This window comes from Brachyistius frenatus, unplaced genomic scaffold (genome assembly GCF_029030835.1).
Source record: "Brachyistius frenatus isolate BFR_SWC_R1_liver_20210118 unplaced genomic scaffold, ASM2903083v1 Contig_199, whole genome shotgun sequence".
NCBI classification, from domain to species: Eukaryota; Metazoa; Chordata; class Actinopteri; family Embiotocidae; genus Brachyistius; species Brachyistius frenatus.
In genome coordinates this window covers 1-144,179 of record NW_027210798.1, presented here as the reverse complement: position 1 = coordinate 144,179, position 144,179 = coordinate 1, and the positions used below count along the sequence as shown (strand labels likewise).

General features: G+C 42.0%; 2 protein-coding genes across 7 annotated transcripts; one reads left to right on the top strand and one right to left on the bottom strand.

Annotated features, from left to right (window-relative positions):
- Positions 1–16,703: 16,703 nt before the first annotated feature.
- prdm8b (PR domain containing 8b) lies at positions 16,704–22,299 on the bottom strand. Of its 2 annotated transcripts, none has more exons than XM_069718783.1 (4): positions 22,215–22,299; positions 19,605–19,829; positions 18,794–19,025; positions 16,704–18,598 (listed from the first exon to the last, which is right to left on the bottom strand). In XM_069718783.1, exons 2-4 carry the CDS (start codon positions 19,821–19,823, stop codon positions 17,346–17,348), a joined length of 1,704 nt encoding a protein of 567 aa, XP_069574884.1. In that variant the 5' UTR covers positions 19,824–19,829; positions 22,215–22,299; the 3' UTR covers positions 16,704–17,345. The 2 variants fall into 2 exon arrangements, with proteins under 2 accessions (XP_069574884.1, XP_069574885.1); XM_069718784.1 differs by lacking the exon at positions 22,215–22,299 and adding an exon at positions 21,622–21,854.
- Positions 22,300–61,265: 38,966 nt separating this feature from the next.
- antxr2a (ANTXR cell adhesion molecule 2a) lies at positions 61,266–140,264 on the top strand. Of its 5 annotated transcripts, XM_069718791.1 has the most exons (17): positions 61,266–61,707; positions 65,674–65,745; positions 68,521–68,592; positions 70,606–70,687; positions 70,781–70,885; positions 71,027–71,095; positions 72,533–72,613; positions 75,369–75,429; positions 75,699–75,794; positions 78,794–78,863; positions 86,646–86,724; positions 87,168–87,263; positions 92,477–92,527; positions 93,879–93,968; positions 96,236–96,406; positions 97,424–97,504; positions 137,148–140,264. In XM_069718791.1, the coding sequence occupies exons 1-17, from the start codon at positions 61,535–61,537 to the stop codon at positions 137,184–137,186; spliced, it is 1,488 nt and encodes a 495-aa protein (XP_069574892.1). In that variant the 5' UTR covers positions 61,266–61,534; the 3' UTR covers positions 137,187–140,264. The 5 variants fall into 5 exon arrangements, with proteins under 5 accessions (XP_069574892.1, XP_069574894.1, XP_069574893.1 ...); XM_069718793.1 differs by lacking the exons at positions 61,266–61,707; positions 65,674–65,745 and adding an exon at positions 66,764–66,800; XM_069718792.1 differs by lacking the exons at positions 61,266–61,707; positions 65,674–65,745 and adding an exon at positions 66,896–66,949.
- The last annotated feature ends 3,915 nt before the right edge of the window (positions 140,265–144,179 follow it).

Below are 144,179 nucleotides of genomic sequence, written 5' to 3'. Positions count from 1 at the left end.
TTTTGCTTTGATTTGTCAAAAAAAAAACATAAATCATTACCATATTCTGGCAATTAATGTTATATCAAACAGCAACCTGTATGTTGCAAATCCATTTGTTTTGTTTATCACGTTTTATTTCCCTGAAATGACATTTGTGTAAATAGTCAAATGTGCGCCCCTGTCTCACTGTAACAGTCCTCATTCTGCCTTTCACTATGTTGAGTCAAAACATCTGTGAAAAGTAAATCATCCATGTTGACAACACAATGAAAGGAATGATGAATGTTGAAATATGTCAGAATTAGATGTGTTGTGATCATTTTAACAGACGTAATAACGTATCACCACAAAACTGATGTTAACTCCTGTTTAATACTGACCGATATTTGGTTGCTGCAATAACTCACCATCTTTCCTCTTCCCAGTTTGTAAGATAAGTTCTGAGTTTTTCAAGTCTTCCTAATACAACACCCACAGGCCCATGTGTACATTGAAAGAGTTACTGCCATCATTCCTCCTGTTACAGCTCAACAATGTAGGAGATCGGGAACAAAATCCACAGGCCGAGCTCCATAAAACATAAACATCCAAGTTCAGCCACACAAATCAAATGTGTGTCTTCCAAAGTTATTGTTTTAGAGTGAAATTCCCTGGTTAGGATTCCTCCGTTTTCTTGGGAAGCTGCAGCTGAAGGATGTGAAGAGCCTCAGTGAGGTTCAAACCAGTCGCTTGTTGGATCTTCCTCAACACGTCATGTCAGAAACGAGGGGGAGAGTTCGAACCTCCATCTCAAAGACTGTCGATTTTGTCCCCCATCCCTTAACGAAGGGATCTCTTCGTGGTCATTATCCATCGACAGGAGGAATGCTCGTAATTTTTAAATGGGACAGCAAAATATGAATTTGTCCTTTTACAAAATGTGTTTGGGATATTTCTCAGAAAGAAAAAGGACTTCATTGCTCAGCTTGACAACAGTGTTTCTTTTTCTAATGCGTGGTGACATTTGTCTCAAGAAACGATTGGTGGATGTCGTCAATTGACTCATCAGGGACCTCAGTCTTTAAAGATGAAAAAAGAAATAATTCAATCCCACCAGATTCCTCAGGACTCTTGTTAAGGCTGTAAATCACATGCTGAAATTGCACATTGCACAAATAAATGCTATTGACTAGTACAATTGTTTAATCTGAGTTAATAAGATCCCAAAATAAAAATCACACCAAATGAAGGAATAAACACCTACACGATCCTTACACGCAGAATATCCAGTAACACTTGTAGTAACCTCCTGACCGACCGAAGGTGCTATTTTAAAAACCTCCCCTGACTCTTAGCCGTGTAGCACATGCTCCGTGTTAAGCTAATTCATTTTCTATCTTCACATGCATTCATTGTAACCCCATCCCTCATTGTTTTCAGGGGCTCAGTGATGTCTGAGTTTGATTACCTCGTGCCTGGCTGTGGATTACAGTCTGTATAGGGGCCTAATTGTCTTTGGCACACGGAGCCCCGGCCGGGCCCGCATTACCATTTGTGTAAACAGCGGGGCAGTGTTTAGTCCCACTGTTCTAATGGCCAGCCATTCCTGTGAGGCCACTCCAGTAACAGTGAGGTAATCCTCCTGAGTCGTATAAACATGGATGATCCTGATTGATTCTCCCGCCCAATTGATCCCAGCTTTTAGCAGCTTTTTAGTCTAAGCAAACAGCAGACAGCAGGTTCTGCTGCAGCCCTGAACTGTCTGAGCTCACAGACGGTGATCCATCTGAGGGTCAAGGGCGCGCGGTGGGAGCATCTAACTAAAGTATCGGTAGTGACAATACTCCTCTGATGTCCAGTGGTGCTCGAACAGACATCATTGTACGACCCCGTTTCCAAAGAAGTTGGGACGCTGTGAAAACGTAAATAAAAACAGAAAGTAATTATTTTGAATCTGATGTCAGCAACACGTCTCAAAAGAGTTGTGACAGGATCATGTTCACCACTGAGCTGCATCACCTGAGGAGACCAGTTTCTGGAGTTTTGAAAGTGAAATGTGGTCCCATTCTTGCCTGATAGAGGATTTCAGCTGCTCAACAGTTCAGGGTCTCCTTTGTTGTATTGTTCATGTCCTGATGCTCCAGATGTTTTCAATGATTGACAGGTCTGGACTGCAGGAGGCCAGTTTATCAGCGGACTCTTCTACTAGAGAACCATGCTGTTGGAATACGTGCAGAATGTGGTTGGACGTTGTTCTGCTGAAATAAACAAGACCTTCCCTGAAAGAGACGTTGTCTGGATGGCAGCATATGTTGCTCCAAAACCTGAATATATCATTCAGCATTAATGCTTCCTTCCAGATGTTCAAGCTACCCATGCCATGTGCACTAATGCATCCCTGTACCATCACAGATGCTGGCTTTAGAACTGAGCTGATAACAAGCTGGATGGTCCCTCTCCTCTTTAACCTGGAGGATGCAGCGTCCATGATTTCCAAACAGAATCTCAGATTGTGATCCATCAGACCTCAGGACAGTTGTCCACTTCACCTCAGTCCATCTTCAATGATCTTGGTCCAGAGAAGGCGGCGATGTTTCTGGATCATGTTTCTATCTGGTTTCTTCTTTGGAGAGTTTTAACATCATTTGTGGACGCAGCGATGAACTGTGTTCACAGACGATGGTTTTCACAAGTGTTCCTGAGCCCATGCAGTGATTTCCACTCCAGAATAGTGTGTTTTTAATGCAGTGCTGCCTGAGGGCCCGAAGATCACCACCATCCAATATTGGTTTTCAGCCTTGTCCCTTGTGTTCAGAGATTTCTCCAGATTCTCTGAATCTTGTAATGATATTATGAACCGTAGACGATGAAATCCACTAATTCTTTGTAGTTTTACGTTGAGGAACATTATTCTTAGATTGTTGAACTATTTTCCAACACAGTCTTTCAGAGTGGTGAACCTCTCCCCATCTTCACTGCTGAGAGACTCTGCCTCTCTGAAATCATATTTTTATACCCAATCATGTTACTGATGTGTGTCACCGTGAATTCGTCCCCCAGAGTCAGACTGTCAACACCGAGTTTCACTGGGACCTTCTGAGGCGTCTGAGCAGAAACGCTGAGACGTGGGTTTCCCAACATGCCAATATGTCCGCGTAGAAAATGCAGCTTGTGTTTCTCGCCCTTAACAACATAATTGTTCACCATTTTTTGTCTCATAAAAAATGTACGCAAAATGTGATGTTTGCTCTCTGTTTAAGTTTCAGCTCCGTGGCGAGATGGTAAACATGCAGGCACTAATGGTCACAACTACACGTGAAACGTGTATATTCCGCTAAACGCGGCCCGTCACGTCGCATTAGCGCCGCGATTTTGTTCCGTCTTCTGCACGGCTTCATCTCCCACCTGGAGCGTGTCAGAAGCATTTTGTCTGCCCGTTTTATCTTACTTCCTGATTTGATCATGTTTCCTTGATTTATTGTGCTTCTATCGTGGATAAACGTTGTTAAACGGCTTCTTATTTGTCTGTTTTGTGGTTATTGTTGTCATTTCCTACTTTGTGCTGCAGCCCACAGACGCAGTTAATACAGCTGCTGAGTTTTAGTAATTAAAACTCGAATCCTCCTGTTTATTGTGTAACTATTTAACATAGTGAAGCAGAAGGAGAACGTATTTAATTTTCCAAATTGAAAGACCACTGGGCTGGACGGTGATGTGATGACTTTGCACGTGTGTGTTTTATTTTGAAAATCTGAACTACAGCTGCTGTCCTCCATACAGGAAGAAGAGAAAACCCTTTTCCAAACTATTTTTCAAGTGTATATGATGGGACAGAAAATTCTGCTTGTTTATACCAGTTAAACCATGGCTAGAGTTTGGAAATTAAAAGAAAGATTTGGGGAAGTCAAGTGGATGTAATGATAATGTGAGGAAAGTGCTTTAGAGTTATACAATGTGAATGTCATCCCCAGGATGCTTGACAGGTGTTTGAAACTCAAACCTCAGGTTTCCACTTCAGTCTTCTTACCCACATTATATCCTATGTGTTCCATAGACTTCTCTGCTCTAACGACATTCTGCTGGAAATAAATGAGTGGCAGCAGTTATTACTTAGAAATTGTTCATTAAAATATCCAGAAAATCAAAACAAAAATCAGAAGACACACCATTTACAGTAGCTATAAAAAATGGATCCCTTCAGAGTCCAGTAACGTTGTCTGTGACAGTGAGCAGTTTTTCCAGTTTCATACAGATGTCAGCATTTGCTTGTTCTGCATGTACGGGTGAGAATTAATGAGGTGTGCCTCAGATTGTTGTATATTATTGTTCTCTGAGCTTTTCCATGGGAGTCGAATGTTTTGAGCACGCTCAGTACGTATTCTTTAGCCACTTTTTATTTTGAAACGGTTCATCTGGGTTTTTATTGACAGCCTGGCTGGAGATTCTGCCGTGGTCAGCCAAGTTCATCTCATATTCACCAACCGTGTTCAAGCACTGAAAACATGCCCTGCAGTGTAAAGAGGGTTCACATAAATAAATTACTGCCAGCTGATCGTATTGACTTTGAGGAGCTTTACGTCAAAAGTGTCACTGAATCCACAAACATGCTGCGGTTCGCTTCCCACCATCGTCGGCCCCTCCGGAGCCTCGCCGCCCATTGCTGCCCCCTCCGGAGCCTCGCTGGCCCTCGCCGCCCCCTCCGGAGCCTCGCTGGCCCTCGCTGCCCCCTCCAGAGCCTCGCCACCCCCTCTGGAGCCTCGCCGGCCCCTCCGGAGCCTCGGTGGCGTGTCGTCTGCAGCATTCTGGTGTTTGCTCGGCTGACGACCTCTTTGAGTTACAGCAGATCCTCATTTTCTCTGAACCTTCCCTCTCTCAGAGCTGAAGTCTGGGAGAAAAAAGGTCATAGAGGGACATGAGAAATGCATTTGAAATGCAAAGAGCTGGGCAACTCAACTTCAGACTGAAATGATCATCAAAGCACTCTGACAGTAATCAGCAGGAGAGGAACGCCGCTGCCGGCTTGTTGGTTGTTTCAGAAAACACCTGTTCACCTGTTGCAGATACACCACCTGTCAGCTGAGAAGTCTGATCCACATCCATCCCTCTGTATGGAAACCTACCTGGACCTCTAAGACAAACACTCCTATTAGTTCTACTGACCAAGTCCCTCTAAGTGTACTTAATAATGTACTTAATATAAAGAGATCACATGAAGATGGTAAGGATGGTGTCCAGAAGTAAAGTAGGTGAATTTGTCTTTGTTCTCAGTGATCTGGTTTTCATTTAGATGAATGACTGTCAAGTCACTATTTAACACCAAATGAGGGAACACAGTGGAGACTGAGCCTGTGACCGTCTGATGAAAGTACTATGAACTGAACCAGCTCACAGTGGTTGTTCCACCAGACAGGGTGGGCGGAGCCAACACAACAGGCTCAGGGTATGAGCGAATAGTCCAAAAAATGACCTTGTAAGTCCTTTGCGAACCATTTTTACTCAACCTCAATGGAAAACGTCATCAGGTCAAACAAAGATGTTACAGAGAATTCATAAGGACAAGAAAACCGCGGTGCTGAAAGAATCTGACTGCACTGATACAAGGCAACGTATTCCTGCAGCGGCGGATGTTAATGACGCCAGTCTGCTGTGGTGAAACTAGTATTCAGAAGATGGACTAATAAAAGTGCATCTTAGTTATTTGAGATCCTGCAATATTATAAATGCAATTCTCAACATTTCCGTTCACAGGTACTAGTTATCCTCAGGATTTATACACCTCTACTTGCTCATACTTAATACAGGAAGCTCTTATTATGGAGCATATGTGCAAAGTGTTTTCATTGGGCATGCAGTCTTAATTTAGATATACCTCTTCCTCCATTAGTGATAATGGTACATATACTAAATGTAGTTTATTCGCCATGTTGGAGGCGAGACCCGAGCATTACCTGCTGTGGTTAGCCAGCCCCATACTCTCTCAGTGTTTCCCAGCAAACAGACAGGGCCCAGTGGATATGACGCTATTATCTGGTGACCTCATGAAACAGACTGTTACCTTTATTAAAATTACACATTTCCCACAGTTTGAACATGGTTGGAAACATTCGGGATAATATAGGTAACCAACTCAACAAAATACTTTAGTGATGAAATTTGACATGATAAATTTAGGTTGGGATTGGGGTTCAGGACCTGTCAGTGAAACAACCAATCCAAGGAGAGTATAAAGCTGGTGTGATGGCTCTGCAGGCCCAGCAAGGGCATGTAAGGCCTTTCAAATTCAAATCACTGTCGAGGAGTTTAACTCTGCGTGGAGTCGCACTTGCAAAAGTGGGGAGTTTCTTTCTTAATTAAGAGGTAAGGTAGAAAATTCCCCGGCAAGCTTTAGGAACTCCTCGCCAAAGAAAACAGGCACTTTCAATCAGCACGTAGGGATTTATTTCTGCCATCCCATTGAGGTACTAAGATCAAATGCTAACATCACCAAATGTGTCTGTCCCAGCCCATTCCCTCGTCTTCACAACGTTCAGAGACTGTTCCTGTTGGGCACAAACAGTGTGCAGCACAGCAATGGCCATCGAACAGCGGGATTTATTGGAAGTGAGGACATGATGATCCAGTACTGGATCTTTCAGGTAAAGAACGACGTAACCACTGCACAGAATGCAGCTCAATAAAAATACGATTAAGTATACATACACACTTGTATATGTACAGAGGAAAAAGATTAGCGTCATTACTCTACTATTATCTTCAACCTTGTTTTTACATTAATATTTTATTTTGAGAAATGTATTTTATTTGATAAACGTTATCCTCTGTCTTTTTTGCCGTGTCACAGATATGTGATATTGGATAATTTCCTCAAGAATGAAATGATTCATATTTTTATCTCATTTGTTTAATTGGGTTCTCTTTATCTACTTCTAGGACTTGTGTAATAATCCGATGTTGTTTGAGTTCACAAACTTATAAATCCAACTAACAACATGGATCTCCATTTCAGACACCAAACCAGGTGTGTTGTTAGTGAGGTCGCGACACACTGCTGATGTGGTGTGTGCTCAGTGTGCACACACACACACACACACACACACACACACACACACACACACACACACACACACACACACACACACACACACACACACACACACACACTCACATGTAAAGCCAGTGAGAGTGCCGGGTCGAAGGGAACCGGGCCTCCGTCACTCTCCACCTCCGGAGGACACCGAGTCCAGCAGCCGCTCGATGCACAAATAAACAGAAGCTTGGAAAAGGTTCTGGCTCATCCACCGATTAACTTTGCTGTTTGAAAACATTGTGAATTCGAATTGTAATTCAATGATTTGAAAATGTGAACTCAGGTTTGTGCTTGAAACTAAACTCAACCTGCGTCAGTTTCAGATGTAAACGTGGTTTGTTCTCAATTTTGAGAACTTTTTGTTGTCGAAATTGTCAAAAAAAGAAAACTAAAACGCTGTCAGGACACAAGTTGCTCTTGGAATGTGTGTGTGTGTGTGTGTGTGTGTGTGTGTGTGTGTGTGTGTGTGTGTGTGTGTGTGTGTGTGTGTGTGTGTGTGTGTGTGTGTGTGTGTGTGTGTGTGTGTGTGTGTGTGTGTGTGTGTGTGTGTGTGTGTTCAGATGTGAGATCAGACCCAGTGAAAGGTCCAGATGAAGACATATGGTGGCCCAGTGAAACAGAGTGTGTGTGTGTGTGTGTGTGTGTGTGTGTGTGTGTGTGTGTGTGTGTGTGTGTGTGTGTGTGTGTGTGTGTGTGTGTGTGTGTGTGTGTGTGTGTGTGTTCAGGGAACCCAGAGCAGATTTATGTCCTCCGGCCTCCGTCCCGCGGCCTCCGTCCCGCGGCCTCCGTCCCGCGGCCTCCGTCCCGCGGCCTCCGTCCCGCGGCCTCCGTCCCGCGGCCTCCCAGGGACCACTGAGAAGGAAAAGAACCACGTCTGATGTGTAACTATCTTCAGAAGGGGATTTCTCAGTGGGATGACGATGGTGTACCCCCCGATTGACCACGAGCAGAACAAAGAGACGAAGAGTCTGGAAACCTTTGACTGGCAGTTCGGTGGACGAGGATCCCACAGACGTCTTGAAGATAAGAAGTCTTCTTCCAACCTCGAAGACCTTTTGTTGGCTTCATTTAGGAAACGTGATTTCTCTCCAAACTGGAGGAGCATTCGGAGAGCGCTGATCTTCAACAGGGAAGTTATCGCACATAATTCACATTTTGATGAACAGTAAGAATATAGTTAGTTTCATGATGTGTTTATTTACATTTTAGTTTGAGAAAGAAATATTGTCTTTTTTATTATAATTTATTTTTACAATCAAGGCGATGTTCCAGAGACAGTAGGAGAGGAAGAGGAAGAAAGAGAAGTTACGGCGGACAAACTCCCTCACTCCTATGCGACTTAATGATGTTGTAAAGTCTTGTCTTTTGTTGTCCCTGTCCCCCCAAACAGGTTATTAAATCAACTTTTCCATAAGGACGGTCACAGCTGCATGTCATGGACCACTAACTTAATTGTTATCCAACCAGGTGTGCAGCAGGACATCATGCTGCCAGTGTGTGTCAACAGAAATACAGATGACAAAATGTCCGTCAGGTAAATTAAATAAATCATGTCATATTAATCAAGCAAATTATGTCAATATAAATAAAAGAAATGTGCACATTTTGTAACGTGAACGAAGTTCAAAAACAGGGGACACCTTGAGTCCAACTTGTCCTCCCTCATGGAGGCTCCCTTCATCTCTTCTAATGGGGGTCACTCAACTTCAACGATGGAGGGGCCGAACCAGCCATCACACACACACACACACACACACACACACACACACACACACACACACACACACACACACACACACACACACACACACACACACACACACACACACACACACACACACACACACACACACACACACACACACACACACATCACTCCATTCAGTCAGATTAATATTACAGTACAACATTATGATGCATTTGAAGATGGAGGTTCTTTCAATTGCAAAAACATCTATGTATCACAAAACTTTTAAAAGCCTTTAAAAAATATATTTCTATGAATTCAAAGAATTGAATGTAACTTTTAGCAGTTATATTATTTAGTTGAAATAATAATCATCCTTACAAACTTTGTAAAAATTATCTTAACTAAATGAGTTGCATGGAAATAAATGATACTTCCTTCTAATATATAAATAACTATATATTATCATTATTTATTTATTGAACAAAATATTTGTGACATCATCAAATGTTTGTAGCTTTGTTGAAATTGACCATATTTTGCAGTTCATGTTACTTTTGTGGTTAAATTCCAGACTTAAATGCTGTAAAGCTCGTTATAAACTTTAATATTCTGGATGATGGATGTTAAACAACATGTCCTATTTGTTCAGTTTTTTGCCCCAAATCTGTATTTTTATGAACTTTATATGTGAAGCCGTAAAATCTCTTTGTGTGACTTTAGTGTTGGCATGTCATGCGTTCACAAAATTAGACATTATATATTCAAAATATCGAATAATTTATCATTAATATTACAGAAACTACAGAAAATAAACATGAAAAAATGAATCTGAGTGAGTTCAATTTGTTTAATTTGTTGAAACTGTTTTAACGTGTTAATTGTTTGTCGGTTTGAGTTGCTGTTTATCAGTTTCAACACTGAGAGGTGTTTCTTCCATTCCCCTTCTCGACATGTGAACATTATTCCCAGCAGGCCTTTTCTCGGGACCGCTGGTGTTTCGCTGGGAGCAGCTGTGAACAGAGTTTGAGTTTGGGAAACAGGTGTAACCTACATATCTAACCTCCGGAGCGCTCTTCAGCACACTGTGAGGAATCCACGACTGTGACATGCCCCGAAGACAGGTAGCGTCCGGAGAGACGAGGCGCTGTCAGAGGCCCGTGGACCGAGCGGATCGTCTCCGGGGGGACATGATGTGTAAATTTGTCCCTGTCAACGGAACTGTAGATTGAGTGCATTGTGGGTCAGAAATAGTGCGAGCGCACAGGAGACGCTGCTGTTTGTGTATATTTAGAGCTTCAGAAAATAATGATGTGACAGCGATATCCTCATCAGACGGGGGAGCGGGTCCTGTGTAAACCCGGGATTATGACTTTAAAACACTGTGTGTGTGTGTGTGTGTGTGTGTGTGTGTGTGTGTGTGTGTGTGTGTGTGTGTGTGTGTGTGTGTGTGTGTGTGTGTGTGTGTGTGTGTGTGTGTGTGTGTGTGTGTGAGAGAGAAAGAGCAGATACTCGATACTTCTGATCTGAACTTTTCTCTCAGCCTCGTTAGCTCGCCGTCTCAGTTTGAAGCTTCCTGCGTTGATTTCTTGCAGGACGAGGTCAGCGGCTCCTGTTTCTCTGTGACTGTTGAAAATGTATTTGAAGTTTTACTGAAGAGGTTTTTTGTGAGTGTTAAATTTTCAGCAGCATGTCCACCGACTAATATTAAGTCAAGTGTTACTGTAAGTGATGGGCTCTGATTTATAGTTCAGCCATCAGTGATGTCATCAACCATCAGTGATGTCATCGTTGGTTTGTGAACGTTATGAATCCTCCAGTTCAGATTCTGTCCGTCACCATCTTTGCTAGTTCGGAGCGGTTTGGAGCAGGAAGTGACCATATTTGGACGAGCTGGGGGAGGAGCCAGAGGTGGATCTGACCGATCTGATCGGAAACCTGACGATACTACGTCCCGCCCACCGATAGCTGTAACCTGACTGCACCACAGGCCTGTCAATCAAACAGACACGCCCCCAAAAACAGGTCTTCTTGAATCTTCTTTTCTAATGAATGAGAGATTATTTTCAGATGGACCTCCAGAAAACTAAGAAGAAGGAGTGACTTTAGCTAACAACACCGAGAGAACTGATGGACACATTTTATTCACTTTGGATTTGATGAGAGAAGTTGAATGGGAGTCTATGGAGCCGGAGGCTTTTTGGAGACGACCTCTAGTGGCACTCGCTGGTATTGCAGCTGAAGACACTTCTGGATCAGAACCATTTTACAGACCTGAAGCTACGAACTCTTTTATATCCAGTCTGAGTTCAGCATCTGTTTCCCAGCAGCACTAAACTCTGTGATGACGCTGTATCACACTCGAATGCTTCCCACAGTAACTGCTAACATGTTCACTCGTGATGTTTAGCTGTAAACAACCTACAGAACTGGAGTTACATCCAGGTGGTCCAGGAGACCACCGCAGTGTCATTACAGTTTACATTCCTTTATCACTGTGACAGAGAGCCATGACACGTTTTTTTAAACCTGTGTGGTGCCTCTGCTGATGTCAGCCTGATACGTAGTTACACTTGAGACAACTTGTGCCTAATTACAAAATCATTTCAAACAGTAATGATGTTTACAGGGAACATAATGTAGGCTGAACTCTTCTGTTCATGCTGCAGATGGGAGTCTAAATTCAAACCCTGAACACTCCTGCAGTTTCACATTTCATATGATAACATTGTCATGGAGTCGACTTCCTCCATCCTCAGTCTGTAGTTTAAAAGACTCCACGTTGATGTGTGAGCAGAGAGGAAGCTGCACATTCCTCTCTTATTTCATCAACATTTACATGAGCTGAAAACTTGTGATAATTGATAAATGTTTGCTCACTTGGATTCAGTCTTTCTGCCCACACAGGTTTTCTGTGGGAGAACTTTAACTCTCTGACCTCTGACCCTTTAAGGAATCTATTTTCCCCTTTAAGATTTCTTTGTGTTTGATGTTGTTTGCTGATATTTTATTGTTGTCAATTGGTCATTTCCAGAGAGTTTAATGTTTACTTGACAGTTTTACTTACAGTATGTTTGATTGAACCTCTTTAGAGCAAGGGTCTAAACATTGTCTAATCAACCTAAACTTTCACAGACCCCCTGCAGTACCTGTTGGAGGATGAATTTAACTAATATTGTTGTTAAAGTGCAGCTGAAGCAGCTCTAGTTGATGACGGATGGATTAAACCCACCTGGGTCAGATGTCAGGATTAAACCCACCTGGGTCAGATGTCAGGATTAAACCCACCTGGGTCTGATGTCAGGATTAAACCCACCTGGGTCAGATGTCAGGATTAAACCCACCTGGGTCAGATGTCAGGATTAAACCCACCTGGGTCTGATGTCAGGATTAAACCCACCTGAGTCTGATGTCAGGATTAAACCCACCTGGGTCTGATGTCAGGATTAAACCCACCTGGGTCTAAATCGCACTAATTCCAGAGTCCCTCCCTGATTGGCTGCAGACAGGAAGTGACAGAATATAAAAGGTCTTGTTTTGGGGGGATTTTTTTTTTTTGGTTCTGTAGGAGAGTGGAGGTCTGCATCCTCTTGTGTGCTTTGTTTAAGTTTTTTTGGGGGGGGCTGTTATAAATTATTTTATTTTATTTCTTGTGGGTGAAAAATCCAAAACAAACATAATGCAGCTGTTTCCTTTGTCACTACAACATAAAGATGAAAACATCTTAGTAACATATACAGTATGTGCTATTTTTGAGTACGTGGATATTTTAGGCGGGCGACATATTGGCTACGTGCAGACAGACTCCACCGCTACGTTGACACCAGAAACAGGAACAACAACAACAACAACAACAACAACGAAGAAACAGAAAAACACCAGAAACATCTGAGGAAGAAAACTGTTGGAGCTGTGCAGCATGTTGATCCACCGGTCCAGACGGTCCTGCTGGTCTGAGTCACTTTAACTCAACTTTCTACAACAACTGCAGTTTTATTAGTTTTTCCCTGAATTGCATTTCTCACTGAACAGTCTGTGATTGTAATGTTTTATATATCCTGTCCAGCATGTGGAGGATTTAACATCCATCCCTTAGTTTTTGATGGTGAAGTCAGTGGGACACTTCTCTCTTTACGTTTATGGAGAAATGCATGTTTGCATGAAAGACTCTGGTTTTACAAAATGCTCTGCAAACAGTGAACTATATCTCCAGGTACATTTCTAAATATGAAACCAAATATTTCCTCTCTCTAAGTTTACATCAGAAGACGTCTCGTATCATTTCCTGTCTTGTGTGTCGGCCTCCTGAGCGCACAAAGACAGCTGGAGTATCCAAGTTACTGTAATGATTGTTGAGTCTGTAAGAAAAAACCTGAAGAGGTCCCCGGTTCTGATCCAGCAACGGCCATGTTTGCTGTCGAAGCAACCCAGTATCATGGTTGCTGTGTGGACCGGCGTGTCTATTTCACATTTAACTGCTGTGGACCGGCGTGTCTATTTCACATTTTGCTGCCGTGGACCGGCGTGTCTATTTCACATTTTGCCAGTTCGGATCGGCGTGTCTATTTCACATTTAACTGCTGTGGACCGGTGTGTCTATTTCACATTTTCCTGCCGTGGACCGGTGTGTCTATTTCACATTTAACTGCTGTGGACCGGTGTGTCTATTTCACATTTTACTGCTGTGGACCGGTGTGTCTATTTCACGTTTTGCTGCCGTGGACCGGCGTGTCTATTTCACGTTTTGCTGCCGTGGACCGGCGTGTCTATTTCACGTTTTGCTGCCGTGGACCAGCGTGTCTATTTCACGTTTTGCGGTGTAAACGCGTTGGTCGATGCCACAGAGTCGGTGCGAGGTCTCTCTACCTGCTCGCTCCTCTCCCTGCTCGCCTCCTGCAGACGACAGCGGCAGCTAAATGCCTGAGATGTAAAAATGTGGTGTGACCGGGACGCGGGGCCAAATGGAAGTGCCAGCTTAGCAGAGATATAAACTGTCCTGCGCTGCTCCGTGTTGAGTGATGCAGTGACGAATGTGTCGGGGGGGAAGTTGGGGCACAAAAGGGACGGTGACACAAGCAGCGAAGTATGAGGGCACAAATATCAGGAGCGTCTGTGGGTGGGGTGGGGGGCTTCTCCTCGATCACATGCCTTTGTGGTGAGATTGACCTGTTCGGACTGCTGACACGTGTTGAAGTGAGATGAGGTGTAATGTGTGGATATGTGTAATCTATCATCCTGTGAGCGTCACTGCTCTCCAACTCCACCACACCCTCACCGCTGCTCCAGTTGGTTGCTTTCTTTCTGTCCTGCTACAGATCAGGTTCAAGGATCTGTTCACCCACATTAAAAAACACACATTTCAACCCCTTTCATTACAAGATTTGGTTTCAAGTCATGGTGTTGAGACATCTGTCTGTAGTTTTCATTTACAGGAGGAAACTTTCAAATAGTGATGAAGGATGCAAAGTTACTAAGACCAATAGAGCCTCGGTGCCCACATGAAGAGGAAATATGGCAGGTTGAAAAAATTACATAAACCATTTTCCTTTCATGATATCTTCAATGTTGCACGACTTTTGCTGCTGAATAATTTTCTGCTAACGTAGTCTAAATACTAAAATACCAACGAGCCTCAGCGACCAACATGAGGAGACCAAATTCAGAAATGTTCATGATTGTATTCTGAAACAAACTTCATTCATCCAAAATGAGCCCAGAGCCTAAAAGTGAATTCATTTCAACTGACAAATCTTTTTTTGTTCAGTTTCTCCAAAGACTGCTTGTTTGTTCCGGCTCACCGTGAGCTCTGCACGCACCAGCATTTTAAGATGTTTCTTCTTTTTAGACTAAATGTACCAGCCAAAAACACATAATCCTGATGCATCTGCTCATCGTTACTTTTCTTTGTTTGTCTATTCTCAAATCTCCTACTTTACCAATATTCTGTCCAACGAAAGTATCTTTCATGTCCCTTTTAACATTTTAAATAAGATAGTTAAAACTGTTGACAGCAACACTATCCTCAGTACGTTGTATAATGTTTGGGGAGGAACATTGTCTTTAAACTTTATGAAGGCATTATTTTGAGACTGAGCACAAAATATTTGAGTTTCAGATACTTTCTGATTTTATATTATTTCATGTAACGTTGGAAATATTTTGTAATTTGGTGAATGGACCCTTTAAATTCACTTGTAAATCATCCAGTGAGATCGAACTGGTTTTAGTTTTATTTCCAGCTTCTGTTAGTTATTTTGTTCAAAATTAAACATTAATTCGCACTAATTTCTTTTATTCTGTTGACTCCAGCCTGGATTATATTCAGATTCTCACTGAAAACTCTGCAGTAAATTTGTGGGTAGAATTTAAATTCTGTCAAACTGATATCAACACGTGTCAGTCACAGCTTTAAATGGCTTTTCAATGTCTTGACACCTGAACTCAGACACAATGGCTGTGACCTTTGACCTTCCTCCTCATTGCTTATACTGATATTGTTTATTTTTATGTTATTTACGTTTCCACTTTGTTATTCTTCCTCCCATAATCCCATGATGCATTCAAGAGGCAGCATTTCTGCAGACGTATTACTTCAATCTCGAGATAATATTTTGATTTCAGTGCCAGTAGAGCTTCAGATAAATCCCCTTTTCATACTATCAACCACATGATGACTCTCATACCTCAGTAAAAACAAACCTATCTTAGTAGACTAAGGCCTTTTTCTTTTATTAATACACATCTAATTTCAACTGTTCATTCAGACGAACAATGGCCTCAGAGCTGTCCTTTCATGTAGTTCACCCGTTGACCACATGATGGCGCCCTTGAATCATTGTCAACATTTACTCTGGTTTCTGTCCTTAAGTGTTCTCCACCCGGCAGTATTGATTCGTTTTATTATTATACAATTGTTGTTGTTATTATTATTACTAATATTATGGAAAACAATCATCTCACTGATTGCTCTCTCGTGATTTTATTCTCCATTAAAGTGAGAGACAGGCTGGTGGGTTATTGGTATTGATGTGTTCCTGCTCGTGCTCAGGTCAGACGGGTCGTTGTTGTGGGTTAAAGGACTTCGAGGCATTTTGAAAAATGAAATACAAAATTATATGAATTAGTTTAATTCTTATGAACCCGTGGCTTCTCTGAAGCTGTACTTTGGTTTTGTTCGTAATTTTATGACAGCTGTCATTTTTCTACGAAGGAGAATTAATACAATTATATTTCTTGTACCCAAAAATCCCAAATGCGGAGTTTTATTCTGTAACGAAAACCAACAGTTCCGCGTCAAATGCTCATCGAGGAGCCGAAAATCCTCTTTTTATTTTCTGCTTTGCACGGAAACTGAAATGTGAGTGAATTATAAATCATTGTGTCGACTGGTCTGTTACTTCATTCCGATAAATACAGACCCGCATTATGAGCATTAAACCTGAAACTCCGTTAAACACTGAATATACAGGTGTGGAAAATTAATTTTTTTTCACTACTACTCCAGCTGCAGCGAGCTGTCAGAGGACATTCAACTGCGGCCAGATTAATGCGGGCCACTTTAAATAGAAACCACGTTAATAATAATAATAATTATGTTATTATTAATAATAATTGGTATTTGGTAACGTCCAATATTCGCGCTTTTTTTGTGTGTGAAACTACAGGAAACGATCTCATATGAACTATTTAGTAAATAGATTATACCATATTAATTTTGTGTTATTGTTGTCTTGTGGCGTCGGGGAAGCGGGAGGGCGGGTGTACACGTGGTTCATTTGATCTCATTAAGACTGAAGTTTGGCAATATAGGAAAAAAAAACATTTTTTTAAATAGCCTATAAATCAAAAAACAAAAATTTGGTAAAATAACATTTTTGTTTTTATATCAATAATAAATAAATACAAGTGATGCTCATCTTATTTTGTATGTTTATATATCATTTGAAAATGAAACCAGGAGGACCACAGTTGAAAATAAAGCTATTTTATTGTCAATGCATTCAACATGATTAGATAAACTATCAAGTAGTAAATTTCCGCAAAAGGAAGAAACACTGAAACTATTCCCCACTGACACAAAATATTACACTTTGTATTTCAAATAAAACAAATTATTCACATTGTAATGGATAGACTGCATCTTAAATCAATATCATTTCATAATACATGCACTCTGAAATATAGTCTGACATAATATCCCAATTTGTGTCCATATTCATTGTAGACAAAATCTTGCTGTGTTGTAAACCATGACGTGTGACGACATTTTCTTCTCTATATTTGCATTTATATGATATAAAATACAACTTACTGTACATTTACACATTTAAATCTTCCCTTATTCTCAAACTTTTAAGTGCTTCTTAAATAGATTCATTTTTGAAGTCAAAATGCATTTGCATACACCCAAAAACATGACAATTTGTACAGGGGAGAAAAAGTAAACGGACGAAAAAGAGGAATTTGAAGATCATAGTCCAAAGTGAAAACAAGTGCAAGGGGTGTCTTTGTGATTTCAAGTGGCCTATCTCCGGTCGGAGTGCTTAAATCCAGGCAGGTTCACAGTCCCTCCTTGTCCAACCAAAGTCCCTCCCTCGTTAGTCTCTGAAGTCAGTTGTGGGAGGTCATGTGACGTGACAGGTGATGCCGCTCCCGGAAGGACTCGTTGCATATGGGGCACTTGAGTTTCTCCTCGCGCCGCCGCTTGACCAGCGGCTCCATGGCAAATTCCTTTTTGTGGTGGGAGCGCATGTGGTAAACCAAGTCTGAGGTCATGCGGAAGGAGGCGTTGCACTTGGCGCACCAGTTCTGCGCCGGCAGACAGAGGGAGGTGAACGAGGGGGGCAGCAGAGTGAGGGCCGAGGGCATCTGGAGCTGGATAGGTCCGGAGTTCTTGGGCCAGAAGGCGGTGGCGTAGACGAAGGGGTTCTGCTTGGCCATGCCGCCCGGCACGGGGCAGTTGGCGCCCAGTTCGGCGCCCTGCAGCTTGGCGGCGAGGTGGTCGGCCTGGTAGAGTCTGCTGGAGGAGATGGTTTCGCCCACCGCCGGGTGGCAGTCCAGCAGCTTGGGCGGCATCACGAGCGGCGAGATCTGGGAGAAGGAGCGGGACGGTTGGCTGAAGGCGCTCTTCCTCTCCCCGCCGCCGCCCTGCTGGCTGACGGAGGTGAAGGCGCTGCCCATGGGCGAGGTCTGCGGCGGCTGCGTCTCCGACAGCACCTGCCGGATGTTGAGGTGCTTCTCCGACGGGTTAGTGCTGGGACGACCTCCGTCTTTGTTCTCGGAGTTGGAGCTCTGCAGGTTTTTGCTGCCGCTGTGGTGTTTGATGTTCTGGGTCGACTTCTTGACCTCGGTGAAGGCGCTGCGCTTGCCCTCGCCGCGCTCCGTTGAGCCCGGCGGGGAGAAGGACCGGTGGTTCTCCTCCAGGCCGTACACTCCTCTGTAGTTCTGCGCGGAGGTTGCGAGCTCGTCTTTAGACTTGGACTGCGGAAGGCTCGGCGCTCGGCACTCCCTGTCTTCTACTTCGGAGAACTTCCTCTTCCCCGAGCTCTCGCTGCAGATCTCGGCCTCCTTGTCGCTCGGCGGGCTGGTCCGATTGTTCTCTAGATCCCTGGCGAGGTTGTGAAAGTCCATGGAGGGTTTGTTGCTGTCCGGAGGACTGCCGAAGCCTTCGGAGCGGCCCAGCTTCGGGCTGGTCCTGGTCGGGGTCGTGTTCGGTCGCTCCGCGCCGCTCTCCTTGCTCGGCTCCTCGTCGGCCCCGGTGATGCTCTGCAGTCTTTTGGTGCAGCGGAACCGGAGATGGGCCAAGAACGGGAACTCGAACTGGAACCGCTGGTTGCAGTCTGGACAGGAGTGGTGGGACGAGCCTGAGAAGAAGGAGAGGAGAGATGGAAATTTCAATTCTAAAACTCACTTATGACACCAAAATGCAGCACAAATCACCACTCTGCCAGCGTACTTTGCAATAAATTGGATTCAGACATTATCACAGATTATCCGGATGAGCACCAATGAGAATAAATGATAATGACTGAAACAGGTTCTGGTTCTGGTGGACTCACCTTTGCTCTTGGCCGGCGCTCTGCTGGAGCTGAGCAGCAGCAGGTCGATGAGGTCTTTGCCGTACCAGACCAGCAGCTCCTCGTCCTTCTCGATCCGGCGCAGCGAGCGGTAGAAGAGTTGGCCGTTCTTCACGTAGGCCTCCAGGTTCTGCTCCTCTTTGTCCCGGGCCGACTGGACCAGCCGCAGCCACATCAGGCCCTCGGAGGTGCTGTTGGCCGCTGACGTGTCCACCTGTAACGCAAACATACGATTACGGTTATTATTTCAGCACAACCATACAAATACATCTTTGAAGCCTCAAATTTTTCAGTTGACAGAAAAAAAATGACTGAAAATTAGAAGACAATCGCACCAAATATGTGTTTCTAAAATGTGTTGTCTGTGTCCAAAAAGAACCTGAATGCAAGTTTTAAAAATACACACATTCCCAATTAAAAAACAAAATCAAAGCATTATTAGGAAATTTCTTCAAAGATTTAATGGATTGTAACAACTCAATAGAGGATGCATTGACATGGTTCGGGGGGTAAATAAACTGCAGGACTTTGTTGTGGTATTGCTGATCATTCATGCAGCTTTTTCAGCTTTTGTGCTGCTGCGAAATATATGAAAGTGTCTATAAGAATATTCTATATTACACAGTAAGAAAGGCCAAATATTAACTGGTAAAATGTGTATTTAACTTTAAAAAGAAGCGGGCTACTTGGAAACAAATATTGGAAATAAATGAGGGGATGCATGAAAAGAAATATACAAAAAAAAAATATATATATATATATAAAAAATAGAAGTAGATAAAGCCCCACTTACCCTGAATATATAAGGTGCTGTGCGTTTGTCGGTGGATTTCAGGGCAATGAAGGCGATGCTGTCGTACAGCGACGTGTGGCTCAACACACAAGGCCCGAAAATGGCGTTTTCTGGGATGTCACACGTCGTGTAGACGCTGGTGAAGATGTCCGTCAGACACTGCTGCACCGCTTTGGCGTCCCCATCCCACACCAACTTCTGAGAGCTGGACTCCTCCATTTCACACTGCAGAGACACGGAGAGACAAAACCCGTCAGAGGGGCAAAAACATGACGCACAACAACCGACGACAACACAGGAAGATCTACCACGTTCCACCTAAAGCAGAACATCAAAACTGCTTTATTTATTGATTTTATTTTTATCGACCGGAAATGAGTCCGACATTTGCGCCTGAACCTGTAAAAGCGGTTGTTTGTGAATTTCCCCGCTGATGGGAAATCAATCTCTTCGTGGACAGATTGTCTCGGCCAGCTGTCAGGGCGTCATTTAGGGGCCTTTTTTCTTCTTTTTTTTTCCCGGGCTTTCTAATTTATTCAAATCGCGTAATAAGTTCATGACGACGTCAGCATATTAATGATATGGTTACTCAATTTTGTCAATTATATAACAATAACATATTGAGAAAATTACAGCTGAAAATGTACTGAATGTATTATAATAATAATAAAAATATATATTATTTTTTATTATTATTATATCGAACATTAAAACTTCGACCTTCATTTTTTTATTATTTGTGAAAATGATGGTCTGATTACTTGATTATTATTAGCATGTGTATTAATATTAGTATTTCGCATGGCCTCTGCGGTCTGTTCAGCTGTAATTGTCATGATTCAAAATTCATACATTTCTACACTATTCCTATAATATTCCTAAATTGTCCTCCGGAGTGATTTTACAATGACCTCATGCTGTATAATGTTTGTATGATCTGTTCTCTACATTTTATAATCCTTTAATATTAGGGCTTTAGAGTTGTTGTTGTTGTTGTTGTTTTTACATTTGTCCAAAATCGTCTAATATAATCAATAAATAAATCTGTATTCTTTACATTTAAATTAAAATGACTGTTTCAGTAGGAGCCGGTGAGGTCCGTGCATGTCCACTGGAGAGAGCATGTCCAATGGGTTTCAAGTGGACTGTCAAAGTCAGTGATTTCATGTCAGGCAACCTTTCTCTCCTTCTTACAAGCGGCAGCGTATGTCGCCTCATTACCATAATCCACCACTTTCCCCTCTGAGACTGTAATTAAAGCAGCACGACCAGTTCATTATTTCTTTTCTCCCTTTCTAACCTGTGAATGTGTGTTTAGACGGCTGCGGCTCGCGCACTCCCTCCTCTCCTTCCCCTTTCACACAAACACAGCAGAGCGTGTGCGCGCAAACCTGCACCTGATGCGCACTTTATCCACTGGGAACAATGGACATTTAAAAAAAAGAAGAAAAAAAAGGAAAATAACAAGACAAAAATAAGAATTAGGATTTTTAATCTCTGCTCAAATTGAGCAAAATCCTGAAAAGTAATTCCTAAATCGTTGAAATAATTATATTACAGCCTGCAGTGTGGGAGCGATTACTGTTTGATCATTAAATATTAAAACAGAACTCTTTACTGGGGCGTTTTAGGCCAACAAGTTTCATACAGAATTGCAGCCACAGCAACATTTATTTTGATTTGTGCTTAAATCTCTAATTAACATTTTAAGACAATAAATCCTACCAACAACGATCGTGATGCAGCTCACGCAAAATAAACTCGTCCTTTAATTAGATAAGTGAAATAAATAAATCTCCAGCTGGACTAAAAGTTATTTTTTAAGAAGCAGCTTCTGCGCATCCAAGTGATCCAATTCCTAAATAAAGTGTGTGATATGAAGCAGTGATGAAAAGAAGGAACAGAAGAGCTGTCTGTTCTCTCCTCCGTCCGGCTTCTGCCTCCTTTTCTTTCTGATATGTTAAATTAAAAAAAAAAAAAAAAAAAAAAAAAAACGGGGTGCGTTTGATTAAATCACCTGGAGTAGTTCCTACTGCGTTTCTGCTGATTGGGAGGATTGTGTTTCATCCTAAAAGATTATCTGCAGAACATTTTGCGCACGGTGCAGCGGACAGGTTTTCCAAAGCGGCGCTTAGCGCTGCGCTACGAGTCTAAACAGTCTGTCTCCGGTGGCCTACCACACAGAGTCCCTTTCTGTCCACAGAGGAACAAATAGTGTTTCCAAGCGGCAGAAAGCCCCATAAAATATCCGGTGAATGAGACTAGTGATGGTCGTGCTCAAATAAGGAGAAAGAGAAGAAGAGCGGAGTGTTTGCACGTCTAAAAACTGGAGGAAAGCAGCCACCCTCCCATTCAAACCCACTGCGGGTGGGGTGGGGTGAGGTGCGGGAGGGGGGGGGGGGCACAAATAAGGGGGTGTTTAACCCATCTGCTGAAGCCGTGCCCGGCACAGAATTGTCCTAAATCAGCGCTGGGGCTGAATTGCGGCGACGCTGAGACATCTGCGTGTGAATGTGAATTGTTTCAGGATGTGTGGCTGCATGTGCCGCGCAAAACAAACCCCGAAAGCGTCCCAAAGCACGCACACAGTTTTCATTTCTCAAAACCTACCTTTCTGTCGATGAGGAGGAACAATAATCCACAAGCGACTTGAGAGCGACGCTGCAAATCAAAAGCCGGTCTGCTCCCCCGGAAAGCAGAGCCCGGCACCGAGCAGCGGGATGCGGAGACGGCGGCGGAGCTGCTGGGCACGGTGACGCGCTCCCGGTCTGGGTCCGTAGTGGGTATCAGTACATTCCCCCCCGGTGTGGTGACAGTGACGGTGCTGCTGCTGCAGATGACTGGCGGACAGTGGCAGTGGAGGAGCGGGGTGTTCAGAGCTGGACGGATGAAGGGAGAGAGAGGAGGAGGAGGAGGATGGAGGCGTGCAGATGGGGCCCGGTGCTCTGGCTGACTGGCACACCGACACACACTTTTTGTTTGCGGCACATAATCTACCCAATGAGGCGTGTCACTCTCCGTCTCCTCCCTTTAACTCTTCACTGGCCGACTGTCATTTGATGCGATTTATGGACGGGCAGAGGGATAAAGACCCCCCCCACACACACACACACACACACACACACACACCTCTCTCTCTCTCTCTCTCTCTCTCTCCACGTTATTATTGTAATTCTAATCACAATAGTTGGTGGTCGAATTAAAATAAAGTGACAATAATGACATCTAAGTAGAGGGAGGATGGGAAAAAATATAGTGAATTAAAGTTCAGCTTCAGCTGCATGAGGGAAAACAAAAATATTATTCTAATAATTATAATAATTATTATTATTATTATTATTATTATTATGTGTCATTAAAGCCTCACTTTAACCCCCCCCCCCCCCCAGCGGCCTTGGCTCTGAGCCCTCTTTATGCACAGTGACATTACTTAGGATGTATTTAAATGTATGCTAATCATCTTCCTCTGAGGTTTCAACACGCATCTCCAACACTTTTTGAAGCTGCACCCGGGGAGCACCGGAGGGGCACCGGGGGGGAGCACCGGGGCACCGGTGCGCTCCCGCCACGCAGAGCCGGCTCTCCATGCGTCCAGATCGGCTGGGCACCCTGGGAAGTCTCCCAGCGGGTCTCTGCTGCTGCTGCTGTCCTGTCTGTACTGTGTTCAGGCTCATTTAGGGGGCGCCAGTGTATAATGAGCACTGAATGAACGGCTGATAATGTGAAGGAAAGGAGAGCTACAGGTCCAGCACTGATGTGGGGAGGTGGTTTATGGTTGTTTTGTTTAATTACAGCGCTCTTTGCACACACAAATGGTCAAATGAGAATAAAATCTTAACACTGAATTGCTACATTAAATGTATTTTTAATTTTTTTTTTTAAACGTAAGACAAAAAAATGATGTGTTGAGAGGCTGTTTTAGTCAGTTTTGCTGTTGTTCACAACGTTTTTGATATACTGTATAATACAAATAAAGACCTGACATTTATATATCAAATCATGAATCAGCCAATAAAAGTGTCAGTATCCTGTCCCCAGTGTCAACATGTTTATAACCAGTAGTGTTTTTTGTCTTCCTGCATTATGACAGATTGAACTCTTCATTTCTTCAAACTAACATTGAAACCAAAACACTGAATAAATGACCTCCAAATAAAATCAATTATTATGTTAAACTAAACACAATTTCTTTCATGCAGATTGAATTTTAACTAAAAAACAATCTGTGATATATCTGTGATCTATTTCTGTCAAATACAGTGACCGACTTCAGTGTCAGAAACAAGGAAGTTCTGATCTTCAAATTCACATTTTTCTAATTCTGAGTGAAACACAAGTAATTCCTACACCTTCAAAAATAAAAGAACATAACGTCCAATTTCAGTGAAAAGATCTGCTGATCTTTTTGTTTGGTTGCAGAGCAAACGAAGCTCCATCATGTCTGTAAATCACTTAGGAGGAGAAAAAAATAAGAGGATAAAGGGACTGATGGTGAGAGGCCACCGAACAAATCAGCTCCTCTTAACTTTCCATTGGTTTAAGTAAAAACATGCTGAATGGTGAATTTTTTTAAACCAAATATAAAAGTTAAAATATAATATTTAAAGGTCCAATCAGCATTTTAAATAAGAATCTGTTCTGATTGCTTTGGCTCTCCTTTTTCATTAAAAGTCCTCCTTCAGACCTTAAGAGATCTTTTACCTCTCATACTGTCTCGTTAGGATGTTATTTTTACAGATGGCACGAGACTGCAGTGTGTGTTACAGATAAATTTGAGCACAGCTCAGCTCCAGCATCCAGTCATGGACTCAGTGATCAGTGGTGCACCCACATTTTTGGGAGGAAAATAAATGCACACACACTACAAACCCAAGACGGATAGAAGACAGTTGTCACAGTTTGCAGAGCGCTGCTGCTTTTCTGGCCTCGCACTCCATGTTTGTGAAAAATCTTACATTTAACTTCTTCTGGGTTTTCATCTAGTTTGGTGAAAATCGTCGTGAGCGCTAAAAAAAATGTGTTTGTGTGCACACTTCAGTGGAAAATGAAGTGTGCTACAGTGTTTAATACAAAATAAAATGAACATAAAAATGAGGAGGTTTTTGTATTATTTATTTTATTCTTATTTTAAGGCATTTTTATTGATTACTTATTGAAAACAAAAACAAAAAAAATCTGCCATCAATCCATTTTTGATTCAGATCAATTTCTGCCTTTTACCGTGAAATCAGTTTTCAGTTCTGATGCTGATAATTAGGTTTACATTTAATTTCAGTTTTTTCCCCATTGAAATCTTGAGAAAGAAAAGACAAGCTGAAAACAACAAAAGATATTTGTCGAGTAAGAAATTTAAGAGAAGAAAGGTGTGTGTGTGTGTGTGTGTGTGTGTGTGTGTGTGTGTGTGTGTGTGTGTGTGTGTGTGTGTGTGTGTGTGTGTGTGTGTGTGTGCGTGTGTGCGTGTGTGTGTGTGTGTGTGTGTGTGCGTGTGTGTGTGTGTGTATTTAAAGACAGAAATTCACAGCTGATGCAGCATTGTGTCTGAGTAACATCTGGATAATTCGACAGCTGTATTGTTTCCTGAACAGCACTCCCTTTAGTCCATATTCACATTTTATTTTACAGTTATCTCATATTCACATGCTGAAATAAAGACAGATTTGATGTCTGAAACAAAAATAATGCCGATTTTATCCGACAGTAGAGACGCACAAATGCTTCTACAGTCAGTGATGGTACAGTATCGTCACTGAGATGATTCAACACATGAAAAGTGCAGCAGATACTGAGAAATATGACTGCTGCAGGTGCACAATTATTATTGTCCTAATGGTGACTATTTTCACGTTAACGTTTAAATCTCAGATCGACACTTTCAGACTTCGCTCGGCTTTCTCGCTGATTTAATCTATGAATAATCTGAACATGGTCTAGATGCTAATGACATTTTACTATTTAAATACAAGCGTATTTGGTGTGTGTGTTTATCTTGTGTTTTTTTAACAGGCTATTATTTAGTAAAAACATTTCCATGTTAATATCTTAACATAATAATATTAGAAGACATACTCAGTGTCTCAATCCACCTACTTCCATACTTACACTTGCTACTTTGAGTGCATAAGTGTGCTCACACGTCAAAAGATGCTCTGCCTTCCAGTATCCATACTAACATACCATTTAGCACACCAGAGAAAGGTTTAGTACGTCCCAGTACTCAGTATGTTAAACGCAGTATTCCAAAAGTACCAGGATGTTCTACTACATCTGGTTGTATTCTGCAGTCTGCAGGTCAGCGTGATACTCTGGATGTTCTGACCCACAATCCTCTGCAGCGGGAGATTCATCACATCGACTGAACCGCAGAGACAGTTGGTGGCGCTGAAGCTCCGCCCACAAAAGGAAGAAGAAGAAGAAGAAGAGTAAGGAGAAGAAGAAGGAGAAGAAGAGTAAGGAGAAGAAGAAGGAGAAGAAGAGTAAGGAGAAGAAGAAGGAGAAGAAGAAGAAGAAGAAGAAGAAGAAGAAGAAGAAGAAGAAGAAGAAGAAGAAGAAGAAGAAGAAGAAGAAGAAGAAGAAGAAGAAGAAGAAGAAGAAGAAGAAGAAGAAGAAGAAGAAGAGAAGAAGAAGAGAGAGAAGAAGAAGAAGAAGAAGAGAAGAAGAAGAAGAAGAAGAAGAAGAAGAAGAAGAAGAAGAAGAAGAAGAAGAAGAAGAAGAAGAAGAAGAAGAAGAAGAGAGAGAAGAGAGAGAAGAAGAAGAAGAAGAAGAAGAAGAAGAGAAGGAGAAGAAGAGAAGAAGAAGAAGAAGAAGAAGAAGAAGAAGAAGAAGAAGAAGAAGAAGAAGAAGAAGAAGAAGAAGAAGAAGAGTAAGGAGAAGAAGAAGAAGAAGAAGAAGAAGAAGAAGAAGAAGAAGAAGAAGAAGAAGAAGGAGAAGAAGAAGGAGAAGGAGAAGAAGAAGAAGAAGAAGAAGGAGAAGAAGAAGAAGAAGAAGAAGAAGAAGAAGAAGAAGAAGAAGAAGAAGAAGAAGAAGAAGAAGAAGAAGAAGAAGAAAAGAGAAGAAGAAGAAGAAGAAGAAGAAGAAGAAGAAGAAGAAGAAGAAGAAGAAGAAGAAGAGTTATTAAAAGGAAGCGTACTCGTTCCAAATCACATCATTTTTCTTTTTACTACAGACGGATACGACAAAGAGGGTCAAAATATTTTTCACAAAGTACCAGGATAGTGTTGTTGGAAAGAAGCCATCAGTTTGTTTATTGAAACAGAGCACGTGAAAACACGCTCACTTCTTTAGAAAAGTGAACAAACAAAGCCGGCAGGTATTTTGGTCGATGATGTATTTAAAATGTTTCCGTCATAATTCATAAATGTGAAAAGATTGAAAGCATCCCTGTTAAAATTAGCATGTTGATATACTTGTGAAAAAGGCCACTTAGATACGAAGACCACAGCGGTGGAATATAACAAAATAAAGTACATATATGATCTGATTTCCACTCTTAGTTATCATCTGATGACATTTATCTGCTGTCCCTGGATACAAAATTGGATGTGAATCGGTTCAAACCAGCTCCAACAGTCCTTAAGTCCTTAAAATGACGTCTACACTTTCTTCCCCATTAACAATAAGCAGATCTATGAATATGCAAATATATTTCATTTCTAAAATTCAACTGCTGAACACATGATGTCTCGTACTTTTCACTAAAGTCCATTCTCAGTGTTTGTGCGCTGGAGGCTTCAAGCTTCCACATCACACTCGTCTAAATTGGAGCTTCCAAAGTATTTGGGATGTTGGAAATCATGCTTGTCGTCCCACAATGAGCTCGGAGGAACTTTCAGTAGATGAATGTGAAAACAGTTTTCTTTGAACTCTGCACAATCAAGCTCAAACATTGAACTGTAGGAACAAGAAGAGAAATATATTTTTGAGAGTAGGGGACTTTAAGTTAAGGGTTTGAATACTTCTTCCACCACCAGTTGTAGTCCTTTTTGTGTTGAATTGTATGCTCTTATATTGCACCTTTTCACCTTAAAGCGCTTCACAAATTGCCTCCTGTTCATTCTTTCATACATTAATAATGACAGAGCTGCAGTTCAAGGTTCCTTTCTGCCATCGGGAAAAACTCCAGGTTCAGTGTCTTGCCTTAAGACACTTCGGTATGTTGATGCCAACTTTACGATTAGAGGGAAACCCGCTCCACCATCTGAGCCACCGTTGCTCCCTGTTGCCACATCCTGCCACGCAGGACAATGAGGCTCCAGTGTTTTTCTTGAGTTGTTTTTTTCCCCCTAACCCAAAGCATGTTCATATTCAATAACCCCAACCATGTGTTTTAGCTATAACTATCATTTCCCTGTAAGTCACATGGCTCGACGCATGCAGTACGTTTCATTTTCTTTCATTACATGAAAACGTATATCTGTCACGCCTCGACCGGCCAAAGCGTGTCTATTTCACATTGTGCCGTGATACCATGTTGGAAGTTCAGGGTCACTGCAGGAAGCGGCGTCACCTTCAAAATAAAAGGTACAAATTTGTATTTCCATCCAACTTTCAAGCATCCTCTCACAAACTTGCGATTAATGTTCGTCTTTTTAAAAAACTGTAACCACAATGTTTCCCTAATCTTAACCAAGTGTTGTATAGTAAACAACTATACATGATGTAACTGTGGTGTTTTTGGAACCTTAACTGTCAGTTGCCACATCTTGATATTGGAAGCACTGGGACCATAATAATAATAATAATAATAATAAAAAACTTTATTTATTTATAGCACCTTTCATACAAGAAATGCAGCTCAAAGTGCTTCACAGCAAGATAATGACATCCAGTGTTTCACATGAAACCCGTTCGTACACCACTGAAATTCCCTTTTCACTTACATATCAGTGTTTTTAAGTTTTATCAAAATATATAGTTCAAATTTAAAATGAGCAATATGCATTTCAAAGGCGCGGTAGTTCAAGAGCATGGCAGGTGCAGGAGAGCTTCAAGCATTACTAGTTACAGGCTGATGTAAAGAGATATGTTTTGAGCTTTCTTTTAAATGATAATGATACATGCTTGTATTCAGAGTCTTGTCTGATGATGGATATCGACAACAATGCCGAATGGTTCTCGGCCTGTGAAGAGTCAAAAAACAAGCAAGCCAACAGGCTTTATCACAACAGACATTTCACTGCATCAACGACTGGAGGTGAGCTTCAGTAGCTCCAGGCTGCATCACTGCAGTAGTTCACTGGGACACTTCAGGGAACTGTTCGTGCTTGTGAAATCAGGTTGACCTGTCATAACGTCTACTTTGAAAAAGGTCAATCAGAGCTTTGTAAGTGGAAATAACATTGTGCACGTCCTTTTCCTGCTGGAGCACAAAAAATAGTGACAATAAACAAAAGCCACAAAATTGGGGACACGTGTGGATGAAACTGATGAAGCTTTACAGGATGTTGCCATTCAAATTACAGAAATAACAACTCAACTTGTCACACCTCATCCATCGACATGACAGGAACTAGGTTAACTGGGCTTCACTGAGTGACTGGTACGACTGCTTCTGTGTCAGCTGAAGATGGCCGACTGTGTGCACCAGCAGGAACGATGGAAAGAAGACGTCCAACCTGGTAAATTAGTACAAAACCTACGAAATGAAAACGGACATTATGAATAGTTGCTGACGTTTCCCTGCTTCGTCTGTCCAACTGAAGCTTCTTTCAGGCCAAATTACCTGAAGAATAAATAGATAGAGACGAGCAGGATGATCATCAGCAGCATCATTAATTCACCGTCATCATGTGGGAACAATCTTGTGCCCGTCGATGCCCCGCCATCAATTATACAAGTCTGTTACAGGATCACATTTTGATCATGCATCAACCGGCGTTCCTGAATATTTCCTCACAAAACCCCAAACAACTTTAGAACCAAACTTTATCTTTAATCTTCTTGTTTTTTAATCCAAAATTCTCTGGTAATGATAAGTTAATTCACCTCCCTTTCATCCAGCACATCACCAGGATGACAACAGAAGCTTTTGCGAAACGGATTTGAGCAGACAGAAACTGGCAGCGCTGCGTCCCGTCCCCGCTGTCTTCCTGTCACAGCAGCTCATCAAATATTAGGCGTGTTTTGTGCTTTGGAGAGAAGAAAAAAAAAGCAGCTCGAGAGACTAATGCATTGATCTTCGATGGGTAAACACATCGCAGGACAAAAAGCAGTTATTCACCCAGACGTCAGAGTCCTCCGCGGCCAACGTGTTGACAGTTATTGTTTGCAACAAAACTGTTTAATAAATCTCCCTCGGCTTTGATACGCCGAGTCGAATATGTTTTTTTAATACGTTCACACACACACACACACACACACACACACACACACACACACACACACACGCACGCACGCACGCACGCACGCACGCACACACACACACACACACACACACACACACACACACACACACACACACACATGCACAAGTTAAGGGAACACAGAAATATTTCACCTCACAGGTTTACTATGACATTACATCACACCCTCCTCCTCTGCTGTGGATCTTTCTGACATCTTTTTGCTGAGCTGCCTTTTAGCAAGGCATTAACTCACATTCAATGCTACTCGGACATAAATCTGTTGCTGCGGTTTTGTTTACATTTTACATTCCTCCTCTATCAGTGTGGAAGATGGTGAGGAGGATGAATGTTTGCTGTAGAAACTCAGATGAACTTTATCATTGATACTTTTCTCTTTTTTTGTTTTGGACTGACAGTCTGAGTGTGAGATGGAGAAAAGAGAAAAGAAAGAAATAATGTCTTGTAAAAAAGTAACAATATTTCCACATCAGAACAACGTTGTTGTATTTAATGTCACGTTTGAAATAATTCATCTTCTACCTATAGTGAAGTTGAACTTTTGTTTTATCGCCATTTTATTTGACTATTAAACTCAGGATGAGCCTAGTGCTCAGCATGTAACATCATCATGCACTGGAATACTTGCACTCATAATAACAATAGTCCATGTGTAGCATGGCCATGAATACAGGTTCAGTCTTTCTGTTCATGTAAAATACCTTAAAGATGCTGCAACCAGAACTCCCTTTTCTCAATAATAATAATAATAATATTTTTCTTATATAACACTTTTCTTTGCAACAATGTTACAATGTCCTTTACAAAAAGTCAGATGAAAGGAGAGTAAGCCCGGAGGACGTGAGCACAAGGAAAGTAATGCAATAAAATAAACAAGACAAAAACGCATTATTTAATAGAATTAATAAGACAATTGAAATAAAGACAAACAAAAAAAATAATTATGAAAAAAGAAACATTGTACATATATGAATCTCAAGACTTATGTCTGACTTCAGTGACGATTTCCAAAGCGTGGTGGCTCTAAAAAGCCCATTTCACCCTTATAGTCAATAACTGCTCCATATGTACATGTGTCACATACCAGCTCAATAAATCATCCGTTTATTTATGATTAAAGCCATTTAGGCCTTAAAAGTGAGCAATACAACATAAAACCAAACAGTTTCATGCTGGTGCACCTTTAACTAAAAAACTGTAAAAAAAAAAAAAGGAGTCCAGAGGGAGTTTAACAAAAAGAAAAGTAGGTTAATGTGTTATTAAGTTGTTTTTAATATTTTTCAGTCTCATTTTGTTGCATGTTTTATGCCTTATGAAGCACCTCGGGGGTCATGTTCTACGTACGTCAATAAATACATGAAACCAAATCAAAACCATTTTCATTTCACAACACACCTCTCCGTGATGGCACAAATATTTAAGATATATATACATTTGTGCAACATATAACTCCTCTAAAAATGATTGAAATGAAAACAGTCCAAAAAGGAAAATAAGTAAGTGGCTTGCAGATAAAAACACATGATGACTTCAGTCTGAGGAGACATGAACAAAAAGCCAGTGGAATAAACTGAAGCGTGTTCATTGTGATGACTGAGTGAAACAGGGAGTCACTTTGGCCCCAGTCCTTCAATCTCCTGATTATCTATTAGTGACATCATCCTTGTTTGAGTCAACAACGGGACCCTGGCTCTGAACCGAGTTGTTGTTAACACGGTCCAGATGCAACGAAGAAGATCCAAATCCGTAACTGACACGGCGACGGAGGAACAGGAACACTGTGAGTGTCGCAGGCGTGCAGACCTTCCAGCGTCTTTCCAAAGGAGGGCAGAAGAGGAGAAGGAAGAGAGGCGGCGACTCGCTGGGAGAATCAGAGACCAGTTTGTGTGTCACAGAAAGATGGAGAGATATGAGGAAACAATTCCTGTGACAGAGAGGGATGTGAAAGCTGCTCAGGTCAGACGGAGGAGGAAGAACTGAAAGGCAGGAAGGCTTCTGTGTGTCCACCAGGTTTTGGCTCATGTAGACACTAGTTTATAGAAATAAAAGTCAATCTGGCTTCTCACTCTCAGTGATATAACAGTGACTCAACCTCCAGCCAGTTCAGGGGAGCTCTTCAAACGAAGTCCTCCTCCGTTACAAGGGATGTAACGCCTTTTTAATGTTTTGGCTCGTGGAATAAAGACAATAAACTGCGTGGTCAAATAACTGCTAAACAAAGAAAGCGAGAATGATAATGTTACTGCCCACCTCCTTTGATTGGCAGCCGGGAAACAGCAAAGAGCATTTACCACCAAAAAACGGAGGAAAAGCTTCATTCAAGAATTTGACAAAAAAGCATTTTCTTGAAATAAGTAAAAACAGAAGATAGTCCCCAGCAAACAGAACATTTCATCCTGTTGACTAACTTTTGCTAAAATGCGAATCACTGAGCCTTTTTTAAGAAATAATAAAACCACATCTTTGTGAAGTGCTTTTAAAGATGCACCTCTTCAGTAGCAACCGTTTGGCTTTGAGCTGCGAGCAACAGACAGAGGAATCAGAACAGAAACTGAGATGGACCCATCGATTGTTGGTTTAGGTCTTCTGTTGACAATAGGAAAATAAAGACCACCTGCCCAATCCGTTCACAAACGCTGTGTTCAATCCACGAGGTAAATTACTTCAAGAAAGAAAAATACACATCACACATCAGATGTCACAAGAGTTGTGTTCTTTGTTGCAGTAAACCAATTTAGTCCCGATGTAAAGCATTTATAAAACAAATTTGAGCTGCATCAGAGCAGCATAAAAACAAGACGACAGCACGGAGACGGACTTCCGCACCACAAATAATCCCACATTTAGCTTTGAGTTAACCAAACGCTTTAATCCTCACGCAATACGTCGAATTAACTTAACCTTCCCGTCGTCACAGACATCAAACAAACCTGGAAAAAAATGAAAGAAAAGGAGGAAAAAAGAGAAAACACACACACACACACACACACACACACACACACACACACACACACACACACACACACACACACACACACACACACACACACACACACACACACACACACACACACACACGAGGGAACTAAAAAGAAAAAAAAAAACTGGGAAGGAATGAATTAATAATGAGCCACTTTTATACCGGATCCAGCGATTATACAAATGGGGGAAACGGCCAAGAAATATTCTGTATGGCATATGGCACTTCAGCTGCCATATGTGCCAGTTTTCACAAAAATTGGCAATGACATCCATGATGGTCAGTAGTAACTGCCAAAAACACAGCAAGGCCTGAACAGAGGGAGAGAGAGAGGGAGAGGAAGAGAGAGGAAGAGGAGGGGGAGGGGGGTAATGCTTCAATAGCTTTGTTGGCCGGCGTGGACTCTTCTCTCCACAGCTTCTGGTGTTCTCACTACAAAGAGAAAGTGACAGAGAGAAAGAAAGAAAGAGTGAAAAGGACAGAAGAGGGGAAGAAAGAGAGACAAAGAGAAACTCAGTGTTGGTATCAAGCAGCCTTTTCTCCTTTTCCCCCTCTGTTCCATTAGTCTGGTCAAGTGTGAACAAAACCACCACGTACTTCAGGGTCTATCCTTTTTAAATTCACTTGTGATCTTCAACTCACGTTGAATAGATAATAAAGGTTATTGTTTATTATTTAACTACTTAGAGAAAGTTTTTGGAGATACAGGAAAACAAATGACGCACTTTCCCTGAGTACACTAACAAAGAGGACGCTTACTTGAGTCCTGCAGGAATTTTCTAAACAACACACTGCTGTTCTGCACTGACAGGAAATGACCTCATCATGTGAACACATCAGCCTCCACAATATCTGCAGCTTTAATTATTTTACCCAGAATTCAGTGTGTTTTTGTGTCCTCTGTTTAACACTCAATAAACACTCTGATTCTTCTGTCCAGCAGCAGCAGAGAACAAACACGTTGTGTTCAGGAACAGCTGCAGCTTCCTCACACGCTTTTAATTTGAAAATCCTTTACGTCGGTGGCCCCGCCCCCTTCCTCTACAGGAGCCAAGATGGCGACCGTTTAGGGTGGAAAGTGTCCAGAGTTTCACACTTCTTCTTCTCTGGAGTGTTCTGAGTGGGAAAATGTCCTTCGAGTCGTTCAATTTGTGTTTGACTTGTTTAGGTTCTCACAAACTAACCAGTGATTTAGACAAATGCAGACTCTGAAGAGTTTAGGTGCCCCGTTGTTCCAGATCTGCAACAACCAGACAGCAGAGCCAAAAAACAACTTTTCATGTCAACACATGGAGATATGGTCTCACCTTCTTTTGGAAAATGAGTTACCAAACAAATGTCTCTTGGTGCAAAATGTGCAAATGTCAAGATTTATCAGCTGAAATAGTAAATAGTGTTCAGTACAAGTGCACTAAATCCTCGGCTGGTTAACCTGGAAGAGGACTCGTGTTTTGACCAGCCGAGGTTTAAATAAGACAACACAGCCCACAGAGTCTCTTTTCTAATGGAAGATATTTCAAAGGAGCTTCTGGGGTTTACTTTCATTCTTGAGTGTTTCTCTCTGGTCAAACACAAAGTTTGTGGCAGCTACAACTTGTGTTCAGTTTAATTTAGTACGGGGAGGTTGTGTTCAGTGTGATTTAGTTTAATTTGGCTGACAGCTTGCTGCTCGATAAACGGTGGCGAGGGCAGGGAAACCACTTTAGTGGAATTCCTCTGAAAGCGAATAAAAAAAGTAGAGGTTGACTACAGCTCTCCCTTGCTATGATAAACCTTCATTTGAACTTTTCACACAAATTTGACATATTGTACTTTACTTGAGTGTTTCTGTTTGATGCGACTTTACATTTTTTTACAGCTTTAGTTCCTTTTCAGATGAATGTTTGACTTAATAGATCATATAAAAACTATTTAAAGATTAAACCCATTGGTTTTCTGACATCTTACAAAAAGCAGGGTGTCGTCGGCTCACAATTCAAATGTCTGAGTTGTTAACACCAAACGGGGATTTTTCCCTCTAAATGTGTGACATGGTTTCATGTCAATAAGTGTTCAAATGATCCAAATGTCTCAGCAAAGTTCAGGTTCTGAATCAGAACTTTGTGTTTTCTTCTTCCCTTTCCTAACGCTATCGTAACTCTGTCCTCACCCTAATCATCTGACCACCCCTCATATGTATCTGCTATCTCTGGATTTAAAACTGGAAATAAACTAACAGCAGCTCCAACTGCTGCTGGCAAACTGATACTGCACCATCAATAATCTTATTATGGCATATTTAAATAATTTACGACAAAAACCTGTCTTAAAACACCGGCTTTTAATAAATGTCAAAGTGAACAAAGAGCATTTAGCTGATACAGTGAAATCAGGAGCTGGAACAGAAATACATTATTCACACGTAAAGTTCCCGATGCAATTTATTTATTAACACTGATGAAGAGAAATGTGCTCCAAACGTCAACGATGCTGTTGTGTTAATAAATAAAGTGATGTTGAGGTGTTAATGAATAAAGTGATGTTGTGGTGTTAATAAATAAAGTGATGTTGTGGTGTTAATAAATGAAGTGATGTTGTGATGTTAATAAATAAAGTGATGTTGTGATGTTAATAAATAAACTGATGTTGAGGTGTTAATAAATAAAGTGATGTTGTGGTGTTAATAAATAAAGTGATGTTAATAAATAAAGTGATGTTGTGTGTTAATAAATAAAGTGATGTTGAGGTGTTAATAAATAAAGTGATGTTGTGATGTTAATAAATAAAGTGATGTTGTGTGTTAATAAATAAAGTGATGTTGTGTGTTAATAAATAAACTGATGTTGTGGTGTTAATAAATAAACTGATGTTGAGGTGTTAATAAATAAAGTGATGTTGTGATGTTAATAAATAAAGTGATGTTGTGATGTTAATAAATAAAGTGATGTTGTGTGTTAATAAATAAAGTGATGTTGTGTGTTAATAAATAAACTGATGTTGAGGTGTTAATAAATAAAGTGATGTTGTGATGTTAATAAATAAAGTGATGGTGTGGTGTTAATAAATAAAGTGATGTTGTGGTGTTAATAAATAAAGTGATGTTGTGGTGTTAATAAATAAAGTGATGTTGTGGTGTTAATAAATGAAGTGATGTTGTGATGTTAATAAATAAAGTGATGTTGTGATGTTAATAAATAAACTGATGTTGAGGTGTTAATAAATAAAGTGATGTTGTGGTGTTAATAAATAAAGTGATGTTAATAAATAAAGTGATGTTGTGTGTTAATAAATAAAGTGATGTTGAGGTGTTAATAAATAAAGTGATGTTGTGATGTTAATAAATAAAGTGATGTTGTGTGTTAATAAATAAACTGATGTTGAGGTGTTAATAAATAAACTGATGTTGAGGTGTTAATAAATAAACTGATGTTGAGGTGTTAATAAATAAAGTGATGTTGTGATGTTAATAAATAAAGTGATGTTGTGATGTTAATAAATAAAGTGATGTTGAGGTGTTAATAAATAAAGTGATGTTGAGGTGTTAATAAATAAACTGATGTTGAGGTGTTAATAAATAAAGTGATGTTGTGTGTTAATAAATAAAGTGATGTTGTGATGTTAATAAATAAACTGATGTTGAGGTGTTAATAAATAAAGTGATGTTGAGGTGTTAATAAATAAAGTGATGTTGTGGTGTTAATAAATAAAGTGATGTTGTGATGTTAATAAATAAAGTGATGTTGTGTGTTAATAAATAAAGTGATGTTGTGTGTTAATAAATAAACTGATGTTGAGGTGTTAATACATAAACTGATGTTGTGGTGTTAATAAATAAAGTGATGTTGTGATGTTAATAAATAAAGTGATGTTAATAAATAAAGTGTTGTTGTGTGTTAATAAATAAAGTGATGTTGTGTGTTAATAAATAAACTGATGTTGAGGTGTTAATAAATAAAGTGATGTTGTGATGTTAATAAATAAAGTGATGTTGTTGTGTTAATAAATAAAGTTATGTTGTGGTGTTAATAAATAAAGTGATGTTGTGATGTTAATAAATAAAGTGATGTTGTGTGTTAATAAATAAAGTGATGTTGTGTGTTAATAAATAAAGTGATGTTGTGTGTTAATAAATAAAGTGATCTTGAGGTGTTAATAAATAAAGTGATGTTGAGGTGTTAATAAATAAACTGATGTTGAGGTGTTAATAAATAAAGTGATGTCGAGGTGTTAATAAATAAAGTGATGTTGTGTGTTAATAAATAAAGTGATGTTGTGGTGTTAATAAATAAAGTTATGTTGTGATGTTAATAAATAAAGTGATGTTGTGGTGTTAATAAATAAAGTGATGTTGTGTGTTAATAAATAAAGTGATGTTGAGGTATTAATAAATAAAGTGATGTTGTGATGTTAATAAATAAAGTGATGTGGTGGTGTTAATAAATAAAGTGATGTATGTTAATAAATAAAGTGATGTTGAGGTGTTAATAAATAAAGTGATGTTGTGTGTTAATAAATAAAGTGATGTTGAGGTGTTAATAAATAAAGTGATGTTGTGGTGTTAATAAATAAATGGATGTTGTGGTGTTAATAAATAAATGGATGTTGTGATGTTTATAAATAAAGTGATGTTAATAAATAAATGGATGTTGTGATGTTTATAAATAAAGTGATGTTAATAAACAAAGTGATGTTGTGATGTTAATAAATAAACTGCATCGGGTGCGTTGAGTAGGAATAATTGATTTTCCAGTCATTGAAGGGGCCTAAGCTACTGTTTGTAAATTGCCCTGATAAACAATGGTATGTAAATGACGCAGTCTGTTCCCACATGGTGGGCTAGATTACTAAACCAGATGAGTAGGTGAAAAGACATGTAATTTAATTACAATTCATTTGCAGTTAAACCGATTGTCTCTTATATTCGATGGTTCTGATTGGCTGCTGCGTCACGACGCACATCAACAGCCTGATTCACATCCATTTCAATAGACAGGAGTCAGCTTCATTTTTATGTGATTAACTGAATCGGACGGTTGTATTGAAAATATTTAGTTTTAATTATTTATGTTAGTGGGATGAACTACGTAGAACATCTACCAAACCTGTCTGTGGTGTTTTGTGTGTTCTGCCCACTGAAGCCAGGAAATATCCGTCCACTGGCTTTGCTGCACTTCGACCTGGTTTGGGCCGGTGGAGGCGGATGTGAAGCTCACCTCAAAATTGACACCAAAATTGCACCACACTGGCACATCTTCACCGACACATCACTTGTTGTGCCATTCTGCCAATTTTGGCACCGCCAGGTCATATTGATTCATGAAAAGTGCTGTGGTTCCAACTCACCTCCAGCTTGTACTGCTAAATGTATAATCTGTGCTGATTCTGTCTTCTCAGCCATGACTGTTAAAAAGTGTGTGAAAAGTGTTTGGTCCTGGTTCTTACCTGAATCTTCTGTTGTGTGTTCTTATAAAGAAAATATTAGCGATCGGTTTAATCTCTCGTTATGTCTGTGGTCTTTCTTTTTAAAGTTGGTTAAGTTTTAAAAATTGTGAACACCAGACATTAAATATTTTCAAAGTATGGAGGCAGGACAGCGTTTCAAAAATAACTAACTCTGCCTGCAGATTTAAGCAGAGTTGAACTGAACAGTTACCGTTTTTATCCGCTGGTCACCAGGACAGTAACCTGGTAACCATTACCCTCATTTATCTGGGTGTGATTGGTCAGCGACACGTACAAGCGTGAACACACCCAGAATCCGATCTGCTCAGACCACATTCGGAGTAGGTCTGGGATGCTAGTGGGAACAGCAGTTTGTATGTGACGTGTCTTCAATGCCACACTGGAAAACCGCCTACTCAGCTGCATCCTGAGTAAGCAATAACGATAAAATCAGTTCCCCGTCCTGTTTTTTTCTGACCCGGTGCTTCTACGTGTTACCATCACGTTACATGAGGTTCGTTAGTTTTGGGCTCCGACACTCGTCAGACCGACGGCTGTGGGAGAGCCGCTGCTCCCTCGCGCTGTTTGTTATCCACAGCAGGGCAACTTGACAAGCTGGAACAATCAACTAATCCAAACTAATCAGGTCTTGGTGGTTCAGGTTGTGAATTACAAATTGTGTTTAGACATTTACAAACATGAACTACGTCATCACTTTCTCTTCCACAGTGGGTAAAGAACAGATGTTTACAAAAACTAGATATTGAAGATTTTCAAGAAAAGGACTTGGCCAGTGGAGAAGTCTTCCTCCTGATCGCTGCTGTTTCAGTCATCAAACAGATCTCTCAAACAGCCCGCGTTGGTGCAGATCATGAAGCTGGTAAATACAGCGCTGACCTTCTGAAGACTTTCTGTCATGTAGACAGAAAACACAGGAAATCCTGTTTGTTCGTGACTTTTGAGCTCAGTTCGAAGAACTAACTGTCCTCTGCTCCAAAGGTGATTATTTGGGGAAATTTTCAAGGCAGGGTGACACACTTTCTGTCTGTACCATAAAAGGCTGCCCGGCCTCTGAACGCAGCCTGGTAATTTGCATCGGTCTTCCAGAATGTTTATAATTCTTGTTGCTCTCTGTTCTGGATGATCAAACAAAGGCCACGCAGGCCAACTTTCCCTTCTGTGGTGTACGTGTTTCCAAAAATAAAGTGACAAAAACATTTCCACCGACTGCGACAGGGACTGGGTTGTGTGTCCCAGAAGAGTGAGGAGGAGCGAGCTGGGGGTCCTTTTCCAAACCTGTGCCACCCCCGCTGCCACCTCCACCCCAGGCAAGCTGCCAGAGCAGCTCAAGGCTCAGAGCTACGCTGAGCCGCCATGGCAAGGCTTAATGTTCCAGGTTCCTCTGCCCTCGGGGCGTCCTCCCATACACAACCCAACACACAAAAACACACTTCAGGGAGGGAGCTGCACGTCTGCCTCTGTCAGGGCAGGCTAACGTCCTCCAAGCTCTTCAAATGGGCCACTCGGCTTTGCTCTCCGTGTCTCACATAACTGGGACAATTCAAACAGACCGAATTCCCCAATTTAAAAAGTTTGATCTGAAAAAACTAATTTAATCCCATTCAGATGTGATTTGAGAGCAAATTCATAGAAAATATTGAATTAGCACTTGGAAGTAAAACTATTCATTTCTTTAAACTATGGATGTAAAAAAAAAAAAGTTGAATTAATGAACCTATGTCTGTAGAGAATTACCATCATTTTTCTATTTTTCAGAATAACAGTATTTTGTGAGTCACAAACTGTTTTATGAGGTAAAAATTCTGGCGCAGCTTTTCTTCTGTATGGTGATGCAATTACTGAACTCTTTAAATAATATTAAAATTCAGAGAATAAATCAGAGATTTCAAATTCAAAAAGAAAAATAGTTTGAAATAAATTTAGAAAAGATCTTTAGTTTCTCTGTTTTTGAGGTTGGTGTATTAAAAAACATTTAGAAGTGCAACACAGGTATGATTTTGAAAAAGTGGAAAATGTCATAAGGTTTTAAGAACTAAAGTCACTTTTTCTATTAAATCTCCTACAAAATTCTGAATGAAAGTTTTGTAACCACGAGAAATACAAAATAATTGTATAATTTTGCTTCCTTATTTGTTATTTTCTGAATCATTTGAAATGAACTCAGATATTCTAAGTGTGGCCCAGCACTGTTTCACATTGAGTACAGATGTCAAGAAGCAATGGGAAATGATTCAGTGCTTCGTTTAGGTTTGTGATTTGTGTCTCCTTCCTGTCCTGGTTATTAATGACAGTTATGGAAACAGAAATCCAAACCGGAGAATTTCAAGAAACAAAGACTAAAATCTTTATTTTTCTTTACGTTACTGTGCGTACATGTGTGGTTGAACACAGACTGCAGTGTTGTAGAGTAGGAGGTCTACACACAGTACCAGTCCTGTGTGAGTAAAGCTCGGTCACCACTTTGTTGTTAAACCTCTGTTGGAGGCGTCGGCCCGTTTGGATGTAGCACAGAGCAAAAAAAGGAAATACGTGTGGAGTGAAAATGACAAATGATGTGGGATGCCTTGAGGAGGGCTTGTCTGCAGCTCCAGCACCATACGCCCCGTCTCCACCCCTCCGAACCCGCGGTGGCCCGGGATGGCTGCAGGACCGCCGCACAGAACAGCAAATCAAAGGCAACAGCAGCAAACACACAGACGGGCCCCAACGGGCAACGAGGCGGACGCCGGCAGCAAACAGAACAGGCCGTGTGTGTGTGTGTGTGTGTGTGTGTGTGTGTGTGTGTGTGTGTGTGTGTGTGTGTGTGTGTGTGTGTGTGTGTGAGAGAGAGAGAGAGAGGGGGCTTCCTTTAAAGCAGCGGGACACAGCTGCTGAGCGGAGGGCATCCTGGGTGTAATCTGTGTGTGGTTGGGGGGGGTGCCCTCTCAGACTCCCTGAACGGGGAGAGCACTCTGGCTCCATAAGTGCATCAAAGTTCCCTTTCAGAGACAAAAACACACAGAGACAGAGAAGAGGGGGGGTCTAGATAGTTGACTGACAGACTAGAAAAATTGAAACAAAACAAAAAGTGAATCCAGTGCAGACTCCCAGGACGATCACCTGGCGGTGGAGTTTTTTTTGGAAGCCGTCCAGTGAGGAATATTCAAAAGAAGAGTTCAAAAAGTTCCCGTTTCTGGGAGCTAACGAGTTGTTTTGACAGTGACATTAAAGAGGCCTCGTGACGAGGACCTCCATCGTGGACATTCATGAGCAGCAGCAAGTGCAAATTAAAGCAGCGCAAACGTACGTGGCCCCAGAGATGTGCAGCACAGATGCAGCGGCGGTGGAAATGACACTTTTTTTGCCACATTGCAGCTTTGGCTTCAGTTCCAACGGAAAAACTCATGGAAGGAAATGATGTGTGTGAAGAGCAGGAAATAAACTGCAAACTGGTTCATATCCTCAAGATGTACTTAAAATGAGCAAACACTAAAAGTATATTTTTATTTATATCATTTTAAATTATATTTCTAACAGATTCATCAGATGAAATAATGCTGCTTTGTGTTTCTTGCTGCAGCTGTAAAAATGTTAACATTCAGGGCCGTTTTTGTTTTTTTACTTGCAGCTTTATTAATAATAATAATAATAAACAACTTAATTTAACAACTTTCATACAAAAAAATGCAGCTCGAAAATGACATAGTGTTTCACATATAAATGAACATTTAGAAATACAGAAAAGAAATAAAGTGCATAGAATTAAATACAAATAGACTTAAAATATAAAATAAAGCATTATTTAGTAGGTAAATCAAGTGCATGAAATCTTCCGGAGTAGTTTGTTAAAGGCTAAAGAAAAGAGATGTTTTGAGTTTTTTTCCCTTCCCTGTGAGGCTGCAGATATGTTTTACCTCACTTTTATTGAAGTGTATATTTGAGCATTAAGTACTTTTTCAGGTCTTATAATTAATTTTATGACTCCGCGGGGTCCCGAAACCTTCAGGTGAGAAGCCGAATAAAATCTTAACTCACTCCTTTCTTATAAATTGATTTAGTAACATATGGCTGGAAGGATTTGAGTGGTGGCACTAATGAAAAAGAAAATCAATCCTTCGGGACCTGCAGAGGAGCCTCACAGGGAGCCCGGGGGGGAGAGGGGGGGGGGGGACTTCATGCCGGCAGTCACCAGGGATCCTTTAACTTCTGACCCTGGTCGACATGGATAACCGTGTCTGACCATAATTGCTTTGAAGCTCCCTCTTCTCCAAGACAGGGGAGCCGAGGGAAGGACGGAGGCCTTAATGAGTGACCTCTGGTTTTAACGAAGCGCTGCCATCGCCCCCGGCACCTTATTCCCTCAACTGGCTCAGGGGTCACGCACTCCGGCTACATCGACCTCATTCTTGTCACGTCAGTGCGGAGCAGAAAGCGTCGTCCTGCACACTTTCTACATGGGGGAGATTTCACAGCAGATTTACCTCATGATCCTCCCTCTGTTCTCCGGGGAATCCCTCTAATTCCCACCGTGATCTCCTTTGTCTTTGTTGCTGCGCGCCGGAGCCTGGCACGCACCCCGAGCCACCAGCTCCCTTTTGTCTTATGTGTTTTTTGGGGGGAAATGGGGCGGAGAGCACGAGGCTTTCTGGAGCAAAGAATGTGCAACGTGTTAGGAGGCTGCCTGCCAGGTGGGAGGACGACTGTCGGACCCTGCTCCCACTTTTAATTGGTCTCATATTCTTGGCCTTCAACATGCAAAGACGGAAAGCAAGCGAGTAAAAACATCTAAGTGGGGAACTGGATGTGGCACAACTCAATTGGAATCCTGATTGTTTTATACAAGAAATGTAGTTGGCATAAAGTGTTTGGAATTAAACCCGACACAATATCGCATAAAATAATTACACAACGCAAGACAGATGTTCAAATCAGAGAGGGAGTCTGTTAATGCAGGATGAGACAACTCCTGCAGAAGAGTTGTTTCACTGCAGGCAGGCGGGCTTTTCTAATTTCATGTGCAAATTAAGCACTCTTCTTTACTCGCAGCACGGATGAATGAATCTGGTTGTTTAACTCCAGGATTTAGAAAACCGAAGCAGCGCTCAGGTGTAGCCGCTCAAACCGCCGGAGGAAGTTGGAGCGACTTTGGTGAAGCAGCAAATGTTTTACTGCTTAGCCAAGTATGTGAAGTGTTTTGAGAGCGCTGCTAACAGAGCGTCACACACCTCCCCACCCTCTCGAGATTTGAGTGGCGTTTGGTGTTAAGCTAACATGACTTGAGGCTCAGGCACTGCAGCTCAATGTCCGGCTAAATATTGCTGAGATTGCCCCGAGTTTACTGGTATTGTAAGCGCCCATTTAATCCCGCAGCCCTGAACCGCACATCCACGGCACTCATTACTGTCACAGTCCTTTAATATTAGATTAGTGACCCTTTGGAAATAAGAGGCTGACCAGAGAAGGAGGCTGGATTGATTGCCAGGAGGGATGTGCAGGGGTATTTGCCCACCGTCCATCCAAACCTCTTATGTTCGCTCTGGGAAAACGGACGCCGTGGCCTGGACTCGTGTCATCCGATGTGGCCCGTAATCGCATTAAAAGTTCACACAGTAGTCGTAGATGAAAAAACTGTGCTGTGCTGTGGCTGTCCTCGAAGGGATCCCATGTGAGGAGAGACGATGCGGCTCTCTGGTGTACATTACAGGGACATGGCTCCGGGCTGAGATGGAGCCGGCTGGCTGATGGTCCTATAGATGCTCCCAGAGCGCTGTGAAGACACAGAGGGGACTTTAACAGAAGATACAGCTGCCTGCTCAACTGAAAACGGATCTGACAGCATCAAAGTTTGCTTCACTGGATTTGGCTTTCTTACAAACGGTTACGACCTCACAGAGTGCCGAAAAAGCACAATTTAACGACTTTTATACCCCACAAGGCATCAGTGCTTCAGGGCGAATACAAATGAACTAACCTAAACTTGTAGGTGTAAATACAGGATGAAAAATAAATATAACAACAATATTAATAAAGTTAAATCTTTGGATTTACTTTGTATTATAACATGTCCTCTGACCAGAGAAAGCATCTTTTCTAAAAGCATCGCAGAAGCTTCCTGGTGTTTTGGTGCAATTTTGCATCAAAGCAAAACGTGAGACACTTTGGCCTCTCTGGGCGTGACAGTTTCACGTTTTCCTGTCGTGGACAAAAATTAAATGTACTGCATGCCAGGTGATTTACAGGAAAATGTAACTTTTAGAAAAAGCACACGGTTGGGGTTACAACAAAAAAAAGATGCTTGGGGTTAGGAAACAAAAAACAACTCAAGAACAACGTTGTCACCTCCTGGGTTCTAACCACTGCCTCCCACATGGCAGTCTAGTTCATGAAACCAGGCCACTCTTCCTACCTCCGAATCCTAAAAGTGTGCTTTGTACTTGGTCACATGATCCTCCGGTTGTTTGATGTCCCTTCAGTCCTCTGTGGAGCTTCACTGAGGTCAACATGTGCACTCACTGACTTAAAGGCTCTTCTAATGTCAATCAGGTCAAAATGAAATACATTGCACTTTGCAACAATGAACAGATAGCATAGCATATACACATATTACTGATGGGTAAAAATATGGAAAAGGAACTTCTACAATAGCTACAACATATTTGTAAGAGAAACCCATTGAACTGCAGTCTGTATCTGAGTCATCGCCACAACATGTAGAGAATCCAAGTTGAATTCCAGAGAGGAAAAACTGTTTCATGGTGTTGAAGTTGAAAAAAACCCAAAAACTTCCCATTAGAAACAAACAAGATGATTTGTGTCACGCCTTCTCTTCAGTAACTCCACACGCTGGCTGAAAGAAGCTTCAGTTTGTCTTTGTGTTTTCTGTGGTTTGGATCCTTTCTAGGTTACAAGAGTTTATGTTGGATAAATCTTTGTGTTCTCTGTCTTCCAAACAATGGCTGAGTTCACTTGTGCGACCCGGTCAGACATAATCATGAATGCTCTGACACAATACCTGGCATGTTTCCTCTTGCTCATGAGGAGGAGGGAATGTGCAGATGTTACTGATTGCACATTGGAGAACTGCAGGAAGCAGAGATTCAGTCGTGTCTCAGTGGATCTCCGCTCACACTGAGTGACTCTCCTAAACAGCAACCGTCATTCTGTCACAGAAGGGACATTTTTTGTAATCAAATTTAGTCCAGTGAACACATGTTGCATAACTTTTTGATTGCTATTTTATTTTGTTAAACCAGACAAGAGTGCAGCCTTAGCAGCCCTGTGAATGACAGAGGGAACTGAGGAAACCAGTTTCTGGAGTTTTGAAAGTGAACTGTGGTCCCATGCCTGATAGAGGATTTCAGCTGCTCCACAGTTCAGGGTCTCCTTTGTTGTATTGTTCATGTCCTGATGCTCCAGATGTTTTCAATGATTGACAGGTCTGGACTGCAGGAGGCCAGTTTATCAGCGGACTCTTCTACTAGAGAACCATGCTGGTGGAATACGTGCAGAATGTGGTTGGACGTTGTTCTGCTGAAATAAACAAGACCTTCCCTGAAAGAGACGTTGTCTGGATGGCAGCATATGTTGCTCCAAAACCTGAATATATCATTCAGCATTAATGCTTCCTTCCAGATGTTCAAGCTACCCATGCCATGTGCACTAATGCATCCCTGTACCATCACAGATGCTGGCTTTAGAACTGAGCTGATAACAAGCTGGATGGTCCCTCTCCTCTTTAACCTGGAGGATGACGTTTTCTGTTTTTTTTTTTTTTTTTTTCAATTAAATATGGGTCTATGTGATTTGTAAATCCTTGCATTCTGTTTTTATTTACATTTTACACAGCATCCCAACTTTTTTGGAAATGGGGTTTTACAATAAAAGTCATATTAAAGTTTTAAAAACGACTTCTGAAGTAATATCTGAACTCGATTTGACAAAACACACACATTGTCCGTCTGTTACATTTCAGTTCTGCACTCCATGTTTTTGAAACCTTGGTGCCAGCCGTCATCTCTTCGGCATCAGGCGGAACATCCTCTCTTCAGCCTCACCTCCAAGTCTTTGCTAAGTTCAGGATGTTTCTTGTTTCATTTTTCTGTCTTCTCCAGCTTTCAGTCCTGCTCGGGTGGAGGCCTGCTGGCCTGCTGGCCTTCAAGCCCTCAAGCCCTCGTAGCTAATTTCTGGCGACACTGCACCAAGTCCCTCCGCTGTCGCCAGTCTGCGCTGCGGAAACCCGGGCAGGAAAAGGCGGCGAAAAAGCAAAGTTGATGGGGACGTGGCGGTCGGCCGGCGACGGGGATGAGGCGCGGCACTGAAAATGGCAGCTGTCAAGAGATGTGATGCTGAGGGGGAGCAGGCGAGGTCCCTCCCCTCCCCATCCGCCCCGCCGCCGACGCGATCTGTCTGAGGACTTTGTCACATGCGTTAGATAGTCCTGGTCGTCACAGTAAATGCAGACCGGCGTGCTTGTCAAGTTGAGTGAGGAGGTACGTCCGTGTGTGAAGTCAAGTGTGACTGCTTAGGTAAATCCATTACAGTGCTGAGAACAGGAGGGGGGGAATGAATTTCTTCATTGATTCAGCCAAAACTGGGGGAGCAGATGATATTAATATTTCATCACATTTAACATCACACTGCAGCTCATAGTTCAGAATACAAATAAATATGTAACAGCACAATAAACTCTGAGACTGCAGACTTGGCCAGAGATTCACTTTTCAAACAGCAGAGGTGTTTTTGACGAAGCGGAAAGGTGACTGCAGGAGGAATCTCTAAACAACATCACAAAATGAAGAAAGTACAAAAAAATGGAAGATTATCCTACAATGCATAGATCAACAAGAATGCAATCCAACCAAAAATAATACTATTAGAAGAACATGCAAAGTTTTTAAGTCACGGAAGAAAAAAGGTCATAACTCCACCAAGATTATACAGTCCTCAAAATGTATTTTCTTAATACTAAACATATTTAAACCAACAGAATAATAGAAAATAGTGTGAATACGTGATCATGTAAAAAAGAAACATACACCAGGTCCATTATTAGCTATTGTGGAGCTTCCACTTATGTCAGAGCATCACCATTAGCAGAAGGAGGTAACATTTTTATTTCTTTAGAATAATTTAACATCCTCTTTACCGACATTAGGTTTAATGTAAAAGCACTTCGATCTCAAGTTCTGTTAAATTTCATTTAATGCAAAGTTGTTGTGATTCCACTAAAACACACGGGACTGAAAATATAACTCTTTAAAAAGAGGAAAAGGATTTTACCAAGTTAGAAATATTTTCTGCACACTAATGAGAGAAAGACAATCAGGGTCACCAGACCCACAATACAATCTGACTTCACTCAATAAAATAAAAAAAACAACCAGAAGGAACACCAGATTGATAAAGATGATTCTCTGCCTACAGATGTTCAAACAGGTCAATGAAAGGTTATGCATGATCAAACCAAGACTGCGGTATAGTCATGCATGACATCCTCATGTACATGCATTTTACTAATATTAAATTGTAATGCAGCATGTTGTGCAGCGATACATCCACTCAAGCATCTTTTCCCACTGCGAGGTCACGTGAGGTCGATCGCTCTCCTGAGCTACGACCAAACAACAATGTGCCAGCAAGTTCTCTTATGATGCCTGAAAAGTGCAAAGACTCCTGTGACAGGCTGGAAAAAACATCGGCAAGATGAACTGTGAACGCGGCAATTGTTCTTCACTCTCCTGCTCGGAGCGCCCGGGGCGGTTTGAACTGGGACTGGTGGAACGCGGGGGGAGAGGATGTGGGTTGCACGGGAGGTGACGGGGTTGGACAGATTATTTGTTGCCAACTTAAGCGACAGCAAGGCTTTGTGGACTTCCTGCTTCTTTAAAAAGTGTTTTCCCCGGAGGGACAGGGTGCTGTGCGACAATCATTAAGCTGTAACGGGATGGGCCGCAGCAATCAGCCCCCGTCAGTGTTCAGCCGCGTCGCAGCCTGACATGTGAAGCAACAGCTACTGGAGAGCCTCGTCCACTTTGGTTTCACATCAGCGGCTGCGCTCTGGCTGTTCGTTCTCTTTGTCTTTCTTTGTTCCACTCACTGCTCCTTGGCCTCTTATGTACTCACTCTGTTGAACACACTCGGATATGTGTGAACTGACCCTAGTTTTCCATTGACAACTTTTTCTGAACTCCGAGATATTTTTTTAAAACTCTAAACACCACATTTATACCACCAACCTTCAGTTTATTTATAGTTTTGACTTTAAATCTAAAGAGGCAGGAGCTCGATCTTTGCTATCTAAAACAGCATTGACTGCAAAACGTGAAATAGACACGCTTTGGATCTGCCCAGGCATGAAAGTTACACGTTTTCCTGTAGTGGACAAAAATAAAACCTACTGCATATGTAGAGCCATGTAATTTACAGGAAAATGAAATTTATAGCTAAACAAGTTAGGAAACGCTTAGACTAGCCGAAGTGTGGCTATCTCACGTTTCGCTGAAGCGGACAGGCGTGTCTATTTCACGCTTTACCGTATCACTGGGTTGGTATTTGCACACGGGCTATTTTGTTCAGTTCATCTGTCAGAATTCATTTTAAATCCTGGACTCTCCTCTGGGAATTACACGTCTTTCTGAATATCACTTTGATTAGTTCACTGTGATTTTATTCTACTGATTTTAATAATCAGGTGTTTCTCTTCATTTGAAGAAGTGAAACTTTGTGAATACACTTTAATACACAGATAAATAGACTCATCATATACATGCAGCAGCTGCATGCAACATTGTTCACCAAAAGATCCTGTCAAAAGAGGAAATAAGAAGTTCAGGCACCACAAAGTTGAACAACTTTATGTTTTGCTTGAGTGTATTTTGCTTTCCCACCACATCTCAAGAACTGCAACGATTAGGTCATCGTTGTCATCGATGTCGTTATCACGGTGATCTGTTCTTTGAATTTCTTATGACAGTCTGGGCCTTGTGACTGCTTAATGTGGAAGAAAAGAACAAAAGTCAGGAACTTCTTTTGGGTTGGAAACTCTTTTTAAGAAACCCAAATTTAAAGCCTGATGCTCCGGTAGAAAATGTTAACTGACTTAAATTCCGTTTTATCATACCAACAGTTAATTTAATCAGAGACAAACATCAAGGAAATTACATTTATTGGAAATAATTATAAAATTAGATTTATCAGAAAAGGTTCAACTCAAAGATTCTGATAATAAACATATTTGAACATAAATCCATAGATTAAAATTTGCATTTGTAAAATATTAGCACAGGTTAAAGTTGAGGTGGCGGAGGGAGCTCAGCAGCAGCTGGTGTTGGAGGGTCAGTCGACTGTTAGGAAGAAGTGTGAGGCTGAAATTGCTGCATGATTGGACGTTACAAGTCAGCTGGTGAAGCAGGACGGAAGCAGCTGATGCAAATTATCTAATGTGAGTACCGGTACATCTAATGCTACCGACCTATTCTACTTCCAAGACCCTTATAGATATATTTTACTCTTTTCTGGTGTTTTATTTCCAGAGAACAGACACATGACATCAGCAGGAGTTTGTGACACCACAAACTTCAAAAAGTATTGTGACGCTTTCACAGAATTTATACTGCACCCAGATCTGCTTTATAAAAAAAAAAAATTAAAAAAAAAAATCTGGATTTATGCAATATGAGGCCTTTAAATGCAACTGCCAACCCAACAATTACACCACAGGCCTGTAATGAGAAGGTGCAATTATCATAATCTGGATTTGTTTCATGGAGAGCAGCGCCTTGAGCAGAGAAAAGTTTAACGTCTGTCTTGTTCCTGGAAGTTTACAGGAACCGTCGCTGCATTAATAAATGAAGTGTCAATCAAGAGTCACTCATTTTGTAATGGCCTTGAGCAAGACACTGAATTCCCAGTTAACACTCATGCAAGGAGTCTCAACAAAATGCCTCCCTTCCCCCCCATTAAAAAACGTGGTAAATGTAATGCAGTTTTTGCAGAGACAGGCAGCCGTTGGCCTCCGAGACATTTCATCAGAGTGGAAAAAATAACAAAAAGGTGGTGAGAGGAAAAGACTGCTGACATTCATGAGCAGCGCTGTGGACAGGAAGGTGAGCAAACAATCACCAGGAGCAGGTGCCTTTTGATGGACGAAGCTGCCAGCGTGAAGGCTGCATGTCAGCCAAGTAAATAAAACACAGGAGGGGGGGGGGGGGGCAGTAGGAGTGTGAGACGTAGCAACGAGATGGATGCAAACTGATAGTTGTTTTTTTTTACACACCAGCGGCAACGTCTGAACCGAGAGAGGAAGCAGGTTTGAAACCACGGTGCTCCAAATCATCATGCTAATAAAATGAAAACAGAAACATACGAGAATCTTTATGAGCTTGTTTGATTTACAGTATTTCAATATAACCCTGTATCGCTGTGTTTTCACGTTGTTTCAGATGAAAAGCTTCAGTTTGTTTGGTACGGTTGGTTAAAGACATCGTTTTTGGCACATTTTTGTGTATTTGAAAAAAAAAAGTATGTGTGCTTGGAACATGCTGAGCATGTATAGACAGCAGAGGAGTAGATTGTGCTGCAGGAGTGATGCGAGAACTTGTTTTATTGATTTTGATATGTTTAGACGTGCTCATTTGCCATCTGTATCCTTTACAAACAAACGAGTACTTTTCAGAGCCTCCAAGTGTAACTGTGACTGTAAAGTTTAGGTGAGTGAAATGACTTCGTCTAAACTACAGACTGGATGTAAAATAGTTTGTAGCTTCAGGTCTGTAAAATGGTTCCGATGCAGAAGTGTCTTAAGCTGCAATACCAGCGAGTGCCACTAGAGGTCGGCTCCAAAAAGCCTCCGGCTCCATAGACTCCCATTCAACTTCTCTCATCAAATACAAAGTGAATAAAATGTGTCCATCAGTTATCTCGGTGTTGTTAGCTAAAGTCACTCCTTCTTCTTAGTTTTCTGGAGGTCCATCTGAAAATAATCCCTCATTCATTAGAAAAGAAGATTCAAGAAGACCTGTTTTTGGGGGCGTGTCTGTTTGATTGACAGGCCTGTGGTGCAGTCGGGTTACAGCTATCGGTGGGCGGGACGTAGTATCGTCAGGTTTCCAATCAGATCGGTCAGTGACTTTGATATCTCCTTCCATGAGAGTGTTTCTTCAATTTTGGTTGGAAAAATTTCACCGCAACAGCTCACAGATGAGGAAACAAGATGGGAGCACGGTTACGATAAGAAATGCTAAAAAAGGCAGAATACCTAATATTTAATATTTTATTGGAACGGACTCGTTTCAGCCATCAGCCATGATGACGAATGCTCTGCGTGTGCTAGTATTCTGCTGTTTTTGCATTATTTCTTCAAATTTCGTCCAAACCTTCACTCGACAATAAAATGAATTGAGTTTGATGGTCAAAGATTTGTGGCCAGATCTGAAGAATTCCTACACTAATTATAAAAAAATGTCACACAAATCTTTGTGATGACATGCGGTTGTTCAACATGCCTCCCATTCACCCGCTCACACACACTTTCACCCGCTCACACACACATTCACCCGCTCACACACACATTCACCCGCTCACACACACATTCACCCGCTCACACACACATTCACCCGCTCACACACACATTCACCCGCTCACACACACATCCTCCCACCGAGGGCAGCGTGTTGACAGGACACCTGCTGACAGCTCCACCGAAGCTCTCCTGCGCTGTCGGGTTGAACGTGTGTGAAACATCCACCTTTTAGAATTTGTAGCTTCTTTGCAGCAACATCCACATTCGAAGCATCGTCTGTTGTCATGGGAACAACTTTGTGTTCTATCAGAATCAGATTTATCGGACAAATTCCTTCAAAGTCTTCACTATATATTTTAAATGAGTCTGGAAACAAACAACGGTTCCTTGACTGGTTGACACAGGTAATTATGATTGATAAAAGTATCTTCCAGCCTCAGTGGGATTTATTGTATGGACATCACCGATGTCTGTCACTATCGCTTCTGTTGCTAAAAACCGTCACACAGCAACATGGACGTGATCAGAATCGAAAGACTTTCGTGAAAAAACATCCCATCATGTTCAGACCTGGACACGAGAGACTTTAATGGAGGTTTTCAGTGTCCCATCCCAACTGCTGAACATCAGGAAATGTTCCTGCTTTGATATTAATCGGTTCAGCCTAATGTTTCCCCAAATTAATCCACATGCCCTCACACAGGCTTTCAAAGCCTCCCATGATACTCCACGCCAAACAAATCCTCCACGTCTCCGCAGCGCAGTAAAAGAAGTTGATAAGGTAATTCTGAGACGACCTCATCACCTGTTTTCCCCTCATCCAGCCTCCCCGATGCGCCGTCTGAGACTGTATTAATCCCGACTTCCCTCTAATCCAATTAAATATGGGAGCAGAGGTGCTGTCATTGCCAAACATGTTTCTGCAGAAGCCAGCTGAAAAAAAAAGCCTCGAGACAGATCAAGGCAAAGAAGATCCTTAATTTGTTAATCACTGAACTCTGCTGTCACTGATAGGGGGAACGAGCACATCTTCATACACGGACCCTGATATGAGCGGCGAGTCAAGCGTGAAACACAAAGGGGGAATCAAGAACAATTACCAGGAGATGACGAGAGGATCAGGCGTGGATTCATTTCATTATCTGGACAACGCCTCGCTGCCTGTCTTCCTCTAAACGCCAACGTCTGCCTCTAAGGAGCTCCGAGTCGGAGAGGATGTGCGCTTTAACTAAGGCCTGTTGTGAGGGGAGGTAGAGGAGGGTGAACCCACAGGAAGCTGCTTCATTTACAGTCTGATGCATCGATCCTGTGGTAAAAGGACAGCTATGGTTTTAATCAGACCTGTAACTGACAATAGTGCCATTTACCGTGAACCTTTTTCATAACTGCCTCAACAGAGAACTCACAGCTGATGAGGAAGTTCCTGGCCGTAAAACGACCTCCTCATGGTGAAAATTGTGAAAGTAAAGAGTCAGAATCTTCAGTCCTGGTTGAACACAATGAATATAAACTAAATAAAACAAGGTTTCAGTGTGGTGTCTCCGTCCTGATTGACAGGTTTAGATTACCTGGAGCCGACGCTGCTTAAAGTGCCATGTACACGTTACTATGACAACACCGGAAGTTAACCTGCGCGAGTTTCCTCCCGTTCATTTTGTATTGTCGAGTATTTTTTCTCTTCGGCGTAGTTGAATTACATCTTACTTGGTGTCATTTCGAGTTAGTGAAGTAAAACTCGTTGTTACGTTGCCTTGTTATATTCATGTAGATGAAAAAGTTGTTTTGTAATTCACATATCACAATGTGACCAGGACGTTTTTCTACAGAGCACCAGAAAGTGCCAGACGACGGGCAAAACCTTATTAAGTAGTTCTACTTAGATTAACAGGCTTAATACTGCTCTCATTTGTTTCATGTTACATCAGCAAAATAAACGTGAATATGGACATCAGTAAGAAATGGGGACTCTTTTATGAGTAGGTACTCAGTAGGTAAATGTGTTAAACATGACATTTTTTAACAAAAAGAAGTATGTTCGAAGATACCCATGTGATCTGTCAAACTCAGACAACTGTAGTTGATTTGAAGCATTGCAGCTTGACTTGTAAACCGGTGATGAAGATGTATGACTGGATTTGGGCTTTCCCTGAAAATATGTTCAACAAGATCAAATCTTCCGTCGTCAAAATGTCCCCACAGAGTCAGATAAAGACGGCGATGTGTGGTGAAACGACGCCTGAGCGTTACGTCTTCAGTCATCTTTCACTCAGCCAACCTGCAAACTTCCAGCAGCAACTGATGAAGGTGATGTGGAGCAGCTGAGTTTTCCTGTTAGTATGGAATGAAAAATGGCTTGTTAAAAACAACTCAAGATGGTCACTGTGTGCATAATTATCTCTCTCTCTCACACACACACACACACACACACACACACACACACACACACACACACACACACACACACACACACACACACACACACACACACACACACACACACACACACACACACACACACACACACACACAAGTGGCTCTTGTGTGTTTTGACACTTGGCCTCAAGTCATGATTGATAGATGCTGTTTACTTCTGGGCAAGGTACTCAATTTCAACTTAAGATGCCATTAGTGACAAACAATGCTTTCTCAAAGGAGGAAAAACAAGCTAAAATAACAGTTATTAAGGTAATTATGAGTTATAGATGCTATTAGGGCTCAATGGATCTCTGTTATTGTGACTAATACTTCTTTGGTTGCTTTTCTTGAGGTGCCTTGATTTTCTGACGCCTCTCCAATTATCGATAACGAGTTTTTTTCTCCTGATGAAGAATCATAAACACGTAGCAGTTCTGAACTTCAAGGACCTTCGAGAGGGCAAAGCTGCACGTCTCCTTCCTGCAGGACAGGAAGTACGCTGATTTACAGAGAGCAGGAAGCTGAAAACGTCATAGGTGGAGCTCCGAAACCTTTTTTCTGAACATATCAAACCCTCTTCTGTATCACAGCCACATGTGGAACAGTCCTCCATTAAACCAGGAGAGTAACGTGGTGGTGATCGGCCTCGGTGCAAATCGTTTTCCCGGGCCCCACCCACGCCCGAAATACCAGCACATCCTGGTGTGTGCACCCACAACCGGAGACACACAATGCAGCTCCCGTCCCGCACACCAGCCTGTGAGCCGATCAAGGTGCTGTCCGTGGTGCTGATCAAGGCCGGCCCACACGCCCACTTTATCAGCGCCAGTCTAACAACCCTCCCTGGACCCAAACCACCACAACCTCCTCAAACGATCAGATATCTGAATATCTGTCGATAAGCAGAGAACAAAAAGCCATCGAAGCACAACAGCTTTTGACCTGATGGCACCTGATCACATTAGCTATCAATCACGTTGATTAAATTCCTCTTTCAAAGTGGCCATATATGTGAAGAGGGAACGACCATCCTTTAACAAAGGAGGAGGATTAAGAGAACATCTCTCCTCATCCTACGATTCCTCAATGCTCTGAGAATAATGTATTGTAATTAATGGTCACGGCTATTTGCATGTGAAGGAGGTTATTCAACCATGCTGGTTCTGGTCGTTATGTATCTGTGCTGTTTATGAGGTTGGGAACACTTGAATGAGTGAGGAAACATTTGTTTGGGTCCACAGCGATGAGTCCTCTGAACAGGAAGTTACCAGTTTCCCCTTGTTCCCAGCTAAGCTAGACACATGCTGGACATTTCTCTGTCCTGAGCACAGAGAAGCTGAAACTGGACATCAGACATGGAACAAGAAAACATCTGCTCTCCAAAAATAATCTGCATTCAGCTGTTCGTGTCTGAAACCGCAGCCGTTCTTTCATCTGAATCAGAGCAGTAAATACTCACAACTCTCAGTAGTATTGTCTTTGTAGTTTTCTCTTTGAATATTAAGGCAGTTCTGGTGGAAGGTTGATAACATCAAGAGTTATTTACTTTTAATTGTTTAATTGCGTTAAAGTAATTCACCAGTTCAGTGGATTTTTTCTTGGTCGGAGGTGTTTTGACTTTAACAAACCATTTTATTTCCACATTACAGACCAACTATATCAGTTTTCTTGTGTGACTGTTTAATCTTCTCTCGTGTTTTTTTTCCTGTGAAATCATTTTACCTAAGACATCTGCATCTGAATTATTTATTCACAGGGGTCAAAGGTCATGACTGCTGTTTCAGATTCTTCTTTGTTGAACCCCAAATAATTGAACTGACCTCTCTTTAGAAGATGTTCATTAGTTTAGTTTGAATCTCCTCATTTAATCCAAATTAAAAGGCTTACAGACTTCTTTCTCAACTATCAGAAATACTTGTTGGTTCTTGTACTTTTGCTGTTTGTCATGGTTTTATCTGCTGATTAGCTTCCACACCTCGCTGCTTACATAAATTAGCGTTGTTGTTTTATCTGTCACTTTTGATTTCTGCCTCCAGCCTTAAAAGCTCCGTGACAAATTGATGCGCTGCAACTATTTTCTCAATTCACTGGATTCTCATGTGCGCTTGCGTTCCCCCAGTGATGGTAAATACATGCTTATTGTCTTTTTTGTTTTGTTTTCTTTGTTTGGAGGAACCCCGTGCAGGATACACCAAGTTAGCTAGCATATACTGAAACCAAATGATGTGCAAAAGAATTAAAATTCTAATTAAAATCTAATTAGACTTTGATTTGCCAGATAATTATACTCGTGTGTTGCTGTTCTCTGGACTATTCAGACTTGATGAGGTGTGTTATGGTAATTACCTCGCTGATATGGAGTTGTGTGACAGCGTCGTTTTTACAATGAAGCAAAACAAAAGAAAATAGATATAGACTGTTGGTGTAATCCGTGTTGTCGAAGCTCCGGAGTGATTATTTTTGCTCTCATACTTAATGAAGTGATAGTATTTCATGAAAGCAGAGAGAAATAAGAGCTTAAAATTATCAGGATTTTTTTTTATAATAATGCATTCCAATTAAAAAAAAGAAAAAAGATCTTATAGGACATGTAATGGCATTAAAACAGGATGAACCCTTTCTAAGGTACAGAAACTGAGCAAAATATCAAAAGAAAACATAGTATAGACGTATAGACATAATGTCATCTTTAATGTTGTTAGATAATATAAACGCACACTATTTTTAAAATGTTGCTGTGTGTTTAGAGCTGTTGTGTTAACATGTCCATTAATAACACCCTGTGTTCAGGATCACGTACTATTTATTCTTACTTTTAGTACGTACTGCAACTCCCCGTAAAAAGTACGTACTGTTGCATGTAGTATGTGTACAACTGGGTCATACTACTTCATCATAAAGATGTGTCTTGACCTTTGAGCCTCTTGGTCACATCTGTTGTGATTCATAGTGCGACATATGAAAGAAAAAGAAAAAGGATGCGATTTGGAACGAGTACGCTTCCTTTTACTGCCTCTTCTTCTTCTTCCTTTTGTGGGCGGAGCTTTAGCGCCAACAACTGTCTCAGCAACTCGGTCGATGTGAGGTATCTCCCGCTGCAGAGGATTGTGGGTCAGAACATCCAGAGCATCATGTTGACCTGCAGACTGCAGAATACAACCGGATGTGTTAGTGTTAGTGTGGTAGTACGTTAGTATGTTAGTATGTTAGTATGTTAGTGTGGTAGTATGTTAGTATGGTAGTATGTTAGTATGTTAGTATGTTAGTATGGTAATATGGTAGTATGGTAGTATGGTAGTATGGTAATATAGTAGTATGCTAGTATGGATACTAGAATGCAGGGACAGACTAACACATGCAAAACATGCTGCTGAAATATCAGAATCGCTTGTTGTTGCATCATGGGATTTAAACACTGTTTAAACACTGTGTGCTTTTAAATGTTGTATGAAATAAAAAAAATGATTGATTATTTCAGTACATTTTGTCATTTTTACACAGTTTCTATGTAAATTCATTAAGGGAAGTCACTAATTTTAGAACAAGGGACTTGACTTACTTGTGACTCAGTGAACGAGTCGATGACTTTTTCCAACCGCTGCAATTAAACGTAGTTCAGTATGTTGTGACACGATTACAGTGAAAAATGCTTACGGAAAAAAATAGGTGTTGATTTCATAAAAAGAACAAACGGCAACACCTCTAAATGATCGTGGACTTCAGACTGGATTTACTGCACACGGCTCTCACTGATGATGCCAGCTGTTGTGACATACCTGCAAATGTAAAACCAGAAACTGCAGTAAATATATAAAACCAGTTAATTCTGCCTGTACTGAGGACATGTGTTGCAGAAGATACAGGTAAACCAGGTAGAGCTCAGGAGCAGCTGTGACATCACAGCACAGCCAGTGAAATACACTGCGTTCAAACAGCAGACATGACGAAATAAGACCAAACCTACAGTTTCCTGGAAAACACCAGCTGATGAAAGGCGTCATTAACGTAACCTGAGGGGATGTTAGTCAGACACACCGGACTCATTACTCACGGAGAGTCAACAGATACAAATGTAAAAACATTTTCATTATCTGCCTTGAAGACTTGGTTTTGGACTGCTCCTTGGCCACATGTTCACATTGCATTCGGTTAAATGGTGCTGTGGAGCTCGGTGGGCGGAGCCTGGCTTTGGTTTCGTGCATACAGCTCCGTGCTGCACTGCCAGATTTCAGGTTTCAGCTCCCGCTGTAGATCAATGTGTAGAGCAGTGCACTAAGTCGTCCAGGTTTGGGGATTTAAATCGCACAATGAGCCATCCATGCTGAAGATGGAGGCACCTGTGGTTCTGAATAGAAAGGGAAATTTAATTAAATGTTAAACAGAGAATTCCCAGTGCTCCGGCACTGTTACACATCCTATCTGGGAGGCTCAGTGCTGCTCGCACACCTTCAAAATGTACGACAAGAAACCAAAGATCAGCTGCTCAGCTGTATTAAACTGCAGTTAATCATATTAGACTGGTATGTTACCAGTTGGCTTTAAGGAATCGATCAAGAGTTCAACACACCTGTGTCTATTTGTATAGTTATTCAATTTTGTATTCAGCAATACATAAATGGATGAGCAATAATTTTCTAAAATCAAACGACGATTAAACAGAAATCCTCCCAATCGGCCCCAAAACAAAAAGAGAAATCTTGGTAAATAATCTGGTGCAACTGACTGTGAGGATCAAATCAGAGGTAACAAGTCTTTTGGTTATCTTAGACTCAGATCAAAGTCTCAAGTCCCACATTAACAATGACGAAAACGTCTTTCTTCCATCTTAGAAACAGCCGTCTGTTTATAAATCAGACAAATGCTGAAAAAGCCGATTCGTGCCTTCATTTTTTCAGTGATGCACTTTTTACTGGCCTTCAAAAGAAAACAACAGAGAGACTTCAGCTCATCCAGAACTCTGCAGCTCGAGTGTTTAACCAGAACCAAGAGGAGAGAACATCAGTCCAGTTCTGGCTGCTGTGTAACACACAGGACGGACTTTAAGCTCCTCCTCCTCACGTACGAAGCTCTTCGTGGGCTCGGACCGAGCTACATCTCCAACTCTCTGGTGAACTGTGAGCCTTCAGGAACACGGAGATCATCTGCTGCTGGTTTACTGGAGGTTCAGCAGATTCTGTCGGTTCTGCTCCGAATCTGTGGAACAAACTATCTGTTAGATATCAGACAGGAAAGTTCAGTAAGCACCTTTAAATGAACATATCTGTCTACTTTAGCCTTTAACTATTTACTCCTGAAGATCTCCTGCACTTTGAACTGTCTTTGAAATGCATGTTGCCTTATTTCATTTTTAGATTTTTTTTTCTATATTTTTAAATGTTCCTTTTTATCTGTTTTTATGTGAAACACTGCATGTCATTTTCTTGCTGTGAATCACTTTGAACTGCTTGTCTTGAATGAAAGGTGCTAAATAAAGTTTATTATTATTGTTATTATTATTATTATTATTATGTACAGTATGATGATTTTCACCCTCTTTGAACATGAGAGCTATAAGAGAAGGAATGAAGATATGAACTGGATGAAACACACAACACATAAAACAGCTTATGAAGACACTTCACCCTTCATCACAAATACTTTGACAGGAACTTCTTTGTCCTGAAACATGTTTGATGTCACACGTGGCAGACCTCACATCTGCAGCCTCGTCCTCTCCACCAGACGTTCTGTTTCCTCTCGTCTCTCTGTGTTGGGAGAGTTTTGGATGCTTTGTTTGCCACATGTTCATACTGTTTGAGATGAAGTGTGCTGCTGTCATCGTTCGAGCTGAGCTGATTTCAATGAGAAGCTCTCAACCAACTATATTTAAAAACCACACAAAGTCAGGCATGACAACATTCATCTTCCCCTTTTCTCATGATAGCATAATCTCCCCAAATTCTTGTGGATTTGAATTTGGGGAAATTAACATTTAACATTTAATGTTTAACATTTAATTTAAAAACCACACAAAGTCAGACATGACAACATTCATCTTCCCCTTTTCTCATGATAGCATAATTTCCCCAAATTCAAATCCACAAGAATGTGGGGAAATTATGCTATCATGAGAAAAGGGGAAGATGAATGTTGTCATGCCTGACTTTGTGTGGTTTTTAAATATAGTGTAAAAGCTTGGACATAATTGAACCGTTTCTTTTAGTATCCGGGATTCTTTTTGTGTGTTAAACGCTACTGTGCAACAGGAAGTATCATTGTTTGCAGGTCAAATATGGTTTTAACAGCAACACAAATGCATTTTTCACAAAGAATGTTAATTCTGTCTCACCCTTGTTTTGGAACAAGCTTCTGAAAAAAAAAAAATCCCTCACATGTTTTTGAGATATATATTATAAATAACTTCAGTGGAACATAAAGAAAATAGTTACTTTTTGTAAATTTCATACCAAACGTGAATTCCAGCATTAGTTGTCCAGAACCCTGTTTTGAACTACGAAGAGAAAACGTAATTATTTGTGCTTTGTGAATATTTTAATGTGTCATTATCATGTAGCCTGAATCAGAGGTTGATACAGATGTTGTTGGGTGTGCGCAGAGTGTGTGCGCAATGGGAACTCCAGCATTGCCTCAGTAAAACAGCTGGTTCCATCTCCGGCATGCGCACTGGACTGGAAACTGAAGATGCCTTTGAGTGATGTCGAAATATTGGAATTCCGATTTGGGTAAACGTTTATAACACCACTATATGGGGTACTTTTTTTTTTAAAAAGAATATATTTTGCTGGGTGATGTGTTCAGAACCCAGTGGGTGTTAAGACTTTAAATAAGTTTGTCAGAATGACTGCAGTAAATTCGGCCTGGAGCTCTGAGTAATCCGAGCCATGAAGGTGCACCTGAAGGCAGCCTAACTTTTCGCCTTGGTGTGTACTTCAGCAGAGATAAGTTTGCTCCTCGGAGTGATTCGGGTTATCTGCTAAACAGTGAGGACGAGCCAGGGGGCCGGGCTGGTTTAACGGAGGATGTGAGTGAACGAGCCGTGACTCAGGACGATGTAGAAATCACCGCTGATGACGTCGGCGCGTGCTTTCCTTTATTTTGCAGGTCGATCGGTTAACTTGTGTTGTTGTGGAGGAGTTGGGCATGTAGCTGCTGTCTCCTACCAAACCGTCTCTGCACTCTTGTCAACAGTTCAACAGTGTTTCGTTTTGACCTCGTACCGGTTCGTTTGAGGCCGTAAATGATGGAAAAGTTGTATCGTCATTTCCCCGCGGAGGAGAAGCGTCCTCCCGGGAAGAGTCGGTGGACTTCGGCGGCGGCTGCTGTGCTCCTGCTGGGGCTGTTGGCCTCGTCCTGCTGGGCGGAGGAAGCGTCCTGTCACGCAGCCTACGACCTCTACTTCGTTCTCGACAAGTAAGTAAAACGAAACGAGCTGAGGAAGTTCCTCCAGAGACGGTAACATGATGAGTTCAACTGGTTGTTCCGACCTGCTGCTGTGGCCTGCGGAGGAGGACGAGATGCTGCTGGAGGGTTTGGGGGAGTTTGGTGCGCTTTGGTGCGCGCGTCACCGTTTTCTGTGATAACTTCTGATTCCAGTTATTCCTTCTGAACATTTTCTATGCAGCCTAGTGTTTGAGGAAACGGGTGACACCATTGAAGTCAGATGTGGTACTTAATTCGGCCTCGTGGTGACCCGCGGTGTCACAGCATCCAATGGCGGTCAATAGAAAAGCTGCAGGAGTCTGTTGGGTTCCTTTCTGCTTCATCATTACATCATTGACTCAGGCCTGCACAGCCCTGACCACAACCCAACCTGCACCTGTTGATGGGACGTTGAGCTGCTGCTCAGCTTTCATTGTTTCAACATGGGAGGAGATGGAAATAAATATCTGCCTGAACAGTGAAGCAGGGTTCATTAAAAATGTAATCTCTGTAATCAATGTTACATCCCATTTTTTAATACTCTCAATCCAAGGAGGTCAACTTGTGGGAATTTCAACACTGTCACATATTCCTTGAACATATGTGACCATTTAATCCTCGAACATTCCCAAAAACAAACCGTGAAGTGTATGACACGTCCTCCAATGTTGCGCGTGAGTCATGCAAACAAAACAAAAAGAACTGTATCAGCATTAGAAACAGATTTTGGGACTGCATCGCTCCCCGAGTCTTCAGACATCATGCAGATCCTTCACAGCCACATTCAGTCAAGTCAGCAGAGCTCTGCAGTGCTGCAGCAGCGTCATGCAAAAATACCTCCAGTATATCACACGAGTTTACAGCCTTGACAGCAACTGTTTTTAATCCTGTCCCCCCCCGGCCTGGAGCGGTGCCATCGCTCAGGACCGGGGAGCTGAAACACTGCTCCCCTGACCCATTTTCAAAGCACCCCGCCCTCATCTAAATTACTAAATTACAGGATGATGACCAAGATTATTGGCACAAGTTTCACGAAGTGCAACGATCTTAGTTTGATCTGCATTTTTGTGTGCATTTGCAAGTTGTGTGTTCGGTTTGGTTCAGATATAAAAGTTTATATATGAAATGTATATCTGTGGTGTTCGGCGCTTTACCAGTTTGCCAGAATGTTGAATGAGTGGTGAGTTTACTTTATCCCTGCAGATAAAATATCTTTACTGTTGGACTTCCTGATGGGACTGATAAGTGTAAATTCTTCATGTCAGCAGTTTGTGCTGAAAGTTTTGCTGCAAGCAGTCATCAACATCTCAGTGCAAAGAAATGTCTGTTTTCTTGTACTCTAACCACAGACTGGATATAAAAGTGTTCGCAGCTTCAGGTCTGAAAAACGGTTCCGATCCAGAAGTGTCTTCAGCTGCAATACCAGCGAGTGCCACTAGAGGTCGGCTCCAAAAAGCCTCCGGCTCCATAGACTCCCATTCAACGTCTCTCATCAAATCCAAAGTGAATAAAATGTGTCCATCAGTTATCTCGGTGTTGTTAGCTAAAGTCACTCCTTCTTCTTAGTTTTCTGGAGGTCCATCTGAAAATAATCCCTCATTCATTAGAAAAGAAGATTCAAGAAGACCTGTTTTTGGGGGCGTGTCTGTTTGATTGACAGGCCTGCGGTGCAGTCAGGTTACAGCTATCGGTGGGCGGGACGTAGTATCGTCAGGTTTCCGATCAGATCGGTCAGATCCACCGCTGGCTCCTCCCCCAGCTCGTCCAAATATGGTCACTTCCTGCTCCAAACCGCTCCGAACTAGCAAAGATGGTGACGGACAGAATCTGAACTGGAGGATTCATAACGTTCACAAACCAACGATGACATCACTGATGGTTGATGACATCACTGATGGTTGATTGTAACACGAAGATATGATGTTTCTATCTGAGGTTAAAGGTCAGGGACGTTTTTGCTGTTTGGTTTGTTGCTCTTTCCAAGGACACCTCCTGTGAACTGATACTTCTAATGTCACTGTAAGCTTTATTTATTTAGGTTTTACTGATAGTCGAGTTCTGAGTCTGTGATCCAGGTCTGGAGGTGGCAGGCGGAGTCACCTCAGGACAGTAAACGAGTGAAGTCTTTCACTTTTCAACCCCATATTTATTCTGCTAACTCAAGTATGTAACTGACAACTACTGGGCCAGAATAAAATCCTCTAGCTTCATATAATTTAATATCAAAGTAGCAGCCAGTAAGAAACTGGTATTGATCAAGTAGTCTCACTAGATGAACTGACAAATAAAAAAACCCTCCTATTTTGTAAAAGAAATACCTCCATATCGATATCTGTAAGAATTTAATGAGAAGATCATTCCTGATAAATTAGAAAACTCCCCATAAACAGGTCGATTTATCAACTCTGAGCCTCCACATGTAAATGAGAGAGCCAGTAAATCTTTCCACTGAGACCGTGCAGATGTAGTCAGGAACACTTAACCACAATTAAGCGCTGCTAATTGCCGCTGATACTCGGGTTATTGTCAAAGGTTGGTGGAAGTTTCCTTTCCGCTGTGTGACCTTGTCTTTGGGCAGCGGGGGAGGAGGAAGAGGAGCCATGAAAGATGAGCCCCCTAATGGTCAAACTCTTCTGTTTTATGTTCTCCGCACATACAGAGAATTGTAATTATTGGTTTAATTACCTCTTTGTCGTTACATCAAGGGCACATTTTACACGCTGTGTTCATTGTAATAGGATTTGACTTATTGAGGGGTGAGAGGGGCCGAGGGGCCACAGGTTGACTCCCACCTCACACCGATGTGTCCTTGTGACAAAATGTATGCTTCGTCTTCTGCAATCACCTCGTCCTCATTAGTTTTAATGAGTCTGAAGACAGTGGAAGAAGTACTAATACCTTATGCCATCTTTCTCTGAGTTGTTAGCTAAAGTCACTCCTTCTTATTAGTTTTCTGGAGGTCCATCTGAAAATAATCCCTCATTCATTAGAAAAGAAGATTCAAGAAGACCTGTTTTTGGGGGCGTGTCTGTTTGATTGACAGGCCTGTGGTGCAGTCAGGTTACAGCTATCGGTGGGCGGGACGTAGTATCGTCAGGTTTCCAATCAGATCGGTCAAATCCACCGCTGGCTCCTCCCCCAGCTCGGGGGGGGGGCGTTTCTGTTTGATTGACAGGGAGTTCCCCCAGCAGCCTGGGCCTATAACAGCATACCTGCAGGATGGTTCAGGGTCACTCCAAACTAAAAGCTTTTAAAAAGGAAACTATTAGCCGAATCTTAAAAGTAGAGGGGGTGTCTGTCTCCTGATCCAGAACGGGTTCATGGAGCTGGTTCCTGAGATGGGACTGAATCATGAAGTCAGCAAAGCACTTTGTTTGGATGGTAGAGTTCTATGAAGTCTTTAAGATATAAATCTTTGTCATTAAGGGATTCGTAAATAAAGACAAAGACTTTAAGTTTTATTCCCATTGAACCTATTTTATAGGGAGCCAGTGAAGAGAAGCTAACATGGGAGAAATACGAGCTCCTGTCAAATCTCTCTGCAGAATTTCGGATCAGCGGGAGGCTTTGAGTTTTGAGAGCTCGCATGTGTTACTAAACTGAACAAATGAACTTGAACTGACTCGTAGTTTGTTTCCTGAACCTCTTTCTAATGACATCCTGCTCATACAATAAATCCCTATAGTGATTCTTCTATTCCTATTTTGGAAACAAACTCTTATCGGCCAACTAGATTTGTAGAGAGAGAAAGCTCCTGTGAACATTTGAGGGATCTAACAGCTGAGGTGGCTGCTATAGTACACAGACTTAACAGTGCAATCATCCAGCATGTGGCTGGTGTTAATGTCCAACTGTGGTTATGGTACAAAGCACAAATAGTGTACAGTATTTTACTCCCCAGCACACAATCTGCTGCCACCGATGAGCTGCGAGCTGACTGTTGTTTTCTTCTCTCAGGTCTGGAAGCGTCGCCACCGACTGGTTCGAGATTTACTCCTTTGTGAAGAATCTTACTGACCGATTTGTGAGGCAAGTATGAAGTTACTCGTGTCAAAGTCGTGTATTGTCTTTGGAAATTTGAAAAAATAATGTGGGTTTCATAATTCTTATATATTGAAAGACCTGCACGGAGTGAAGGTTTGCAAGGAGGAAATGCTGCTAACAACATGGATCCTGATAGAAATGTTTGTCGTAAATCGATAAAATCACAAGTACCAGAATTTATTTTTACAAAGTCCTCTCTCCAACAACTGATCGCAGGAAATTGAAACAAAGATTTATGAGTTGGGAAAACAGAAGAACACTTTCTGCTGCATCCCCTTATTTTACATCTGCTTGATATCAGCACGGCGGTTTTCTGGGATAAATGTCCACACCGTCATTTTCGGCCTGCTGCACAGATTTAAAGGACTTCCCATCTGTTTTTCAAACTATCATTTTGCAAAATCCACGACATTCTTTTTGCTCATAATTCATTAAAAAAACCAAAAACCAAAACGTTAGAAAGCGGCTTGAAGCGTTCAGCTTGCATAACGTTTGAGTCAAACTGCGCCTGCCAGCACAGTACAGACGGCGGCGACCCAGCCAGAATGAAGTGGTTGGTTGAAGAAAATAGCAAAGGCACCAGGTGGGAGTGGGTGGCAGAGAGGAGCAGTCTTCTGGGCTGTGAGAATGGCCATTTGCACCGGGGGGGTCCGGCTCCACACTTATCCCGCTTCCACCGGCGAGCGGCTGACAGGCAGACAATGTACAGTAAAGCAAAAGAACACTGGAAGGCGACGAGGACAATCTGCTAAACAATGCTCGCTCACCAAGAGCACTTCTGTTCCGCCATGTGGAGCAAACTGGACTCCTTCATCACCCCCCTCCCCCTCCCCCTCCCCCTCCTCCTCTTCCTCCTCCTCCTCCTCCTCCTCCTCGAAGAGAAAAAAAAATCCCACCACCACCCTCTGATTTGTCCTTGGCACCAGCGCCTCTTTATCCCAAGTCTTCCTTAGTGATAGAAAATATCTCCCATGTACATAAGCTCTCCTGAAAAGCTAAAGTTTGACGTGAAGTCGCCACCCACCACTTCTCCCTCCGTGGTGAGTTTTTAGTCCACATATGACTGTGGAAGTTGCAGACAGGATGTGGATGTATACGGCTGCTACCGCTCCCTTTGCCAAATCTGCCCGTGTGGCTTAAAGATTGCGCTATGTTTGCGGGGGAGGATCGCGACTGGGCCATGTGTCATGTGGGTGAGAAATATCAGCACCTCTCCTTATGCTGCGAAGGCTTCGGATCTCTGAAGGAAACACTTGTGCGCTTAATTATCTGAAGTTTAACTCGCTCTGTGGGACGGCATCCGCTGAGGTGGGAAGTAACTAAAGTACATTTACTGGAGTACTTGCTGTACTCGAGTATTGATTCATCTGGTACTTCGTTTTTATTTTTTATTTTTATGATCTCCCATTTTCCCCTCAGATTGTGTCGAGCTGATTGGAAACCAATAATAACAAAGTTATAATTACACATTACTTCCTAACTCGGTGTTAAAAGGTTGGTCATGTTGCATTGTTCCCTCAGAGTGTTTAATGTGGATCAGTCATCATTTTATTAAACTACCGATGTTAGTCTTCAATTGAAAAACAGCCTCGTGGATATTATCTGAAGAGTTTATCGAATTTTTAATTAACATGTAGGAGCATTTCATCTGAATGCTAAAAGCACAACATTTTTTGAAAGTGTTTGAAAAGATGTGAAAAACTTCATCCTCCTTTATGAAGTTAAAGTGGAGCAGCAGTAACGACGCGTGTTGGAGAAGTTTTAATCATCACGTACATGGATTTGGTTAAAAGGAAATTTATGAATTCAAATGTTTTACTTTTTATTTTTGATACGAAACTCAGATATTGTATTGGCAATGACATCAGAAATATTCAATTAATATTCATTGTCGCAAATTGTGGATCTTGTGAATTTCTGTCTGGTTGTATTTTGCACTTTTTCGTTCCCGTGTGGAAGATGATTTGGCTGAATTAGAGGCGCTTTGAAAGAGTTTTCAGATGTATTCTCACATCCTCGTCTCTGTTTCTACTAACTGAAGCTGGATATTTACCCAGAAACCAGCTGTGTTTATTAAAATAATCAGTTAATATTTGTGAGCTGGATAATTCTGAGTGCTCTGATGTGACCGAAGGTTACTGAATGTAAACATCAGCGAAGACTAAACTTCAGAGACACATCAGAGCTTCTGGTGACAGTTAACGCCCTCAAGGACACAGGTCCAAAACATACAGTGTGTGTGTGTGTGTGTGTGTGTGTGTGTGTGTGTGTGTGTGTGTGTGTGTGTGTGTGTGTGTGTGTGTGTGTGTGTGTGTGTGTGTGTGTGTGTGTGTGTGTGTGTGTGTGTGTGTGTTTGTATGCCTCCTCACCACAACATGCTTCCTGTCTGATTAATCACTTCCTCGAGCCCACAGAAGCTGCTTTAAGTCATCCACTAATATTAGTTGACATTAAGACAGCTCCTTCTGTTTGCTTCATTATTTATGTGTTTTTTAATTTTTTTTTTAACTGAACTGAACTCATGTGAAATCTTTATATGAACCTGTCAGTCACAGCGAGTAGTTTTCATGTTTGTCTGAGGGGGAGGCGGTTTGAAAAACAGCTCGATGGACAGAAGTGATGCTTTTATGCACTAAGTAAATAAAAATGCTAAAAATAATGTCAGAAACTGATTCTGCTGCTCTAAAACAGGATCCAGCTCTGCGTGGGACGTTGTGAAGAAATGCCGTGTTTTCTATTAACTTTTGTTTTTCTCTTCAGCCCGAGAATGAGAGTCTCCTTCATCGTTTTCTCAGCACAAGCAGAAGTCCTGCTGCCTCTGACCGGAAACAGGTACTGACCTCTGAACTTTGACCTCACGCTCAACTCATGACACTCAAACATAAAACGTCTTCACAGGTTTTACATTTTGTGTTAAAAGCAGCCGTGAGATTACAAACGGTTTAACCCTTCTTCAGGTGTTTGTGGTGGTCAGAGATCAGCAGAGTTTTATGGTTTTATTTATCTGAGTTCTGAACTGGGATCATTTGCAGATAATTAATTTGCAGGGTTAACATAAACATAAACAGATCATCATGTCAGATTCTCACCAACATTTCCTGTAAAACATGACACATATAATTAGATGAATATTTAAATAACATCTCGTATATATTTCCTCATGCTGATATATTTGTCTGTTACATAGTTCGGACTTCGTCTTCATGATGAACTCAGAGCAGCAACAAAGAATAGAAAATGAAAAATGGACCCCAGAGAATCAGATCTGTTTAAAATGAACTGATGTTTATGAAAGAAACATGTTTCAGGTCATCATAAGGTCATCTTTCTTTCTTTCTTTCTTTCTTTCTTTCTTTCTTTCTTTCTTTCTTTCTTTCTTTCTTTCTTTCTTTCTTTCTTTCTTTCTTTCTTTCTTTCTTTCTTTCTTCCTTTCTTTCTTTCTTTCTTCCTTTCTTTCTTTCTTTCTTTCTTTCTTTCTTTCTTTCTTTCTTTCTTTCTTTCTTTCTTTCTTTCTTTCTTTCTTTCTTTCTTTCTTTCTTTCTTTCTTTCTTTCTTTCTTTCTTTCTTTCTTTCTCTCTCTCTCTCTCTCTCTCGTTCTCTTTTTTTTCTTTCTTTTTTTCTCTTGTTCTCTCTCTTTTTTTTCTTTCTTTCTTTCTTTCTCTCTCTCTCGTTCTCTTTTTTTCTTTTTTTTTCTTTGTTCTCTCTCTTTTTTTTTCTCTCTCTCTCTTTCTTTCTTTCTTTCTCTCTCTCTCTCTCGTTCTCTTTCTTTCTTTTTTTTCTCTTGTTCTCTCTCTTTTTTTTCTTTCTTTCTTTCTTTCTCTCTCTCTCGTTCTCTTTTTTTTCTTTCTTTTTTTCTCTTGTTCTCTCTCTTTCTTTCTTTCTTTCTTTCTTTCTTTCTTTCTTTCTTTCTTTCTTTCTTTCTTTCTTTCTCTTCTCTCTCTCTCTCTCTCTCTTTTTTTCTCTTGTTCGCTCTCTTTTTTTTCTTTCTTTCTTTCTTTCTTTCTTTCTTTCTTTCTTTCTTTCTTTCTTTCTTTCTTTCTTTCTTTCTTTCTTTCTTTCAAGTGTTTTAGGTGCCATTTATCAAAATATTCTATTTTCGACGTGGTCTGATATTTCACGTTTTTCCACTACCGCGTCAGGAAAATGTAAATTCCTGACGAGCTTTGACTACAAGATGATGAATTCAAAGACTGGGTGATAAAAATAGCCGACAGAACAGCTGAATGTAAAGTACTATAGATCTGTAAATACAGGAGAGGGAACCGTTCGCTGCCACGCCAGCGATAAGAAACATGCTCCCATTTGATAAATATTTTGCTCAAGAGTCAGTGTGTTTCTAAGGGTGATAATAATTGTGCAGAATGTTTAATTTGTGAAAAGCTTTGTACCAAAAACACCTATGAGCTTAAAAATTCATGGGGAGCAGAAAAGTGAACAGAAAGGGTAATGCTAGAAATATAAAACAAAAGTCAGGCGCCTCAACATCTGAACCTTCTGTTCAGTATAATGTTTGCATGGTGACATGAGGTCGAGGTCAGAGGTCAAATCTCCACTCAGGCTCTATATCCTGAAAAAGACTGAGATTCAGTGAATAAACAACTCTTCTTCTCTCGTTAACATGTTTTCTTGCGTTGATTCATCAGCGCGGTCGTGACTGCAGATTTAAAGCACATCAAGAAGCTTCAGTACAGAAAGTGATTATCAATGAAGTTTAACTTCCTGTTTTTCAAGAACCAAAATGTTCAACCAGAGCGCAGAGAAATAAACATATCTGGAAATGTTATGATATATTTTTAGCACTGTGAAGACCAAGTGGATGACCTTTAATCTGATGTGTGTTTTAAGATACGAGATCGAAGAAGGTCTGAAGCGCCTGCGAGCTGTTAATCCAGCAGGTGAAACATACATGCACGAAGGAATCAAAGAGGTCAGTTCACCCTCTCCAATAATTAAAGACATTTGATCGTGAACAATGTTTGCGATATCTGGACCAATGTTTGTCCTCGCTGTGACCCCGAAGGCTTCAGTTCAGATCCAGAAACAGTCGACCAAGTCGTCGAGCATCATCCTGGCTCTGACGGACGGGAAGCTGGTGGTCTACGTGCACGAGCTCACCGTGAAGGAGGTGAGCTTCACTCTGACTTTCATATTTATTCATTTAATCACTGAACTCTGTCCGGCATGTATTCACTTTCATAGCGTCTTATTTTGATCTCTTTCCATTCAACCTGTTGCACATCATCCACACTTTCATTTTGAACCGCAGGCCGATGAAGCAAGGAAATACGGCGCTCGCGTTTACTGTGTGGGCATCAAGGACTTTGACGAGCAGCAGGTAAGAGAGCTCCTGTTTTAATCTGCAGCAGCTGAATGTGTGCTCGGTGATTAGGCTTTCTGTGTAACACACGTCTTCATGTTGGAAGAGTGACAAGAAAGGTAAACAACATCAGTGTTATCACCTGAGTGGGGAAGATGTGCGGAGTGATGTTCCACCTGCAAACTCTCCCTTTGTGTTCCCGCAACGGAGAACAGAGGCTTCAGCTTAAATTCATGTCACTAACAATGGATTAAAAAATACTAACTGACTCACGGCAGAGAAAAAGCATTTCATCTGCATATTTAGTTTGAAATCGTCTTTTTTTGTTTGTTGCTAAAACAAGGTGGAATCCTGTGAATCCAGGGGAGTTCTGGAGTTTGCAGGACTGCAGTTTCTGTATATTATTATAGTTTCAGGTCTCTCGCTGTCTGCAGTGATTCACAGATATACTTTGGATGTTTTATTGAAGATATTTTTGGCATTATTTATTTATGAATTACAGAGAGAGATATGACATGCAACAAAGACAAGAGAAAGTGCATATTTGAACCAATCGCTGGTATTTTTTGCACTCGATTGGCTGTGAAAATGTATTTTACACTCCTCATGATACAACAGTATATGATAAATAAGTGAAAAAGGGAACAGACACTAAAACAAAACAGAAGAATTACAGAAAAAGTGTCCCTCATCATGTATTTCTCCTTAAAGTGCATATTTATTAATTTCTTAAGACATGAGAAGTGAATTCTTTGGTGTTGTATGATTTGTTTTCTCTGTTAATGACATTGTGTTTTAATTAAGTTACTCTCTTAGAAGTGGAACAAGTGAGTACATAGACTTTACATGTGCACAGACCAGCGGGGTCATGTGACCATCAGTAGATTCTGTTAAACACAATGTATTGGGGCTGTAACTATTAATAATAATAATTAGAAACTGTGGAGAAGAAGCATCGTTTTTTTTGGCTGTGAAATCTTTAATTGGCCAACGACACCGTTCACATTGTTTTTATTGTCTTCAGTATTTGTCTCCTCCTCAACATTTAATCTGAGCTCGGATAATAATAACAATGATGATGATGATGATGATGATGATGATGTTGTCAGGCTGTCCGAGCTTCAGCTCCTCAAGTCACTTTACTGTCCCTCCTCCAACATGGTCCCCGGTAACCATTGGTAACCCTTGGTAACCATTGGTAACCATCCTGTGATGAGTGCTTATTAAGTCAAAAACAAAGACAATATTGCTCCCAGTTTGTGGCGCAGTGATATTTATTTATTTTTTTTTGAATAGTTGAGGAAAGTGTTTGCCACAGTCATGCCATCTGCTCCGTCTCCTCCTGCCTGTGATATGAAAGGAAAAGACAGTGCTCAGTCATAAAGAGGAAAAGAGGAAAGCAGTGTTAAACCAGCAGCACGCCTTGTTTACTCCACTCTCTCATCGTACCAACAGCTTGCTGAAATTGCGGACACCAAAGACCATGTGTTTCCTGTCAAAGATGGCTTCCACGCTCTCAAAGGCATCGTCAACTCGGTAAGTTTGTGACTCCGTGTTTCCCTCTGAGTGTGTTGATCCGTTGGTCTGTGTGTGTGTGTGTGTGTGTGTGTGTGTGTGTGTGTGTGTGTGTGTGTGTGTGTGTGTGTGTGTGTGTGTGTGTGTGTGTGTGTGTGTGTGTGTGTGTGTGTGTGTGTGTGTGTGTGGTCGATGCGGGAGATTAACAGGTGAGTTCCAGCTGAATGTCTCATCTCAACATCTTGACATGTCGGTGTCCACTAAGGTGGTAAAGTCGTGCAGATTATTGGTAAATTGGAGTAAATGGCCGGACGAGTTGTTTCTTTTGGCTTCGTTAAAGTTTGTCACGAATGAAAGCTCAGTGAAGTTGCTGCATGGAAAATGTCTGTGGAAATAACGGCTCGTTGTGGAGAAAATGTCTCCGCAGCAAATTACACGCTGGAACGGGAACAGCTTTACGAACAGTTAGTGTCCGGATGACATCCTGTTCACTCTGTTTTAATGTGTCCAGCATCTAAACTTTTCTTTTCCTAATTATAGTTGTGACTGAATGCCGGCATCATACAGCGATCACATCCTGTCAGAGTGACGTTACTATCAGAGTCGGAGCCCTTTTAACTGTGTTTATATGAAGTTTCCCATGCAGCCTCGTCCTCCGCTGCCAACCACTTACTGATACTTTCCATTTGCTGTCAGCAGAGGTGGGGTTGTATGGCACCGTCATTCAGCAGAGCTCTCTGACCCGGGCCGGACTTACATCTGTGTCAGAGCCGACAAGGCCAGCAGTGTTCAGAGAAAAGAGAGCAGAAGGAGATGGAGGGACACGAAGCCAAAGGGCGGGACTCGTTTGTAGTTAGGAGGGAGTGTGAAGGAAGATTGATGAGGCTGTCTGCTACAGGAGGATCATGTAAAACCTGCGGCTCTCAATCTCTGCAAAACATGAAATGGGAACGATGCCTGGCTGCAAAAAGAAAATGGGAAAAATGGAGATTTGTCATGTCAATCTATTTGAACAAAAAACATGTATTGATAACAAATATACTATGTATGCAATTGCAGAAATTATACGACCTCCAAGTATCTTCTCGAGTCTTTTAAACTGAATCTAGGTTATCTATATTCCATATATTTTGTGCAAAATGAGTAAATAAATATGCGAGTCATTGAAAACAAGTGTAATACCAAGAATTAAGTGTGTCTAAAGCCTCTTAAAGATGCACACAGTCTTTGCCGTTAACGTCACATATGTGTTATTGCACGCTTTCAACACACCAATTATTCCCCCAACTGTTGGAGTGGCTGCGTGAGGAAGCCCAGGACAACAACAGAAAGCCGAGGCGCTGAGCGCGGTGACGCTTCCAGCATCCAAATGAAACCCGGAGCATTCCTCTCTGATTAGTAATACTGGATTCCTGACTACTTGGCCTCCTTTCTTCTCTGTTGGATTTGGAGGATTTGAGATCATCTGTGCAGCCTCTTGCTGCAGGATCCTCGCTGCCGCTGTGATCGAATGACAAAACTCACAGAAAGAGAAGTTGGCTTTTCTGGACCGTGTCGGGACGTTTATTCTTCCTCTTTGTTGTCTGAGCTGCAGGCCCTTTTGGGAAAACCCCAAATTGCAATTGCACGGCATCGTTATCATTAACTTCCCTCAGCTACTGAACACAGCTGAATTTAACAGCCTGTGCAGATATTTGGATGTTAAATAACGAGACAGAAAGTTCCCTCCCTCGTCAACGTTCCCACTTAATTATTTCCACTAAAGGAATAAAAGCATCCTCATCCTCCCCGGCAGTTACAACACTGGCTGAGACATTTGGACGACTGCCTCCGTCCCGTAAATCATATTTGTCACTCGATCCCGGATAAATGAATGAACTGAACCAAACAAAGGATCTGATCTCAGTGTTCAAAGCTCCTATTTAAATATCTCAAACACTGAGGATGTAGTTTGTAGCTCTTCTAACCCTAATAAATCACTTCTCGCCTTAAAAACTTCTGTATTTTTGCTGCAAGAGTGAGAGGCAGTTTTCCTCTCAGGGGGAGAACCTCGTCTTTCCCGGGGTCTTCCCACCATCTCCAGCTCAAACAGGCAAACACTCAGTTTTGTTTTATTTCCCGTTTTTCTTATTTCCTGTGCGCTGCCAAGGAAGTAATTAGACGGGGAGAATAGTGGCTCAGAGGAGCAGCAGCAGATCCGTTTCCTCCCAGCTGTCATCGTCAGCCCTCGCCCCTTTTAACAGTTCCATATCAAATCATCATATTTAATAAGGCTGCTGTAAACACTTCCATCTCCCAGTCCTCAGATTGAAGCTTCGCCCAACATCAAATGAAAGGTTCAAGTGTCCCATATTCCTCTTAATATGCTTCTTTCTTACTCGCTGTGTTCTGGGATTTGCATAGTTTGTCCTCTGTTGATTTATTGAATCGCAGCGGATCGTGCGGCTCCATGACAGTGGGCTCACACGGCCCTCTTTATATGATAATGCAGGATCCCGGAGGTTTTTAATAGAACTGAGGAACAGTAATAGTCTTGCATAATTTCCCCATAAAGGCTGACACAGCTGCTGTTGTACCTCCTGTTCTCCTCGCCGCTGACACTCGGCGCTCTCCGTTAGCCGCCAGGCCGCGGTCGGCAGCGAGACGTCTCTCAGGTGTTGCTCCCTAATCTGTTTTCTAAACTTGACAGAGCTGATAACGGCGGGGTCTTGATGTATTTATTCTCGGCCCTCCAGCAGTAATGTACCCATTTCATTTATTTTTCCTCACCCTGCAGATATTAAAGCGATCGTGCACGGAGATCCTGAGCGTGGAGCCGTCCAGTGTCTGTGTGAACGGTAAGAGATCCTCCTGCTGAAGATTCATCCTTTTTTTTTTTTTCCCTGCATGCTTACTGAACTTCTGCCATCTTTCCAAGAGATATTGGAGATACTGTATTTGTCAGATTCAAGCAGTGGAGAGTCTGCTCACAGAGGAGGAGTAGATCCATGTTGGCAGCGTAAAAATCACATGACGGAGCACCGAACATAAGAAAACTGAAATCATCTCAGCTTTTTGCAGTTTTTTGCCCTAAAGTCGAACTGTTTATGGTTCCTCATCTCCACAGAGTCCTTCGACATCGTCCTCCGAGGGAACGGCTTCGCCCTCGGACGCAGCAACGAGGGCGTCGTCTGCAGCTTCATAGTCGACCAGCAAACCTTCAGTAAGTAGTGGATACGGGTGGAGGCTGGTCACATCTCTGAACCGCAGGGGTCAAAGTTCAAACCGCGGCACTAAATGTTCCTCCGGCACCGCTCACAGGAAAAAAGACAAATCAAATCAAACTGGAATTTAAAACAAAAAAAATGTATGTACTTTATTTTACTAAAGAAACAAAAAACATTTACACAAGATGCAACATTATGAAACATGCGGTTGATCAGACATTACAATGATGGAAATGCATGTCAGTTCATTCATTAAGGAGCCAGTAGTCATCTCTTTGGGTTACATGCACCATTTTTTCCCCAGTATTTCACAAATTTATCAACCTGCAGATTTAATAAAAAAAAAGACCCATTCTCTCCATATCTTGAATGTTAGTCGTGATATCTATCCAGTCAGACTTTGTTGGAGGTTCAGGCTGTTGCCTGTTTTGATGTTACAGCCTTCTTACTAGCTGCTAGTAATATCTTTAGAAGATATTTGTCTTGCGCTAACCGGTGAGCTGGAATAATAATACAATAAATCTCGGAGAAAGAAGAGTGCAGTTCCTCACTGAAAACATGCTGTGATGCCTGTATGACCTGGACGGCTCCAAAATATATGGACATGGTTTCCTCCAACACAGACCGCTTCCTAACTCACCCGTCTGTTTACGATGGTTCACTGCAGCCAGATCTTCAGGTAGAGTTCACACTTCATATGAATGAAGAAAGACTTGAAACACACACTCCCGTCAAAACTGCACACATTTTCTGGCAAACTGATTTTACTCTGCAGACTTTTTGTAGCGTCTTAATTAAAAACAAATATAAAAAAATGCTTGTGCTGTTAAAAATACCAGACAGGAAAGTCCAAAATCATAAAAAGTAACATTAAAAAAGCTGTTAAGAACACACACACACACACACACACACACACACACACACACACACACACACACACACACACACACACACACACACACACACACACACACACACACACACACACACACACACACACACACACACACACACACACACACACACACACACACACAAAATCAAGAGCTAAAGTTGCTCTGTGAAGGTATATGAATATAAAAAGGATTTGTTATTTTATAGAAACATGATTTATTTGCTTGACAACAAAATCTTCTCTTTTTATTTTCGTAAACTTCCACATCTCTCAGTCGAAAGATGAGAAAAACATGATTAATTGGACTTTGAGTAAAACCAGTTTTTCCCTGACGGTGTAAACCCAGTCTGGGCTGGAAGCACATCTGGGCCACCGAAACTCTGCAAATTGTCCTCCATGAATTTATACGTTGCATCCTGTGATCTGATCAAAGGTTTCCCTGGAGACACAAACTTGCTAACTCAGCAGTAACAGACCCTCCACCCTCTTTACCCCCGTTGACCCGGTCTGCGAAGGCGTCGTCGTTTCTAATCAGGAACTTTGGTCACTGAACATCTCAGCAGTCAGGAAGTCCTGTTGTTCAGCTCGCTGTAATGTGAATCATCCAGAGGTTGAAGGCGGTAAACGGAGCGCGGTCCGGACATGTCTGTTATCTCCCAGCAGCGTCTTATCGATACGCTCTGAATACAAAGGAAAGGAGGCTATGTAGGTCACCGTGCGCCTTATTTTGAGCTCGCAGTCTGTTCCGTTCAGAAATCCTTTTTCAGGAAGGAAACGGGATTTGGCATCAAGAGCCAATCTTTTAAAGCTCTCATTTGGCCGTGGGATCTGTGGGATCGGCGACTGCCAATGACAACACTTCCATCCCTGACAAGTTATTTTTGATTTTCAACATTTCAACTAGACTAAAATACTTGAGCATATTTTTTTTCCTCTTTTAAAAAAGAACCTCATCTGAAATTAGGAAGTGGCCATTAGCAGATGTCTTCCTGTTAGTCCTTTCTCAGTTTAGGCTGTCTCACATTCGCCCACTTGGGGCTATTTATTCCCTCATTGGCTTTTGCATGTGTTCAGTGCAGACCTTTTTAACAGTGGGGCACCTCCATAATTATGGACAAGCGTCATGGCAACTATGGAGCTCACACAGCTCATATGTGAAACAGATGCTTCGATCGTCTCCGTCACCGAAACCGTCGGAGCCTCTTTGAGACAAACAGAAAAAATATCAGTAATCTGACTGACCTCCACGACTGAAGACGGGTCAGACCTTTATCAAAGTGTTCTGATCAACACACACACACACACACACACACACACACACACACACACACACACACACACACACACACACACACACACACACACACACACACACACACACACACACACACACACACAGAGATTATAATCCAATCTGTGATCTATTTATTTTTTTATCCTCATGCAGAATTACATTTCTGAAATATTAAAAATAAGACTATTTATTTTACGTTCCTGAATTCAACAGAAACGTGTACATAAAAAAGAAATGAAGTTTACAATATAAGTGGTATTTAATTCATTAAACTGAGTGCTTGTGCTCATGAAACAAAAAAAGCTATTTCCAAATTAAGTTGCTAATGATGTTTGAAAATGATTTCTAACGCAAGAACTTATAATATATTTTTATTTCATATGAACAAATGTTTCAGGGTTTAGTTGTGATGACAAAGATGTGATGCTCAGTCTGTTTTAAAGATTTTAAGGCACACATTAGAATAAAATACATTTACACGGTTTTTATGCTGATTTAATTCATATCTTGGCGTGTTTCTAAAGCAGCGTTTATGGAGAATAAATTCTGCCTCGGGATCATTCAGTGTGCCTTTTATTGCAGTTACCACGTCTGTCCACAGGGGCCGCTGTTGTGCAAATTGCATAGGCTCGTTTTACAGAAAAGAAAATATAAAATGACAACAACTAATAGAATATAAACTCAGATGCAGACACACACTGGAAATATACACCGTTATAATAGCTACAGTTTATGCAATCTGTTTTATTTATCGTATGATATAATCTGTGAGGTTAATGTCAATCTTTTTTGAAATGTTTTTGCAGATCACAAGCCGAGCACTGTGCGTAATGATTATCTGCTGTGTCCTGCCCCGAAGCTGCATGAAGTTGGACAGTAAGTAGCGAGTGGGATTTTTGTTGGAGGGAAGAGCTGGCAGAATATTTCAGTGTTGCATATGGTGCAAATATTGACTTTATAATTAAATATTGGTATATCACTGTCACATATTTCTTAATTATGTGGCAGGTTTCTCAATTACCAGAACACAGTAAAAACCAAAAAGCTGTTCTACTTCCTTATCACCTTTCATTTTTTTCTTTTACCTGATTCAAATCATTTTATGAATTAATTTAAATACCATTTAATATGTTAAATGAACATGTCACTAGTGTCTCTTGACGAGGGTTTTCTGGCGTGACCTGATCAGAGGTTCAGTCTGCAGGAGTTTTGGAGGATCTATTGGCAAAACATGAAATATAATATTCATTATTGTATTTTCTTTTGGGTAAAATCACCTGAATCTAAAGATTCTTGTGGTTTTGTTACCTTTAAATGAGCCCCGTTAGGGAGCGGGTCCTCTTCCTGGGAGCAGCCATGTTGCACCGCCATGTTTTCTACAGTAGCCCAGATGGGACAAACCAAACACTGCTTATAGAGCGAGACTTGTGAATTTATCTGCGAGTTTCACAGCCTGCATAGATTCTCTTACACATTTGGAAGGAGAAAGGGAAGCAAGGGGTGTTCAGGGTGGTTGCAATCTGAAACTTCGCCAATAGATGCCGCTAAATCCTCCTTTAAAATTTGGATTTGCGTTTTTTTGTTTGGATGAAAACTTAAAAGCGAACGTCTTTTTCTTACTTGCAGTCGAATTCCACGGTTTCCTACGTCTGTTTCAAGGTTGAATCTACAGTGAATACTGAGTTTTAACCAAGTCTTGTTGTGAAGGAAGGAGAAAAGAAGGGAGCACACTTCACATGTTATAATTTTACAGTAACACAAAACTACCATGTAATCTGCAGTTATTGAATACTTAAGTAGTTTTTTATAAGTTATTATTAAAGTCCTTTAGAGCCGCTTGAAACAAAATTGGCCAGTGAGTGTAAGAACTGTTCTGTTTTTGTTTTGTAAAAAAAAAAAAAAAAAAATGAGCACAAGAAATTAAACTACATCCTAGTAAAAACAATATGGTAGTGAAAACCAGATTTAAATCATTGCCATAAATCAGAAAAAATATTGCTAATAAATAAACATAAAAATGTAACTTTCTCGAGTAAAGGACTGAAAATATTCACAGCATGCATGAAAATTCTAGCAACATTTCCAGGAAGTATGTTTTCCAAAACAACCCATATGTAGCTCATCTGCTGAGGATTTAAGTTTAGCTCTCTGCATGATGAAGGCATCGCATCGCATCTATAAATGGGACCATCGAAATACATATAATATGTTATCAAATGAATAGTTCTGTTTCCAATAATAGTGAAGGAAAGAAAAAGAATAAATCTAGAAGTTTATCTTTCAGTCGGCTCAGTGAATCCTGTCAGATTATTCATCTTTGACTCTGACGGTTTTCTTTCTGTTTTTCTTTCTGCGTCTCTGAGCGGCTTTCCTGCGTTCAGTTCTGCTGTTGGTTTGTTTCCTTTTTTTGATTTAAATTACCGTGTCTCTCTTAAGTTTAGCAAAGATGTTTCTCGCCTCTTGGTTTGTCTTGGTTTTACGTGCATGGTATTTTTTCCTGCTTGTTGTTTTTTATGTCTGTTTTAGTGCGAATAAGCAACGACTAAGTCTATAAATCAGCTGTATGTTAAAAGTCTAGTGTGAAGACGCAGTAAACAGAAAAACACTCCATACATCCATCTCGCGAAGACTGAAGTAAAAACAGTGTAAATATGTGTTTATTCCAGGCTGCATCACTATTGTTTGATGTAACGGCATCTCTTATAATCCCAAACCGTAACAGATGATCACTAAGGCATTCTAGATGGAACAACAGATTTTAATGTCCTTGCTGACTTCAATCCAATCAAAAATGTATGATTATGAATGCCGCCGGCTCCTGAAGGTCTTCCAGCTCTAAAAGAGATTATGTATCATATGATGCTGTAACTACTGCAAATCAACTCGAACCTCACGTCAGTGCGTCTTCTCATGATAACATGTTTTTGTAGCCACGAGCTGCAGAAGGAGGCATGTGTATATGTGCATGTGATTTCTATTAAAACTAAATAATCTTTTATACAGAAGTGAAACCGCGGCCGAAACAACAAGGAGGAATCACTTTGAATCATTTGTAGACCTATAACAAGTAGAAACTACATCATATTACATGTTATATGATATTCAGTTCTAACTCTATTTTCCCATTGAGGAGGTGGAGCGATATTTGTAGTGATGGGCAGGATGTGATGTCATGAGGATTTGACCGATCAGATCTCTGGGTCGGAACTACTTGTTGCAGAATTTGGTAGAAATATCATTAAATCCCATTAATAGTCTTGCTGCCGCTTTTTGGATCAACTGGAGGTTTTTCAGAAAGTCACTGAAACATCCTGAGAACAAACAACCATCCAGCAGGGTTTCAATCCTTCATGGATGATTTCACAACTAAAGCCAGAGATGTTTAAAAGAAGGAACTGAAAATACGGTTTGAATCACTGATTTACCTTTAAAGTTTTTTCTGCACAATAACCTGACATAAAGTCAAAGCATTCCTAACCAACCAGATAAATCCTCCTTTGTGCTTTTATTCAGATATTTTCTCCTGAATAGAAACCAGGAAATCCAAACAGAATTGGATGTCTTTCAACCAGCTTGTGGAGGTTTGGGTAAAAAGAGGAACTTGAGTGACTACATGTGTAAACCTCAGGCCGATGGAACGTGCCCACCATTTGCAAAAGGCCTGCTTAATTAACTCTTGGCTGCCGACAATGACCCATTAAGTAGTTAGCTGGTACGGGCGGTGAGTAAACACATCTGCTGGAGGGGCTTTAAAAGGATGTGCGACAGATGCAGCCGTTCCCTCTTCCGCGCTCTCCATTTAAATAATTCACCATGCGCCGCCTATCCCTGCACCCGGACCACCTGCATGGAGCGCCGGCGCTCGGGAAACTTCCGTCTCCATCCATCTGTCTGCTTGTGCTCCATCACGGCGGCCGGCGCTCCTCCAGCGGCTCCACCCAGCCGGAGGAGAGTTGCCGTTTCACTGCACATTCCTGCGGCCTCTTTCCTCTTTTATAACCGTGTTTTCTTACACATGGGGCCTCCTCAGCGCATGAATCTCTGCTTTAGGCCGGGTCACATATTTCAGATACGGCGGTTATTGGAGTGGAGATGCTCAGCTGCAGCCCCCCCCCCCCCACACACACACACACACACCTCGTCCCACCGGGGTCCCGCCGCACACGGCTCCACATCCGTCCTCGGTGTCCAGGAACCACCGTGTCCTCCGTCGGTCATCGAGCTGTACAGGAGCACTCACGGCGGAGGCATCATCTGCGCTGACAGCTGTGGCATCAGGCCTGAAACGCTGGCATCTGCTCCCCCCACCCCTCGCCCCCTCCAGCCCCCCCACCCCACCAGTATATCCCCATTAGGAGACCCAGCGCACCCTGCTGGGGCGCCGATCGGGAGGTTAAGTGGCTACGCTCTTGCAGCAGCATGTCCTCACCTGGTGTTTTCACAATAATGATGGAGGGCAGAAAATAACTGAGGTGGGGGGGCGACACCTGCTTTACAAAGCAGGTACAATAGCTAATGTTAATGCTGGTTAATAATTAAGCAGGTTGTCCCGGAGCTTCTGCGTGGCTCCATCTGCTCCAGAGGGGGATGAGGATGTTTATGATAGAGATGTCCTGTCGTCTGATTGTCCTCCATGTTGTGGCGCTGACATGCTGCGTGTGCATGGATCTGTCACGTGATTGAAACGTGCGATGAGCTGGAGCCACCGCTGGAGTGGAGCTCAGCCTCGGCCACGTCAGGGCCAGTTTATTTACTGATTGCGCTGTTTTTTTGAGAGTGCACGTTTCACTCTGGATACACAACTTCTCATCTGGTGTGCAGGCTTCACGAGGCGTTCCTCAGAACTTCTGCCACACAAACTCCTGCCGAGCGATGACTCCCGGATGCCGAGTGACAGGCCTCACATATGCTCCGCCCTCAATTATTCAGCTTCCTCAATTTTCACATGTTTAAGAGAAGTTTGAAAGCCATTAGCGTCACCGTCGTCAGGCGCTCCAGCTGCGTGGCTTCACCAAAGCTTAGCGTCACAGCGGGACTACTTTCTGACAGGTCGTAACGAGCCGGGGGACGAACTTTCCACGACGTGGAGCCGGAGACGCACGGTGAGGAGAAGCCTTCTGCATTCAACTGGTGTCCTCGGGAGCCCGTCTCTCTCTCGGCCTACATTTTGACTGATCCCTCGGCCCGGTGACGATCTGCCCTCTCATCTCTCATTTATTCAAACATAAGCGCCGGCCCACCGAGCAGCTGCATCTCGCTCCTCCGTGTCACTCACTGGCTTTTACCGCACAAAGTTAAATGACAGCCGAAGATGCTCTGAATTATTCATCCAGCTTTTTTAAAAGTCACTCAGTTGCCTTTTGTGATTCTTTTGAACCCTTTCCCCCCATTGTAATCTTATTTTTGTCTGCACATCACCAAAGATGCACACGTTTGTTTGTAGGACTAAAAAAACAAAAGCAACTGAAGTTTTCTGTTATAAATTGAGTTTTTTTTTTTTTAATTTAGCAATTAAACTAAAATATCGTGTAAAATGACCATCACAAGGTTTGCCTGCCTGTCAGACCCACAGACTGGATATAAAAGTGTTTGTAGCTTCAGGTCTGTAAAATGGTTCTGATCCAGAAGTGTCTTCAGCTGCAATACCAGCGAGTGCCACTAGAGGTCGGCTCCAAAAAGCCTCCGGCTCCATAGACTCCCATTCAACTTCTCTCATCAAATCCAAAGTGAATAAAATGTGTCCATCAGTTCTCTCGGTGTTGTTAGCTAAAGTCACTCCTTCTTCTTAGTTTTCTGGAGGTCCATCTGAAAATAATCCCTCATTCATTAGAAAAGAAGATTCAAGAAGACCTGTTTTTGGGGGCGTGTCTGTTTGATTGACAGGCCTGTGGTGCAGTCAGGTTACAGCTATTGGTGGGCGGGACGTAGTATCGTCAGGTTTCCGATCAGATCGGTCAGATCCACCGCTGGCTCCTCCCCCAGCTCGTCCAAATATGGTCACTTCCTGCTCCAAACTGCTCCGAACTATCAAGATGGTGACGGACAGAATCTGAACTGGAGGCTTATATATATATATATATATATATATATATATGTATATATATATATGTGTGTATATATATATATATATATATGTGTGTGTATATATATATATATATATATGTGTGTGTGTGTGTGTGTATATATATACATATACATTTCTATGTATATATATATGACTTATGCTGCGGTGTCGGAGCAGATTCTGGCTGCTCAACAGGGACTTTGTAAATTAGCCGTCGGTGTCTCTGCGAGCAAGAAGAGATGCCGTGCTCACTATGGTTGGGTTGTGGTGCGTTAAGGATGTCCAGCGTTGTCAGGCGAGCGGGGGAGTGGGGGAGTGGGGTGGGGAGTGGGGTGGGGAGTGGGGGAGGAAGTGGATTCGTCAGTGCAACTCGCCTGGGAGCTTTCCTCCTTCACACGGCCGAGTCCGCGCCTCCAGCTTGATTAACAACCTGCCCACCATTATCAGGAATGGAGGGTGTCATCTGAATTAGCCCCCCCCCCCCCCGCCCCCCACTCTGCACCAGTACCTAGTTAACATGCACAAACCCAGAAGAGCGTCAGCGAGCTGCTGAGGCTCACAGCGTCTCAGCAATCGGACACAAAGAGGCGTTTCTGATGGAAGTAACTGATGCCGTGTTCCAGATGATGTTCTTCACTTCGTACACGAACACACTCCTCTTACATACTGGTGTTGTGCAGGAGTTTACACATTGCTGCTCTGCACTGACAGGAAATTACCTCATCATGTGGACACATCAGCCTCCACAATATCTGCAGCTTTAAATTCTTCTGTCCAGCAGCAGCAGTGGAAAAGAGCGCTTTTAATTTGAAAATGCTTCACATCGTGGCCCCGCCCCTTCCTCTACGGAGCCAAGATGGCGACCGTTTAAGTATCCAGAGTTTCACACTTCTTCTCTGGAGCGTTCGTTCTGAGTGATTCATCCTGGAACTTGTGGTGTTCTGATGTTTCTGTACTGACAGTGAGAACACCGATGCACTCAGAGTAGAGAGTTAGAACAAGTACAACATCTGGAACACAAGTACAACATTTAAAACACATCTGGAGTCTCACTTGAATTTGAGAAGGAAGTTTGTGTTTTTTTTTGTTTTTTATTGTACTTATATTTGCGTTGTCTCGTGTAGGTTACAGCTGTCATTCTTTCAATCTTTTCTGACGTTGGGTTTTTACAGATTTGTTTTGAGTCCAGGCAGGAATTATAATTTATTCAGCCTTTGACTTCTTTAGTTGAGCCTATATATTGTTTGTTTGTGTTTTCTGTTTCCAGTCTGTTGCTTTAAGAGAGCCGATAATATCCAATATACATACAGGTTAAATGAAGAAGTAATCTTGTTCGTAAGGACGTTACCTGATTTAAAGAAGCTTCTTAAATGTGAAGGATCAGCACCACATAGAGTATCTAATGAATCAAAGATCAAATAAAAGCAATTGTATTAAATACAAAATTAATTAAGAAGAAGCATGAAGAAGTTGGGTTCGGTGTCAAAGTGCATCCGGTTTTAAAGCTCCATGAATCGTAGTTCAGATATGTAGTGTGGTAAAAAAGGTAAAGGTGCAAAGAAGTCAGTTCAGAATATTTGGAATGAACTGCATAGTAATGGACACATGGTCGGGTTGCTCATCTGTTCAGAACCACAGGAGAATTAGTGGCCCGAGGCAGCGCCGGGGGCCTCATCCGCAGCAAAGAGAGCGGTCCTGTTATTATTCCTGGGCAGCGCTGTGAATGCAGCCTCCCCTGGACGCCAGCGTGATCCCACAGCCGGCCGCTCACACACAACGCCACTCTTTCTTCTCTGCTGGGTTGGAGGGAGGATTGTTGGAGGGAGGATTTCAGGCGTTTCATTCGTTCCATATCCCGAATTCTCATTAAACCTGCCGTAATTGGATTGGGCATAATAGACATATGGAAATTGCGGTGCCGTTCATCATTAGGGTTTTTAATTGCGCCCATTTTTGCCTCTGCATTTTTTCCCTCTAAATAAGTCATAGGAGTTCACGAGCCTTGTTACCTCAAGTCAAGTTACTTCATCCACACACACTGACGGCTGTGATAATGAGAGATGCCCCCCCACTCCCCTCACCCCACCCCCCGAGTTTCACAAGTTATTTTACTCCTATTGTGTTCTTTATTGAGCTTCGTGCTAATGTGACCGATCCACTCGTTTCCTTTTTTAGGTGAAACAAAATAATTTCTCTCTGAATTCTGCAGCTGGAAATCACAACTGGACCTCTGAGGAAGATTTTAATGTTCCATTTTACAATAACACTTGCAGTATATATGTAGTCAGATTCACTTTTAAACATGATGTAAATGTTTGATTATTTAATTATCCCTCATGTTTGGGTTTTATGGAGTTGTTGAAAAACACAGAACCTTCCTTATTCTTCATCAGTTTTTTTTATGTCCTTCTGTGTCCACCGACGTTGGACAGTGATGTCATGCCAATCCAAAAGACACAGTAGTCTGCAGATAAGTTGTTGTAAAACACCCACAAACTGCAAAGCTGTAGGAGCATCTAATGTCCATTATTTCACTTGTATATAACTTAATCAGACATGTTATCGTGACACTAATTAAACTTTTGTCTCCGCAGGACGATGGATGTTCTCATCAGCCTCAACAATGGGAAGTCCTTCATCTCCAGCGCCTACACCATCACCGCGTCCACATGCGTGAGTCTCAACTACCTTCATTTTCTGAAGGACCTCTGACCTTCTTTATTTTATTATAATAATACGCTTTATTTCACAACATGAAGCTGCTCCGGATTTATTTTCTCAGATTGTGGTTTGAGTACGTGATGCTCACAGCTCTCCTGCTACATTTAAGCAGAAGTCCTTCGTCCGCTTCTCCGTGTTTCTCATGTGAAATTCCTCCAAACAGACTCCATGGTTTCACACAGTCTTTGTGCCTATTATTGGAATGAGAAATTGAATTTTCTGATGTTGAAAAAAGTCAGATTCTTGATGCAAACTCAGATAAAATAAGTGTAGCCCGTTTTATGTCATAATAATAGTAATAATAATCTGATTGAAGGGTTGTGCATGTTGCTCTTGTTCTGCATTTTGTCTTTGCTTTCTATCAAACCTGTGATGTTCGGTGGTTTCTCCTGCAGTCCAATGGGCTGGCGGTGGTGATCGTCTTCCTGGTGCTGCTGCTCCTCGTGGCTCTGGCCCTCATGTGGTGGTTCTTCCCTCTCTGCTGCAAAGTGGTGAGTTTTATTGCACCACTTATGACCAACACATTCATCTTTGGTCAAACAGAGCTGATCATTTGTTCAGACTGGGTTTGTGTGGAGATGGCTGCTGGCTCTGGGCTGAAACTCTCCAAAATGTTGCCTGCAATCCAAAACAATGAAAAAGTGTTCACCTGCTGCCTTTTCTAAAGGATCTGAAGATGACAGCAGTGAGAAACCTTCTTCTCTGGAGGTTTTCTTTCTGTTCTCTGACAGCTGCAAACATCCTGTTGTTGCAAACGCAGCCTCTCTTAGCAAGTCTTCCTGAAAGTTCAACTGAAATCTGTTTTGAAATCAGACATAAGTTGGGCGAGCGGTGATGAGCAGCAGGTCAGGGCCGGTTCAGTGCTGAAGGGAAGTGGAGCTGAACATCTGCTCAACCTCGTTCAGCCGCAGCGGTTTAGCATCACCACCGAGGAAGAGCCTCAAACAGGAAGTGGAGAAGCCACATGCTGCCGACGATGGAGTCACGTGATCAAGTTCTCCGAAGCGTTCAAATCATTTTATACAAACAGACCGTTAAAAACAAAACAAGGGAAAGGATGTGAGTGACAGATTGCATGAAAGTCAAAATCTAAATCTGTGTTTGTGGAAGACTTATAAGAAGCCTACCTGGGGACTGAAGTGATTAATAATAATCACAGTCAATTCTCTGCTTTAATCACACTAGAGTCTACTTCAAGTACTTTTACTGACCTCCTCAGTCACTGTTTCAGTTCAGCTTCACTTTGTTTTTGTTACATCTTCTTCTTCTTCTTCTTCTTCTTATTAATTGGAGAATGATAACTTCCTTTTTATCTTTACAAAAACAGGAAAGAGCAAAGACTTCTGCATGTCATCCATCACTTGTACTTTAGAACGTGAGGCACCAAACACATTGACCTGAGGAATACAATGACCAGTGGACATCCAGGGAGACATTCAAATGAAGCTCAATGAACTCTAATTATAAGTGAATAGAACATGAAGCTCCTCCTACTACAGTGACTACATGTTAGAACATAGAAGAATTCACAAAAAAAGTACATCATTCAGACAAAACATGACAAAAAAAGTTACTGAGACTTTTTTGATGATGCCCACAAATATTACTAAACCAGTATTAATGAGTTATTTGACATCTGATTTTCCAACTTTAGGCCTCAGGTCAATAGAAAAAATGAGGAAAACAGCACAGACCAAACTGTCCTGTGTAAAATAATTCTGAATTAATGAACCTACAATCTCCAATTAATTTCTGAGCTGTTCTTTACTGTTTCCCTTTCAACAATGTTCATGGAGGAATTTTTTTGCATTTTCATCCAGAGTTTAAACTTTATTTTCATTCTGGATATTCATGAAAAGCTCCATTTTTAAATTCCCAGCCTGCCTAACCTGCTTTGGAAGAAGTCTCACCCACTTAACCGTTTACAAAAATCCACAGCAGATTATCGTTCGGGGCGACGAGAGAGGGGCTGCAGATGGTGCACACCCATCTCTCTTTCTCTGCCTCTTTTTTTAATTTTTTTTTTTATTGAGATCTGATAAATTCACTCCCTACCCCCCACACCTCCGCTCCCCGCTCACCCACTCCGCCCCCTTAAATGATATACGTCACCTGGCTTTGTGGACCTGAAGGGATCCCATCCAGGATGAGATGGAAGCATATTTTGGAAAACCAACAAAGGCATTAAAATGTAAACCCCCTGCAGCATGTCTGGCCGCGGACGTGTTTGTCTTGGTGGAGAGAGCTGCTGTTGCCTTCCATCGAGGGACGCAGCAGAGGAGGAGGGCCATGTGTGGCTTGTTAATATTTAAACCCCCAGTCTGCCAGGTTTCAGCAGTCGGGATGAGGCCACACACACACACACACACACACACACACACACACACACACACACACACACACACACACACACACACACACACACACACACACACACACACACAAAACCCAGCCTCTTTCCCACAATCCCTCTCTCCCACATGGACCGATGCCAGCAGAGAGGTCATACAAGCTGTGGAGTGGTAATTTCTTTGTTTATGATTTGTTTGGAAATTAAACTCGGAACGGCGTCGCCTTTAGTTCAAATCACAGGATTCAGAGTTGGAGACGTAGTTTTGAATCACGTCAACACTTTATCCGAATTACCAACGATTCTCTGCTGAACCGGATGCACTCTCGGACCGATTTCAACCTGATCGGTGCTTCGTTTGTTAATAATCTCAAATTATTTCATGTTATTTTATATGACAAGTTTCCAGCGACGCTGCTGCACTAATACGTAACTTTTGTCTTCATTTCTGTTCTCTTCAAACTGATTTTTATTGCCTACTAACAGGTTAGTGTCTCCATAGTGAGAAGCGCAAATCATTTTTAAACTTCCAAATATGCTACCTGCCACCGATCCATCACGATAAACCTCCCGAAACAGCTTGACACAACACGGTTTGAGCTGGAGGTCGGGAACGAACGGATTATCAGGTCCAGTTGGACAATTACAGAGACAGCCATATGGGGACGCCGCCTGTGATTGGTCCGATTCCCCTCCGGTGTCGTGGCTGCAGCGGCGAGCCGCCGGGGCTGATGTCAGATGGCAAACTGTCCTGCAGTTTAGTTTTTAATTATGCCGCTGTGTTGCAGGGCTCTCCTCCTCACATCTGTCCATCAGGTAGCTGGGAGAGAGCAGCGCAGCCCCGTCATCTGTGGAAGGGTTTAGGCCTATTTATCCCACAACATGTGCAGGAAATCTGCTGCATAATTACTTAATAAAAAGAGATAATCCTGCAAACGTAAGGTGCCGCTGAAATAATGTTAATCAGCGTATGGAGAGGCTACCAGTAGACCTTCACTGGATTTGCTGACAGCCAGTTGTGTGTCAAAGAGCAATTAATTAACCCTAATTGATTATTTTTCATTATTCTAATGACAACAGTATGCAGAGATTGCGATGGTGTCTCTGAGCCCAGCAGCTGTTGGGACCTATGATATGCCATAATTACATTGCTCCTTTTTCGCCTCCAAAACCACTTTAGCAAATGCACAAGCAGCGCTGACGCTGTAGTATATCTGTGATGACTGATGAACAAAGGTCAGTTTTCCACTTTAAAGCACACCTCAAGTCCAGATATGTCCTCAGAGGGATTGTATGTTCAGTATTTCTGTGTAGAGCGGAGGTCGGTGGTTCTGTAAGAGGGGCGGCCGTGATATGATCTCAGAGCAGCATCAGGAACATCTGGGTGGAGAAGTGAACAGGAAACTCTCCTTTCTTCCTTATCAATGTCTGCTGATGAGCTTTGAAGCAAAAACCTCATTTTCATTATCATTCAATTTTGAATAAATGTCCCAGAAATGCCATCAATCAGGAAAAATGCCCCCATCAGAAGTCCTCAGTGTGATGTGATGTTTTTAGATTGATGGACATGCAATGGTTTACAGCAGATCAGAAAAAAAGAACAAAGCAATCCCAGCGAGTGCCACTAGAGGTCGGCTCCAAAAAGCCTCCGGCTCCATAGACTCCCATTCAACTTCTCTCATCAAATCCAAAGTGAATAAAATGTGTCCATCAGTTCTCTCGGTGTTGTTAGCTAAAGTCACTCCTTCTTATTAGTTTTCTGGAGGTCCATCTGAAAATAATCCCTCATTCTTTAGAAAAGAAGATTCAAGAAGACCTGTTTTTGGGGGCGTGTCTGTTTGATTGACAGGCCTGTGGTGCAGTCAGGTTACAGCTATCGGTGGGCGGGACGTAGTATCGTCAGGTTTCCGATCAGATCGGTCAGATCCACCGCTGGCTCCTCCCCCAGCTCGTCCAAATATGGTCACTTCCTGCTCCAAACCGCTCCGAACTAGCAAGATGGTGACGGACAGAATCTGAACTGGAGGAGTCATAATGTTCACAAACCAACGATGACATCACTGATGGTTGATGACGTCACTGATGGTTGATGACGTCACTGATGGTTCTGATTGGTCCTGACGTTGCTAGCAACCCTAACATTAACAGCGCTGCAGCCGGCTGAATCTTTACGGCTTACGTTTTTTTTTTTTGCTGTTTTGTTTTTTAAACCCTGATAAATTGATTGATAAATTCAGCGGCAGGAATTCTGCAATGACCAATCAGCAGCCTTCGATGTTTTTGCTTCACATTGTTTGTGAGAATTACTAAGTTCTGTTGTTGTCATGAGACCTTTAATTTAGAGAAATGCTGGTGGATGCCTTTTAAAAATCAACAAATATATTACAAACATCATACTGTTTAACGTGTAAACTGCATCACAGTTGTGCCTCAGCAGCAGCCACAGCCCTCCTCTCAAACACAGGACAACAACATGCATCCTTCCAGCCTCCATGTTTTGACCGATGTGTGAGTGGCAGCGGTGTCTTCAGCGATCCTGCAGTAAAAAGTTGGACATCAGTATGTGCAGCGTCTGACTGACACCTGACAAATGTCCCTGTCAGGCTTCTCTTTGCTTTGCCATGCACATCTGAAAAACCCCAGTGAAGGCATCTTGTCCTTGAGTGGTTTCGCATTGTGGACAACCTGCTCCTCAGGTGCCATGTCATCCGGTGTTGTCGTGAACAATGCTGCCGGGCCGGTCACTCTGCAGCCGGAGAGGTGTGTCACGGCCGCGTCTGGCTTTTTCTTCTACTTTTTCTGTGTGTGTTTGCCGCCACTCATCCTCCCTGCAGACAGCGCTTGGAGCCGAGCCCGAGCCTCCTCCTCTGTATCTCATTGGAGCTAATTAACTCCTTAGGACTTTATGATTGGGGGGATTGCTTGGGAGCGCTGAACCCCATCCAATTAATTAAGAGCTAAACGGGCAGCCGCGCTCGCCCCAAAGACTTCCCTGTCAACAAGTTGATTTTCATCTTTTCTTTATTTTGCACGGGGGGCCCCTGATGTTGGTTTACAAGCAGGATCCTTGTAATCAGTAGTCAGCAGCGCGACGGGGCCCCGTGTTGCAGCTACAAAACAGCCTGGCAGCGCCGGCGTCTCCACCGTGAGACAAGCTCGGGGACGTCTCTGTTTGACTCAGTCACCTGTCACGAACGGCCTCCGTCAGCCTCGTCTCAGCCTGTGTGTGTGTGTGTGTGTGTGTGTGTGTGTGTGTGTGTGTGTGTGTGTGTGTGTGTGTGTGTGTGTGTGTGTGTGTGTGTGCGTCTCCTGATTGACTGTGCTGACACTCTTTTGCTTTTTCTGTTTATCCAGGTCATCAAAGACCCGCCGCCGCCTCCCCCCCCCTCCCGCCCTCCACCACCTGTGAGTACACCACAATAACAGGATGACGATATTGTTTCCATGTTCAAAAATAGTCACAGTTCATTAGAAAAGAGGGAAATAAAAAACACAAGTCACAGAACAAATACTTTATTTTCAATACAACCACATTGACATTGACATGAATATGAATATCATTAAGTGCATCACATAGGACAGATGCCACAAACAAAATGTCACTATAACCAGTGATCTTTAGAGGTGCTCTGGTCTGTGTTCTTCTGACTACGTTGTTATTGGGAGTCGTTGCATCCTGAAGGATGTAAACCGGCTTCATTTAGAAACTATGAGAGCATCCTTTGACCAATCAGCACTGACCACCATATGTAAACAACAGAGCCCCTCCCCCTTTGTCAACAGAGTGCGACCTCATGTCCGTGACCTGTGTAGATGATCTTTTCTTTAATTTTAGAAATCGTTCTTGCCGCAGTTTCAATTCCTCAATAACTGCCAGTGTTGCTACGACTGTTCATGTCACTTCATCACCACCAAGCTAGACTTCAATGTCATCACACTTGGCCACGCCCACCGGTCACTGATTGGTCCACCATTCAGACTGGTTGGGCAGAACTTCCTGTGAACAGAGTTTCAGACTATAATCAGTGATGACTGAAGCTGAGTGACAGGTGGGCGGAGCCAGAGAGGCAGTTTGACCTAATTGCACAGTTGTTTAGCTGTATATGTTTTGTAGGTATATATATATATATATATATATATATATATATATGTCTATTTATGTTTGTTTCTGTGTTCGTACATTGAGAGAGAGGTTACAACCACATGTGTAAACATGAGGCCAATAAAGCTGATTCTGATTTAAATGGATATGCTAAGCTAGGCTAATTCTGGCTCCAGCTCTGTAGTTGTTCTCTGAAAGCGCAGATATCAGAGTGAAACTTAAAACTAGAAGAGATACGTTTTTTTTTCCTTTCATTCCTAGAAAATGATTTAATCAAATCATAAAAATCTGATTCATATCTCTGTAATCACAAAATGCATAATTGTTTTTAATAAGTGTTCTGAAAGGATTAATTTGAAGAGGAAATATAAGAAAGCGATATTTAAAGACATACTAGTTATTTTAGTTGATTATTTTCTTGAAATTCCCCGAACACACACAGTCGAGTTTTTATTGAAGGAAATACTGTTCATTCAAATCTTGAAATGCTTCATTGGATTTAAGGAAATGACCTTCCCTTTGTGATGGAAGTAAAGTTGATCAATGTTGTCATAAAGAGAAACCGATTTAGCATCTGGCTCCAGCTGCAGTTAATAGTTTCATACCGGACATCGATCAGGGTTTCCTCATTTTCCTCCCACCTGTCTGTCTCAGGAGCCCGAGCCGCTATCCAAGAAGAAATGGCCGACTGTGGACGCCTCATACTATGGAGGACGAGGAGCTGGAGGGATCAGCCGTATGGAGGTCAGAACACAAACATGTTGCTTTCATTTAAAAAAAAAAAAAAAAAAAAAAAAAAGGAGCAGCCAAACTCTTATTTTTCAGATTTAACCTGAAAAATACAAAAAAAGAAGTGAAATCCCACAACGGTAACCACATAAACCTTCCTCATCAGAGGAAACCTGCTGACGCTCTGGGTTTTCCGAGAGGTTAGAAGTTTGTGGAGTTACACAGGCATGAGGAGGAGGAGGAGGAGGAGGAGGAGGAAACCGACGAAGTGACCGGCCGGACCGCCGTCCTCGTCAGTGTGCTGATGCCTCTGACATGACAGGCCCTGCCATCTCATCCTTGGCTGTCCGGCTCTGATTGGATCAAGTGGTTGCCAGGATGAAAGATTGAGGGCTGCTGTCAGCTCGACCCCCCTCCCCCTCCCTCCCCCCCAACCCCACCCCTCCCCGTCCCTCCCTCTCAACTCCCAAACCTCGGCAGCTCTCCTTTGTTATCCGCCTCCTCCGAAGGGACTCCAGGTTTAAAGGCATGCTCCTCCCCTCCTCCCCCTGCCCCCTCGCTGCCGTGCACACCCCCTCACCCCCCATCCCCAACGCTTCCCAGCCCCGAGGAAGTTGGTGGCATCGCAGGGATTTCCCAGCATCCTCTGGGAGCTCCTACCTCTTGACTCCCCCCCCCACGAGTGTCCCGCCCGTCTTCCTCCTGCAGCAGGTTGATTCCCGTCGACAGGCCCGTCTCCACATCTGAAGCTTTCCCCCCCGCCGATGCCGTGCGAGGTGCTTGTTAAGATCAACCTGTCCTCTCCTCTGCATCCACATTTAAGACATCACGCTGAGAAACAACCACCTCCACTGCTCTGCTGCTGCCAATATTTCCACCCCGCACCGAGGCGGTGGAGGTGACAACAGATCTTTTATTCATCTCCTTTCTTGATGATGCGGCAGGCCGGCGATGCATCCCGGAGATGATTCTGAAAAGCTGTTCTATATTGTCACGGCTTAACCTACAGCTTGAAAACTGTGTCGCTAATTAATCACCTCTCCCCATTCATGTTACGGTGGATTTTTTTTTTTTTTTATCTCCTCCTTGCAACAGATGTGATGAATTCAATTAAAAAGCAGGACAGCTTAACGAACACGCAGGCTTTCATTCACACGCTCACACTCACACAATAACTCATTACACCACATGTATATGTGGTTATTAATAAAATAATGAAACTGGTTCAAACCTTATGGATACGCAGTGATGGAGTTGTTCTCTGGCTGCAGGTGTGTTTGGTCTTCCTGCTGCTGAACGCCTGTTAAAAATGTTATTTTGTGATTTATGGATTTTTCCAACTCGTGTTAATTAATGATTGTTTACATCATCGTTTAATTCCACTGATTTTACTCACTATGATGTATTTACTTATGCTGCATCAGGGGTGTTGTGCTATTTGTTGAAGTACAGCAGCGTGCATATGAGGCGCGTGCACGAGCGCAAATACATAAACACAACAGCCACCACATTACATACAGGAAGGGTTGAGTTTGTATTACAGTAACTTTGACAGCGCAAATGTCAGCGGATCATGTCAATGAATTATTCTCAAATGTAATTAGAACAAGTTTGACCATTTGTTTAGTTTTTATTGGCTCTCTTGGATGAAACCCTTTAAATCTTGAAACGCTCAAAACATGTAAATGAATCTCAACCAGATCAAGAAAAATGTGGACATTTCATTTCCTCACTTGAAGAAGAAAAGTGTTGGAGCTCTGTTGCGTTGCGCTCCGGCCACATTACACAACTGCCTGCCATATTACTCAACCTGTGGAAACCTCTTTGGCACTGAACAATGTTAGTCTGAGAAAATAAATAAAAAGGCCCCGTCCTCATGATTCCTGCGTATCGGGCCCATAAAGCATGCTCAGTCCGTCTCCAGCCATGCCAGTTCAGGACATCTGTTGGCTGAGCTGGCTGACTTCCTCCGCCTCCACCCATGAAGGGGAAAACATAATTTAATCACACTGCTCCTCCACACGCTCCACATGTTATTCTGCAGGGTTTGTGATGATGAAAAATGTATTCATTGTTTTATTACACCAGCTCTTCATCGAACCGTTATGTCCAGAACTTAAAGCGCAATACCATCTGTGGCCACTAGGCCATAATCCTGAGGCTTTACTTTGTAAAGATGATTTAAATCAACACTGCAATCCAAATATTTTCATATTCTGCCCAACTAATCAGGTGTTTGACTGATAATTCATTAACTTCTGTGTTTCTGGTCACCTATCCAGGTGCGCTGGGGGGAGAAGGGCTCAACTGAAGAGGGGGCACGACTGGAGAAGGCCAAGAATGCCAAAGTGTCCATACCAGAGGATGTAGAGGAACCAATGATCAAACGTCCCAACCCGAAGCGCGCCACCTCCAACCGCCAGGCCGAGAACAAGTGGTACACTCCCATCAAGGTGAGTGATGAATGAATGTTTTATTTATTTTTTTATTTTTTTGACTGTAGTTGCAACTAATTAATGATGTTTATTATATATTACTGTATATGATGTAAAAAAAAAAATAATGAGGTCAAAAGGTCCATTTACTTGTGTTTCATCCACAGATTGGATATAAAAGTGTTCGTAGCTTCCAGGTCTGAATAATGAGGCAAATGCAGAAGTGCTTAAGCTGCAATACCAGCGAGTGTCACTAGAGGTCGGCTCCAAAAAGCCTCCGGCTCCATAGACTCCCATTCAACGTCTCTCATCAAATCCAAAGTGAATAAAATGTGTCCATCAGTTATCTCGGTGTTGTTAGCTAAAGTCACTCCTTCTTATTAGTTTTCTGGAGGTCCATCTGAAAATAATCCCTCATTCATTAGAAAAGAAGATTCAAGAAGACCTGTTTTTGGGGGCGTGTCTGTTTGATTGACAGGCCTGTGGTGCAGTCAGGTTACAGCTATCGGTGGGCGGGACGTAGTATCGTCAGGTTTCCAATCAGATCGGTCAGATCCACCTCTGGCTCCTCCCCCAGCTCGTCCAAATATGGTCACTTCCTGCTCCAAACCGCTCCGAACTAACAAAGATGGTGACGGACAGAATCTGAACTGGAGGATTCATAACGTTCACAAACCGATGATGACATCACTGATGGTTGATGACATCACTGATGGTTGCCGTTTGGTTTCTAGACTCTCATTGTCTTCATCGTGTAAATGAAGATGGTCAGGTTTCTTCACGTTACCAAAATATATAATTTAAGTCAAGTGATAAACATGGCAAATATGGAAGTGACCTCGAAGGTAAGGCCTCAAGGTCACTTGATGATACATGAGACTTCTCCAGTAATATTTATTTTAATGTTTTGTTACAAAGGTCAAACCATGACTTTGAGTGCAGTTTCCTGTGAGGATGTTTATTTAAAAACAAAAAAAGATTTTGCAAATAATGTGAGCTAACATGTTGCAAAACTACATCTTTGTGTTTCCTCAGGGTCGTCTGGATGCTGTGTGGGCTCTGTTGCGGCAGCAGTACAACCGAGTGTCCCTCATGCGTCCCAACTCGGCAGACAAAGTAAGTCCATTAAAGATATATCCCTGACTTCCTGTTGACCGTGAAACAAACGAACGGCTTCCATCACCGACACTTTGTTCTCAGTGGAGAATTTATCTGCAGAAAATACAAACCATCATATACAGAGGCATTTAAGATTGTGGTTGCCGACAGTATTAATGGAGACTGTGTGAATGGGCGCCAGTGTTGTGTTGGTTTTTAGTTGTGCAAACCTGCAGCCTGAGTGGAATGACTCAGTCTCATCACAGGACATCACTGCTGTTCATAGTAGTCAGGGACTAAAATAGAAAATATCCTGCATCACTCAGCAGTGTGGACGATCTTCTTCTTTTTTTATTTTACTGTTTAAGGTTCCTGTAACTGCTCTGTAAAATCCCTTATCCCCAGGATGACTTCCTTTGAGGTTTATTTTATCCCATCAACTCTTTAGAGAAGTTATTGTTTGTGTTGTACTGGAGCTGTGGAGGCTGTGTGTAATCTGCCTGTCAGAGGAGGAAGCTGTGTGTTGTAGCTGTGAGCTGCAGCTGCAGAGACTCAGCGGAGGAAGCGTAACAGAGACGTCCTAATATGGTCAAACTCTGGACCTTTTCTCAACCTCCGTCAGAGAACAGGAAACATATGAACTCCACAAACCGACACACTGAAACCCGACGCCCCGCGGGCGGTTAAAGGAGCACGCTGCTCGCAAACCGCCACCGAGGCCGAGTTAACCAGATGTTTTGATGTGTTTTAAGTTTCTAACACCAAGTCATCCAACAAACTGCGACACCTGCTGTGCACACGGAGCCATATTCCTAATCTCAAAAGGAGTTGTATAGATTAGACAAGTGGAAAAATTCAGAAAGCTGTCATTTGTTTTTGTCATCGGCCTCTTTTAATTTAGTCTCTATGCGGTTTTGTAACTTTAGAAATCCCTCGTGTCCCACATGAACTCTGACTACTTCTCTTTTTTTATCGATACAGTAAAACCACATTAGTATCTAAAAATGAAGCACAAATCTTAAAGGTAAACGAGAGCTAACGTTTTTGGAGCACTTCTCATTTCCCAGTAAAATGTTGCACAAGCTGTGACGGCATCGTCTGCGTACCTGATGCCTCTTATTTACTGAGGTGGACACTTCTGCTCATCATCACAGAGGTCTGACAACAGCAACCGTCCGAGTTTATAATGATGTCACACTGTAAATCTCAAGTGGAAAAACAAGGAAAAACATGGAAGCAAGCTGAGCCGGTGAGCCAGCTGTGAGTCTGCCAGCTCCTCCTCAGAGTCACACTGCTGTTTAGAAAATCTCAGAAAGCCCAAAAATGGACAGTTAAGAATAGATGTTATCAAATCTCATCGTCTGAATTCCAGTAAAATGTGATGTTTTGATTTATATTTAACAAAACATTGGAGCTATTGTGGTTCAAGTTCAGCTAAATCAGGTTGAATATGAGCAATTTGGGGCCCCCAGATTATTTATAACTGTATTATTAATGACTATAAATCAGCATATAGTTAGGACCTGCTTACCAACTAAATAAAATATGTAATTTAAATGTTTTCATATTGTGGAGCAATTCACTCTCAAAATATAAAACCCGACTTCACCAAATGGGTCATTTAATAGATCTACAACAAGTAGAAACTACATTATATTACATGTTATATGGAATTCTATTCTAATTCTATTTTCCCATTGAGGAGGTGGAGGGATATTTCTAGTGATGAGCAGGATGTGTTGTCATGGTGATTTGTTCCAAATGTTCAGTTGACCAATCAGATCTCTGGGGGCGGAGCTGCTGGTTGTATAAACTAGTAACTAAAGTGCTGTAATTACATGTAAAAATTACAACTTGAACTGAATCAGTGCAGACGAGGACTCCTGAAGTTTAATGTGAGCTGGTTTTCCTGTTTTAGTGAGTTGTTTAGACAAAGTTGTTAAATGTCCGGTTGCTGTTTGTGTTCTGTTCAAAGCTGTCAGGTTTTCATTAGATGACCAAACCTGCATATTTTCCTGCAGTACGCTCATAGTTACGACTGCTGTTTGCATGAAATGACAACAATTCCCCTGCAAATATTATCCATCCAGCTGTCAGCAGAAAGAGTTTGAATGTGGAAACGGCTGCAGCTGTGTGAAACGATAGATGTTCCCTCGCGAGGCGTCACCTCAGTCGCTCTGTTTGGAGGTAGAAAACCAAGAGTGAAGTAAACAAGTTGTGTCAAAGCACTCGGCCTGCAGCCGAGTCTCGTCATTCTCATGCCGGTCGCCGCGCCAACCGCAGCTTTAAAGTCTGTGATCAAGATGGGACGCAGGAGAAAATCAAACCCACGAAGACTGTGTGTGTTTGAAGTGACTTCACTGAACTGCAGTGGACACGGAGTCCAAACTGGATCTCAGTGAAAGCACAATTCATTTTAAACGAATGCTGACGAGTTTCAACCCTCCGGTGTCTTACAGGTGAATTTGAGAGCAGCGTTCGCAGCATCACTGTTTTCTTTTGATTTGATCCAGATTTATTTCAACCCTGATTCTTACTGCAAAGATGAAAATAACTGTATAAAAGTGTTTGTAGCTTCCAGGTCTTAAAAACGGTTCTGATCCAGAAGTGTCTTCAGCTGCAATACCAGCGAGTGCCACTAGAGGTCGGCTCCAAAAAGCCTCCGGCTCCATAGACTCCCATTCAACTTCTCTCATCAAATCCAAAGTGAATAAAATGTGTCCATCAGTTATCTCGGTGTTGTTAGCTAAAGTCACTCCTTCTTCTTAGTTTTCTGGAGGTCCATCTGAAAATAATCCCTCATTCATTAGAAAAGAAGATTCAAGAAGACCTGTTTTTGGGGGCGTGTCTGTTTGATTGACAGGCCTGTGGTGCAGTCAGGTTACAGCTATCGGTGGGCGGGACGTAGTATCGTCAGGTTTCCGATCAGATCGGTCAGATCCACCGCTGGCTCCTCCCCCAGCTCGTCCAAATATGGTCACTTCCTGCTCCAAACCGCTCCGAACTAACAAAGATGGTGACGGACAGAATCTGAACTGGAGGATTCATAACGTTCACAAACCGACGATGACGTCACTGCTTGGTCACTACAGTAGAAACACTTTTGTAATGATGGTTTGACCTAGTTGGCATAAAAATGTCAAACAATTTTAAAATCAACACAACAAAAATGAACTGATTACTGTTACCATGGTTACATGCGTATCAAATATAGCCTGGGTTACATGGAAACTGTCCATCTGCTACCAAACTCTACAATAATTTACTATACATGTAAACAATCATCTTTAAACTGTGGCGGTGGAGAATGAATCTGAGCTGTCTGATGATGTAAGACTGACAGTTCTGTCAGCAGGTCCCCCCTCCCCCCATGGTTCTGTAGTTATGTTGCCATGACATCACACATCCATCTATTAGACCCTCACTGTGTTTTTGTTTCGGAGAGCTGATGTTGAGTCACTAGCTGCTGCTGCTGTTGGCCTTTTCACTGAGAACAGACTCATCAGTGAAGGACTCTGAAGGGTCCGATGGCAGGTGAGGTGCAGGTGGAGGAGTGGGCAGCGAGACTGTGGAGAGGAGAGGAGCAGCAGAGTGAGGGGGCGATGGGAGGGGGGGGTCTTTGATGGCGGACAGGAAACCCCCAGGGTCATGAATATTTCAGCCGGGTTACAAGGACTCGTACAGGTGTAAGGAAGCAGGTTGTCGCAGACATCTGTTCAGCATGGGGACCTGGGTGTCCATGCCACCCCCCAACCCCCCCTCACTGAGCAGTTTCCTTCCCTGACCCCCCCACCCCCACCCCACTCCACCCCCACCCCTCCGTCAGTGCTGCCGCCCGCAGCCAGACTGCTGGATTGTCAGCAGATGCAGAAGAGAGAGAGAAAATGAGAGTGAAAGTTTTTTTTTTTTTTTTTTTTTTTTGTGGTCTCACATTTAGCGCCCGAGGGCCTTCAACACCAAAGGTAGAGCGGGGGTGGACACAGCTGCAGTGCCGAACTTGCCCCAGGCACAAATAAAGAGATCTAATGTGGTTTGACTGTGTTGTCGGTGAGACCGGGGAGCCGGGGAGGCACTTCAGAGCCAACTTAGCACAGCAACATCTGCCGCCAAGTTCTGCCGGGGAGCGACTGGGGACAGCAGGTAGGGAAGGTGGCGGGGGAGGGTGGGGGTGGAGGGTGGGGGGTTATTCTGGAGCTCACTCCGGCTCCGTTTGAAGAGGCGTGCACGCATGTGAGGCTCTTTCCTTTTCCCCCTCACTCCCTCCACCCCCACCTTCACGTTATCGGTATTGTTTTCTGAACGCAGCTGTCCAGAATGTCCCAACAAGGTTCTCGATGAATGATGCATCACGAGACATTCAACCCTCCGCGTCCTACCCAGCGAGACCAGGACACATTCAACCCTCCGCGTCCTACCCATCGAGACCAGGACACATTCAACCCTCCGCGTCCTACCCAGCGAGACCAGGACACATTCAACCCTCCGCGTCCTACCCATCGAGACCAGGACACATTCAACCCTCCGCGTCCTACCCATCGAGACCAGGACACATTCAACCCTCCGCGTCCTACCCAGCGAGACCAGGACACATTCAACCCTCCGCGTCCTACCCAGCGAGACCAGGACACATTCAACCCTCCGCGTCCTACCCAGCGAGACCAGGACACATTCAACCCTCCGCGTCCTACAGAACGAGACCAGGACACATTCAACCCTCCGCGTCCTACAGAACGAGACCAGGACACATTCAACCCTCCGCGTCCTACCCAGCGAGACCAGGACACATTCAACCCTCCGCGTCCTACAGAAAGAGACCAGGACACATTCAACCCTCCGCGTCCTACAGAACGAGACCAGGACACATTCAACCCTCCGCGTCCTACAGAACGAGACCAGGACACATTCAACCCTCCGCGTCCTACAGAACGAGACCAGGACACATTCAACCCTCCGCGTCCTACAGAACGAGACCAGGACACATTCAACCCTCCGCGTCCTACCCAGGACACATTCAACCCTCCGACAGAATGAGACCAGGACACATTCAACCCTCCGTGTCCTACAGAATGAGACCAGGACACATTCAACCCTCCGCGTCCTACAGAATGAGACCAGGACACATTCAACCCTCCGTGTTCTACAGAATGAGACCAGGACACATTCAACCCTCCGCGTCCTACAGAACGAGACCAGGACACATTCAACCCTCCGCGTCCTACAGAATGAGACCAGGACACATTCAACCCTCCGTGTCCTACAGAACGAGACCAGGACACATTTAACCCTCCGTGTCCTACAGAATGAGACCAGGACACATTCAACCCTCCGCGTCCTACAGAACGAGACCAGGACACATTCAACCCTCCGCGTCCTACAGAATGAGACCAGGACACATTTAACCCTCCGTGTCCTACAGAATGAGACCAGGACACATTTAACCCTCCGTGTCCTACAGAATGAGACCAGGACACATTTAACCCTCCGTGTCCTACAGAATGAGACCAGGACACATTTAACCCTCCGTGTCCTACAGAATGAGACCAGGACACATTTAACCCTCCGTGTCCTACAGAATGAGACCAGGACACATTTAACCCTCCGTGTCCTACAGAATGAGACCAGGACACTAACACAGGGAGTGAGGCTGTTTCAGTGGCTGTGAGTCTGCTGCGTGGATTTCCAGTTGGATTTTGATTGGTTCCTCTCCTCTGCTCCTCACCAGGTGGGCTGACAGTGCTGTGTGTGCGTGTGTGTGTGTGTGTGTGTGTGCGTTTGTGCGTGTGTGCGTGTGTGTGTGCGTGTGTGTGTGTGTGTGTGCGTGCGTGCGTGTATAGAGGTTAATCGTATTATCTCACGGACATCCAGACTATTGCTAAAGAATATTTGTTGTTGAGTTTATATAAAATATAGTTTTAGTGTTTTTTTGTATTTTCTTACATCTTGAAATTGAAGATTGGAAGTAGAAATGAGGTGATGGTTGCTGATCTGAAGGGTGAAAAGAGGACGCAGAAGGGAAACAAGCATCCTGGAAGTGTCTCAAGATCTCAAAAAAACTCTCCAAACGTTCATCCTCCCTTTAAAAGAAAATGGAGACTGGAGACTTTTTTTTTCCCCCTGTGGTTCTTTTCTTGTTTCAATCCATTTTAATATCTTACTATTACTTCTCTTAAATTGAAGGCCACGTCAGCTAAGTTGTTTATTTAAAACAAATATTGAGTAGATGTTTACAGCTACATAATCTTCTGCAAAAGTAAAATGTGCATCAGAAGACAGACTGTAATTATCTGTATGACTGAACTATAATGAAATGAATGGAGGAGAATGAAGGATGTAAAGCTGCAGCTCTCTGATAGTGCAATGATTTATTGATGGGTTCATGAATGGAAAATTTAATTTTGAATGTCTTTAAAAAAAATACAGTCACTGTTTGCAGCCTGTGCCGATTTGCTGCCTTTCTCTTATTTTGGTGGTTAAATTGCTTCACTTTAGATCATTGCAATTTGAAGACAACATTTTTTTCATTATTTTATGACGTTTGAAAGAATGAAAAACAATAATTGAATTAATAATAAATATTAGGGACAGCAAAGTATTCCAATGACAAAGAAATCCTTCTGCAAGTGGTACAAAGTGAAACAGGAAGTGATGACGGAAGGGAAGACCTTTTATACGGAGAGCAGATTGATGAGAAGACAATCTGTGCTGTCGACTGAATAAAAGTGAGACGGTTGAGATTCCCGCCTGAAAAGCCTCCTCAAACCCGCGCTGAAGAACACGTGTGATGTCGTCCTCCTCGGCCGGTTCTTCTCCTCCTCCTCATCCGGTATCGTCTCTCAGTGTCTCAGGACTCAATGTAGACGCTGCGAGGTTATTGTTTGCATGGAAGTAGAGCCAAGTGAAACATTCGACTGGAAATTGGATGAAGATATTTGCTTTTCAGTTTCAATATTTGACTGGCATGAAGGTGTGACATGTAGCCTTTTTTTTTACATCAGTAAGTCATCAGTAATTACTGCATTCATTTTGAGACATGAGTATAATTACTGTAAACAAACAAGCCCATGGCCGAGAGGCTTGGCAGCCTCCTTCTGGCCTCTACGCTGCATTTTTACATTGTGAGCCACCGGGTCACATTTTGTGGGAAATGTTCTTCCAATGCAAATGAAGCTCAAGTTTCTCCGAGAGTTTCACTCAATGGCAGATGGTGGAAGGAGTGAACGAGTGGTGGAGGGAAAAAAAAAATCATTTTCCAATATGTTTACTATCTTCGGAGAAGCCACAGAGGAAAGCTTTGATCGTCTCATGATCTCTGGAACAACAACCAGGAGGTTCTGCACATTCTTTAAGAACAGTGCTCTGATTTTTGTTGTAGTTTAATTTCTATCATTGAGTCAGCACCGATTAAAGTCCTGCTGACAGCATTAATTTATATTCAGTCAGTGTCATATTTGTGATGCATCTGTTGCTTTGGTGGTTAAAGTAATTTATCAGTAAAGAAATGTGAAAGTAGGGAATTTTGAAAACCTTTTTTTTTTTTCTTAGCATGCTTCCAAACACCCGTTTTTTAAATTGATAACATCGTTGTCAGGTTGAAGCAGCGTTGCACAAACCGCTGAAAGATAAACGGTCCAGTGACAACGCGGTTGTCATAAAATACAACTGAAATGAAAATAACGGCGTCACTGTGAGGGACAAGTTTTGGTAATCTTAATACAGCTGAAAACTTTACAGACATGAACTAAAACCACCGTATCACTCGTAACAAGTCCATTTTATGGTAAACATAGGAGATCTTCAGTAATGTGCACATATTCAGACTGTATTGTAGTAATGTAGTGTGATTGTTGTGATCAAAAATATTTGATTTTGCAGCGAATTTTCTCAAAAATTGCAACGTAATTTGCAGAGTTTTGGGAATTTTTTTTTAAATTGCATGCCGAGAAAGAAAAAAATATTTTAAGCACGACCTGATTAAGGAATAAATATGTAATCACTTCCTTTGATAATAATCCTGCTGCACATCACAGAAATATTTCTAATATTCCTTTATTTGATTCAAATTGAATTATTGATAAACCATTAAAGAGAAAGCTAAAAGGTCCTAAAAGGTCCTAAAAGCTGCGTATGTCTCCAGAACAGAGCGTCTGTGACTGGAATATAGAAACAAGGACTACATCAGCCTTTCAAAATAAGAGCTTTAGATGCTGTTTAATTCATGTTCATTCAACACATAGACCTGCTGGATGAAACAAACAAAGAGACGTCTCTGACAACTGGACGTGTGGAGAAAACTCATTTAACATCCAGTAATATGGAATCACTTCCTTTGATCACAAACATTTAATCACATCGTTTGAGAGAGTTTTATCTGGTGAGGAAAACAGGAGCAGAACCTTTCTGATTGTACATGGAGTTATTTTTGTTCATAAAGTGAGTTTTGCTGGAAAATATTTACTTTATGTCGTTAATACGTTCAGCACAGATTCTGCTGATGATGTTTTTGCGTAAAAATGCTGGAATTTCCGTTAATTATTGTGATTGCAAGATCCCGATGTCCTAGATGGACTTCTCAATGCTCTGAACATACAGCACTACTGATAGGAATATTTAATTTGGAGAAACTAAAGTAATACCATTTGTGACGTAGAGCATGGTGTCATCTGCAAAATGATAATTTATCAAAGATATACCGGCTTATTTATGATACTGATGTTCAGCTGATGACAGTCAAAGATGTCTCGTTGTTCCACCAGCAGAAACAGATGACATTTAAAACAACACAAAGATGTTTTTGTCACATAGAAAAGCTCCATGTAGGGACGTCTGCCCAAAACTGGTATTGATCTGTCGACACGGAAACAAAGTGGATGAACAGTGATACTCTGCAGCAGTGAATGATGTGGACGCTGGACCGTAGCCACTCCTTAGGATCAGCAGCGAACTGGCTGCCATATTGGATGCACTGGTGTATCAGTATGTGCTGGGCAAGCTGGTCACATGGAAGTAATCCAGGAGAGGAAATGGCTGTCTCACTATAGCAATCGAACTGGCTGGTTCAGGCTTGAAGAAACACAATGACCCATTTAGATTAAAAAAAGAAAGGGGAAAAAAAAAAGCGCCTGTCACCACCAGAAAAGATGACGTTGAAAAATATAGCAGAGAAAGGTTCCTTCAGCAGACTGTTTGTTCAGTCTTACACATACAGGACGCGTTCAGCAGCTTCTTTCTTTGCATCTTTTGTCGCCTGATCTCCGAATGTAAAGCGGAGCAAACAAAAAAAAAGCAAACAGATGCACACGCACTCATCCTCTCACGCATCCGCTGCTTTTATCTTGTTGCATTACAATGCCACACTGAATATGGTGCGAACATCTTTCTGGAAACTAATAAAAGCCGACAAACTGTATTGTTCAGTGTTAAAGTAAACGCCTGATGAGACTCGATACCCGACGCCGAGGAACGTTTCTCTCCACAGACGTTAACGGGAGGATTCGCTACCTAAACGCCTGACAGCGGTCTCACATGCTACTAAAACACGTCTAAAGAAAGAGTTGACATTAATGCAGAATAAACATGGAAGTGATGCATGTGGGAGGACGCGTACATGTTGACATCAGTCAGGATGTTTACCATCACACCGCCGAAACAAATGCAACACTTCATTTCACAATAAAAGCCTTTAATCGAAAGTAAACAACCTGGCAAATGACATTAAGTTGAAACAAGCCTCCAGATCAGAGAGCATGAGATTTCCCAATTAACTGGGCTAATTGGAATTAAACCAGAGCTTCACAAATAATGAGGCGTTGGGAGAGGAGACGAGGCAAAAAAAACAAAGCTCCCGAATAACAGCCACGCTCGACATTTAACCCCCAGTCAGCGCTACGTTCATCTCTGCACTCCAACTGGGAGGAATTTATTTGGTGGCGTTTCGCTGCTGTTTCTTTGTTCCACTGCGTACAAGTTGAGGAGGAGGAGGAGGAGAAGGAGGAGGAGGAGGAGGAGGAGGAGAAGGACAACAGGCGACGTCACTGCCAACTCCGTGAAATCCAACCGATCTGGGAAACTTGCATCAGCGTTTAGTCACCGGGGAAGTCCTTCTTATTCTTCAGAGTTCGTTGGCTCTGCTCGGCCTTCAAAGAAATGTATTCAAAATGAATGTGATCGTTTGACTTTTTATTTTATTTCAAGGAATGTTTCTATTTGCTGCTTTGTCATCAGTTTAATATTTTTTATTTATTCCAAACAAAACTCCTTCGTTGCTGCTAAAACTAGAAAATACGCTGAGATTTAAAACTGTAGAAACAAAAGCTTTGGTGGCGAGATGTTCTGCAGATGAGTTTGGACTCTCAGCTGTAAAGATTTAAAACAAAATTAATTTGTTTATAATTAAAAAATTAATCCAAACAATTGTACACGGCAGAAAAAAAATCTGACCGACATGACAAAACAAGAAAAACCTCCTTTCAACAGTTTTCCAGCTTTTTCTATGTTGTTGTTTCTCATAGAATAAAATGCACTTTACACTAAACTAGCAAAATTGTATTATTTAAATATATATATATATATATATAATGTATATATATATATATATTTTTTTTTTTAAATGAAGATAAACTCTGCCAGTAAGATGAGAGTTTTTATATCTTCAAATAAAATCAACAGTCAGGTGTGATTTTCTTGCTTCCTCATTGTGTTGCATCTCAAAATACTAAAAGTCATTGAATAAAAACATTTAAAAAAAAAGAAATGGAAACTGTTTGAGGAATAAGATATTGAACCCGGCAGATTTTTTTTTTCTCAAATTTTCAGTATGACACTACAAGCTGCGTTCAGACACACGATGTTGCTGCACTCGTAGTTTTTTCCTTTTATTTGTATCTTTAAAAAAAAAAATGGCGATTGATGTTTTTATTTTTTTCTCGGAGCTCTTCACGCAGCAGCGAGTGCAGCGGCGGCGGGCTGCAGCGAGCCCTGGGCCTCATTAGTCCTATCAGTGGACGGCCTTGTTAGCCTTAACAAGTAGCCAGCTGACAGCTCCATTCAGTGCAACCCCCCTCCCCCCTCTCCTCCCCCCTCTCCTCCCCCCACCAGAGAAGTGACAGATTTAACGATGGCGGAGAGCGCCGCCGATTTACGAGGCGCGCCCGTGCTCTCTTAACCAGATTAGTTCTTTTTACATTAACCGAGGAAAAGTAGGGCAGATGTCTGTATGACTGGTTGTAAATTTGATAATGACCACCATGTTAATCCCCCCCCTCCTCCCCCCTCCTCTCCCTCCCCGTCCCTGTCCACGACCTGGCTGGTAACAAGATCACCGACGAAGGGACCCTCCCCGTGTGTGTGTGTGTGTGTGTGTGTGTGTGTGTGTGTGTGTGTGTGTGTGTGTGTGTGTGTGTGTGTGTGTGTGTGTGTGTGTGCGTGTGTGTGTGTGTGTGTGTGTGTGTGTGTGTGTGTGTGTGTGTGTGTTTCTTGGACCAATAAAAAGGAAGCTAATTGTTGTTGGTGGCGTCTGGTTGGAGCTGTAAAGTGAAAAGAGGCCTAACGTGGGAAAAAGAGAGGAATGATGAGAAAATGACTCGTCACAAATCTGTTCAAAACAATTCAGGTTTTATTAATAACAAAAAAAAAAGAAGTCCTGTAAGAACTATTTCAAACATTTTAAATTAAAAATCCTTTCATTTATTTAACTTAAATTCTTAACACAACACAATAGTGTTAAAAGGGTTTAAAAGAGCAGCGGTTTGATAAGTGCATAAATATATATATATATATATATATATATGTATTTATATTTATACGCATATATGTATATACATATATGTACATACTGTACGTATATAAACACATCAATACTCGTGTTTTTATAGTCCAGGATTAAAGTGTGTCTGTGAGGTCATTAAAACATATTAAGACAAATCTGACAGAACAGATTATTTTCTGTTGTGTTGTTTTATTATTATTATTATTATTATTATTATTATTATTATTATTATTATTATCATCATTACTATGATGATGATAATGATGAAGATGTTAGAGATGGATTTCCAAAAACAAAAAAAAAGCAGTTTCTCGAACAGCATGTCGCCAAAAACAGGAAAAAAAAAAAAAAACAGGAGACCAAAACAAAGGTTTGTTGGATATTTTAATATTCCTCCAGATTTGATGTGAAGATCGGGCCTCTGACCTTTGACCTCTCCTCGCTGCCTTTGGATTAGCTCTTGTTTTTCTGTTTCCTTTGAATCTGGTTGTGCAGTGAAATCCACTCTGAAGTGTTCTGTGATTGGATCCAGTGTTTCCGGTGTTGTTGATGGAGGTGTTGTTTTGTGGGACGGTCCGGCACCCTTGTGTCTGGGTGGGGAGGTGGAGGTGGAGGGGGGGTCCCCCTCTCTTCCTCTCCATTAGCTGATCGGTGTTGTTGTATTTGGGTGGCCGGGGCTGGTACCTGCACCCCCCTCCCCCTCCTCCCTCCTCTGCATGATACAATGTGAACTGATGTCCTGCCGGTGCCTTTTTTCCCAGAAGCCCTCAGACTGGTAGGGGCGGCGGCGGTGGCGCCGAGCCGTTTCTTCATCACCTATTAAAATCAAAGCAGCGTGTTGGGAGGAGACCGCTGGGATCTGGGCTTTAATTAAATTACATTATTGTTAACGTCAGCTTCGCCAAGGCCAGCGTTGTCGCGTGCACTTTGCCCTCCTCCTCCTCCTCCTCCTCCTCCTCCTCCTCCTCCTCAGCTCACCTCCTGACAGACATATAGAGGGGGGGGGGGGATCACGCATACATGCAGTGATGTATTCTAATGCTCGCCTCCTCTGCTGCCATCCATTTGAATTGTTAAAAGCACAGAAGCAGGGAGTCATGTTATGCAGGGAATATGTTCACAGTGAATATTCAATTAGCCTCTTCGTACTTTGTATACATAAATGCAACCTTGTGACAGCGGCGGCTAATATGTAGTGAAAGGCCTTCGCATGGAGCCGGTGTAATATGATCCACTCTAAAATGTTTGTGTTTGATAACAGACGTAGTTTATGAATAAACATGTAAACATGTGCCTCTGAGCCTCGCATGCTAATTCTCACTCCGAAGATACGACACGACGCTCCGGAAGTTCATTCTCCTCTTCTTCTTCTTCTTCTTCTTCTTCTTCTTCTTCTTCTTCTTCTTCTTCTTCTTCTTCTTCTTCTTCTTCTTCTTCTTCTTCTTCTTCTTCGTCTTCTTCTTCGTCTTCTTCTTCTTCTTCTTCTTCTTCTTCTTCTTCTTCTTCTTCTTCTTCTTCTTCTTCGTCTTCGTCTTCTTCTTCTTCTTCTTCTTCTTCTTCGTCTTCTTCTTCTTCTTCTTCTTCTTCTTCTTCTTCTTCTTCTTCTTTCATCGGGGAGCTTTTCCACCATTGATGACGTATCCGTGCTGTCAATCATTCTGTCTTCATTCTCATTATTTGGATCTGAGAACAACCTGAATGTCTCTGTTGTGAACGGAGCGCTGAACTGTCACTAATGTGGCTCCTATTCATGACCGCAAACTCCCCGGAAACCTCCTCCTTTCTCCTCCCCCTCTCTCCTCCTCTCCTCCTCCTCCTCTCTCCCCCTCTCTCCTCCTCTCCTCCTCTCCTCTCTCTCCTCCTCCTCCTCCTCTCTCCCCCTCTCTCCTCCTCTCCTCCTCTCTCCTCCTCCTCCTCTCTCCTCCTCTCCTCCTCTCCTCCTCTCTCCTCCTCATCCTGTTGCTCTGCTATCATCTACCAGAGATGATTCAGCACGTCTTTAAGTGCTGAAAGCAGCTTTGAAGAACTTTCTCTGTAAAAACAGACTTTTATAAAACAGTAATAATTTGAAGATTTTACTTTTTAAATTATTAGATTATTTAGATTTTATTGATCACAATATGGCAGATCTATGAAAAATCTCACATTTACTAATCAAACTGATGTAGTAAGATGTAAAACATGGATTAAAGTCTTCACACATGAAGAGTGTATGTTGTAGAAGTTTTACTTGTTCAGATACAAAAAAATAAATCTAGAAATATCAGAAATATTAGATACCAACTTCATGATCGACTTAATTGACGAGCAGTCAGCTAACAGAAATGAGAAATGAAATGTTGCTGCTAAAACTGACCAGAAGCATCTTTTTTTTTTCTTTGTGCTTATTGGATGTTTTTAAAACTTCACTCCACAGAAACCGAACTTTCAGACAACGTCAGCTTTTTCCAGGTTCGGTGGATCATTGAAAGCGTTTCCTGTCAAAAGTAAAAACAGCCCGTTGGAGTTAAAGATCAACTGACTGACAGAAATAAACAGAAACAGACGATTGTGATTAAAATGAAAGAAAATGCACCTTTTTTTCAGTCACTATTGTAATAGATCTGACAAAACTAGGATATCGGTCGGAGACACGTCGTGCCGACGTCCCACACGTGGTCCTTCTTTTTCCTTTTCTTTTGGTAACAATGCTAATTGTGTCTCTCCGGATGTAAACTTTTGGCTCCCAGTGACCATTTAAGTGAATTAGCGGCGTCCCTGTCAGTGCTGTGAAGGGGTCGCTCCTCATCCAATTACCGGCTCCACCTCGTTAACTCCTTCAACGCCACGTCTCTGCCACTTTTTAACATGAGCTTAATTATGCTAATGAGCTCAAGCGTTTCCTCTTTCATGGTAAACTGCGGGCTCAACGGCTATTCAAAGACATTTTAATTCATATCTGACCTTTTAATTAATTTTGTGTTAAATGGCTTCGCATGAGAGGAAAGAGAGGTTTGACTGGTCAGAGGTGCAAATGACTTTTTTAAATTTAAATGGATGTTATATTGATGTATTTAAAGTATTTTCTCGTAACGACTTGTGGCTGATTTAAAAAAGACTCGATCTGAAATTTGTGCTTCAGCAGTCGTTTTATTTACTGAAAACTGTCTCCTGTGATTCACACACATGTCTTCTTGAAGCTCGTCTTGCTGTCAGTCCGGGGGTTGAAGTCTTCGTACATTCTCACAACTGCAGCCTGAACGTCCCATGAATAAATTACTGCGTTTCATAATTGATTGAGAGAAAAGATGCAGATGTGACAATAGTTGGCAAAAACAGCTCAGCGGCTAATTGAAGACAGTGTTGAAGGGCTTCCAGATGTAGTTGTCACTGCTTTCTTCTGCTCCCTCGTGAAATACTCTTTCTTTTTTTTTCCTTGGCTCACCTCTCAGTCTCCTTCGTCTCACCTCATCTTCACCACCGCAAGATGCCGGTTTTACCACATATTTCATCAGTATGTCATTCATCATGATAATAGATGTATCTGATGGTAATGACAATAGTTTATAAAACAGCTTATTAACCTTAATGACAGTGTGATCTTTTACAATTGATAGGATGTCTCCCGCTTCAATTATACTGACTAATGATGATACAGATTTAATTAATGTTTAAGTGCTCTAATGGCTCTTTTCATGGCCGTACAGCAGCTCAGCAGCTTCACTGGCCTTTTCTTTCTCTGTTTCTTGTTTATTTATATCACTGCCACAAAAGGAGATATTCAGCCGGGCGGACGAGACAGAAGAAACGTGTTAGAGCTTGAAAGGTGCACAAAAAAATACAAGATTTACAGTATGGAAAAAAAAAAAGGAAGATAAACCGGACAAAAAGATGGAGAGAAAAAAAAAAAAAAAAGCAGCATTAGGTACATTTAACCAGAACAAACTGTGATAATAAACCTTCACGTGATCAATTATTTAATTCATCTTGAAGCTGTCTTTGTTGACGAGCTCCCAAAACAAAAGATAAAGCCGTCACAGAAGAGCAGAAACCAAACCAGAAGAAGAATGTGTGTCGCTGAGCTGCTCTGTGGTCCGTCTGTCTGTGTGTCTGCGTCTCAGAGAAACGCTCCTTCAATCCCACTGTTGGGGTGCACAGATGCACATTCAGTCCTGTGTTCTCTGCAGTCTTAATAGTGTTAACCCGTCAGCTGTCCACAAACCGAGGACACAAGCGTCTCCAGTGTTTTCGCCACTAAGCCGGATTTTCACTCGTTCTCGCCGAACAAGTCGCCAACACAACTTCCACTTTCTCCTGCTCGTCTTCCACTAAATCTTCCTCCTCCTTCTTTGTCTGCTTCTACTGAAAGAGTTTTTACTAAATCTACATTCAAGTGTACATATATTTTTTTCGTCATTTTATAACACTTGAAAAATAAATCAGCCAGAAGTAGAAAAATGCTTTAGTTTGGCAGCAGCTTATTGGTTTAAAGGCTGATAGTTTTTGACCTAATTGTCATTTTTTTTACTCCACGAGCATCTTTATGATCCTCTACTTTGTCCTGACGACTCTGACGAAGCACCTGACCTCTAGCTTCTAGTTGTTCTGTGTTTTCCAGCGTCTTCCTCTTTTTTTTCTACTTTTTTCACGTCTTTTTTCGTCCTCAAAAAACTGGTGAAGACCTGAAAATGGAAATCAAACGATTTGCTCATTCTTTGATCAAATATTTCCTCATTCGAAAGAGAAATTCTGTTCATTTTGATGTGTTACGACAACATTTCCACGTATGGGCGTGTATTTTCTGCCTCGCAGGACGAACATCTTTCTGCATCTCTCTTCTCGTCTGTTTTACAAGACTAAACTTTGCTTCACCAAAAATCCTTCGCCTACTTCCTCTCATTTCATTTCCTGTCAACTTGCAGCCTCTCCCCCGGCCTCCTCGCCCTCCAGACCCTCCGTCCTCCCTCCTCTTTCCCCAGCCTGCCTCTCTCCTTCTCCCCCGCTCTACATCTCCTCCTTCCGTCTCTCTCGCCGCCTTTGTCTGCTGCCTCGGTGTCTGACTTTGTCCTCCTCTCCGTCTTTCACACTCCCTCTCCGTCTCCATCGCTCTCTGTCCGTTCACATCGAGACGTGGGGCGCTGGCTGCCTCTGACAGTGCTCCTAATTAAGACGTAAAACTGTGGGCAGCAGGTTTCTGAAGGTTACACTGTCTGTACCGCAGGAAGTGATAAAGAATGGAGTCACTGATGACATGTGACGTTTTCACCGGGGATGATGCAAACCGCTGCTAATGAAGCCGGAGCTGCTGAGGAGCCGAGAGGACAGGGGGCCTCTGTGTGTATCTGTGTCTCTGTGTGTGGATTATTTGTGTGTGTGTGTGTGTGTGTGTGTGTGTGTGTGTGTGTGTGTGTGTGTGTGTGTGTGTGTGTGTGTGTGTGTGTGTGTGTGTGTGTGTGCGCGCAGGACTTTGCTCCAGAGGCCTCTGGGATTTCAGGGCAGAATATTTGAGTCAATTAGACAGGTCAAGTAGGCGAGTTCCTGCGCTGCACTCGGACTTCGTACAGTGTACGATCGTCCTGCTGTCTGCTGCTCGTATGACGTAAGATCCTCCCTCAGGCCGGGCCATCATCAGGCGTTTATTGATATGATAATAATTTGTCATCACATTTGATAGAATTTCGTTATCAAGAATAATCATTGAAATAAACTCATCAAAAATATCATTTAAAGTGGCATGTAGGTGAAGAGTAGTTTTGTTTTTTGAGCTTTTAGAGTCGTAAATTCAAAAAAAACCTTTCCCATAAATTCTTAAATATGAAACTTTTTGTCTCATTCTTTGGACTTTATCATCTAAAACTTTTCCATGAAGCAGGTCTGTTATTGACAAATTGTCCATAAAAATAAAAAAAAAAAAAAAAAAATTGTTTTCTGGATTTAATTACAGAAAAACTGTCTCTCCACAAAACAGAAGGATTCAGAAAGATTCAGTTTCACACACTTACTGTCGTCATTTTTATATTCAGTATTAGTTTGTTTTTTATGAAGATAAATGAATAAATAATGAAATAATATCTGTTCCTGACCAAATGAACAGTTGAGTCACAATTGTTTCAAACAGATAAAGATGAAATTATTCTATATCCAAACGCATCCCCGTCCAGATGCTACATGGGGTCGGGTCCCATCACCGCTGCAGCGCTCCAGTCTGCTGGCATCCAATCAACACCGGAGCATCTGCACTGAGTGCATGAAACCTGGATGCTGTGAGATATAAAAGCTGAAGCAGGAGTCAAGCTTCATCTTCCCACAGCGACATGGAAGTGAAACTGAACTGAAAAGTGAATGCATAAAACATGACAGCTGGCGTTTTCCCTCAAACAAAATCATCTCGACACGCTGTGTTGAAAAGCGCATAATGAAAGAGTGCAGGATGCGGCGCTGCTGATTTGCATGCGTGTCGCCCCAACAGTCCAGCTCGACTCCCCAAAAAACTTGGAAACTTGCAATGAAATGCTTTTGGCCAGTTAGTGTAACATCATATGTGGCTCTTTCTGCTGAAATATCCTCTTGAGACTTTCAGTATGCACATAGTGATGAATTTCATGGCCACCAACCTCGCCATTAGGAAAACAGCAGTGATATTAGCCTTTTTAATGCTGCGCAGTAGAGGAACGGAGCCGCTCGACGCTGCTGAATAATTACACGTAGAGTGTTTGAGATGAGGCTTCAGGCAACTGTGAATGTCTGTAGTCTCCAACATATGCAAATAAATTAACATAATGCAGATCGCGCTCCGGTTTGTGCTCATGGCAGCAGCAGAAGTTGATACGAGTGTTGACCCACTGCAGAGCCTGAAAACTGCTTAATTAACCGGCGTGTGTGCAGATTTAACTCGTGAAAAGAGCAGCGGCACAAACTTCTTCTTCACATGTGCAACTAGACATTTGGTGGTTTTGAGTTGCCAACAAAAGACTGACTGATAGAACAGCAGCTCAGCACGAATAACTGATACTGACTTATTTTTATGGAGAAAAGTTTCCAAATTAATAAACCTTTTTCCAAAGTTAACCAAAACTCCAGCAAGCATATGTTATTTTGAATTTAATATGAATTGAATTACTTCTGGTTTTTTTTATTATTAATTTATAATTTTGTCTATAAAAGACAACACGTTTACATTGCAATTTCCCAAATTGTGCAAACGGCAGATTCGTATCTTTTCTGCCTGACAAATGATTGAAATTAGAAATGAGAAGTTAGAATTTGTTGTTATTCTACAGGATACAGTGAGATTAATGCTTCTCGTGATCAGTGCATTTAAAAAAAAACAACAGCAACCACAAGACACATTCAGAATACAGACAAAAAAAACACACAAAAAACACAAAAAAGCACCAAAGTGGAGAGCAAAGAGCCGCCATCTTGGATTTCTGGTCCTAAATGAACACAACAGGTTGTCTGATGTCTGATTAATTCATCGATTCAATGTGATTATGACTTTCTAACATGATTAAAACTACGTTTACATTCTTAAACTCTTGTTTCTATCAGGCAGATTTAGAGTTTCTTTGTTATCAGCGCTGAAAAACTTCCCGTGGAAGAAGTTGAACTGTGCTGCCTCCCACTCGTCTGTTTCACTCTTTGGAAAGAGAAACATCGCTTTAAATATTCCCCACAATGCACCAGTCAAAGTCATCCAAATGCTTTCCTCCTTCACTACTCAAACACCCATCTGCGCACTTTTAAAGAGAGAAAAGGGACGTCAGACATGTTGCAGAGTGATAACTGTCTTGTTTTTTGATGTAAAGTGGAGATGATAAAGGCTCCGTCACCTGAGAAATCACATGTTGCTCCGTCGATGTACGTTATTATTCATCTGGACGGGATCCGAGCGCGATGAGTGACAGACGTGAAGCAATAATACGTCCTGCGGAAAAATATTCAGGTTTGACCTTTTCGATGTAAACAAAACGTGTCTGTTCTCACTGAACGTGGAGGCTTGTTTTCTGCGTGTACAATCTAGAATTAAAACCTGGTTTAGTGAACGCTGATATCTGAACAGGTCACCTCACACATTTCTTCCTCTTCTCTCTTGCAAACAATGCTGATTCCACACAGTCAGAAAATAGTTCTGAGTTTATTCATTTGAAAGTGGAGCGATTTGAATTTCTTGCGCAACGTAAGTTTAAAGCGTGGTGTGGTGTAGTCAGAATAAAGACATCCAGTTGGACTTCACTGGTGGATTCCCGCAGCACAGTTCTCCACCCGCTGCTCCTAAGCTGCTAAATCTCAAACACGACAGCAGTGCTGCAGCTCGACAATCCTCTCGAGTTCATTGGTGTGAGCATCTGAGCCCAATGTGAACTCAGGCCCAAATGTGACACACTGGCTCTGGCCATATGCAAGCTTTTCACCCCTCCTCTCCGCTCGTACTGGTGTTGTGAGTACACGAGTCATGACTGTTGGCTGTGGCAACACTCTGACTCACATAACCCCTCACAAAAGATCGGGCCAAGCTCCTTCAGCCCGGGCCAAGCCAGGCTGTCTCTGCATCGCACTCTAATTGATTTGATGGACTCGTGCGCCGTTCACACCCCTTCCCCAAACAAACAGTCCGCCCAGCATCCGTCTCCATTGAGACAAAGAGGCAGAGCCCTCCCTCCTCCCGTAAGGCGGCGCAGTGCGAGCGCCTGAGACGGAGGCCGGCCTGCCAAACCTGCTAATTTCACTGCCGGGCCTCGGGGGAGCTTTGAGCGTGCAAATCAGGGCTCTCACCCGTCGTTGTGAAAAACTCCAGGTCAACCAGAGTCGACTCAAGTTCACAGCCTCCTCTTTTTTTTCTCGGTGATCTTCGCCACGAGCGCTGACTAAAGGACGGTCGTGAGAACTGTAGCGCAGCTGAAAAAAGAAGACGACAGTTGTTTCCATCTGGACTGATTTAGGTGTAACACACTGAAAGACCTCCTCAAAGTAGGAACCATGTGGCTTTATTGAGATGCTCTCCCTAATTTTACACCGTGTAACTCAACACTTCTGTCTCATTAGGTGAGGTGGAAGGAGATTAAAGGCCTTCGAGGGGCTGTTGGCTAATATTTAAAAATAAAGAGGAAGAAATAACGGAAAATAGTCAGAAAATAAACCAGATGAAACCGTTTTTGAAATGCGGCTCATTATGAACGATGCTTGAGACCAACAGCAGATTAACTTCAGTTTAGATGGAAGGAACTGAGACTAAAAGTTGGATGTTGAGGAAAAAAAAAAAACTGAACGGATGCCGTTTAATAATAAACTGGAGGGTGTGCTTTAACGACCGCATCGCTGTCGATCCAATAATCACATTAAAACACCCTCCAGTGTAATACTGTGATCATACAACAAGTTACCAACTAAATAAAACATGGAATCTAAATGTTTTCATATTCTGGAGAAATTCACTCTAAAATATCAAACGTTTTATTAGTGTGATCTCTGTTTCCATGGCAACAAACTGGGTATGACTAAGAACTAGAAAACAATCAGTCGCCTCAGCAGACTCTCATGTAACGTATGTAATGTTTACTAGTCCAGGAAGTAGTCTGACCCTTAGCAACCACCTAGCAACAGAGAGGATTTCTAGTCTCCAACTGAATAAATACAGAAAAATAGAAACACTAAACTGATCAGCTAGTTCAGTCTGGTTGGAACAAAGATATCTGATGAACAAAGATATCTGATGAACAAAGATATCAGATGAACAAAGATATCTGGTGAACAAAGATATCTGGTGAACAAAGATATCTGATGAACAAAGATATCTGATGAACAAAGATATCTGATGAACAAAGATATCTGACGAACAAAGATATCTGATGAACAAAGATATCTGACGAACAAAGATATCTGGTGAACTAAGATATCTGATGAACAAAGATATCTGACGAACAAAGATATCTGATGAACAAAGATATCTGACGAACAAAGATATCTGGTGAACTAAGATATCTGATGAACAAAGATATCTGATGAACAAAGATATCCATGGACTCATGTGTTTTTAACGTTTTGGCACCGTGTCTTTTTTGTGTTCCGGATGTGTTTGAACACTTTGATTGGATTTGTAAATGATGCCTGATGACGCTGAAGTGTAACACGTGTGTTAACTGTTAACGAAGGAGATTCTCGCGGTGTTTATCAGCTCGTGTCGTGGTTTGTGCTCGTTCCTTCAGAGAGGAAGAGCTCATAACACGATGAAGGTCACCGGCGAGTGCTGAAGTGAGAATGACGGGCGGTCGGCGTGACGACCACCCCGGCACGCCGAGCAGGGAACAATGAGCAAACGAGACATGTTGGCGATAGAAGACAGGAAGTAGAGATATTTGAATCTGTTGTTTTCCATCCTTTTTATTCTGTGATCGTTCCTCTTGAGTGAGACTTTGAGAAAGCTGAGTTAAACACGGCGTGATGAAAAAAACAGTTTATTTCTGCAGGAAGTTCTCCAGAATTCAGTTCCCTTTATAACCTGTAAAAATGAACATCCAGCAGCAGCTCTGTGGAAACTTGTTGCTGCTTCTGCCTCCTTGTTTTGTGGCTGCGGCTCCAAACAGACTGAAGTTAGACAGTTGGAATCTAAGAGGAACATTAAGAGTCATTTTCCTTCTCAAACTTTGATGGAGACCAAACTAAACGTAAAAGGAGAATGAATAACGTGGCGGCCGGCACGATAAATCAGCAGTGATTTTTCTGTTATGTAGTTTTGCAGTTGTTCCACCGAATGATCAAAAATAAATGTAATACTATTTTTTTATTATCCATGTATTTATCATAAATATTTGGGCAGGTAGTCATACTGGGATTCATTCCTGAGGCATTAATAACCTTTATTTAATTGAGGATAAATTGACTAACACATACTATTACATACAAAATATTTAATCATACAGTTTTTTTAGTTCAATTTTTAAAGTTAAATATTTAAAATCACTTAATAAAACATGATATCCACATTTTAAAGAGTGAGTTTTTAAAACCTGTTTTAATGATCTTTATTTTGACAAGATTCCTCTGAAAGAAGATTAATAGCAACTTCATTATTTCCTGGCCTTAATCAGCCGCTGCAGGATTTCACAGAATTTGTTTGTGGTTGTTGTGATCAAAAACGTTTGATTTTTTTTGGATATTTTCTCAAAAATTGCAATGTACTTTTTTGAGTTTTGAGTGTTTTGCGTTAAAATTTGGGGAATTAGGAAAAATTGCAAAAGGAGAAAAATGCTGCACATCACTGAAATATTTGAGTTCTAATCTTTATTAATGCATTTATTGATTGAACTTAGAGAACCATGGAGATCAAAGCTCCTGAAAGCTCCTGAAAGGTCCTAAAAGCTCCTAAAAGGTCCTAAAAGGTCCTAACAGCTGCGTATGTCTCCAGAACAGAGCGTCTGTGACTGGAATATAGAAACAAGGACTACATCAGCCTTTCAAAATAAGAGCTTTAGATGCTGTTTAATTCATGTTCATTCAACACATAGACCTGCTGGATGAAACCAACAAAGAGACGTCTCTGACAACTGGACGTGTGGAGAAAACTCATTTAACATCCAGTAATATGGAATCACTTCCTTTGATCACAAACATTTAATTACATCATTTTAATGTGAAGAACACATTTCCCACAAACCCCGTCACTTCCTGTTTCTCCTCATGTTCCTGTTCCTCCGGTGAACAGAGTTTTATTTGGAGATGAAAACAGCAGCAGAGACTTTCTGGTTGAAATGAGGAGTTCTTGTTGCTAATGAAGAGAGTTTTGTTTGAAAATATTTACTTCATGTTTTAATACTTTCAGCACAGATTTAATTTTTGCAGAAAAATCGCAGGAATTTATAAAAACTCCGAGCTCCCGCAAATATTACTTGAATTTGCGTTAATTATTGCAATTGCAAGATTTCCTGGAGGGACTGATTAATAATAACACCTCATAATAATGGTCTTAACATATACAGTTCATCCAAAATATGTCCCACAACTCAATATTAAATCATTCAGATTCAGAAATCTCACAGTGGAACCAAACGATTCGTTTATTAAGTTTAGTTTTCTGGCATCAGAACACGTAATCATGTTTTGATTTGTATTCATGTGTCCTGCCTGTTTGAGGTGTGTGTGTGTGTGTGTGTGTGTGTGTGTGTGTGTGTGTGTGTGTGTGTGTGTGTGTGTGTGTGTGTGTGTGTGTGTGTGTGTGTGTGTGTGTTGCAGCTCATGTCTTGTGTGCTCAGGTCACATTAACCCAGTTCTCACACTTTGTAGCCTAGTTTCCAAAAGGACGGAGAGAAAAGGCGTCGCTGCAGCCAGCGTGGCTTCAGGCTCCGCCACGCTGTTATATTTCCAGCATCACTGGCCGATGATCACATTATTTACTGCTCGTATTAACATGCGGCTTGATAAGCATATTTTCCTCAGTAGAGCTAACAAGATGCTTTATCGCCGAGCCGCTCCACCCGCCGCCGCTCGCTCTCCGTTTCCACCCGGTTACTTTACAGCCTCATAAATTACAACTTTCCTCCAGCTGAGATTTAAAGCTGGACTTTTTTGCTGTAAAATCAGATTTAACTTTTCACATGAAGGCAGGTTTTGGTTGTGAGTTACGGATCCAGAACCTTCAATGTAAATCAGCCACAAGCTTTGCTAAATAAGCAGAACACCTTTGGAATATATACAGCACAATAACACACAGTTAACAAGCAAAGGTACTAATAAAAAAGTCATGAGAAGCATCTGTCAAATGAAATCATGTGTTTCAAAGTTTCAATTTGGTCTATTTTTTTTTGTTGTTGAAAAAATGTAATGTAATGATGGAGAACTCATCTGTGAGTTAAAATGCACATTTAAGATCAATAAAACCAAATAGATGATATTAACACACATCTTAAAATTGTATATTTTGGGGAAGAAACAGTAGAAGAAGAACAGGTGTCATCATGACTATCAGAAGGAAAAATAATCAAGAGGAAAGCTTTAAAAAGTCCAAATAACAAAATGCTGAAAAGTGTTGAAGTAACTTTTCTGTCTGTCGAACACGAACACTCCAGATGTCCACCGACCGCTGACGATGAAATAAACCTCAGTCGTCAGAGAAACTAATAATAACTGAGTCATCAGCCCACAACGCAATTATCGCCTTTGTGTCTGTGATTAGAAACAATTTCCCATTAATGCTTTTGTTCTACCTTTTTTTTTTTTTTTTAATTGTAGTTAATCATGTCAACTGCAGGAAGGCGCTGCATGTTTTTGGCGTTTCATTAGCTGCAAATCTGCATCTTTAATTAGTTGATGAACTGTTAGAAGAGAAAGGAGGGCTGTGATCTGTCGCTCGCTAATGAAGGATTAATCATTCAGTAATGGTGAGAATATGAGAGGTTGCTTTTGTGGTTCCATTTTTTTAAAGAAAAACAAACAAAAATGTAAATATTTATTGCAAACCAAGTCAAATAATACGTAATATTTCAAAATTAAATTGATGAAAATGAATTTTTCTTCTTTCCACACACGTTCAGGACACGGTCGACCCAACCAGCCTCCCCTTCACCTCCAGCGGGCGCCGCGCCAAAACCATTTCTTCCTGCATTAGTCTCATAGGGGACTTTAATATGTGGCACCCTGTAGGAGGGGAGCCGCCCTGGCACGTGCACAACACACACACACACACACACACACACACACACACACACACACACACACACACACACACACACACACACACACACACACACACACACACACACACACACACACACACACCGCCCCATCTTGACAGCTCACTCCAATTACTGGCCCTCCCTGTCTCATGGCCCGCATCTCCGCTCAGAGCAGATCACATGTGACCCCGTCCAGCATGCCGCTGGTGGAGGGGGGAGAGGGGGATCCATGCAGGGAGCAGGAGCACACACACACACACACACACACACACACACACACACACACACACACACACACACACACACACACACACACACACACACACACACACACACACACACACTGAAGGGACACTTTCCAAAAATCGAGGCCAATTTCTGGAGTTCGATTCCAAAACGAGATCTTCAACACTTGAAAATATATCTGCTCACTCCGACAGAAACACGACTGGCATCAAAGTAAAGCACATTGCTGCTAATGAGTCATCGTAAGACCTTTGTTTACAAATCGGCCTGCGAAGATTGAATCATCTGTGGTTTTAAAATATTGACAGATTAATTTAAGGCACCAGGGTGTCGCCAGAATGGATATTTAACATATTTGTGTTTGGAAAGAAACTTTGGTGTTTCCTCTGAGACTCAAACGAGTGAGATGTTCGTGGTTGTCTGAAGCTGAAGACGCTCACATAAAGGCTTATTGTACAAAACCATCTATTAATTATGTAAATCATCGTCTCAGTCATCCTGGTTTGGTCCAAATATTTTGGCGTCATTGTTTGTTCACAGCAGAAATGTGAATGTTGATTCCTCCAACATGCGTTTACTGTGAAAACAATACAATCCTGTCAAAGTCAAAGTCGAACATGTCGAACATTGACCGCCTTTACTTGATTAGAAACTTATTTTAAATGCATTTTTCTCTCCTTTTTATTCTTCTTGTTTTTTAACGTCTATTTTTGCAGTGTTTTAGGGAAGAAGCTGATTTTTCAGCATCAACAATGTGCAACAGAAATTAAAACATATTGATCTTCACACTTAATTTAAAAATGGGAAAAAGAGAAATTACACTGTGAATGAAACTGTTGATTAAAGCGTTGTTGTTGTTGTTACGCTGCTGACTTTCAAACATTTAGCAGTTTTCATCTGAAGTCCAGAATGTAGAAGATATTTTGTTGGTTTGTTTGTCACGCGGCACATTTTTCACTATTTTAAATCTGCTGAAGAATCGAATGCTGATGCTGTCGATCCATTTTATCCTCATCGGTTGTTCTGTTTCACCAAAGTATCTAAACTCTCTGAAGTTGAAGAAACAGCGACGTCGTTTCCTCTCAGCATGAACCGGAGACAAACATTAACCGGCTGCACATACTTTATTTAAGCATTAAAAGATGCTTGTTGATGCGGCGGCCTGCAGACGTGATGTGAGCTTATGTTGTGGGTTCGGTCGGGAGTGTTTGTGGCGTCTCCGCCGGCTTCTCTACGAGGACGGCCGCGGCGATGACACTTAATTTAAAAGTACAGATGAGCCCAGCGGCTGCGTGCGGACGCTGATACGCTGTGGCACCCAGAGGAAAAATTAACAAATGGCCCCCGCTTTATTTTTGGTTTGTGTTGGGAGTCGGTGTTCGGAGCATGTTGAGCTTTCGGGACGTTGAACAGCTGCGTGTCCGCTGAAAAACGGACTGTTTTTGGTTGTTGTGGGGTTTTTTTGCAGAATCTGGTGCTGCTGCAGTTTCCATCAACTCAACTCAGTTTTATGAAGAATTTTACTCCTAAGTTGCAGATTGACTCTGTTTTCTGTTCCCAACTTGCACTTGAACAACGTGTATCTATATATTGCTGTTTTGCTCGTTTTAAAATGCCGTGCTGTAATTTCCGTTCCAATCTGCCCACCTTTCTGCTTTCCACTCAGATTTGAATGTTGCGTGCATTTTTAGAAACGGCACAGAAGGCTGAAAAAAGGCTCAAACACAAAGTACCGTGACCGCCTCGAAGTATTTCAACTTTTCATCAAAAGAACACGGTGCTCCCGACAGGTTTTCAGTCGCCTCTTGGCACCGCCGCAAGGTGTGACTCCTTCTTCCTACAAGCATCTGTTTAGCACTACTAGCTAAAAAAGCGAGCGGCGGACACAGGAGCGGTTTTGTGAATGCGTTGCACAACAAATGGTGCGGCGGGTGGGATCACGTGGAAACGGAGGGAAAGATCAGGGTGACAAAATGAGACGTGGAAACGGGAGTCTGTCACCTCGCGGGTCCCGAAGCGGCCCATCAGCTGCTTCTGGTGTCGTACAGAAGCAGCATTGTAGCCGGAGAAGGTGGCGTCCACGGAGCGCCTCGTCGCTGACAGACAGAGCGTCTCCGTCAGCCCGTCAGCTGTGAACCCAGTTGTCTGACTGAAGTGGGTTGAATTGGACGCGGCCTGTCGAAATCACTTCAGTACATATCAACCCAAGAACAATCTCTCCTCTGTCTGATCCTGCTGGCGCCGCTCCACACCGATCCTCCCACGGTCTCCCTCTCTTATGATTATTTTATCATTTAAAATTCTTTATGCCGCATTGCCGTGGCACCGGCCCCGCTAGAGCAGAGCGGCGCGTTGGCCATACAGTACATTCACACTACAGTTATTTGGACGGCGCTCCGGTGTGGCTCTGTCCTGGTCCCTCAGTTGGATTCTGCTCGTCCATTAGTGCCATCTGTGCCTTCATGCGCCGTCTGTGAGGGCCCCGTCGACGCCAAAACGATTGGCATTTCTCTGGAACAACCAGAGGGACGGTGCCCAGAGCTTTTAGCTGCCAATGATGTGCACTTACTCTGACAAAACCAGAGAGGAAGAAGGGAGGAGGAGGGGGGGTGGGGTGAGACGGAGGCCCAGGCAGGAAACAGCTGCACCTACAGTACTGCAGGAGATACGGCTTCTCCCTGCAACAACGGAGCTGCAGCAGCGAAACAAGAAACAGAAGCTGCTGACCAACCAGATTGTGTTTCATCATCACCATGTTATGATGTTAACATACATACATGCGGCCGTCACACTGAACCCACGCAGAGTTACAGTCTGCAACGCAGATCCGTGGCTTCAGTTCAGACTCCACGTTGATAAATGTCGGACGTATTTCAGCAACGAATTTACAACAACCACATTTAAATGGTGTGCACGATTTAATTCCTACTTGTGCAAGATATGATTTTATATAGAGAGAGACAGCAGAGCACATCGGTCTGTCTCCTCTCAGGAGGAACTGCAGCTGCTTCAACTGTCAGTTGATCATCTATAAAGTCAATAGCATCCTCAAAGTGAGCAAATTGCTAACGATGTCAACCACAAGCTCTCAACATCATCGTTATTGCCTTTTACTAACAATAATCCCTGAGGCAGGTGCAGTGAACTTCATACTGGGCTGTTCTTATCTCGTGTGCACGATTTAAATGTATTTCATGAACGTACATCGGCGTGCTGTTGGTTAAACTTAGCTGGGAAAAATAAGCTTCAGCAAAATTTGGAGGATTCTTTAATTCAAAAATACTGAATAACTTCAGTACATCAGTGCAGCTCAGGGAAGACGAGAAATGGACTGTAGATGTAAAGAATATCCAAACAGATGTGACATCACTGAGGGAACCTGGAGATGTTTTCCAGCTGAGAGCCCTGAAACATGTCTCGGCTCTCTTATGAGAGCTCGATGCAGAAACACCATTATCACAATGTGAATCATTGCAGACAGACAGAATAGGATCTCAACATAGAAAACATAACAAACTGAACAAGTTCAGACGTCTTGTAATTCAGTTGTTTTGTGATTGTTTTGGACATTTCCAGGTCCCTCAGTATTTTATTCCAGCAAGAAGTTGATCAGGTTTTGGTTTTACGTGATGTTCAGTGTATATTCCTCATGATTTGTTTTTAGTATTTGGACAGGCATGATATGACGTCACGCGTTTTACTTGTACATTAGTAGCCTTTGCTTTTTGCCGACATAAGTAGTAATTATGTTTTAAACCTTTTTGCTCCGACCGAAGACCTCCAGTTTCTCAGACGGTCCTCGGTGAGATTGTGCATATTATTCGCTCACTGAAGCTCTGCGTTGGTTTTGATTACGTTTATTTTTCAGGGTTCCTTAACACGACTCGAAGAATAAGAAGTCAAGTGAAGTGAAGTCACTTTGATTTTATAGCACATTTAAACAGAACGTGTTGACTAAAGTGCTGCTCACGTAAAGACCAAATAGAAACAGTCAGACAGTTGAAATCAACCACACCATCAAGAATAAATGAAGAACAAATAAAGAACAAAACAAAATTAGAAAATAATATGAAGCCAAAACAACACTCAAGGGTTTACATGATTAATGCAGACAAAAGTTAAATTGAAATTGAAATTGAAATTGGACTTAATCTGGAAATGCCAGCAGGAATAAAGATGTTTTCTGTAAATATTTGTTCCCTCAGAAAGTCCAGTCGGCTCTGAGAGCGAGTCTGAATCTAGGAACAGATAAAAGCTGCTGGTCAGATCAACAAAGCAGAACAACCAGGACTGTCTGATTTTAAGACTTATGAACAAGCAATACAAATGTTATATTAGTTTTATACCAGACAGACGATGTGAAGATGAAATGAGCTGCAGCATCCCGGACCGTTCGGGTTGTCTGTCTGTCCGTCCCGCTCTCATAAACGTGAATCTCTGGAACTCATTCAAGAGTTCCTTTTAAAATCGGCACAAACAGATGAACAAAAGGATTAACTGATTGAATTTGAGGGGGAGGGGGGTCAAAGGTCAAGGTCACCTCAACCTCACATTGACCAATTCTGCCGAGGGCAAAAACATTCACTTGGACTCAATAAATAAAGGGAGGACATCAATAGCACACAGAAGAGACTTCAGTTGAGATCAATCAGACAAAGGTGTCCATAAGCAGGTCTATAGACATCTGTCTGTAGAGGACTGGGCAGAAGTACCGGAGGAGACAAAACGAGAGTCACAACTACATCCGGGATGGTAACTTCAAAAATATCTGTGGTCAGAAAAAGTTGCATCGCAGATTTCACGAACATAAAAATTGCCGTATGTTAGAAGAAGATCTCGTACGTGACCGCGTTCATGAGCAGAACCTGAAACCAGCTGCTTGAGATTCAAAGAGTCAATGAGGTTGAAAAGTTATTCTCCGTTGGTTTAAAATGACAACACACGTGAATATTAAAACCACAGAGATTTAAAATGTTCTACTTGAATTTGATATTGGGCTTTCTGGGACTACAGTTTTCATAAGATACAGTACATGACCCAACATATGCGAAAATTCAACCATCAGTGATGTCATCAACCATCAGTGATGTCATCAACCAGCAGTGATGTCATCGTTGGTTTGTGAACGTTATGAATCCTCCAGTTCAGATTCTGTCCGTCACCATCTTGATAGTTCTGAGCGGTTTGGAGCAGGAAGTGTCCATATTTGGACGAGCTGGGGGAGGAGCCAGAGGTGGATCTGACCGATCTGATCGGAAACCTGACGATACTACGTCCCGCCCACCGACAGCTGTAACCTGACTGCACCGCAGGCCTGTCAATCAAACAGACACGCCCCCAAAAACAGGTCTTCTTGAATCTTCTTTTCTAATGAATGAGGGATTATTTTCAGATGGACCTCCAGAAAACTAATAAGAAGGAGTGACTTTAGCTAACAACACCGAGATAACTGATGGACACATTTTATTCACTTTGGATTTGATGAGAGAAGTTGAATGGGAGTCTATGGAGCCGGAGGCTTTCTGGAGCCGACCTCTAGTGACACTCGCTGGTATTGCTTTGCTCTTTTTTTCTGAACCATTGAATGCATCGGACTCATTTTTCAGACCTGAAGCTACGAACTCTTCTATGTACAGTCTGAGTGTTTCTGTCTGGGTCAGTTCTTCACGGTTTGTCCGATGCTCCTGAATGAAGTGAAAACTTTAGTTTACAGCGATATTTGATGCAAACGTTGGTTTGTGTTTGTTTCTCTCCTGTTTCAATGCGACAGTCCCCCAAAGCTCAAAGTCAGGTCCATAAACAAATGTTTTTCTGTGTTTGTTGTGAGGAGCTTCACTGGTCTGCACAGAGCCCTGACCTCAAACCCGTCCAACACCTTCGGGTTTAATAGAACACCAACTGTGAGCTAAACTGTAACCCAGCATCCATGTTGCATCTCACCGATGCGTTTAAAGCCGAATGGGAACAAATCTCTGCAGCCGTGTTCCCAAATCTGCAGGAAAGAGTGAAACTGGACGAGTGGAGGCTGTTAGAGAAGCACAAACTGAAAATGCGTGCAATCATCATCTGTCCATATATTTGGACCGATGTATGTTTTTAGTAAAGCATAACGTAAATTCATGGATTATACACAGAATGTAAAACAGCCCGGTGCACCTGTGTAAATAATATAAACATATATATTACAAATATTAAACTTTTCACAGTTTTGAAAAAAATATTTCCCAGCATGCATGACGGCTTTTCCAGCATCTTCCAAGATATCTGCTAAACTTCACAGTCGTGAAGGGAGTAACTGTTTTTTTTTCTCCCTCCGATGTACCTTATGTGCTCGTATAATCTTTATTCATCTCTTTACAATCAGTAGAAATGCCCGAGTTGTCAGCGAGCATCATGCTTTTGGCCGAGTCTCAGGTGGCTCTGATTTCCCAGCAGGCCAGATGGCAGCGCTGTGTGGGCAGTGTGTGTGTGTGTGTGTGTGTGTGTGTGTGTGTGTGTGTGTGTGTGTGTGTGTGTGTGTGTGTGTGTGTGTGTGTGTGTGTGTGTGTGGACGAGGGGCTGTGAGAAGAGGGCCAGCAGCCTCGTGGAGGGAGGATTGCTCACACTCTGGCTCTCTCCTCTGTCCCGGTGCAGCTGTGCTTCTCTCTGCAACTTGAACTTTTAATGTGTTCAATATGTGGCCGAGGACACGGGAGTGAAACAGAACACATGTCTGGTGGCGGAGGCTCGGCAGGCGGCGACGTGGAGGGGAGGATGACACCGTGTGGAGTTGTTTTTTAACTTGCTCAAGTCTGTTGCTTCTGTCAGACTGGAGCACTTTGAATTCGTTAAAGGAAGAGTTCACACCTTTTTTTTCTAATACTTGCTTCGGCGATGATAAATATAGTAAAGTCTTGAGGGAGTCAGTGACTTCTACGTTTTTTTTTCTTTATTTCTATGTCACAATATAAAGCCTGTATTTTCCTTCAGAAAGTTGCTTATTTTTATGTATTTATTTTAAATGGTCACATGGTTTCAAATCGGTGTCATTGGTGTTTTCAACCAGCAGATTCAAGCTTCAGTTCCTGTAATTTTGGCTTTTAATTTATCAGATTATGAGAAAACACATTGAGAGATTTTGATTGTTGAATATGGAGATAAACACACATGCCGGTGTTTTTTTTAAGCAGTTCTTGTTTTCGGTTGAGGCTTTGTTGCAGTCAAGTTTTTTTGTTTTTCCAGCTGCTTTCTCGGCCACGTCTGCCTCAGCAGAATATTTAGTGACCCCCTGACCCGCTACATGGTTACTGTCTCAGAGTAATCATATATATATATCAATCCATATATAGCCATCTGACCGAGTGTGTCATCTCAACTTAAAGCCAAGGAGCTCCATTTCCTTGAATCACGTCACAGGTCTAAGTTTTGTAAGAAAGGAGTGCATGAAGCTGTGGCCAACGTTTTTGGCGGATAGGGCGAATAGATAATCAGAAGGTGTGTCACAGCCAACCTCAGTCCTAGCCAATCAGATCAGTTCCACTCATCATCTTTAAAACAGCTGTGGTGCAGCGTATTGTCAGTTTCTAATGACTGATGAAGGAGGAGACCGTCACCATCACTCAAACTTCACACAGGAGGAAACTGACATACTTGTCTGGAGGTTCCTGCTCGTAATCAGCCAATTTATGGCATTACAAGTCGGCCTCCACAGGCTGATGTTAAAACAGCTTGTGAAGAAGTAACTAATATTATAGATAACTTTTCACCTGGTATTGGGAGAACTGCTGCCCAGTGTAGGAAGAGGTTTAATGATATATGTCGAAGAACCAAAGAAAAAACTGCATCTTATCAAAGACTGGAATTAGTTAAACATCAAAGGGAACAAAAAACACTCATCAACACAGTGAAACCAGGAGCTGGAATCATGTTGAGGAGTGAACAGAAGTAAATGATTCACACTTAAAGATCCAGATGCAATTTATTTATTAACAACACTGATGAAGAGCACTGTGCTCCAAACATCACTGATGTTGTGGTGTTAATAAATAAAGTGATGTTGTTAATAAATAAACTGATGGTGTTAATAAATAAACTGATGGTGTTAATAAATAAAATGCATCGGGAGCTTTGAGGGTGAATAATTTACTTTCCAGTCATTAAAGCTGCTGTGTGTAACCTGCTTTAACCTTTCTCACACAGCTGCTAGATTACGAAACGCCTTTATGTGTGATTTAATTAATTAATAGGTAATCTGAGTGCCTTTTAGATTTTATGACTGACGCTGGGTGCTCGTGTCATGACGTGGACCAACTGCCTGATTCACATCCACCTGAATATGTCTGTCACTATATGTTTTTTTTAATGCGGCTTTGAATCCGGGTTTAGGATCTTGAACATATTCAATGATGGTAGATGATCTGTGATTGTTAAACTCAAAACTTGTTTTACCTGGTCAGGAGAAACGGAGCAGCAGCATCCAGATGTGATTACTGTAGTAACAGATGTAAGATGATCAGCAGTACATGAGGACTGTCTGAGCACGAATATGCTGTTCAACTCATTAACATTTCATCAGAACCACAGACGAGTGTTGGAATAACGACTGTTGAGTGTTGCTGTTGGATTAAGTAAGCCCTAGATTAACTAAGCTACTGTATAGCTGCAAAGCTCTAATGTGGAAAAAAGTCTGTTCTGGTAATAAAATCTTTCAAAGCCTGAAGCTTATCACTGCAAAATAAGCATCTTGCAACTGGATTACAACTCTCATGCTTGCAAGTGTTCTCACACTCCAGTCCAGATGGGAGATTCGTTCTGTAACCTAAATTGGTTCTTCTTTCGTGCATCTTTTTTGTCTTTGATGTTGTAAATGTGACAAACTATACAATCAATTAATACACCAAGCCAATACAAACATTTGGAAAGGAGCTGCTTCTCCATCAGCTGTGTTTATTTCCTGTTATCAGTGGTGGAGACTCGTCTCCAACTTGTTCTGAGCAGGCGACATGAACAGGCAAACATGAGTCCTGGTTTTGTTTAGTTTATAAATCACAGATGATTACTCAATTATTGACTTCATTATTGAAGGAAAGTCAGAAATTTGGACGTTTAGACGTGAAGGAGCGTAACTTTCAGGGTTTGAGTTTTACTTCACATCAAATCCCAGCAACCACCAGAACGACCCACAGGTTGTGTTCGTGTGACCATGTTCTGATGTGAAGGTGAATCAGCAGTTTGATCTCCGTCCTCCATCGGATAGAAAACATGAGCCTCCATTTCTCTGGTGAAATAAAAAAGGTGTCCAGCAGCAACCTTTACAAACATTTCAGGTTCAGCTGCATCCACTTGTGTCAGAGAGACGTTGGTAAGTGCATACTTCAGATCATGTGTTTAGAACTAAGCTTTCAGTAACCTAATCCTTTTAAACAGGTGCGTTCAGTTGAAACAATATAGTTGACTGTGGAAATAATTGCAGTGTAAACACAGTACAGTTTATCATTAAAGCCAGGAAGCTCGCTGGTGTTATGTGACATCTTTCAAACAACCTTAAAGCCTTTGTTGAAGTCCAGAAATGGAAACGTGGACCTTAAATATTCCAGTTTGTGACATCAGACAAAAGGTGCAGACGTTGTTACCTCTACAGGAGATGGAAAATATGAGTGTCGTCGGGTTTTGGGTGTTTCAGTCCATTGGTAGTTGGATCTTAAAAGCATTGTTGTGAACGCAACTAATAGAAACACAAATATTCCTCAATAGATTATCTTTCCAAACAGACATTAATTTGCAATCTTTCTGTTTTGTTGTCGTGTTTTATAGGAAGAAAAAAAAAATCACAAAAATGTGAGCGTTTAGTTTTAAGTCTATCCAGCATCAGTCTCTCTGAAGCAGCAGAGATCTTCTGAGAGTTGCAGCTGTGGGGGACTCGAGCTGCTCAGGGTGTGAACACTGAGATGAGACACACACACACACACACACACACACACACACACACACACACACACACACACACACACACACACACACACACACACACACACACACACACACACACACCCATCAGTTCACTTCTGGAGCTCTGCCTCAAGTTACAAGCCAACAGTCCCAGTGACAAACATGTTGTCTGAGGACTGGGTAAACGTGGCCCTCTGCAGCTCCTGTCAACACGCTGCGAGGCCGCGAACACGCCGCCGTCGTCGGTGGCCGCGGCTCCGATCACGTCTAAAACACTTCCAGGAAGTTTATTTCAGCTGCTCAGAGCAGAATTCCTTTAACACTTCTACACAAAAAATAAACAATGCACAGATCCTTTAATATTTGCCTCTCCAACATTTTGAGCTCGTTGGAAATATTTCCATTAGTGGTGCATTAAACAGCCAGCGAATTGACGAGAAAATAGATAGCTTTAAGAACTGATCAGTTGGAATAGTTTGTCAAATAAAATCTCATCTCATCATATACTGAATCTTTATTTACACTAATAATTGGATAAAGTCAACAAATTAATTTCACTATCTGAAGTTAAAGCTGAAGTGTGAGCAGTAATTGATAGTCCGACTTTTTAATTGATTAGAAGTCTATTCATTGAAAAAGTAAAAATATTGATAACATTAATTAAAGCCTATATTTCATCCCTCTGCTGCATCTTTCTGCTTCCAGATGATATATTAAGAATGGATGCTGCTGTAATCCAATTTTTTATGATATCATATATATATATATATATATATATATATATATATATATATATATATATATATTTCCATTAATTTCAATAAAAAGTCAGTGGGGTGTCTGTAATGAACCTTATTAATCCCAATCTTCATCTGCGGTTGATGCCCCCCCTCCTGTCTCTTCACCTCTGCATCTCCCCACCTGACTCATCTCCCCGTCTCCACGCAGTCACGCTGCCGTCCGACTGATGTGATTTCACTGACATGCCATGCTGACGTATCCAGACTATTGTTGTGGCGCTCCGGGTGGCCCAGGTGGGCCTCCGTCCCTCCAACATGGCCCAGTTACAAGGCGGCGTTCCCTGCCAAGTCAGGCCCCGTTCATCTGGGACCAGGGGAGCTGGAATGGGTTGGAGCGTATTGTGCTGCACCTGCTTCGCCCTCGCATCAGATCCCCCTGCTTCGCCTGCCATTCTGCCACCGCGGAGAGCACTTCTTCCCTCGCCGAGCCCCCGCGCCGTAAAACCCCGAAAATCCACTGAACTTAGCCGCTCTGATGGCCGTGGCCAAAACAGCATCTGATGTGCCTTATTTGTTGACTGTGTGAGATTAGTTGCAGAGGGTACACGTCGAGGGGCTTACCATGCAGAGATGGAGCGCAGCCCCCACCCCTCCACCAAACACCCACCAGCCTTGCCAAATAATGAGAAATGGAAGATTCTCCAGCTTTTCTAAAGCCCTCGTCACAGTCGGCCCGTGTACGCTTCTGCTCCGGAGCCAGCCTGCAGAGCAGATACAGTCGGAGCGGCGGCAGCACAGGAACTGGCTGCAGGAGCTCCACATTCACCGGCGGCCCCGAGCCGCCGCCCCTCATCTCGGTCCGTAACGCCTCGACAGGACGCGCCACCTGAACTGTGTGTGGAAGAATGTGCTTTTGTTTCCTCTGAGAGAAGGAAGCACATGTGCTGCTCAAATGTGAGCACGTATGCAAATTCGGTTGAGCAAATGAATCGGTTCGTCTCAAATTAAATGCTATTTTAAAACAATTGAAAAGGTTTCGGTGACCTCTGACCCTGAAACCACAATTTAAACCTACATTTCTTCCGCCACTTTGCAAATCATCATCTTCTCCAGTTGGATTCTCCAGCTGCAGATTCATCATGCAGAAATCCAGATATCATTAAGGGCCAAAGCCGTGCTGTTTATGAATGTTGGATGTATGAAAACACACAAAACAAAACCACAAATGGGTTGAAAATGGGTTTTGAATGACGACATCTGAACTGAGATCAGAGCAGCAAACTGTCTCTGTGGATGTGAAGTCACCTCCGGAGCTCCGGAGGAGCCGTGCAGAGAGATGCAATTTAAATTGTGCGCTTGAATTATGAAATTGAGGCCATGAGATACTAAATCAATATCGTTGTTATTCCCTTTTACTCCCAATAATCCGTTACATCCCTGAACCCAGTTAACGAGTCGTGGCCACGACATGCTAAATGGTGCGCATGCTTTATTGATGTTGTCTCTCCGGAGTCACCTGTTGGGACGAGACAGGCCGAGAACAGCAGTGTGTGGACACTTGAACAAATGCTTGTACTTGTTCAAACACTTGTGAGCTCCGGCCTGGACATGAATCAGAGTCCCAGAGAAGAGAAGCCCAGTTTACGTTCACATTCACACTCTGAAGGTTTACATCAACGGGATTCTTCTCGTCACTCTTATTGTACTTTATCTGCAGTGATCAGATTTATTTTCTACCTTTTGCTCTATTAGTTATTAAAGCTTTTGTATTGTGTATGATTATTGTGAACTGATGACATAATGGAAAGCTGTAGTCTCTGTTGTTTTTTTGATACCATCTTATCCAGGATGCACCACTAAGAGTCTTTTCTCACTTCCTGCCACGAGCTTCTTTCTCCATGTGAAGGCAGCTTCTGTACGTGTGCGCTTTAGTAACACAGGTAGAAGTTGGGCCATGCACCTGCAGCGCCAACGAACTGCTTCTCCTGCAGAAATGTTCTTGTTTTAACCTTTCACCTTTAACCTTTCACCTGCGCGGTGACACGGATGCTCACGCTGTCGGATCTCAGTCACTGAAACACAACTGACGGCTTTTGTTTTGGAGTTTGTATCCGTGTTTCTGCTCCCATCTCAGAGGACATGTCTACTGGACATTATTTATGGTATTAACGGGTCATTGCACCCAAACGAGAAGGAAACACATTCTACTTTAAAGCATGTCTGAGGAACTACGTTGAGCCAAGAAATGTTTTGTAGTAAGAAAAGTGGACAGTAAGTCTGTAGAAACCCTCATTTCATTGCTCATCTGCATGAATAGATGTAACCGGAAGTAAATGAGGAAATGTCTGGTCTTGTGATTTGGGTGAACTCATCCTTTAACAGTAATCCTGTTGTTATATCTGTTGTTGGCTGCTCTCTAAAATATGCAGCAGGATTTACAGACAAGCTTTAATGAATAAAGTAGAAAGAATTGGTGTTATGATGTCAGAATGAGGTTACAGGAAGCAGACAGAGAGACACGGAGGTGTGTGTGTGTGTGTGTGTGTGTGTGTGTGTGTGTGTGTGTGTGTGTGTGTGTGTGTGTGTGTGTGTGTGTGTGTGTGTGTGTGTGTGTGTGTGTGTGTGTGTGTGTGTGTGTGTGTGTGTGTGTGTGTGTGTGAGAAGGCCGACGGGCTGCTGGGGATTCGCTGTGTGAGAGCTCCCTCTTGGTGCCAGTCGGCCTACTGTTAGTGAACAGGCTGCTGCAAGGAGAGGCTACACACACACACACACACACACACACACACACACACACACACACACACACACACACACACACACACACACACACACACACACACACAGGAGCCCTACTTCTCTCAGATCTGTGTGGTTTTTGTAACAGAGATGTGCAGCAGGTCACCAGTTGATGTTTCGTTTGATTGTCGTTGGAACAAAATGTTCAGATGAATGTTGAATTGTGTCGTTTTATTTGTCCTGAATATGTTTCAATAGATTTATCAGTGAGCTCCAGTATTTTTAAATGTTTGTGTGCTGATTATTTATGATGAATATTGTTTCCTTACATTTGTTTTATTGGTTTATTTTGTTTTGTTTGGGAAGACCTTTTTTTTTAACTTTATTTTTTTTTCTACTCTTGATGATGTATTCATTTTCATATACATACCTTTATTTTAAATTTTAATAAGAAAAGGACATTTTCAGTCAAATTTTCATGTAAAAAAATCTGAACAGAAATATCAACAGATATGAAAAAATATCCTTTTTACTTGAAAACCTGCAGTGAAATATGAAGTAGATTGTAAAAGTTTGAATGTGTTTCTTTGTGTGTCTCTCAGGGCCGGTGTATTAATTTCAGCCGTGTGCAGCATCAGTAGAAGCGACTGTGTGAAGACCACCGAGCTGGTCGCCGTGGACGACAGAAGAGCTTCAGGTTTTTCTTTGAAGATGTGTAATCCTGCAGCTGAAACCACTATCTGTTCCCTCTGTGCACAAAGTTTCCCCCTCGGTTGGGTTCTTCACGCCGAGGCCTCTGAAGCACACGCCTTGAAATGTTTATATTCTTATTCTTTAACTTATTTACCACCTTTTCCTCACACCAAATCTTTTTTTATTTTTTTATTAAAAAGAAGTCAGAGCAGCCGTCCCGGCGCCCCAGAACTCAGCACTCAGACTCGGTTAGCTTTTCATGCGCACCAAAGGCTTAACATATTCTGACCATATTGTGCCTTCTGTGAAAAACCTAATTTCATGGACACAGACGGAAGCTATCTAAAAAAAAAAAAAACCATGGAGGAAGGGGCTGTTTGCCTTTGGCGTGGAAGTCGGAATAATCCCAGTGGGCCTCACAAGTGCAGAAGTCCGTTGCCTTTTGGCAATGTCTCATCACGACTCCTCTCCAACTTCAGCAGCGCTTCGTGCCCGCCGGCCGCCCTTTGACTGGCTGATCCTGTCATTTTAACACTGAGAAGTGCACACGCATGACAAATTGTAGACAGGATGCCCCAAGGTATTGGAAGGCACCAAGACTTTGCCCTTTAGTTAGTTTTTTTTGTATTTTTTTGAAGACACCTTCCTTTCATTATGCACTCGGGATAAAGGAAATTAATAGAGCGTTATTGGACCGCGGGACAGCCTCCTGACCACCATGAGCTCCAGCTAGTTTTGAGGGATTGATGCCTTGAAGACCTTGACATGGCGCTTGGTGTTTTTTGCCCCTGTTTTCAGTGCAGTCTGCTCTCTGCTCAGTAAGGCGTAGCACATCACAACCCATAAACAGGCCTATCAGTTAGGACTTTTCAGATATAGATACGCCGCCCGACGCTGCGCCTCAATCCTCCGAGGGCTCCCGGCCTACGTCACGACCCGCTAGTTCTCCCGGTACCAGAATATCAAAGTTTAATTAAAATAATTAAAAGCAACAGCAAGCAGCAGCCTGTGAAGACCTGGCTGTCTCTGTTTTATGCCTTTTGACATTGAATGACCTATTACTGCGTTATTCACAGCAAAAAAGAGGACACGGCGCCACAGTGACGGTGCGCCGCGTCCAAAACGCAAACCCAAAGTAACGGATGCGACGGACGGATAAGTATTGTTCATTTGCAGAAATGATGTCCCCCCTCCTCCCACCCCGACTCCCTCAACCCAAAAAGCAGGGGATATATATTTATATATATTGTGGATTTCTCAAGCGCGCTGTCATGACGCCAATCCCAAATGATGTTAGTGTGAGCGGAAACACTGTGGGGGAGGAAAGGGGGCAGCAGCTGAAGAAAAAGGCTCGAATGATCCAGTCACTTCGGATACCGTACTTCAGATGCAAAATGGATATTCGAGTCGAAACCTGACAAAGCGTGCCGGCTTTGACGGGAAGCGGTATAGACAATGACCAGTGGCTGGGTCAGTGGGATGTCTCTGTGCAAGCAGGGAAGCTTATCAAATGACACTAAAAATAAGTTCAACAACCATCAAGTTTGAGGAGGAATGGGTGAGTGTCTCGCATTCGGTGGGCGCAGGAGTGCAGGAGACGGGCAGCGAGCATCACGGCCGGCTAATTATTCCTTTGTTTGCTCTCCGTCCCGATTGGGGGCCACGTAAATAATTCCACATGAAATCCTCGGGGTCCGCTGGTATTTATGTCCGACTTAAACGCTTTTAGCCTCTTGCATAATTTTGCAGGCTGACATTTAATAGGCTCATCAGGCTCTTTCTGGACGCGCCGTGAACGAGCAAATTTTTAGCACTTAGATGGCGTCTTCTTTATGTTGCAACCGAGAGCACGGGAATGTTATTAACCCGAACTAATGAGATATTTACATACCAGTCACAACACCACGCGCCCCGCCAGTAACGCTCACTGTGTCCCTTGAACACATCATCATCACGCTATAGAGTCCATTTTCTAACCGATTGTTGTACATTAAAAAAAAAAAAAGTTTGTTTTTTTGTAAATTTATGCCTTTGATGAAAATAAGTATTTTTGTATTTCTGCACAAATGAAGTTATTTTAATGTCATTTAAACACCAAAAATCAACTTTTAAAAATTGTAAACCATTTAGTCACATCAGCCAACTTCTTTTTGTTTTCATCAGTTTCAATATAAGTTTTAAAGAAGGTTTCAGCTTCAGTTTGATTTGCATGCACTGCGTTCTGCTATCAGCTCTTTTAATGTGCACAATTTTTTAATGTATCATTTTATTATCTTCAATTTTTTATCTTTTTTTTCTACTTTTTTATATTCACGTAGCACCTTGAAGCTCAGGTTGGAGTCACACAAGCTGCACATGTGTGATTCGCAACCAAAATCCCAAACGCTTTTTTTTTTTTTTTCTGGGTTTTACACTGTTTTTATTTTTAGTCAGACAATCTTTGTTATTGTTTTACACTGCAATCTGTTGTGTCAAATATACATTCAACAAAAAGCGAGCAGTGTTTTGGGGTTGTGTTTTTTTTCTCTCTCTTTCTAACACGTGTGTGCTGGTAGGGGTGGACACGCTAAAGGCGATCTTTAATTGGGCCCTTACAGATTTATAGGGCCCGACAGGGAACGTGATTATACAGAGTGTGTGTGGACAGAACAGTGGACAGTGTGCAGCCTCCACCCCTGTGAAGTCAGTCACCGGAGGCACCACACACACACACACACACACACACACACACACACACACACACACACACACACACACACACACACACACACACACACACACACACACACACACACACACACACACACACACACACACACACACACACACAATATCCCTTCAAGGTCTCCGACGCCCCAAAAATGAGGTCTTGCATTTAGTAAAAAATATGCGCTCGTACACCTTCTGCTTTATCCACATTTGCATGCTGTGACAAGATGCCAGCTGAGGTATGTGTGTGTGTGTGTGTGTGTGTGTGTGTGTGTGTGTGTGTGTGTGTGTGTGTGTGTGTGTGTGTGTGTGTGTGTGTGTGTGTGTGTGTGTGTGTGTGTGTGTGTGTGTGTGTGTGTGTGTGTGTGTATCTCCACACTGTATATAAAAAAACAACCTTTGCCATGTTGAACAATAGACAGGAAAGTGATTTCTCCTTGTTGTCATAAAAAAAAACACTTTTCTTCAGGTTGTGATGTCGTTTCTGGGAATAAAATGTTCCAAAAATCATCTCGGTGCAGACACACAAATGTGTTTTGAAATACAGTCATGTAAAGTTGTTACTTTGAGGAATAAACCATGTGTGCAACAATAGAGATTTCTTCTGACAATGATCAAACCTGCTTTGTCAACACAACTAGACCTTTTCCTCGACTTACAGTACTGAACAGAAGTTTAACTTTTACTGAAACTGCTTTTTTCCCCTGCAAACTAAAGAAGCTCCATCAATTTCACTTATGTCTAATATTTACAACCTGATCACAGGAATATATATGTAACGTTATTTAAAAGCAGGAGAGGTTTGAAAGAAACTGCAATTTTTATCTAAAATAAAAGTACAGCAGTAGTCAGAGAAATATATATCAATTATTCAGCAACAGCGTCTGCTCATCAGTGTTATAAATATTATTCCTGCTGAATACATCAACCTAACAGCAGTCACCAGCTTCCATGTGAACATCCATACAAGAACTTTAAGCAGTGTAGAATTATTGTCCATAGAAATCACAAATAAACAAGAATAAAAGTGTAACATATCAAATAAAAACAGCCAGTTTCCGACAATTGTAACATTTTTATCTAATGTCAAATCATAACATTAATCTCGTTCACTTTCATGTTGTTGAGACAAAATAAAAGTTTGGAAGTTTTTGGGGGATTGTGATGCAAATCTGCTTTTATTTTCTGATGTTTCAAACAATCATCAAAAAAACTACAAACACATATTAAAAGATCATAAAAAATGTGTCTCTACAGACACACTCAGAGTTAGCAGATGTACTGATGAGCAATACAAAGTCATCGACTCATCGTTTCCTGTCTAGTTCACTGAAGTCTTGGTTACAGATTTATTTTCTCAAAAACACGAAAGCTGCATGAAAGAAAAAAAACAACTAAAACTGCGCTCACTAAATGTTTGAAAGCTCTAACTGCTGACTGGTTAAAATATAAGAAGTGTAACTACGTCCTCTGAGTGTCACAGACAGGATGACTCCACACTCACTAAATCCTGTCTTTAAGCGCATCACTGACCGGTTCACAGAGACATTCAGCATTACACAAACAGCTGTATCTGCTGTGTTCGCTGTGCTGAGATCAGCAGCTACAGATTTGACTGTGTTGTTTTAAAAACAGCAGGTTGTACAAAACACACGGTGGAAATCTGAATTCAGTATTTAACATGCAAAAGTTGAAGTTTCTCGACTGAAGTCCGGCGCAGGACGACAGTTCCTCCGGCCCACGGGTCTGTTGTATGGAACTGGCAACACTACTGGTTGATGTGAGAGCTGGCCTTTAACCTGAACCCTCCGACAACACAGCAACCAATCAGGGCCGACCCTGCACAGGCATTTAGTCTCTCCTAGTACTGCACATATATTCCTTCAAATATTTATATTTAAACAGATCAAGTAATTATTAAATAAAACCAATTTAAATAAAGAAAAAATGATAAAATGAAAAAGCAAACAGGCATAAATTAATAGCGCACTATTAGAATAAAGTTACGTGAAAGTTACACATTTTGAAAGCGTGAAACTTACACGTGCGTAAATGTCATGTGACCAAAGCGCCACACCTGAGGCGACTAAATACATGTTTTGGTCGTGTTATTCACAGACTGCGATGCAGGAAGATAAGATTCGAATCCAGGAAGTGACAACGTTTTTGTTTAGTTGTTTTTTGTTTCAAGAACCACTAGTTTAGTCTATAAGTTTAATTTTCCTGTAACTCACACGGCTCTACGCATGCCGTCGGTTTCATGTTCGTCCACTAAAGGAAAACGTGTAACTTTCACGCCTAGACAGCACAGAGCGTGTGTATTTCACATTCTGCTGTGTAAGTTCAAATACACTTGTGCCCAACTGAAAGTCTTGCATCTCAGATGTCCATTTATTATGTACAGAATTTGTAAGTGGAAAATATTTTACAACAAATTTGAAAACCAGAAGACACAAATATCATCTGCTACATATATCAAATAATAAGACTGAAGCAATGCCATGAAAATGGGAACTTCACAATAAGGACATTTTTCCTGCATTTAATAGTATATTTGCATGATAGTTGTGGTAATGTTAGACTTGAACTGGTTCCACTTCTCCCCTGTGAATCTTCTGTCCGTGAGAGCTGCTGCTGTTTGAGTTTGAGTGAGTTCATGTGTTTCTCAGAGGATCACTGGAGGCTGTGAATGTGGAGTCCTCTTATTTCTAGAATGGCTGATGTTTTTTTCACTAATGAACTTCACTCCAAATGTCCTATCTCACTGTTGATGCTCTGTTGTTATTAATGGCCCGTGCTGCACCCTTCCACCAGGTTTCATGATAACCGGGCCGATGCTTCTGGAATTGTGCTGACAAACAGACAAACACTGAAAACAAGGTGTTTAAAATGAATATGGATGTAAATGTGATGCAGAACATGTTTATGTATTTCAGAGCTGCATGAAGTCGTCGTATCTGAATTGAATTTGAATGTAATAAGAAGCATTTTGAGCAAAGCAAAATGGTTCTGGGTTCGAATCCGGGCCTTCCTGTGTGAGTCTGCAGGTTCTCCGTGTACCTGCGTGGGTTCTCTCGGTTCTCTAGCTTCCTCCCACCATCCAGAAACATGAACCTCAGGTTAACTGGTGGTTCTACAAATGTCCCTGAGGTGTGAATGAGAGCGTGGACGGTCTTTGTCTCCATCTGTCTCTCTGTGTTGGTCCTGTGATGGACTGGTGATCTGTCCAGGTGAACCCTGCCTTCACCCTATGTGAGCTGGGATAGGCTCCCCCCCCCCTCCCCTGTGACCCTGTTCAGGATAAAGCGGGTCTAGATAATGGATGGATGGAAGAAGCATTTTGCAGATAAAACAAACCCTATTTTTTAAGATCTGCAGTTCAAATCCAGGATTGAACCTCACGGCCTGACTGATCAGATCTGATTCTGAACCAGTGGAACTCTCTGAGCCACATCAGCGCTCACACGGAGAGGACGTGGAAATAGACCGGTCGCCTTCCTACAGTACATTATCCACATTTTGCTATTTTAAATATTTCTCATTTTTCAATACAAAGAAAACCTTTCAAAATCAGGCGGCTTGTATAGCAAAGGTGTGGACTTTTAATTACTTGGAAAATGTTTCTTTCTTCATACTTCATCTTAATATGTCTGATGAATTTTCTGTAGTTATAAAACTAAGCAATAACACAGAAATGTGGAACTGAATACGAAAAGAGACAAAGAGCGGCTAGCGAAGACAAGTTGACTGCCTGCAAAAACATCTAATGCAAGATAAATGACACGAGAAGTTAAACAAAAAGAAACAAATCCATTTAAAGACAAAAAAATATAAATTAAAACAAAAACATTTAAGAACCACAGAGATGCTCAGTTTATCTCCCAGAAAGTCTTTACACAGTTTTAGTGTTTTTTTTGTTAAAAAAAATCACTCATTTGTTTAATTGCCATGACTTCATACTGGAGTGTGTTCATATACCACGCTGCCATTCAAGCTTATACATCATGCAATATGTAAATGTGCTCAGTACATATAACTCACTGTCGTACGAGAACAAACAAAATAGTTTGGAGATGAAAAGACATCTGAGAGAAGAATAAAGCAGCTGAATTACCCAAAAGATGTCGTGTGTTTAAAGAAGCTTAGACGCTGCAAATATTCTTTATTTTAGCAGGAAAGAAATTAACAAATAAGATACAAAAGACAAACCCGATGATCTGTAGAAAAGAAAT

Coding starts and splice junctions, on each gene's coding strand:
- prdm8b (XM_069718783.1), bottom strand. CDS start 19,823: ATGGAGGAGTCCAGCTCTCAGAAGTTGGTGTGGGATGGGGACGCCAAA. Junction 19,026..19,604: donor CAGCACCTTATATATTCAGG/GTAAGTGGGGCT, acceptor TTTGCGTTACAG/GTGGACACGTCAGCGGCCAA. Junction 18,599..18,793: donor AGCGCCGGCCAAGAGCAAAG/GTGAGTCCACCA, acceptor CCTTCTTCTCAG/GCTCGTCCCACCACTCCTGT.
- antxr2a (XM_069718791.1), top strand. CDS start 61,535: ATGATGGAAAAGTTGTATCGTCATTTCCCCGCGGAGGAGAAGCGTCCT. Junction 78,864..86,645: donor AAGCTGCATGAAGTTGGACA/GTAAGTAGCGAG, acceptor TTGTCTCCGCAG/GACGATGGATGTTCTCATCA. Junction 86,725..87,167: donor CCATCACCGCGTCCACATGC/GTGAGTCTCAAC, acceptor TTTCTCCTGCAG/TCCAATGGGCTGGCGGTGGT.